The 136,037-nt window shown below is 57.6% G+C and overlaps 6 protein-coding genes and 1 pseudogene across 17 annotated transcripts in view; 3 read left to right on the top strand and 4 right to left on the bottom strand.

Annotated features, from left to right (window-relative positions):
- Positions 1 to 7,847, bottom strand: part of SH3GLB2 (SH3 domain containing GRB2 like, endophilin B2) — a 17,202-nt gene extending 9,355 nt beyond the window's left edge. For all 9 annotated transcript variants that reach the window (XM_036329411.1, XM_036329414.1, XM_036329415.1 and 6 more), the window contains exons 1-3: positions 7,690 to 7,847; positions 3,092 to 3,233; positions 2,241 to 2,369 (exon numbers count right to left, since the gene is read on the bottom strand). In XM_036329411.1, the coding sequence (XP_036185304.1) occupies positions 2,241 to 2,369; positions 3,092 to 3,233; positions 7,690 to 7,752 (334 nt within the window). In that variant the 5' untranslated portion in view covers positions 7,753 to 7,847. The remainder of the gene's footprint in view (positions 1 to 2,240; positions 2,370 to 3,091; positions 3,234 to 7,689) is intronic.
- Positions 7,848 to 10,324: 2,477 nt separating this feature from the next.
- On the top strand, positions 10,325 to 30,617 carry MIGA2 (mitoguardin 2). The gene is made up of 16 exons (XM_036329405.1): positions 10,325 to 10,423; positions 12,978 to 13,216; positions 13,978 to 14,188; positions 14,928 to 15,040; positions 15,991 to 16,108; positions 16,440 to 16,576; positions 21,531 to 21,648; positions 22,819 to 22,919; positions 23,471 to 23,586; positions 24,378 to 24,450; positions 24,634 to 24,720; positions 25,791 to 25,889; positions 26,148 to 26,282; positions 27,012 to 27,065; positions 28,283 to 28,399; positions 28,651 to 30,617. Exons 2-16 carry the CDS (start codon positions 13,121 to 13,123, stop codon positions 28,852 to 28,854), a joined length of 1,779 nt encoding a protein of 592 aa, XP_036185298.1. The 5' UTR covers positions 10,325 to 10,423; positions 12,978 to 13,120; the 3' UTR covers positions 28,855 to 30,617.
- Positions 30,618 to 35,744: 5,127 nt separating this feature from the next.
- Positions 35,745 to 44,611, top strand: DOLPP1 (dolichyldiphosphatase 1). Its single transcript, XM_036329404.1, has 8 exons — positions 35,745 to 36,115; positions 39,867 to 39,967; positions 40,222 to 40,306; positions 40,402 to 40,501; positions 40,692 to 40,790; positions 41,275 to 41,403; positions 41,897 to 41,986; positions 43,216 to 44,611. Exons 1-8 carry the CDS (start codon positions 36,040 to 36,042, stop codon positions 43,250 to 43,252), a joined length of 717 nt encoding a protein of 238 aa, XP_036185297.1. The 5' UTR covers positions 35,745 to 36,039; the 3' UTR covers positions 43,253 to 44,611.
- A 3,898-nt stretch (positions 44,612 to 48,509) lies between these two features.
- Positions 48,510 to 61,071, bottom strand: CRAT (carnitine O-acetyltransferase). Of its 3 annotated transcripts, none has more exons than XM_036329402.1 (15): positions 60,812 to 61,071; positions 59,160 to 59,298; positions 58,214 to 58,477; positions 55,659 to 55,777; positions 54,461 to 54,514; positions 53,796 to 53,961; positions 53,285 to 53,459; positions 52,701 to 52,879; positions 52,132 to 52,232; positions 51,641 to 51,760; positions 51,362 to 51,484; positions 51,147 to 51,282; positions 50,742 to 50,804; positions 49,924 to 50,061; positions 48,510 to 49,275 (listed from the first exon to the last, which is right to left on the bottom strand). In XM_036329402.1, the coding sequence occupies exons 2-15, from the start codon at positions 59,184 to 59,186 to the stop codon at positions 49,060 to 49,062; spliced, it is 1,881 nt and encodes a 626-aa protein (XP_036185295.1). In that variant the 5' UTR covers positions 59,187 to 59,298; positions 60,812 to 61,071; the 3' UTR covers positions 48,510 to 49,059. The 3 variants fall into 3 exon arrangements, with proteins under 3 accessions (XP_036185295.1, XP_036185296.1, XP_036185294.1); XM_036329403.1 differs by lacking the exon at positions 60,812 to 61,071 and adding an exon at positions 59,823 to 60,094; XM_036329401.1 differs by lacking the exon at positions 59,160 to 59,298.
- A 690-nt stretch (positions 61,072 to 61,761) lies between these two features.
- PTPA (protein phosphatase 2 phosphatase activator) lies at positions 61,762 to 95,166 on the top strand. Of its 2 annotated transcripts, XM_036329398.1 has the most exons (10): positions 61,764 to 62,059; positions 64,882 to 64,979; positions 67,255 to 67,341; positions 73,069 to 73,194; positions 75,519 to 75,636; positions 77,423 to 77,522; positions 82,924 to 83,048; positions 83,977 to 84,077; positions 89,388 to 89,495; positions 93,703 to 95,166. In XM_036329398.1, exons 1-10 carry the CDS (start codon positions 62,029 to 62,031, stop codon positions 93,778 to 93,780), a joined length of 972 nt encoding a protein of 323 aa, XP_036185291.1. In that variant the 5' UTR covers positions 61,764 to 62,028; the 3' UTR covers positions 93,781 to 95,166. The 2 variants fall into 2 exon arrangements, with proteins under 2 accessions (XP_036185292.1, XP_036185291.1); XM_036329399.1 differs by lacking the exon at positions 89,388 to 89,495 and having other exon boundaries at positions 61,762 to 62,059.
- A 2,245-nt stretch (positions 95,167 to 97,411) lies between these two features.
- Positions 97,412 to 99,273, bottom strand: LOC118667671 (annotated as a pseudogene).
- A 14,660-nt stretch (positions 99,274 to 113,933) lies between these two features.
- On the bottom strand, positions 113,934 to 115,534 carry IER5L (immediate early response 5 like). Its single transcript, XM_036329397.1, has one exon. It carries the CDS (start codon positions 115,309 to 115,311, stop codon positions 114,115 to 114,117), a length of 1,197 nt encoding a protein of 398 aa, XP_036185290.1. The 5' UTR covers positions 115,312 to 115,534; the 3' UTR covers positions 113,934 to 114,114.
- Positions 115,535 to 136,037: the final 20,503 nt, after the last annotated feature.

Here is a 136,037-nt window from a genome sequence, read left to right as displayed (position 1 = left end):
TATACGATCTTCTCGAGGGAACGGGAACAGTCTCCAGGAGAGACCATATTCTAGGCCAGCGGTTCTCAACCTGTGGGTCGCGACCCCTTTGGGGGTCGAACGACCCTTTCACAGGGGTCGCCTAAGACCATCGGAAAACACATATATAATTACATATTGTTTTTGTGATTAATCACTGTGCTTTCATTATGTTCAATTTGTAACAATGAAAATACATCCTGCATATCAGATATTTACATGACGATTCATAACAGTAGTAAAGTTACAGTTATGAAGTAGCAACGAAAATAATGTTATGGTTGGGGGTCACCACAGCATGAGGAACTGTATTAAAGGGTCGCGGCATTAGGAAGGTTGAGAACCACTGTTCTAGGCCAGTGGTCGGCAAGCTCATTAGTCAACAGAGCCAAATATCAACAGCACGACGACTGAAATTTCTTTTGAGAGCCCAATTTTTTAAACTTAAACTATATTGTTATTAACTTAATTAGGGTACTCCTAAGGCTTAGGAAAAGCCACACTCAAGGGGCCAAAGAGCCGCATGTGGCTCGCAAGCCGCAGTTTGCCGACCACGGTTCTAGGCCATAAACAAGTCTTAGTAAGTGTAAAAGCATTAAAATCATACAAAGTGTGTTCTCTGACCGACGTGCAGTGAAATCAGGAATCAACAACAGAAGGACACTTCGAAAGTCCACAAATGTCTGACAGTCACACACCACACTGCCGGTGGGAAGGTGAGACCACAGCCACTCTGGAAAAGCGCTTGGTGATTTGTTGAAAAGTTAAACATTCAATGTACCATACGACCCAGCAGTTTCGCTTCTGGGTATACGCCCAGGAGAAGGGAAATCACCTGTCCGCACGAAGGTTGGTATGAAAGTGTTTATGGGGAAACAACCCAAATGGCTATCAGACGGTGAGCGGACAAAGAAACCGTGGTGTCGCATCCACGTAATGAAACGCTGGTCAGCAACAAAAAGGGACGAAATCCCCAAACACACGATTAACGGGGATGAGCCTCCAAGACATGATGCTAAGTGAAGCCAGATACAAAACACAATATACTGCACGGTTCCGTTTTTTTGTTTTTGTTTTTTTTTTTAATATATTTTATTGATTTTTTACAGAGAGGAAGGGAGAGAGATAGAGAGTTAGAAACATCGATGAGAGAGAAACATCGATCAGCTGCCTCCTGCACACTCCCCACTGGGGATGTGCCCGCAACCCAGGTACATGCCCCTGACAGGAATCGAACCCAGGACCCCTCAGTCCGCAGGCCGACGCTCTATCCACTGAGCCAAACCGGTTTCGGCAGCACGGTTCCGTTTGTATGAAATGTTTAGAGCAGTGGTTCTCAACCTTCTGGCCCTTTAAATACAGTTCCTCATGTTGTGACCCAACCATAAAATTATTTTCGTTGCTACTTCGTAACTGTCATGTTGCCACTGTTATGAATCGTCATGTAAATATCTGATACGCAGGATGGTCTTAGGTGAGCTCTGTGAAAGGATCGTTTGACTGTCAAAGGGGTCGCGACCCACAGGTTGAGAACCACTGGTTTAGACCAAGCAGATTAGTAGGGCCACAAAGCACGTGAGTGGCTGGCCGGGGTGGACAGTGGAGACTGACTCTACGTAGACATAAGGGATTTATTTTGCAGATGATGGAAATGTTCTTTAAATTGAGCTCAAAATTTACTAAAAATCACTGAATTTCATACTTAAAACAGGTGCATTTCATGGTATATATAAACTAAACCTCAATAAAACTTTTCCCAAATTAGAAAAATAAAGACTGAGGTGGCCCTGTAGGAGCTACTGAGCACAGATGTCTAGAGTGAATCGCCACGTTTGAAAACCAGGTTGAAGAACAGCCCTGGCTGGTTCGGCTCAGTGGATAGAGCGTCGGCCTGCGGACGGAAGGGTCCCAGTTGGATTCCAGTCAAGGGCACATGCCCAGGTGGCGGACTCGGTCCCCAGTGGGGGCGTGCAGGAGGCAGCCGCTCAATGATTCTTATCACTGATGTTCCTCCTTCTCTCCCCCTCTCCCTTCCTCTCTGAAATCAATAAAAATATATTTAAAAAATAAATAAAAAATAAAAACGGACACACAGTATGAGCCCATTGCACAGTAAGAGAGACCTCATTTTTCACTCCGTTTTCCTCACGAGTGCTGGGCGGGAGGGAGGAGAATTAGAGGGGGAGAGGCCATGGCGCCCCCCGCCAAGGGGCCCGGCTCACCGTAGGGGGTGGTGGGCCCCAGCTCGCTGGCCGCCTCTGCCATGTACTGAGCCAGCAGCTCCCCGTTGGTGACGCGCGAGGGCACCTTCCTGTCCAGCTTCTCGTACAGGAACTCCTCCACTCGGGCGCCTGCGGGGGACACACGCCGGGTCACCGGGCTCCTGGGTCCGCCCCGAGGATGAAAGCCGTGGGGACAGAAACAGGCCCAGAGCAGGGCCTGCCCACAGCAGCCCTGGGATTTCCAGAATATTCCCCGGCGGATGCCCACTCCTGTGGGGCTGGCCTTCGACCCCGTGGAACCCTTCACACTGGAGAGGAGGAGGCCACCGCTCAGACGTGAAATGCCAGCCCCAGGTCCCCAGGTCAGGGCCGCCATGGCTCCTCATCACAATAGCACTTACAGATCGTGGTAAGCGTGTGAGCAACCTGGGCCTGCACACAGCGGGCTTGCGGACAGACCAGCAATGCCACCCACAGCCCCGTGCACCCGGGCTCCCCTGAGCCTGCTGCCCGTGCTGGTGCTGGTGCTGCGGGTGCCTGGGCAAGCCCTCTGCCTGCATGGGCCTCGCTGCCGGTTCTCAGAGGACCCTGCTGCTGTTTCTCCTGCCTCTTCTCCCAAGCTTTCCAGTTCCCAGGCCGTCCCCGTCCTCGGTGCTAACCCAGCATCTCCTCTGCCCCCGGGAGCGCATCTGAGAGCCCAGCATCTGAGAGCCCAGCACCCACTCCGCTGTTGTCTTTCCCCAGCTGCCTTAAGCCTGAAAGTCTCAATCAGATCTCTCCCCGGCCAGGCCCACCTCCCGCCTCAGCCACAGCCTCCTGCCCTGGCCCCAGGGCCACCCCCATGCACTCACTGGGGTTGGGCTGCAGGAGCACCTCCGTCTGCCTCAGGATTTTCTCCGTCCAGTTCTTGGTGCTGTCCGCCCGGGCCAGGAGGTTCTCAAAGTTGGCATCGAGCTCGGTCTTCTCGGCCTGGCCGAATTTCTCCTCTGTGAACTGTGGGCGGAGGAGGGCCCAGGGATGGGGGGGCTCAGAGGGAGGGAGGGAGGGAGGGAGGACTGCCCCTGCCCCTCCCCCACTACCCCTCTCCACTAGCTGGAACTCAGGCCCCAAGGTCAAGAAACTTGCTCTGCCTCAACCTGCTCTGCAACTCTGATCAAGTTAGGACCCTGCCCTGGGCCTCGGTTTGCCCCTCTGTGAAATGAGGCGGCCGGACCAGTTTGGGGATCATGGCCTCTTTTGGAAATCCAATGAACGCTATAGCACCCCACCCCCAAAAGCACACTTGTGCAAAGTCTGGCATACAGCTTAGAGGAGTAAGAAACCCTTGGGAACCCGTCACAAAGGGTCCTCCGGCCCGACTCTGCGGGAAGGAATGTGGTAGAAAGCGCTCAAAGCAAGTTCTGGGGTCCGCAGGGGGCTCAGTGGGGGGCTGGGAGCACCTGGGGAGGGTCTGTCAGGGGAGCCAGTGGTTGCAGAACCACAGGGACCTGACTCCAGTCTCAGTCCCACTACTGATGTGCTGTGTGACCCTGGGCAAGTGGCTTTGCCTCTCTGAACACCGGTCTCCTGAGCTGAAAAATGGGGGTAAGTAACAGCACCCACTCCACAGGCTGTGAGCACCATCACTTCTACAGCCCCGCCCCCCATAGGCTGTGAGCAGTATCACTTCTACAGCCCCCCCCCATAGGCTGTGAGCACCATCACTTCTACAGCCCCCCCCCCATAGGCTGTGAGCACTATCACTTCTACAGCTCCCCCCATAGGCTGTGAGCACTATCACTTCTACAGCCCCCTCCCCCTCCATAGGCTGTGAGCACTATTACTTGTACAGCCCACTCCCACCCCCACGGGCTGCGAGCACAAGAGAAGGGAGATGTGGGTAAGACACGTAGCCAGAGTCTGGCAGGAGTCAGTGTTCAATGCAAGGTGCTACTGCTGCTAAGAGCTGATAGGAGGAGAGGCGGCTGGGATGCAAGGGCTGCGTGGGAGGAGGACCACATGGCTGGCCTCTGTCACCTGGTGTGGTGGACGGGGACACCGCCAGCCCATCAGAGCCAACTCTGAGCACACCCAGGGCCCAGAAAGCTTGGCAGCCACACACCAGGGCCAGGCAGGGGCCAGGATGTCACCCCATTCCCCCGCCAGAGCTGTCAGAAGCCATGTGGGCCATCCAGACACAACCAGAAACCAGCCCAAGTCCTGGCCCCTCTGCTCCAGAAGGGCCCCTGGACCTATGTCCAGGTTTTCCAAACAGGGACGCAAAGGCCTTCTCCAGCCAGAGGAGAGAGCGCCTGCTCAAGGTCACAGCTAATCAGCAAAAGAATGAACATTGCAGGAATGTGACTGGTAATAACAGCAGCTCCTCTTGCCCGTCTCTGTGGCCAAGCCCTGTGCTAAGGGCTTTATACTGATGACCCATCCACATGCTAATGGCCCTTCAAGGCAGGTCGGGTCAAGTTTCCCATTTCACAGATGATTTCACTGAGGCCGAGCAAGGAGCAGACGGTGCTGGAATCCGGGTCATCGTGGCCTGGGGGTCTGGAGGCCCTTGCAGGCTGTTGGCGCAATAAATTATCCAGAGACCAGGCCAGCTCCAGCTGCAGGGAGCGGGAGGCAGCCAGAGAGTCAGGCTGCCCGGCAGCCATCAATTATGCAACAGGGCTTGGGTTTCTGTCTCCCTGCGGGGCCCAGCGGGCCAGGGCGATGGCCGGCAGCTCCCCACCTGAGACCAGCTGCTCCTGGCCTCCCAGAGCCAGGCCCCGAACCTGCCACGCCCAGCCCTTTGAGGCTGTGGCCTTAGCTCCATTTTCCAGATGAGGAAACCCAGGCTCAGAGAGGCAGTCACCTTTCCGGGCCTCAGTTTCCCGCCTGGAGAATGGGGACATCAGGACTTCTCTCAGGATATTTGGAAAGTGCTTAGCTCTGGGGCCGGCACACAGCACAGGTCTGAGGAATGTGAGCTGGTGTCCTCATCACTAACAAAAGGCCTCCTCCCTCGGGTCTCTCTCTGGCTCTCAGGAGCTACCGAGGGACCTCCTCATCCCAGGGGGACCGGGCACCGCATCTAGGTGACATGCACCTGCCTTACCAAGGTTAACAGCAGCCCTCCCCGCCCAGCTCCGTGGCCACCTGTCCCTCACACCCCATGTCCACCCAGGTTCAAAGTCCTACCAGGCGCTCCCAACTTCCTGGGCATCCATCCCCTGTCCACTGCTGCCTGCTTGGATCATGACGACGCCACCACCTCCCCGGCTTTTATTGTTATTGCTCATAGCGCTGCTATTACTATTACTATAATTACCACTGACAGTATTAGCACGATCACTTCCACAGCCCACTCCCACCCCCACTGGCACCCTACCCAGATGTGCCTCAGGTTTTCCTGCCTCAGTGCCCTTACTGGGCCGTTCCCACCACCTGGACGCACGTCACAAACCCCTCCAGACTGTCAAGGCAGAGTTCGGGGACTAGGAAGCCACCCCAGGATCACCCATGCCCAAGGGGTCCTGCCCTCCAGATTCTTCCCCCTCCCCCCAGCCCAGGTCCGGCTGCCTAACAGATGCAGTGGGGTGAGGCTCTTAAAGGCCCTGGTACATGCAAGGGCTGAGCGCTTCCCCAGCAGGTCCCGGGACCTACACAGAGGAGCTGCTGGTACATTGTTACTCCAACACCCCTCCCATCTCCCCTGGCTGACTCCTCTCCCAGGTCCCGAGTGTCCTCTCCTGCTCAGTTGGAAATTTAGGCCCTCTTCCCTCCTCTGGCCTGCACCCTGCCCTGACCCTAACCCTCCCCCGGTGCTACAGAAGCTGCAGCCCTCGGTCCAGGGCTGCTCCCTGCAAGATGGCAGCAGCAGGGGGTGGGCGTGCAGAGCCAGAGAAAGCCTCTATTTATAAAGTTCCCAGATCCCTCCCCCACCCAGGAGGCTGGGCCTGGGCGCTGCCTCCCACTCTGGTGTGGGTCACCCAGTGGGCCTGCCCCCACCAGGCGGAGGAAGGCCACAGGCCCCGGGCCTCCCGTGCCCAGGCTCCGCAGTCCTGGCCAGGTCAGGTGCCCGGGGCCCCATAGGAGCCGGGAACCAGATCAGGTTCTTCCCAGATGTGAGAGATAACACGACTGCTGCACCAACGCTGGGGAGGGTCCCCACCTTCCAGAGAGACTGGGCTGTCCCAGGGGCTCCGGCATCCCCACCGGGCTGCAGTCACCTGCACGCTCGGGCCACCCAGCCTCGACGGGCAAGTCGTCCACGGGCCACTGTGCTTTCTAGTAAACACGGCCACATGGCTTCCCAGAGACCGTCTGGGGCTGGGCTGCTCCAGAGAACAAACAACATGACAAGGACAAAGCCAGACCTGCTCCCAGAGCGCTGGGAGGACCGTGCGCCCCAGCGCAGACCAGTTCCACCAGGTCCAGGTCCAGGGAGGGGGACTGGAGGCCTCGGGAGAGTGACTTGCCCAAGGTCACATGCTGCACAGGTGCAGCAGCAACATCAGCATGAGCTTGCCTTTGGGGAGCACCCACCTGCACAGCGCCAGGAGCCCCGAGAGCCGTTCTGGGAGGGGGAGAGGGAGGGAGGGAAGGAGGGCGATTCCCATTTTTCAGATTGAGAGACTGACGCCCAGAGTGATGAAGCCCCTTCCCCAGGGTCACAAGAGACAGCACCCACTCCCATAGCGGACTCCAGGTCTAAACCACTACCTTTAGCTGCCTCCGTTTCTCTCTCTGCCTCCCAGTGGATGGGACTAGTTCCAATCCCAGCACTACGGGCCTGGACAGCTTCCCAAGGTACTCAGCCAGCCCCCAACCCTCTCCCCATCCCCCAGGCCTGGCGAAATAAGAGGAAACAGGCCTCCCGGGGAGCGGAAAGGAAATTACCCCAGCCCTCCGGCTTCCCTTCCGGGCTGCCTATCCAAGCAGGCGAAAGGGACCCGTGGGAATCATCGTATCACGAGCCCATTGCCCAGCGGCGGAGACTGAGGCTCGGAGACGGGATCTTAGGGAAGGCACGAATCCTTGGGCCGGGGACTCCGGCCTCCACAGGCCTGCGGGAGCCAGAGCCGCTGCTGGACCAGGGCAGGAGGCAGGCGCCGCCGGGTGCCCTCTCCCCTCGTCAGCGGAGCCCCCACCGGGCCCTGGGCAGGGGCCAGGGCGGCGGGGTAACCGGCCGGACACCGATCCCTCCCCCGCAGCCAACAGGGCCGCGGCCCGGCTCAGGTCCCGGCCGGGGCCACGTCGAGGGCGCGGCCAGCGCGACTGGCCGCCGGGAGCTGTCTCTCTCCCGGGCAGCGCAGGAGTGGGGACGCGGGGGGCCAGGGTGTCTGCGCAGCGGGGAGGGGCGCAGCCTCCGGGGGCTGCTCCTGCGCGCCCCGGGCTCTGCTGCAGGGGTGCTCCCGGCGCGCCCCACACCCGGGCCCCGGGGATCGGCCGCGCGGGCCCAGGGCTCCGGCCTCACCTGCACCGCCCGAGTGAAGAAGATGCCCGCGTCCGAGGCCAGCTTCTTCATGTTGAAGTCCATGGCGAACACGGAGGGCCGCGCCGGCCCCAGCGCAGCCTGGCGCCCCCCGCCCGCCGCCGCCGGCCCGCACCCCGCCCACCTGCTGCCGGTGCGCCCGCCCTCGCCCTCGGGGAGCCCTCTCCCCCGCCGCCGCCGCCGAGCCAGCCCGAGCGCGCAGGGCGGGGCGTGGGGTGCACGGGTGGAGCCTCGGGACCCGCGGGGCGGGACGGGGCGGGGCGGGCGGCCGGGCTGGGCTGCGGGCTGCGGTCCCCGCGGCCTCTCGCGCCGCCTGGCGGGCCTCTCGGGCTCCTCATCTCTTGGCCCCGCTCCCATTGGCGTCTCCATCTCGCTCTGCCCAATCGCATCCCCCTGGTCTGCGAGGCCCTCGGTCTCCTTTGCCCTGAGCCTCTGCGCCGCTCACTCCCCCCACCACCACCTCGACCTCTCCAGCACCTTCCTCTTCCGCCCTTGACCTTGTTGACACTAAGGACAACAGCCAGGGGACAGGCGGCTGATTGCGCTCCCCCACCCACCTGCTCTCCAGGTCCCTAAAGTTGGGGGAGGCTGTGCGGAGGGGTTCCAGGAAGGAGGGGAAGAGGGGAGGGGAGAACCGACACGTGCTGACCCGGAGCTTAGCTCCTCCCAGCCCCAGACGGGCCGGGGATGGCGGCTGGTACACCCCTCTCTCACCTGTCTCCGCCTCTCCTTGCCCTACAACTTCTACGCTTCATCTTTTAACCTAGTGGAGAGCTCCGTGCCTGGACTGGGGCCCTCCCCGCCCTGATGCTGTCCCCTGCACGCCTGGCGTGTTTCTTTCCCATCACCTACCCCAGCCGATCTGTGAGAAAGCTGAGGTTTAGAGAAGGTACGTGACTCGTCCAACGTCACAGGGGAAGAAGGGGAGGATTTGAACCCAGAACCCAGGCAGTCCAGTAGTGGAGCCCGCGCTCCCCTGCTCTGGCTCCCTCTTCCTTGGTTCATCGGCTGCCACTCTCTGCCCCCTTGACTCAAAGATGCCAGGTGCTCTGCCCTGGCTGGTATGGCTCAATTGGTTGAGTGTCGCCCGTGCACCCAAAGATCACACCAAGAGGCAGCCGGTTCAATTCTGGGTCGGGGCAGGTGCCCAGGTTTCAGTACGGCCCCAGGTCAGGGTGCGTACTTGCGTATGGGGAAGGAAACCAATCCAGTTTCTCTCCCATCAATGTTTGTTTGTTCTCTCTCTCTTCCCCACCCCTCTCTAAAATCAATAAAAAACATATTAAAAAGAAAAAAGATGCCAGGTTCTCTCCTGCCTCTGTGTCACAGGCCAGGCTGTTTCTTGAACTCCTTCCCCTTCTCTCTGTGCAGCTAATTCCTGCTTATTCTCTCGGCCTGCCCTTGGCGGTCCCTTTCTTTTGGAAGCCTCTCACCTCCGCATCCAAGCCCAGATATGCCTGGGCTTCCCCATGTGGACAAAAAGGGGCCACACGCTAACCTGACAGGCTCTGGGAAGGCCTGCGTGGCGACCTTGCAAACTCAGAGACCTACAGTTACCACAAAGGGTGGTCTGAAATTAAAACGTTTTTAAATTAAAAAGCAGTCCATGGCCCTGGCCTGTTTGGTTCAGTGGATAGAGCGTTGGCCTGCAGACTGAAGGGTCCGGGTTTGATTCCGGTCAGGACCAGAAAATCATTTAAAAAAAAAATATTTGTATTGATTTCAGAGAGGAAGGGAGAGATAGAAACATCAATGATGAGAGAGAATCACTGATCGACTGCCTCCTGCACGCCCCCCCCCCCCCCCCGACCCGGGATCGAGCCCACAACCCGGGCATGTGCCCTTGACTGGAATCGAACCTACTATAACCCTTCAGTCTGCAGGCCGATGCTCTATCCACTAAGCCAAACCATCTAGGTCCAGAAAATCATTTCAAAAAGAAACTTAGTTGCCCTAGCCAGTTTGGCTCAGTGGATAGAGCGTCGGCCTGCGGACTCAAGGGTCCCGGGTTCGATTCCGGTCAAGGGCATGTACCTTGGTTGCAGGCACATACCCAGTAGGGGGTGTGCAGGAGGCAGCTGATCGATGTTTCTCTCTCACTGATGTTTCTAACTCTCTATCCCTCTCCCTTCCTCTCTGTAAAAAATCAATAAAATATATTTAAAAAAACCCAAAAAACTTAGCTGTTCCCAGCTCTTCACACTGTTTTCTTCCAAGCCCCCCTAAAGCCCTGTGAGGCAGGAATTGCATCCTCGTTTTTACAGAGGGGTAAAGTGAGTAACTCCAGAGAGCTGAAGTGGTAGAACTGATTCCAAACCCAGTGTTTATTACAAGGCACAATTACCGGAGCCAAACACGTGGGCTACTCGGCCACAGCTTCCTTCACTGAAGCCCCTTCCACACCCGGTTGCTTTTCCTTAGTCCCTTTAAGAGCTGCCCCGCCTCACTCAACCAGTCTCCGTGTCAATCTAAGCCCTCTGGCCAATCAAAGGATAGAAAAGATCACTTTCGTGCCTCAACCGCACTTAGAGGGCGGAGCAGAGGGAGACACACCCCTTTGACCAGAAGCCCGAGCGGCGCGGAATGGTTCAGAGATGCTCATTGGCCAAAAAGCGGCCTTGGCCCTGCGTAAGGCCACGCCCCCCGGCAGCTGAGAGGTTGGTTGCGCGGCCGCCGGGGAAGGAGACGCTGCCCTTTCGCAGCTATGGGATCCCGGGTGAGTGGCGGTCCGGGCTGAGCCCGCCGGGCGGTCGGGCCACGCGGCAGGGCCCGGGACGGAGGCTTGCAGCAGGCGGGAGCCGGGCCGGCGCGGGGCCCTGGGTAGGGGCGCAGGTGTCCGGGCTCAGCCGGACTAGAAGGGCCCGGGTTGGAAGGAGCAGGTCCCTGACCGTGGGCGGCGCGAGAGGTGGAACGGAAGGTGCCCGGTCAGGGAGGCGATGCTCGGGCCTGGAACGTGGTGGGGGCCGGAGCGGGGCTGGGAAAGTCCCCGGGATGGAAGGAGCGGGGCGCCGGCCGAGGCGGCCACTGTGGGCACCTGCCGGCCCCTCAGATACCCCGAGGTCGGGCGAGAGGGGCGGGGCCGACGGTGCTCTGGGAGGGTAGGTGTCGGGATGGGACGAGCACATTCTGAAGACGGGACGGGATGTTGCTGAGGTCAGCGTGGTGGGCCCAGTGCCCTGCCCGGTCGTGCCATGGGTGGAATGAACTGAGTGAGACGGGGCCGAGGGTGGTTCGCGGGAGCGCCTGGGTCAGGGTCGCTGCTGAGGTCAAGGCCGAAGGGGAGACTGCGAAGGCCAGAGCCATTCAGGGGAGCGTCCAGGGCAGCGGTTCTCAACCTGTGGGTCGCGACCCCTTTGGCGGTGGAACGACCCTTTTTCACAGGGGTCGCCTAAGACCATCCTGCAGATCAGATATTTACATGACAATTCATAGCAGTAGCAACATGACAGTTATGAAGTAGCAACGAAAATAATTTTATGGTTGTGGGTCACAACATGAGGAACTGTATTTAAAGGGCCAGGAGGTTGAGAACCACTGGTCCAGGGCGAGGGGGTGGGAAGTGTGGGCATCAGGCGGCGGGTGTTGTAAGCGCTGTGGGGAGGATGGGGCGAGCAGGTGACTGCCCAGGTGGGGACATGGCCATGGGCTTGTCGTCATGGAGGCTGCTCCCTGGGTGGGGCCGGGGGAGAGAGCACGGCCGGGCTGGCTCTGGATCCATCCTGGGCGTGAGGCAGGCCCAGGGGCTGCTCCGGACTTCCCCGCAGACACACGCCAGGCCTCTCAGCCCGGACTCCCTCCCCGGGGTGGGGCCAGGCTCAGCCTTATTGCTGCACACGGGCTTCTTTCCGGGGGCCCAGCAGCCCTTCGGGGGCGGCGTGGAGAGTGGAAGTTGTAGCAGGCGGCTCGGGGGAGACGCCGTAGCCTTGGGATCCCCCAGAGCTGAGGTCACATCCCTGGTTGGCCATTGACTCGGGGACTTCAGTCAGGCCGCTCACTTCTCGGAGCCTCGGTTTCCCCGTTGTGCACAGGGGTCGGGAGAGTTCTGTGAGGGACGAGACCCCAAGCCCTCCGTGGAGAGCCTGTCCGAGCCCGGCCTGTCGTCCGTGCTTGGGAATAGCCGCTGGAGCGGGTGAGAGAGGCGGCTGATGATAGAGCCCCGGCCCTGACCGCCGGCAGCCACGTCGCTGGATTTGCAGCCTCTGGGCAGGGGGGCTCCTACCCTGGGCACGACGGCTCCCTCAGCCCCAGTTCGTGTCCCGGCAGCCCCCTCACATGCAGCCCGGCCCCAGAGCGAGGCTGACCGCGCTGTCCTCCCTGCCCACTCGCTGGGGAGAAGCTGTTTCTCGTGCTGGACCAGTGACCTTGGCCCCCATCCCAAGGAGACAGGGTCTGTGCTGGCCTGCACGTTCCTTCTGCTTGAGCTCCCAGGAGACCTCGAAGGCATCCTGGGCCTCCGGGGTGTGTGTGAGGAACTCCCTGCAGGGTCTCGGGGACTGGGCTCTCCGTGGCTAAGCCACGGATTCGCTGCCTTGGAATGGGCAGTGGGGTACTCTGGGAGGGTCTCCGAAGACCCCAGGGGAAAGCTGCCCTTGTAGTCTGTTGTCTTCTGGGGCTTGCCACTTCCTGCTCCACGTCCAGTTCAGCACAGCCTGACGTCCGAGAGACCCGGGTCCAAGTTCTGCCGCTGCCTCACACCAGCTGTGTGTAGCGTGGGCCTCCTGGCAGCCTCCGGGGGCCTCACTTTCCTCGCTGGAAGTTGGCATGGTGAGGGGCACAGGTAGAGAGCATCTATTTGCAGGATTGTCATCATTCAGTGAAATAATATACACGAAGAGCTCAGCACAAGATATGCACAGATGTGTAAAGGCTATCATCATTATTGGAGGAAATAGCTTGCTGCTTTCATACTATAGTCCACAGGAAGTAAAACATGCCTGGCTTTGTGGGAGGCGAACACGTTGTCATGACCTCCGTCAGGGGCCTGACCCTTTAGAGGCCTGAGGTTTTTGTTCATCAAAAAAGGCCATGACGTTTGAGAGTGGCTCTCCATCTCCCGTCCCTGGGTCTGCTCTTGGGCAGAGACACTGCCTTCTGCTCCCAGGGCGCATGGTGGGCAGAGGGTCTGTGGGGCCCTTGGCTGCCTTCCTGCCCGGGCCTGCCATTCCCGATGGAGGCTTTGCTCCTGCCTCACCCCCCAGGGCACCCTTGTGTGCATTTCTCTGCGCTCCTGTGCACGTGTCCTGCGTCTGACCTGGTGGTCTGTCTCTCAGCTCCGTGGAGGGACCCTCTGGTATGCACATTCCCGTCTTTCCGGGCGGTGGATGGCTCCTGGGACCCAGCCAGCAACCAGTTGAAGACGTTCTCCTTGGAAACACTCCACCCAAGGGCTCTGGCCTGGCGTGTTGGTCCTGCCATGGCGTTCCGGAGGACTGAGGGCATGTCCATGATCCAGGCCCTGGCCATGACGGTGGCCGAGATCCCTGTGTTCCTGTACACGACATTTGGACAGGTAAAGAGTGGGTGGCCGTGGTCCTGCCCTCTCACCACTCTGGTCCCTGAAACACTGAGCGTCAGGAAAGCCGGGCCCTCAGTGTGCTGTTCAGGTGCCCAGCGTCTCCTGTTTGAGCAGAGCAGGAAGGACGGGGTTAGGAGTCTAGGGCCCCTGGCCTGGCCTTTACCTGCCCACCTCCCATGTCTGTGCTGACCAGGCCTCTTGACACTCTCTGAAGCTCTGCCCCATGGGATGCAGCGCCACTGGAGGGGCTCCCAGTCCAGCCGGCAGAGTGAGGGTGGAGTAGGGATGCAGATGGGGCAGTGGGTGGAGTGAATGTCATCATCTTCGAGAAGTCATTGAGGAATGGAGCTGGCAGACCTGGGTTCCATTTCTGTCTCTGTCACCTTGAGCATGGGTCTTAACAACCAGTGTGAGCCCCAGATTCCTCCCCTGGAGGAGGACAGACAGGAAACGCGGGTAAAGTCCTAGTGCAGTGCCTGGCGCAGCTGTTAGCCACGACCTGCTGGACCCCAGGTTGACCTTGGCATCAGCTGGCATCATCATTTTGCCATCCCCAGCTCTCTCTTTACATCTCTGTGGTCCACATTTCAGAGTTCAGAGTGGCTGGCCAGGTCCCCTCTCTTGAGGTGGCTGTCTCCCCATTGTACCTGGTCCACAAATATCCCCAGGGGCCTGGTACGTTCCCTGTTCCTTTGTGCTCCCCAGAGCAGCTCTCCAGGGGAGATGTAACCGGCTGTCTCCCTCTTGTCCTGCAGTCTGCATTCTCGCAGCTGCGGCTGACACCAGGCCTGCGGAAGGTCCTGTTTGCCACAGCCCTGGGGACCGTGGCCTTGGCCCTGGCCGCCCACCAGCTGAAGAGGCGAAGGCGGAAGAAGAAGCAGGTCGGCCCTGAGATGGGAGGCGAGCATCTGGGCACGGTGCCCCTCCCCATCCTCATGGCCAAGAAGACCCCATCGGTAAAGAAAGGTAGGTGTGAGGTGGGGGGAAGGGCCTGACCTGAGTCAGGTCCCAGCTGGGCCCCAGTGAACTGTGGGATCCCGGGCTAGTGACTTCCTGTCTACAAGCTCCTCTCACCTGGGAGGCGGGTTGACAGCAGAACCTCCTTTCCCGAGTCACGTGAGGATGTGGTGGGTGGCGGGGCCTGACCCGTGTCCCGGAGGGAGCGGTTGCTCTCGTTATCTGGGGACTCTGGGAAACCTGGGTCCTTGTGTGCAAGTGCATTTCCATTGTAATTATCACTGCAGAAGGAAAGTTTTATCTTTACAGTGGAAAGAAGGAGTTTCTAGATTGGTGTAGAACAGGCCTGAGAAATGCTGAGTCGCTGGGTTTCTGTTTTGCATTGGCCCCTGGGAAACCGGGAGCCGCTTAGGCACCAACCTCTCTCCTTGGTGTATCTTCAAAAGTTGTTACCTTGAATCCTTTTTGGAAGGAGAATTGCAAACCAGCCACTCGCCCAGCAGCACTGGGCCAGGAAGGAGGCGGGGAAGTAGCGGGGCCTCAGGCGCTGCTGGTGACAGGGATACAGTAGCGAGTGGCATGGGCCCAGCACTCTTCTGCCAAGTGCACAGCCCGGGTGCTCTGCCGTCACCCTGACTTAGAAGGTCAGGATAGACTCCAGATGAGAGGGGAGGTGGTCTGGGGTGGGGAACGACCTGTCTAAAGGCTGATTGAAGCCTGCGTGACCCCTTCTTTCCTGTTCCCACAGGCTACTCCAGCCGGAGGGTACAGAGCCCCAGTAGCAAGAGCAACGACACCCTGAGTGGCATCTCCTCCATTGAGCCCAGCAAGCGCTCGGGCTCCTCCCACAGCTTGGCCTCGGTGAGGACGGGAGGACGGGAGGGTGCCAGGTGCCTGCCACGGCCCCAGGCTCAGTCCGCAGCTACTGAGTCAGGTTCAGTCTCTTCCCTCAGGGGGCTATGGACTGGTATGGAGATGGGAGTAGAGATTTCATTTAGTCATTCATTCATTCATTCATTCATTCATGCATGCAGGCTTTTAGAGATGGTTGTTGATCACTCACTGAGTGCCAGGCATCAGTGGGGAAAACATGGACAGGTGCAGAAGACAAGCTGATGGCCTCTTGGGGAAGATACTTATCTATGAAAGTTCATTCATTCATTCATTAGACATTGAGTGAACATCCACTTCGTGCCAGGGACTCTTCTTGGTGCTGAGATTACAGAAATAAATAAGACAAAGAGAGATTATTTTCCCTTGGGGAATGACTTTGGCTCATTCACTCATCTAGTTATTATTCATTCAGTCAGGACTGAGCCCAGTGCAGAACTGGGCCTGCCCTGGGGACCAAGGGGTGAGCAAGAGAGAGCTCTTGTCCTGGAGGAACCCAAAGCCCGTCATGGGAGGTGGCTGCTCGTGTGGGAGAGAGGCGTGGGAGTAGGTGGGCCCTGGCTGGCCCGTGTGTGCTGGGTGCTCCCTCAGTCTTCCTTGTCTGACTGGTAGCGGAGCCCCAGAGCAGGGAAAGGGCCCAGGGCGGGTTTTGTAGGAGGCTGCTGAGTCCCGGGCTGGGTGTTGGCCTCGATATTTCCTCCCACCCCGGCAGTTTCTGTGAGGTGTCATCAGTGCTTGGAGTTGGTGGACCAGGTTGTGCTGAGGGCTTGGCCTCTGCAATCAGGGGCTGGCTCCAGGGATGGCATCTGGAGAGAGTGTGTGTGGCACACGGTCAGGCACTGGGGGTGGCCGGGGTCTTGTAGAGGGTCTGGAAAGGCCTCACCCCTTGCCCTTGGGTCTTTGCGCTGCTTGGCGCCCAGATGGTGGCGGTGAATGCGTCCAGCCCCACAGCTGCGTGCTCGGGACCATGGGATGCCAGAGGGATGGAGGAGTCTGTGACTACCAGCGATGGCAATGCCGAGAGCCTCTACATGCAAGGTACAGGCCTGGAGGTGGCCTCGAGCTCCCCCAGGTGGGGCAGGACAGTGGGGAACGGCCCAGGCCAGGCCCTGCTTTGCAACCCACTTTCCCCTCCCGGCCCCCAAACCTTCACTCCTGGTTTCCCACCACTTCTGGGCAGGGGACAGTGTCCAGGAACAGATCTGATCTGAATGAAGGCCTATCAACTGACCATCTTTCAAAACGTGATCAGGACCCACACGGCCCTGCTCGTTCTTGTCCTTCGGGGCCCTCTTGAGTGACACTGCAGGGCCCGGCTGCTCTCCCTCTGCTGGGGCCTGACTCTCCCTTCTCTCGGGCCCGTGCTCAGGCATGGAGTTATTCGAGGAGGCTCTGCAAAAATGGGAGCAGGCGCTGAGCGTGGGGCAGAGGGGAGACAGCGGCAGCACCCCCACACCAGGGGACGGCCTCCGGAACCCTGAGGCTGCTTCCGAAGTCCTTTCTGAGGTAGGTGGTCCCCACCCCCTGACCATGGAGAGGTTGGTGGGCAGCCAGACTTTGGGAGGCAGCCTAGCAGCCCCGCCTCCTGCCAACCAGACACTCATCCCCTTGGATGGAGTGTTCCCCTTGATCAGGTTGTCAGTCCAACCAATAATGTGCCGCGCACACACCTGGCACTTGGTAATTGTGCAGTAAACCACATGATGCTCACACCCTGGTCCCAGCCACGCGTTCCTGCAGGACTGGTGGGGAAGAGCCTCTGTTCATAGTTGAGTGGGTCACATGGCCTTTGTCTCTGTGCTTTTTGGGGAGCATTGTCTAAGTTTTCTACCGTGAACCTTCATTTCAATATCAGGAAAGAGAAATACAGTGAAGAAGCTAAAATAAAACATTTTTGTGAAGAGCACACCAAATATATGTCCTAGGATGGATGTTCACTGAAGCATTATTTTGTCATAGTTGAAAAACTGGAAACTCTCTAATTCAGTAGGGTCTGCGATACTATGCAGCTGTTAAAAGGCCGAGGGATGGCTGACCAGTGTGGCTCAGTGGTTGAGCATTGACCTATGAATCCGGAGGTCATGGTTCAATTCCCGGTCAGGGCACATGCCCGGGTTTTGGGCTCGATCCCAGGTAGGGAACGTGCAGGAGACAGCTGATCAGTGATTCTCTGTCATCATTGATGTGTCTATCCGCTCTCCTTTTCCCTTCCTCTCTGAAATCAATAAAAATATATTATAAAAAACCCAAAACCTAAAAAAAGGCCAAGGAAAGTTATGTGGGCTGATAGGCTGCTATCTCCACGATGTATCAAGTGAAAAAAGCAAGCTGTAGATTGTGTATACAATGACCCAGGTGTGCATTTTTAAAAGCTACATCCGTGCATCTGTGCGCCTCCTGGTAGCTGCTGATACATGTGTGCAGTTTTCCTTTCCTGTGACAGGTACACAAAACGGGAAATCGCTAGCAGTGATCTATGAGGGAGGGTCTGCAGGGAAAGGTGGAGAGGCTTTTATTGTACTTCCCTGTACTTTTCAGTACCTTCCTTTACTGTTGGACTTTTCTCATGCTGAGCACATGCCTATGGGCGGGGTTTGTATACACGGTGAGGTTGTGGGCCATTTCTGTTTTATTCTTTTATTTTTTAAAATATATTTTTATTGATTTCATAGAGAAAGGGGGAGGGAGAAAGAGATAGAAACATCAATGATGAGAGAATCATTGATCGGCTGCCTCCTGCACGCCCCCTACTGGGGATCGAGCCCGCAACCTGGGCACGTGCTTTTGACCAGAATCGAACCTGGGACCTTTCATTCCACAGGCTGACACTCTATCCACTGAGCCAAACTGGTTAGGGCTGTTTTATTCTTTACACTTTTCTGTATTAAAAACAAGGTCTTTATAAGCTCCTGTGCTCTGCTGGAGCGAGGTCACACGGGGAGGGGCGTCTCTTTGGGGAGCAGTCTGACCTATCTGTCGAGTCAGTAGGGTGTTAGCCAGGAAATAGGAACGACTTCAGTTGTTGAAACAGGAGGCAGTTAATGCAGGGGATTGGTTGCACAGGTGAGGGAGGAGCTGACTTGTCCCAGTGCTGGAGGGGTGTGCCCAGAGCTCAGGTGCCAAGGCCGTGTCCTGGAAGCTAGCACAGGGGCTGACCAGCAGGGGTTGCCCCCACTTGGGTAGGGTGGGCAGGGTGGTGGGAGGCAGGAGGAGGAGGGAAGAGTTTCCTTGCCTTCCTCCCCACCCCCTTCTTTCCTCCACTTGTGCCTCTGTTGGCAGGGAGTCTGGCAATCAGAGTTTGTAGCAACAGGATGGGGACGGGACATGTCTGGCACAACCTGTAACAACTTGGTGTCTGGGCCCTCCACCCCCGCTGGGGGCATTCTCTCAGGCCTGTCACACAGGCATGACCACCTGGTTGTGGACACAAAGGTTGGGAAATGCCTGTGGCGCAAGCTGCTTCGGGTCACCTCTGCGTGTGGGCAGACCGAGGGGTGTGAGGGCAGGGAGGCGGAGGGAGGAGCTTAATGTCCAAAATTTACTTATTGCTAATGTTACATCGTGACATTATAGAACTTTCATTGTTCTTCTAATTGTGAAAACAATTAAATATTCCTACAAAATAGTGAAAACTACAGAAATAAAAAAGAGTGGGAAAATGAAAGAGCTCGGGCTCTGATCTTGGACAAAGGCCCGTGCCCTCCCTGAGTGCTGGTGCCCTCAGTGGGACACCAGTGCCACCCATGCGATCCTGGCGCATAGTAGATGCTCAATAAATGATCTTTGTCATCGCTGTTACTGATGCCCAGAACCCTTCATTCAGACAGAACCACTTGGTGTCCTTCTGGGTATTTTTCTATGTTAAACACTTTTTAACAAGTTTCTTGAAACATAATTCTTATACCATAAAATTCACCAATTTAAATTGTAGGCTTCAATGGCTTTTAGTATATTCACAGAGTTGTATGAATATATCACACAATCACAATTTTAGAACATTGTCATCACCCCAAAAAGAAATCCCATGTTCTTAGCAGTCACACCTCCCCTCCTATGCCTCTGGCCCCGCCCCCACCCCTAGGCAACCACTAATCTGCTTTCTGTCTCAGTAGATTTACCTATTTTGGATGTTTCTTCAAATGGAATTAATCATATGTGGCCTTTTGTGACTTGCTCCTTTCATCTAACAGTGTTTTCAAGGTTCATCCTTGTAACATGGATCACTGCTTTGTTTCTGTTCACGGCTGAATATTCTGTGTGTGGATACTCCACACTCTGCTTATCTGTTCACCATTTGGTTGACATTTGTGTTGTTTCCACTTTGTGGCCTTTATGAATGGTACTGCTGTGGATATTGCGTATAGTCTTTGAGTAGACCTGTCTTCTCAGTGCTCGTGGCTGAGTACTCAGGTGGAAGGCTGGGTGCTGTGGTCACTCTAACATTTGGAGGAGCTGCCAGGCTGTTTCCACAGCAGCTGTGCCGTTTCAGTTCCCCACCAGCAGTGTGCGAGGCTCTGACTCCCCACATCCTCCACCGAGCTGTTAGCCCCGACTTTTCCATCCCGGCCGCCTTAGTGGGTGTGCAATGGTGTCTCGTTGTTCCTTTGGTTTGCATTTCCCTGATAGTTAATGATGTTGAGCATCTTTTCTTGTGCTTATTGGCTGTTTGTATATCTTATTTGAAGAAATCTCTATTCGGATCCTTTGATTTACTTTCATATCGGTTACTTGTCTTTTTATTCACGAGTTGGAAGAGTTCTTTAGATAATCTAAATACCAGCCCGTTATCAGAGATACAATTTGCAAATATCTTCTCCCATTTGTTGGGTTGTCTTTTCACTTATTTATTTATTTAATTGATTTTAGAGGGAGGAAGGGAGAGAGAGAGAGAGAGAGAGAGAGAGAGAGATCGATGGGAGAGAATCAACATTGATTGGCTGCCTCCTGCATGCCCCCCCACACTGGGGATCGAACCCACAACCCAGCATGTGCCCTGAGTGGGAATCAAACCAGCGACCTCCTGGTGCATGGATCAGTACTCAACCAATGAGCCACATCAGCTGGGCCAAAAGTTTTTAATTTTGATGAAATTCAATATCTTTATTTTTTCTTTTGTCATTGGTGCTTTTGGTGTCAGGGCTAAGAAACCGTTTCCTAACCAAGATCACTTCACAGAGACAGAGCTGGCAGAGCTCAGCCAAAGCTGCAAGTGTCTGCAGGCCGCAGGGAGCAGGGCCTTGCCCTGTGGGAGAACTGAGCCAAGTGTCCGGTGGGCCTGGGGTCCCGTGACCTGGGGTCGAATCCCAGCTCTTCCAGGCTCGAGGTGGTGGGCGGGGCCACTTAACCTCCTTGAGTTTTCTCTGTGAAATGGGGTCATAATAATAGCTGCCTTGAGGGACACCAGGAGGATGAATTGTGAGGGGGCAGGTCCAGGGCAGGTGCTCAGTGAAAGGCAGCCATTTCCACCATGACTGTCCCCCCTGAGCTCTTCCGGCTCTTTCTCCCCAGTGGCCTCAGGCCCGGGTCGGCCTCTGTCTCCTCCCCGGGGTTTGGTTACGTGCAAGTGCAGGATCTGGCAGCCTCTGTGGAAACAGATTTGGGTCTGCCCGTGCCTGGCCCCTCGGACAAGATGAGCCTGGGGTTAAAGGAGCAGTGCCCCCTGCTCCCCTGTGCCCTGGCCTGGAGGCTGAGGGCGGCGAGGCGGTCACTGAGGCCGCAGGCTGCTGCGTGTTGGGTACAGTGGCTTCCCAATCACACAGCTCTTTCTGGGCTCTGACTGCTCTTAGTCCAGCGATAACAACAAGCACAATAGTATTGTGACCGCTAAGGCCGACTGGTTGTCACGGCGGGTCAGTGCTGTGCGGACCTTACCTCCTCGGTCACACTTTCCCTGGGACCCTAGGCGGCAGGCGCTCTTATATTGGTTTACAGACGGGGAAACCGAGGAGGCAGAGGCCCAGAATGAGACTTTTTTTGCTCCAGATCACAGTTCAGAACTGGTGGGGCCGCTGTCGGAACCCAGGTCCGCTTGGGCCTGCAGCAGCGCTGCCAGTAGGAAGCCACTTACCTTGTTTAAAAGTTGCTAGAGGCCACGTTCAAGAGTAAAAGGGAAACAGATGAATGAACTTTAACAATATATTTTACATAAGCTAGTATGTCTCAAATGTTACCATTTCACCGTGTGATGGACAGTCACCAAGGGCATTTATTTATTTGCTTGGTACTGAGTCTTTGAAACGCAGTGTATTTATACTTGGGACTGGCCATTTCGGGGGCTCTCTGGCCACATGTGGCTCGTGGCTCTGGATTGGGCAGCTCAGGTCTGGATCTGCGCTCTCCCTGTGGGGTCCCAGAGCCCGCTCCTCTCCCCTGAGGCAGGGCCACCCGTTGTTGGTGAGGGAAGGGGCTGTTGGCATGGGAGCGTGGAGGCCTGGGTTGACAGTCGCTGTTTTAACCGCAGCCAGAGTCACAGCGAAGGGAGTTTGCGGAGAAGCTGGAGTCCCTGCTACACCGGGCCTACCACCTGCAGGAGGAGTTTGGGTCCACCTTCCCCTCTGACAGCCTGCTCCTGGACCTGGGTGAGCTGGGCCCCTCACAGGCTGCGGTGGGTGGGGTGGGGAGGCAGTGAGAGAACCAGGGTGCGATCCCCTCAGTGCATCAGGCAAACCAGAATCCCCAGGGCCCTCAGACTTCCTCCAATCTATTGCACAGATAGGTAAACTGAGGCTGCTGGGGGGGGGGGCGGGGGGGTTCCTCCATCCGTGGTAGGCAGGAGCAGAGCTGGGATGAGGCCCTGAGAGCCCCTGGCCCCATCCCCTGGCTATTCTAGGCCTTTGGTTTGCGCCTTTTCCTGGGACACTGGGTGGATGGAGAGGACGGCTCACCAGATTAGCCCAGAGCAGACCACAGGTCCAAGAGCACAAGTCTTGCTGTTGCCCTGCCCCACTGGGGTAGAGGCCGTGACATCACTGAGGGAGCGAAGTTATCCAGCCAACAGTTAATGTCCAAGTGGCTGCTGGTGCCAGAGCCGTGCAGTGAACCTGAGGACCCCGGGCTCTCCTGTGTGCTGTCAGCCCCGGGCGCGGGGGAGGTGGGGGGCGACAGTGGACTCCTGAGTGTCCAGCTCCCTCCCTGCTCTATCAGGGGTGACACAGGCCCACACCTCTCCCTGAGCGGCTTTGCCTGTCGCGGGGTCCTGTGTCCTCGGCCTCCCATGTGGCAGAGGAGGCGGGGGGGCTTTTTAGGGTTATGGGCCCCGAGAATTTGTTTCACAAGCCTTTCCTGGTGCTTTTGGAGGTCCAGACCCTCTCGGCCTTTAGGCAGGTGGTGATGGCAACACCGAGTAGGTGGCCCGCGGGCTCCCTCAGCCCTCTGCTATCTGTCAGTGGCTGATAGAAGTCTCATTCTGGGCCTCTTCCTCTGCACCCTGTCGGAGGGGGAAGCGACTTCCCCTGAAGAGCTCGGGGCCACCAGGTCTCGGGGTCCAGCTGTGTGGCTGTGGGCAGGTTCCTTCAGCAGCCTCGTTCCACACCTAACTGTGCCCACCTCCACGGATGTCTTAGGACGGAAGGAGGCCATTCATTTGAGGCACTGAGCCTGGGGTCTTCACGTGCAAGTGCTCAGTAAATAGGACTTTGTGCTCGTCAGCCTCATCCGCCCAGAGTCAGGTGTTCTAGGCTCTGAAGCTGCGCATCCCGCTCTGTGCTCCCGGGAGTCTCAGCTCAGCCCTTCCTTCCTGCTCTCCCCAGAGCGAACCCTCATGCTGCCCCTGTCCGAGGGCTCGCTGCTTCTGCGGGCGGACGATGAGGACAGCCTGATCTCGGACGATTCCTTCTTCTCTGCTACCGAGGTGAGTGGGGAGGTGGGTGGACACAGAGGATGGGTAGAGGGAGGCCGGTGCAACCTGGGTGAGCACGGTCATGGGAAAGTACAGCCATTTCCTCCTCCGGGAGCAGAATTTGGCAGTCACCACGGCTGCTCCCTGGGGACTCGTGCAGTGGCTGGGGATGGGGAGGCCTGAGAAGCCAGGGGTTCCAAGTCTTAGCGGTGAGGGCAGGGTCTCTGCCCACTGGCTCCAGCCCACGCTGACCTCTCCCTTCTCTGTGCCGCATGCCCATTGCTTGGCATTAGTCTGCTGCCATGGCCATGTGTCAGGCCAGCTGTCCTGGCCTGGGTGGAGGACATGGGCTCAGGCCCAGTGTACGGTCCCTTGGGGAAGAACCCCTGGAGATGGGGACACTGAGGGCCAGAGCTGGGCTTGAACCCGGGCTTCTGCCTCCTTCTGACATCTCCTCTGAGAGGTCACCCCTAGGGTGTCCCCTGGGCATGGGCCCTCACCCTCTGGGCCGCTGTTGACACAGGCTGTGACGTGACGGTCCTCTTCCTCTGCACCCTCCCCAGCTCTTTGAGTCCCTGCAGGTCGAAGATTACCCGATCCCACTGTCCAGGCCCGCTGCTGCCTACGAGGAGGCGCTACAGCTGGTGAAGGAGGGGAAGGTGCTCTGCCGGACCCTCAGGTGAGCATGGGGGAGGCCAGGAGCAGGGGGCGGCTGGGCAGGTCTGCCGGACCCTCAGGTGAGCATGGGGGGCGGGAGGCCAGGAGCGGGGGGCGGCTGGGCAGGCCCTGTCCCCCTTGGAGGAGGCCCGAGAAGCCATTGGTCTTTGGTGAGGACTCAGCTGGGCCAGGCTCACTGAGGGCCACAATGGGCTGGCAATGGCTCCTGCCTCATCAAGGAGGGCCTAGGATGATCCCAAGTACCGTGCTTGACCTAAGTTCTTGGAGGGTTCCAGCCACAGAAACACAGGGGGCCTGATCCTCAGCCCTGTGTCCCTTTTTGTGGGACTGTAGGTATCTTACTCATTTTACATGAGTTTTTCTCAGAACTTGGCTTTTGGTCATGACTCCACATTTAAGTTATGTTTCAAGTTCACTGACAGAAATGGTTGAAAGCTGGAGTTGGAGTCCTGGTGATTGGGATAAAGGGTAGGCGGACCCAGGTGGGCAGCAGCCCCCTGCCTGGCATCCTGCCACCTGGAGCAGTTGGCCATTTCTGTCCTTTGCTAATTAGGGCCTAAAGGAGGCCACGGTCAGCCCGACCCCCAGTGACCAGACCTGCCAGGGTTATTGAGACTGACGTCCTCAGAGAGCATCCAGTCAGCCTCTTCCTTTGGTTTGGGGAGACTGAGGCCTAGAGGGGGGCAGACACCTGCCCAAGGTCACACTGTCAAGCCAAGGCAGGGCTACCTAGAGCTCCACTCAGAACCACACCGAGGCCCAGGTTGCCTGACTGCTTGTGCTTCCCCTCAGGACAGAGCTGCTGGGCTGCTACAGTGACCATGACTTTCTGGCCAAGCTGCATTGTGTGCGGCAGGCGTTCGAGGTGGGTTGTGATGCAGGCACCTGCGGAGGTGCCGTCGGGACGGGGCAGTCAGGCAGGCCTCCTGCTGGGCCTGCTCCCACACGGCCCCTCTGTGTGCCTGGGTCACTTGCTTAACACAGTTACTGCCCTCCTCATGGCTGCGGGGGACCGCCAGCTGGGCAGCTCACCCCGCCCCTTCCTCAGGGCCTCCTAGAGGACCAGAATCACCAGCTCTTCTTCGGGGAGGTTGGCCGGCAGATGGTGACAGGTCTGATGACCAAGGCTGAGAAGGTACGGGGGGGGGGGGGGGGGGGGCTCCCTTTCAGGTTTTCTTCCCCACTCACCTTGTTTTTTTCTGTTTTTTAAATTTATTTATTTATTTTAACTATGACAGTTATTTTTAATTGATTTCAGAGCGGGAGAGAGAGATGGAAACATCAGTGATGAGAGAGAACCATTGATCAGCTGCCTCCTGCATCGCTCCACATCCTGCTTGTAGGTTGCCTTGTTCTCTCATTACTCAGTGAGCTCCAACCCCACCCAGTTCACATCTTAGCGAACATTGGTCCAGTGCCTCCTCTGCACATGGCTCTGTATAAATGGCATCAACCTGTCCATGCTGTTCTGTGTCAGCTCCATCCTGCCTGGCTCTTGGGCATGTCATTGATCTCACAAAACCTCAGTATTCTTAACTGTGAAGTGGGAATAATACCAGAATGTCCCTCATAGAACCATAGGAATTAGATGAGTTGGTCTATATCAGATCAGTACCTGGCACATACCAGCTTTCTGTCCGTATGCGCATCCACACCTGCAGGCTGTGCCGCAGCTACACTCGTGGTCCTGGCGAGTGAAGCATCTGTCCCGAGTGCTGGCGGCCGTGGTGCCGGCGGCAGCGATCTCACACACCATTGACTGCTGAGGCCCGCGCACGGGGCTGATTGTGTCACGTGCGTGGCTCATTGACTCCCCCCAGAAAAGGCCCACGAGTTGGTGCTGTAGCTTCTCCCATTTCACCAGTGAGGCTCAAGGTCAGAGAGATTTGGATCTTGGACTGCCTGACTCAACCTCATGACCTCACCCATCCTTCCAAAGTGAGCTCCTGCTGCGGCAGGCGGCATCTCCTGGGTGGCAGTGGGTGCTCAGGAACACGCTGGTCTGAGGCGTTGCTGGGCGCTGGTGGTGGGTCTGTCCTGCAGACGCCCTGTTCTCTGCAGAGGCACATCGAGGTGGGCGGAGAGCCCTTCTTGCCTCCTTTTCTCGGCCCTGGCCCTGCCTTGGCATGTCCCCATCTATGGGCCAGCCCGCCCCTGGGGGTCTGCTCCAGCTGGATGACCCGAACAGACTGTGCTTCTCCCCAGAGCCCCAAAGGCTTCCTGGAGAGCTACGAGGAGATGCTGAACTATGCTCTGCGGCCGGAGACCTGGGCGACCACACGGCTGGAGCTGGAGGGCCGGGGGGTGAGTTCACTTGTGCTAAGTACCTGAGCCCCTGAGCAGGGCGGGGTACCTGTGCCGAGCTCCGCCTTGATTCCGAGGGTCTGAGATGGCTCCATCAGTGCTACGAGCCCCCAGTGTCTGCTCTGTCCTAGGCCAGGCCGTGAGGGGGATGGCCCCAGCTGCACCCCATTGTATAGCAGGGAGGGGTCTGCTCACCCATGAGGCCCACACCTGCCCTTGCCCCGTCTGGACCTCCCTCACGCTGCCTGCCTCCCGCAGGTGGTGTGCATGAGCTTCTATGACATCGTGCTGGACTTCATCCTCATGGACGCCTTCGAGGACCTGGAGAACCCCCCGTCCTCCGTGCTCGCCGTCCTGAGGAACCGCTGGCTGTCCGACAGCTTCAAGGAGACGGTGGGTGGCCGCCCGCACTCCCAGCACACACTCGCGTGACCCTACACGATGGCCTGAACCCCGATTCCCTCCATCCCTGGCTTTGGGCACCAAGGCTGGGCTCCCCACCCATCAGACAGCTGTCACCCCCGTGGGCAGGCTCCCCTCCCCTCTGCCCTGAAGAAGCTTCCCAGGGACCCACTGCTGTCCTGGCAACACTGCAAAGCTAGCGTCCTGTGCCTTTTCCTCCCGCGCTGTGCTTTCACTTAAGTCTGCTCACTCTGTGCTGGCGCCCATGCTTTCGATTCTAACACATCCTGTTCAACCGAGTTAAATGGGGAAAGGAGAGGAACTAACTGCAGGAGAGCACTGAGCTTCGGGCCCCGCAGGGCACTCAGGAAGCCGTGACGGTGGCCGGGGATGGAGAGGGCTGGGTGGTCTTCACAGGCAGTGTCCAGGCGGTCACCGTGGGTCCCACACCACTGAGTGAGATGGGGTGCTGGCTTATGGCCATGCTGCAGATCAGGAAACTGAGGCCCAGAGATGTTCAGTGGCTAGCCCAGGGCCCCACAGGGCTAAGCGTTAGGGGCACGATCAGACTTAGGTGTATCTGATTCCTAACTGAGGGGAGGAAACAGCAGAGCTCAGGCACCAGGCCCTGTCTTCCTGCGTGGGGGTCTGGGCTGGGGGATGGGCAAGGGCTGCCCCCTGGCCTGTTACCCGGCTCCCATTGTCCTGTCTCTGGTTTAGGCCCTGGCCACTGCTTGCTGGTCAGTCCTCAAAGCCAAGAGGAGGCTGCTGATGGTGAGTGACCTGCGGGGGCCCAGGGCGAGTGCTGCGGGGGCTCTGAGTGTGGCACTCAGCTGACCCTCCAGTTGGGGTGTGCTGGCCCCTGGTGGTGGCAGGACAGGGTAGGGCAGTGATGGCGAACCTTTTGAGCTCGGCGTGTCAGCATTCTGAAAAACCCTAACTTAACTCTGGTGCCGTGTCACATATAGAAATTTTTTTATATTTGCAACCATAGTAAAACAAAAATTTTTTTATATATATATATGTATATATTTTTTAATATATTTTATTGATTTTTTTACAGAGGAGGGGAAAGAGTTAAAACATCGATCAGCTGCTTCCTGCACACCCCAAACTGGGGATGTGCCTGCAACCAAGGTACATGCCCTTGACCGGAATCGAACCTGGGACCTTTCAGTCCACAGGCCGATGCTCTATCCACTGAGCCAAACCGGTTAGGGCAAGATTTATATTTTTGATATTTATTTTATATATTTAAATGCCATTTAACAAAGAAAAATCAACCAAAAAAATGAGTTCACGTGTCACCTCTGACACGTGTGTCATAGGTTCGCCGTCACTGGGGTAGGGTGTGAGAAGAATGGGGCTGGTGCAGGGAGGCCTTGCCGAGCCCCTAGGCCTGGCTGCACCTTTTGGCCTCTGTCATAGCACTGGCCACCTGTCCTACTGGCACCTCTCCCTTGACCAGGAGCACCTTCATCTCACCCTACAGGGCCCAGCAGAATAGGGCATCGGGAAATGCTGAAGGCATCAGAAGAGGGGAGGGGGCACCCTTGGGGGATGAAGGGCACAGGCAAGGCATGGCAGCTGGCTCAGAGGAGGCGCCTGGGTGGGGGCAGGATGCCCCAAGGGCAGGCAGAGCAGCCACTCCGCCATTGGGCTGCTGTTATCTGCACTCCCAGGCGGCGACTGGCTGCACTATTGGGGCTGCAATCCATTGTTCCTCTTCGCCAGCCAGGCTCTGCTGCCCAGCTGATACCAGCTGCTGCCAGTACAGACTGGGCAGTTCTTGTGCTGACCGCAGGCCCCTCCTTATGCAGCCCTCACAGCAGCCCCGAGGTCACCCCCATTCTGCACAGGTGAAAACAGGGCCTTCCTTAGTCACTTGCCCAGGGTCACCCAGCAAGGATGTGAACGAGCCAGGCCTCCCTCCAAGACCCAGATCTCAAGATGACGCCAGGGTCCTAGGCTCAATCTTGCTCCCCCCACAGGTGCCTGACGGCTTCATCTCTCATTTCTACTCCGTATCGGAGCATGTTAGCCCCGTCTTGGCCTTTGGCTTCCTTGGACCCAAGCCCCAGCTCGCCGAAGTCTGTGCTTTCTTCAAGGTGAGCAGAGTGCTGAGGCCACTGCTCCTGCCTGGGCCTCTCCTCAAAAAAGCCAGTGGGCACCCGGAGAGCATGCTGCCTCTTCCACTGGGAGCCTGGCCCAGCGGGTCTGAGGAAGCCCTGGGACCAGAACCCGAGGACGAGACTCGGTCGGGGTCCCAGAGGTCAAGGGGAGGGCTTTGGGGGGTCTGGAGGCCATCAGGGGTGGGCAGGGGCTTGGGCCCAGGTCTCATGACAGCCCTGTACCCCAGCACCAGATCGTGCAGTACCTGAGGGACATGTTTGACCTGGACAACGTGCGCTACACCTCGGTGCCGGCGCTGGCGGATGACATCTTGCAGCTGTCCCGGCGCCGCAGCGAGATCCTGCTCGGCTACCTGGGGGCACCGGTGGCCAGCAGTGTTGGCCTGAACGGCGTGCTGCCCCGAGAGAACGGTCCCCCGGAGGAGCTGTAGCTGTGGCGGGCGCAGGCTGGGAAGGGGTGGCTGCTGGGCCTCGTCCACGTGGGTGATGGCAGAGACAAGGTGCCTCCTCCCTCCTTTGGGTTGACAAGCAAGGGCCGGGCATCTGTGCCATCAGCAGCTCAGAGCCCAGGCCGTGGTAGCCAAGAGCGGTTGCCCCTGATCTTGCCCCACCCCCAATCATCTGGGAATCCCCAAGGCCTGGGGGTAAACTTCCATGGAGAGAGAGGGAGCCCCTCGGGGCCCGTCTGACTGCCCTCAGCGGTCCCTGGGGAAGCGGAGGCTGGACCAGTGGCCAGTGGGGCCTGAGGGAGAAGAAGGTAGTGAGAGAGAGAGAGGAAGGTGTTGTGAAGAGAATTGGGGGAGGCAGAGCTGGGGTGCCCTGGGTGTGGGACCCCAAAAGCTCCCACCAACCTAGGCTGCTGACGAGGGGCTGGGAGGGTGGAGGTGAAAGGTGGGGATGGCAGGGCTCTGGGTGAAGGTCATGTATGTCCTGGGTTGAGAGGTCTCAGAATCCAGGCCCACGGCTGGCCAGTCCCGACGACCCCCACCACCACCCGAGAGAGCTTGCAACTCAGAGAGTGAGGGTGGGGCCTCCGAGGGGCTGTGAGCACCATGGTGGCAGCAGGCGTGGGCCGGCAGGAGAGGGGACGCAGGAGGGACTCTCCTTGTGCTCACATCTGGGTAGGGACTGGGCACCACACAGGACATTGTCCTCTGACATCGCCCTCCCTGCCAGAGCCTGTCACCTCCTCCCGCTTCTGCCACCACCGGAGACAGGTGGGGCTGGTCCTGCCGCCCACCCACCTCCCTCTGTGAGCCCGGAACTCTCCGGGTGGTGCTAGGTGCTGAGCTGGAGGCTCTGACCGGGAGTCCTCTCAGGCCTATCACCTCTGCTGCATTGCTGGTGGCCCCGGGAGTGAGGGGCCCAGGGACCACACTGGGGGCGGTCAGGAGGTGGACGGCTGGTCCAGCCCCCCAGCCCTCACTAGGACAGGAAACGGCCCAGCACTTGGATGCGCACATGCTCTGGAGTCCGCACAGGGCCCGCCTCCCGCTGGTCCTGCTGATGGATGGAGGCAGCCACACTTGTCCCACGCCATTTGTCCCGTCGCAGGGTCTCAGCCCTGCAGACTCACTTCTCTTAGGGCGTCTCACCTGAGCTGGGGTGTTTTATTTATTGCCTTAACACTTTATTTTGAGGTTCTGCCCCGTCCAGGTTGGGAGGCCTGTGAGAGAAATACGCTTCTCCCAGGTCTCCATTCCCTGGATTTGGGGACTGGCTCCTCAGGCCGGGTCCCTCTCCCTGAATGGCAAAGGGGCCCCAGGGGTGGGGCGATCTTGCCCATTTGGGTGGAGAGAGGGGAGATGGGCAAGGGAGGTATGAGCCTCCTTTCCTCCTGGAATCCCGCCCCTCTGCGTCCCCCTCCCCACCTTCCCGTGCTTCCCGGCCTGGAGGAGGGCTGTGCACTAACCCGTTCCGGCCCAAACCCACCCGCAGCCTCCTGGGAGGGAAGGACCGGTGGCCTCCTCCATCCCAACATTCCGTTCATTTACACTTACCCTGCGCTGTGAATGTAATCTCGGGCCTGGCCCCGCCTACTGATTTACTCCCGAATCACACACAAGTGGCATTTTTATTTTGTCTTTGTTTACACACCCATGCTCTGCCCCGGCACCTGATCTGTTGCAGCTTCTAACGTCTGTGTGGTAGAGCTCTGTGCACTGACTTCGAGTCAAATAAATGATCTAAAGGATTTCCCTCCAAGTTGCCTTGCTGCTGGGTACATATCTGTGGCCAGTTACTTCTCGGACCACAGCTGGGGACCCCCTCTTTGGGGTGCAGTAGTGGAGGTTTCAGGAGGGCAAGGGTCAAGGACAGCCTGGTAGGGGCTGTGAGTCCACTTAGCCTGGCAGGGTCCACATGGCCCTAGGCAGGAAGGCCCCTGAGCGGGGGAGGGGCCAGTGAAATGCTCGGGGGCACAGGTGTGGGTGGGCGGCCTGGGTGTGGATCAGCTCAGGCAGCATCTAGGTGAGGCTTCTGTCCACATCTGCAAGACGCAGGTGTTGGACGAGGCCAGCAGTGGAGGGTCAGGCTCAGTCACTAAGCCTGCGCTGGTGCGAGCCGGGGTGAGGGGCTGGGACAGGTGGGAGCAGAGCAGATCTGGGCCTGCGAGATATTCAGGTGTTTCCATGGGCAGTTGGGAATCGCAAGGTTTATGTGAAGGGTATTTTAAAAACAAAATAGCTTCACTTTGAAAAGTTTCAGATGTACCAAAGAGTTAAAAAGAAATCCATATAAAGACTACCCATAAAACCAACCCAAGTCAGTAATTAACATCTTGCCATTTCTTTAAAAAAAATTTTTTTTAATATATTTTATTGATTTTTTTACAGAGAGGAAGGGAGAGGGATAGAGAGTTAGAAACATCAATGAGAGAGAAACATTGATCAGCTGCCTCCTGCACACCCCCTCCTGGGGATGTGCCCGCAACCAAGGCACATGCCCCTGACCGGAATCAAACCTGGGACCCTTCAGTCCGCAGGCCGATGCTCTATCCACTGAGCCAAATCGGTCAGGGTTAAAAATTTTTTTAGAGTAAGTTCCAGACATGTACTTCATCCCTAAACACCTGAACAAGCAGGTCTTAAAAATAAGGCAGTTCTCTGGCATGACCAAGATACCATAATCACACCTGGAAAGTGTATCACTGATTCTCTAGTATCTGCTGGGATTCTTAAAAGTTTTTTTTTCCGGCAAAGAAAAATGCCTGACTCCCCTTTGCGGATTTTAGAGACGTGAGCCGATCTGGTCACCTCTGAGGCCAGCAAGTTGTTTTGTTGGGTTGAAACAGCTTTATTGAGGTATGACGTGTGCCATAAAATTCATTTGCTTTAATGATTTTTAGTAAATGTACAGAGTGCAGCCGTTACCACAGTATATTTTTAGAACCTTTCCATCGCCACAAAAAGACCCTGTGTCCTTTGGCAGTAAACCCCCAGCCCCCAGGCCGCCACCAGTCTACTTTTTCTCTCGATTGGCCTTTTCTGGACATTTCTGATGGAATCCTGCAGTCTGTGGTCTTCTGTGCTTGGTTTCTAATGATGTTTCCGAGATTTGTCCATTTGATGGCAGGTACCAGTAATTTATTTCTGTTGCTGACTAGTTTCCAACAATAAGTTTTCTGTTTTTTGAATACCACTGTGGACTCATGGGTTTTTATTGGATATGTACAGTTAAAGCATTCTTCTGATGCTCAATTGGCCAGTGAGAGCCCCTTTGAGCTGGTTCCTTGGTCCTTTTGATGCACGCACACCCCTCCTCGTCCCCATCAGTCTTCGAGCACTTCATTTCTACATGACATGTCCCCAGAAGCCAAAACCCCAGAGACCAGAGCTGGGAGAGCCCTGCGGGAACCCTGGCCCACTCCTGTGGCGGACAGTGGATTGCCTGGGAATTCAAATACAGAAGTTCCTGAGTGAATAAATGAACCTCTAACTTAGAGGGCAGCAGCTGACACGTTTTGGGGAAATAGGCCCAGAGACCGAAAGAGTTTGCACATAAACCAGTGTTAGACTTTGGGCCTCTAATTTCAGGGCTACCCTCTCTGAACTCCCTGCCAGGGGAGAGGCCAGAGTGAAAGGCCAGCCAAACCTGGGATAACCGGGCACTCTGGAAAAGCCTACGTCTCAGGGCTTGTAGGGTACCTAGGGCAGTGGGAGGAGACAGCTGTTTGGCTCATGGGATGTAGGATGGTTCAGAACCTGGGACTGCCCATCAGGCAGACCTGGGTTCAAATCCTGCCTCTGTCATGTTCGAGCCAGGTGACCTGGCAAGTGGTGGGACACTGAGCCTTGCTGTCCACAGCTATAAAGTGGGATCATTAGAGCTGCCTTGCAGGCTGTTGGGAGGATAACACAAGTGACTAAGGCTGGAACACTTCCAGGATGCTCAGCAATACCAGGGGCATCACTAACCCAACTCTCAGCTCAGGGAGGAGGCAGATGACTTGCAACCTCCCATGGGTCTCCCTGTAGCCCTCACACCTGCAACAGCCCTTTGTCCACACGCTGGGTCTGACCTGTCATCTCTGCCATTTCCTGGGGCCCTGTAGTGGCTCCTGGGCACATCTCCACCAGAAATGCATCCATAAGTGCAGCAAAGGTATGCACAAGGATGTTCCTAGCAATGCTGTTTGCAACACAATAAAGAGAAAAAATTTTTAGAGAGTCAAATGGAAAATAAACAGCGGTATGTTCACACTATGGAATACCATATGGCAATGAGTGAACAAATGCCAACTAGAGGCCACAGCATGGATAAATCTCATAAATACAATGCTAGTGAGAGAAACCACACACAGAAAGTACATATGGGTGGGGCAAAAGTAGTTTGTCTGGCAAATAATCTCTATAAAAGTCTAAGCGACTGGCCAACCAGCTGGTAGCTATGATGCACAATGACCACCAGGGGGCAGATGCTCAATGCAGGAGCGGAAACCACAAGCATGGAAACATGGAACAGACTGATGAATCTCAGAGAGAAGCGGGGAGGGTGGGAAGAGATTAACCAAAGATCTTACATGCATACTAGAGGCCTGGTGCATGGATTTGTGCACTGGTGGGGTTCCTTATCCTGGCCTGTGGGGATTGGGCCAAAACCGGCAGTCCGACATCCCGCGAGTGGTCCCGGATTGCGAGGGCTCAGGCCAGGCGAGGGACCCCACGGATTCGTGTCCCGGGCCTCTAGTACAATAAATAATAATACAAGTGTAAACCTACTTTTGCCCCACTCTGTACTGTAGGATGCTGTTTATAGAAAGTACAAACTCAGACCAACCTAATGTATAGTGTTAGATGTAGGGATGGTGGTCACCCTGGGGCGAATAGCTGGGTGTCAGGGGCTTCTGGGGCCCTGGTTCTTGATCTAGGGGCTGCTTATATACAGGTGTGTTTTGTTTGTGAAATTTCATCACATTCCATTTCAGGAATTTCCTGTATGAATGTTATATTTTAATTTTTTTAAAAAACCACAACCAGCCCAGCCGGTGTGGCTCAGTGGCTGTCAACTTATGAACCAGGAGGTCACAGTTCGATTCCTGATCAGGGCACATGCCCAGGTTGTGGGCTCGATCCCCAGTGTGGGGTGTGCAGGAGGCAGCCCATCAATGATTCTCTCTCATTATTGATGTTTCTCTCTCTCTCTCTCTCTCTCTCCCCCTCTCCCTTCCTCTCTGAAATCAATAAAAATATTTTTTAAAAAAGCACAACCCAGCCAAACAACACTCCCATCCTTCCCAGCTCCCGTCTGTTCTCACCACTAATAGTGGCCCTCAAAATTTTGGGGGCCCAGCCCCTCTGAACCCCCCTTCTCCGCAGCACCTCCCCCCTCACGCTCTCTTGCCCATTTCATCCAGCCACACTCCTGCCTCAGGATGCTTGCTTATGCTGGTCCCTCTGCCAGGAAGACCCCACACTGGGTAACTCTCTTTCCATAGTTCTTCTTGGAATGCCCCCCCCCTGAGGCAAGAGGGCTATGAAATCAGACCTGGATTTCAGGGGCTCTGCCTCTCCAGGCCTATTTTCTCATCAGGGAAATGGCCACTGGCCAAGGAGGGGCAATGCAGCCAGACCCGGGAGGGCTGCCCTGTCTCAGGGGACTATTCTGGGAAACTCACACCTCCTGCTTCTCAGAAACTAATAATGGCAGTGCCAGAGGTAGCTGAGGGTAGGTGACAGGGAAACGGGGCCAGCTGACCCAGACAAGCCCAGGCTGGGCCTGGTGGGGAGCTGAGCACAGTTGAGGGGGGCCAGAGGAGCCTGAGTCAGCATCGTCCCCCAGCCCTCTCAGCTGAGCCACAGTCCTGGCTTCAGCTGTCCTGCAGTCTTGCAGAGCTAGCCATGCCTGGTTTATTTTCACTTCTCACAAGCATTTGTGTCATTTATCAGGCTGTTGTTCTAGGTCTGGCCTGGGCCATCTTCATGACGCCCTGGGCTTCTGCAGGCATGGCTGAAATCCCTTGTATTAGAACCCCAGGCACATAAGAATGCAGACTGTAACCCAGGCCCTAGTGGGACCCAGGAATCTGCATTTTCCATAAACCGATCCTGGTGCCCATGAAGTCAGAACCATTGCTTACTGGGAGAGACAGACAGGGAACCGATTCCAGTCCGGTGTGGTCAGTGCCGAGGCAGGAGAGGGGCTCAGGGGAGGCCGCTCACCAGGCCACAGAAACCCCCAAGTGAGAACTGACAGTTGAGCGAGACTTGGCAAGGCGAAGGGGGCGAGAAGGGCGATGCCTTCCAGGCGGCGCAACAGCATGTGTGAAGGCCAGGAGACAAGGGTGGGTCAGGTAGCCCGAGAGTGGGGGAGGGGGAGGGAAGGGTGGGTGGGAGCTGTGGCTGTTTATGCAGGGCCTTGTGGCTACTGAGAGGAATGCTCTGGGGAAACTGGGGTGTAGCTGGAAATCGGCTTCTGGTTTAAATGCTCTCAAGATTCCGGCATCAATGTGACTGAAGCAATAAATCTTTGTTAACTGCATGAAAGAAGGAAGGAGCCTTTCTTAACTTCAATTAAGCTTCCACTCCTAGTATCACTCAAGAAAAGAGTTAAGTGCCCTCTGGGTCTTGGGTTTCAGTTTACTCATAACTAAAAGGCGGTGGACGCAGACCCTACGGTGACAAGGAGACCCCCGCCCCGCCGCTTCCGTGCTCTGACCGACGCTCAAGCCCCTTCGGCTCCGGGCGGGCTCGGGTTACCTGGGGAGCCTTCACTCGGCGCAGGTCCTGGCCAAACCAAAGCTCCCACCAAAGTTCAACACGCCTCCCAAACTACGGCCTGATTGGTCCGTCCTGCCCACACTGGGGAGCCGGCTTCACCTTCTGATTGGCTATTCTGCTCTCTGTTCTGTGCTGGAACCCGCCTCTTCCCTGATTGGCCAGAAACCTACCTGCGCTCGCCCAGGATTGGCCGCGGCTTGGTCGGCTCACAAGCTCCTAGGGGCCCCGCTCTCTGATTCGCCGCTGGGACCAGCCCTACGGCCTGCACGCTGAATGGCTGCGCCGCTACCTGTATCGGCTTCCGATTGGATGCGAGGCGCCTCCCTGGCGTGATAGGTCAGGACCGCCGCCCCCCTGGCACCCCATTGGCTGCTCGGCGAAGCCCGGTCTCCGGGTAAGATGGCAGCGGACGGACAGTGCTCGCTCCCTGCTTCATGGCGGCCGGTCACCCTCACCCACGTCGAATATCCTGCAGGTAAAAGGCGGCCCCGGCCCTAAGGACGCCTTCCCGGGGCCGGCCCCTCCGCCCCGGGCGCTGCGGCTCGCGCGAGCCCGCAGAGGGGGCGCCGGGATATCGGGGTGGGAACTGTCAAATAGTGAGCCATGGAGGGGCTCGGCCGGCGCGCGCCGCGCACGCGCGGTGGTGCGGCGATGAGCTGGGCGAAATTGTGAGGCTCGCTGGTGCGCTCTGCGGCTGCGCGGCGGGGGTGCTCCCTCGGGTTCCGGGGCGCGGGTGGGCTGTAATGGGGAGGGGGGCTGTGTGAGGCGGCGAAGGGTCACTGGCCTGGACCTGGGCCCTTCTTCCCCGGAGCCAGGGAGGCCGGACTCGCTCCCCGGCGTGCAGGGAGCGCCTGCTTCCTTGTGCGTTTGGGTCGCCTGCGAGAGCAAGAGCTCCCGGTCGCTGGGAGGGTGCCGCCGAGGCCAGGCAGCTGCCCGTTGTTGGAGTGCCTCTGGTGTGCCACGCCCTGGGCAGGGCACCGCTGCACAACAGAGGATCTTGACTTCTGGAGCTTCCCATCAGACACAGCGCTAGCAGCACAGGGTTTTGCAGCCGGGAGGTCCTTTAGCTACAGTTCTGGAGGCTCTGGTGGCCTGGGGCAGAGCTTGGGCCTTGGGGTCAGAGGTGTCTGGGCTCCAGCTCAGGCCTGGGCCCTGTGCAAGTGGCTTCACCTGTCGGTGCCCCAGGTACTTCATCTCTAAAGTGGGACTAATCACAGCGCCTCCCTTCTAGTGGCCTGAGAATCCAGCAACAGGGGGCGTGAGAAATGCTGAGTACGGTGCCTGGCGCACAGGCAGTGTTCAGTAAAGAACCGCAGTTCGGGTCAGCCCCCCCCCCCCCCCCCAGGATGGTTGGGTGTCAGGTGAGCCCCGCATCGAGCCCTGGTTGTCCTAGGAAGGACCTGCTCAAATGTCGCTCTTCTGGGTGGAGATGTGAGAACTTGGCCCCTGCCGAGGGCCCCAGGGCTGGCTGCCAGAGAACTTTGACCCTGGGTGTTCTGGGTTATACTGGGGGTAGGGTGGCCCTGCCGGGTGCTGGGCCCTACCAGCCTGCCTGCCCTTCCACCCCTCCAGTCACTCAGCCAGTACCCACTGAGCGCCTCCTGAGTGCTAGGCCCAGGTCTAACTCTGGGTTTAGAATGGTGAACAGGAGGATAAGTCCCTGCAGTCCTGGGCTATGAAAAAAACCATTTTACAGGAGGGAAACGTAGCCTGGGGCAGGGAAGGGACTTGGCCAAGGCCTCAGCACCGTCCTCACTTCTCCGAGTGCTCACATTCTAACAAGCCAGGAGAAGGAAGCTGGCCGTTGTGAGCAAGCAGCATGATGCAGGCTGTGATGAGGTACCCTGTGCAGGACTGTGGGTGCCCGAGGAGGGAGCTGGCTGAGCCTGGGGGAACCCACAAGGTCTAGCCCCTGCTCACTCTTCTGTGGCCCCCTGTACTTCATACCCCTCATCACACTGACCCTTGCTTCCTTTATCCATTCTCCATTCATTTGCCGTTATTTTTGAGCCTAGTTACGTGCCAGGTGCGGTTCTGGGCTTGGGGCATTGAGTGTTGTGTAAAGAGACCCCGTCCCTGCTCTTATGGGACCTGCAGAGGGAGAGACAGACACAGCCTGATACCTACACTAACAAGCAAATCATGAACGATGCACGGTCACCTTTTCATGTCCCCCCCACCCCCCCAGGCTGAGAGCTCTGCAGGGGCAGGAATGGGTCTTTGCCACTGTGGTGGGTGCTCAGGTTAGGTTGCGTGAACCCAGGCAGCGTCCGGGTGGGGGAAACCGCACAGGCCCAGAAGTAGGACAGAGCACGGTGTGTTCAGGGAACTGGAGTGCAGTCCCTGGAACTGGAGCAGAGGGTGGGAGGGGAGCAGGGCTAGGACGGCCCAATGAGCTGGGCTGAGGTGGGACTTATCCCAAAGGCAGAGGGAGCCATGGAGGGGCTTGGAGCAGAGTGGCGAGGCCAGAGCATCTGCAGGAAGGTCCCAGGTTGGTGCTGGTATGGGATAGTCATGGAGCTGGCCAGAAGTTTGGGGACACCAGCTACTCCCTGTCCTCACGGCCAGGTGCTCTGGGCATCAGCTGGGCAGCTGAGAGACCCAGAGTCTCAGGGCCACTGTGTGGGTGAAGTGACAGGGGTCCAGGAATGGGAAGGGCTCACCCGCGTCATCCAGCTGGCCCGTGGCAGCACTAGCCCTTGAGCCAGCCCTGCCTTGGGTAGGTGTGGGTGAGGCCAGGTGTGTGCCCATTTCTTCAGCCTGAGTCTGGGCTCCGCCCTGTGTGGGCACCTTCCCTGTGTGAGGCCAGGCTGGTGGTATGGGCCATTTCCCACGCTGGGTTCTCCCAGCTGGTGGGAGAGCAGAGCCCCCAGCGTGGACGTGTCCTGGGTGCCAGGGGCCGAGCTGGGTGTCACACAGGCCCGTCTCATTCAAGCTCACAGTCACAGACGACCGAGCGGAGGTCAGGGAGGTGGAGTCTTTGCCTGAGGTCACGCAGCAAATGCTGGCTTGGGAACTGAACCATGCCCTCTGACCCACCATGCCCTCTGACCCCAGAGTGGCCACGTAGCTATCCTGTTTTTTGTTTTTTTTTTTTTTAATTTATTTCAGAGTGGAAGGGAGAGGGAGAGAGAGAGATAAACGTCAATGATGAGAGAGAATCATTGATCGGCTGCCTCCTGCAATGTCCCCTACTGGGGATAGAGCCCGCCACCCGGGCATGTGCCTTTGACCAGAATTGAACCTGGGACCCTTCAGTCTGCAGGCCATCGCTCTATCCACTGAGCCAAACTGGTCAGAGCTTAGCTGTCCTGTCTTTTTTTTTTTTTAATATATATATTTTTGTTGATTTTGGAGAGGAAGGGAGAGGGAAAGAGAGATAGAAACATCAATGATGGGAGAGAATCATTGATCGGCTGCCTCCTGCACACCCCCTCCTGGTGATGGAGCCCACATCCTGGGCATGTGCCCTTGACCGGAATTGAACCTGGGACCCTTCAGTCCGCAGGCCGATGCTCCATCCACTGAGCCAAACCGGCTAGGGCTAGCTGTCCTGTCTTGAATGGTGAGGGTAGTCTTTGAACTTGACATCAGCCCTGTTCTTGAGCAAGGGGGGAGGTGGCTCTCATCTCCTGGCTGTGGTGTCCTCCTCTCTCAGAGGGGCTGGCAGTCCTGACACCGCCTCTCCCCCAGCCTGTTAGGATGGTAAAAAGCAGGTAGTGAATAGGTAGCCAATTTCTTGCCAGTAGAGGCCGTGAGAAGCTGTTACTGCAACTGGCGTCCGTACTGGGCAACACAGCCTTCTCCCTACCCTTGGCCTTGGTCCTTGTGGGGGCCTGCAGCACAAACCCAAGTCTGTGTGTGGCCAGAGAATACCAGGTTCCCTGGAGCCCAGGGCGTGGCTGGGGCAGCCCCAGCACAACACTGTGTTCCAGGGGCACCCAGGTGCCTGCTGGCTGCCCCCTGGTACAGAGCCCCGTCTCGGGGGTCAGACGAAGCCGGGTTCAGGTTCCTGTCTCGGCAGGGTGGTGGGCGTGGTGTTGGGACTGGGCCAGAGACGTGGATGTTAGTCCTGCTCCCTCTCGTTCTGACTAAGGTGTCCACAGCTGCCTGGCCCTGCACTGTGGCTCTCATCGGCACCTCCTTTCTGGCTCAGGTGCTGATTACCTTGCACGGGGCTGGCCCCTCTCTGAGGCTCATGCTCTGTCCTCATCCCGTTTTCCCAGGTGATCTCTCTGGCCACCTCCTTGCCTACCTGAGCCTCGGCCCTGTATTTGTCATTGTCGGTTTCGTGACCCTCATCATATTCAAGCGGGAGCTGCACACGGTGAGTGAGCCTGTCCCCCCCACCCCAGGCCCTCCCGCTGCTCCCCGCTGCCCCCCCCTCCACGGAAGGGGTCGCGCCATCTCACCCCAGGGGCTGCGCCTCCCACCACCTTTCTTGAGGTGTGTGGAGCCTCCGGGCTGCTTCCAGGTGGTTCACCAGTTGGGCTGGGAAATTCAGTCAGGGGCCATGGTCTCTGGGGCTGGGCGGTGGCCAGCAGGCACGGAGGCCCGGCTGACCACACATCTTCCCGACAGATCTCGTTCCTCGGGGGCCTGGCACTGAACGAGGGGGTCAACTGGCTGATGAAACACGTCATCAAGGAGCCGCGGCCCTGTGGAGGTCAGGCCCAGGCTGCAGGAATCGGGGGTCCGCTAGGTTGGGGCATTACTGGGGGGCCTGCAGCCTCCCATCATGCCCTGTTCTCTCTTCCCCAGATCCCCACGCGACAGTGGGCACCAAGTACGGGATGCCCTCCAGCCACTCCCAGTTTATGTGGTTTTTCTCCGTCTATTCCTTCCTTTTCCTATATTTAAGGTGAGCTTCTTTCCGGTTGGAGTGGCCCTGGACTGGCCCAGGCCAGCCTTTGCCAGGGACTCACTTCCGGGGGTGGGAGGAGCTGCAGCCAGGGCAGAGGCGCCCGGGAGCCTGTGGAGGGGCAGGAGCTGTTCGGGAGGCTGGGCTCCCGGCTGTGGGCTGAGGCCACCTGACAGGCCTGTCTTCCCAGAATGCACCAAACGAACAACGCCAGGTTCCTGGACCTGCTGTGGAGGCACCTGCTGTCCCTGGGCCTGCTCACCGCGGCCTTCCTGGTCTCCTACAGCCGGTACGGGGGGCGAGCCCACCACTCCCTGCCACTGGTCTTGCTGGGTGTTTGGTCCCTATGGACCTCACTGTAGACCTGAGCCTCAGAGCCTGTAGGGTAGGGCGGGAAAAGGGGTCCCAGCCTCTTACTTTGTAGGGTCAGGGCTCCACTGCCCCTTGCGGCCCAGTCCTGCTGTCTCCTCCCAGCTGAGCCCAGGGTCCTGGGGACACCTCCGCACATCAGCTCCTGCTCCAGCGCCTGGAGGAGCTCTGTGCAGACAAACTTCGAGTTCAGGGCTGGGGAGAAGGGCGGCGAGTCTCATCTCCTCTCTTGGAGTCGGGAGAGGCGCTGTCGGGGCCTGAGGCTGTGTTCACAGGAGTTCATGCCTATCTGTGCGTGTCTCCCTGTGTGCACACAGGTCCCCGGAAGCTGGCGCTTGGGCGTGGGGGACCGTGCAGGCCTGTTGCTGGCTGGCTCTCATGAATTTCCCTTGTCCTTGGCGCAGGGTCTACCTGCTGTATCACACCTGGAGCCAGGTGGTGTATGGGGGCGTCGCTGGAAGCCTCATGGCCATCGCTTGGTTCATCTTCACCCAGGAGGTCCTCACTCCTCTCTTCCCCAGGATAGCGTCCTGGTAACTGCTTCCTGCCCTGCTGCTGCCCCGCCTTCCCCGGCCCCAGGGCCCCGGCCCCCTCTGTGGAAGGGCCGTCAGGGGAGGACCTAGGGTTTCCTACCCCAGCCTCGGTCTCCCTGGGAGAGCCCTAGTGTCCAGGTCTCTGGTGGGCATGAGGCTGCAGGCCCCGTTTGCCTGGCTTCTCTGTTGCCCAGGCGTTTCCTCACGCCCAGAAGCTAAGGTGGCTTCTCTGTCCTCGCCTCGGCTCTCAGGGACTCGGAAAGCAGCCTGAGTCCTGCGAGCTGTGTGCACGGTGGGGGCGGCCCTGCCTCAGGGTCACAGGTGGCACTTGTAGTTCTCGCAGTTGCCTGGGGGGCACAATTCGGGCAAGGACTCTCTGAGCGGTGGCGGGGGGAAGGTGCATGGCTGGCTCCAGGCACTGATGGGGGACTCTGGCTTGATGACAAGCTCGTGCCCTGACATGACCTGGGGTTCTGGGTGTCTGTCTCCGCAGGCCTATCTCTGAGTTCTTTCTAATTCGAGACACGAGCCTCATTCCCAACGTCCTCTGGTTTGAATACACAGTCACCCGGGCAGAAGCCAGGTGAGTTAAGGGTTCGGCTCTCACTGGGTCCTGGCTCAGTGGGGCTGCCACTGCTCCTGTTCTTAGAGGCTCCCCGACACCCAGGCACTTGGCTAAGCACTGCTTTTCACTGCCTTGTGGCATCCTCCTTGGGACCGCATTTTACAGATGAGAAAACGAGGCTCAGAGATGAGAGGGGGAGTCACTATGGATGACTTAGAGATTGCGGGTGGGGACCTGGGCTGGGAACCTGGGCTGTCGGGCCCAGAGCCATGCTTTTAACCCCTGTGTCCCAGGACCAGAGAGCCGGGCAGCCGGGATTCTCAGGGTGCTTAGTCCAGACATGCGCCCCATAAATGGGTAAACAGAGGCGCAGTTGCACAGCAAGTTGGTGCAGAGCTGTGCTTTGGAGTCTACTGACTGGAGTCTCCCTCCGTGGGCCGGTGCCAGCCGGGGTTCAGAGGGGAGCTGAGGCGAGGTCAGACTCCAGAGCGAGCCTCTGGGGTTTTCCCGAGGCGGTGGTGAGAGGAGTCACAGGGCAGGGCAGGCCAGGCACCTGAGCAGCCTGGAAATGTGTCTAGTGCATCATGGTCCAAATTGTCCTAAGGAGCTTAAAGGGAAAGCCCTGGACCCAGGAGGAAAGGGGATCTGAGGTGGGTAGGGCAGGCAGTCCCGTTATTGGAGGGGCCCGGCTGGCCCAGGCTCTCCCCCTGACGCTCAGAATGGTCCTATCCCAGGGGCCCTGCCCTGCCTGGGCCCGCCCCGTCACCTGGCTCCGCTGGCCACCACCTGCCTTCATTTACCAACATTTCTGTGTAAGCATGCTCTGTGCCAGGCCATGTGCTGGGGGTAGGCAGAGTGAGACAGCCACAGCAGTCAGGGGAGCCGCGAAGAATAAGGCGCCTCCTGTGTGATGCGTGCCCTGGGCCTGAGCTCGGGACAAGCCCGACGGGGGGCCGGTGGTTGGGCCTGCTGCTCAGGGGAGACAGGCCTGAGTGTGGAGGGAGTGCGAGCCTGCCCAGGTCGGGGGTGGGCGGAGAGCGCTCTCAGAAGAGGGAAGAGCATGTGCAGAGCTGCCAGGCGGGAGGAAGTTTGGTGAGTCAGGGACTGGGGCTACTGGGAGGGGCACTCACCCATTTTGATGGGACTGTGGGTAGGGAGGGCACCGCTAAGGGGGCCACTGAATGCCAGGGGTCCCCTCTTCTGACTCCCAGGCGTCCTCACTGCAGACTCCCACCCCTGTTTTGCAGGAACAGACAACGCAAGCTGGGGACGAAACTGCAGTGACTGGTGAGGGCGGCTGCGTCCACCTCCATCTGGCCTGCACGCTGCCATGCGGGATGGACAGAATGCAGAGGGATGAAGCGGAGACCTCGACAGACCCGTCGCCAAGTGGAGCCTTTTGTTTTCTTACTTTAATTTTAATGAACAAGGTGGCCCGAAGGGCCAGGCCAGCCCCTCGGCCAGGATCCTGGAGCGCCTGCTGACGGGGGCCACACAGCCAGCTCCGCGCTGCCCTGCCGCCAGCCCTGGCCTGGTGGGAAGCGCTGGTGTGGGCGCTGGGGTGTGGGTAGAGGAGGAGGCCTGGCACCTGTGCTCGCAGGGCAGGAGATCCAGGGGCGTGAAAATACACACTATTTATTTTTGGTTTTGTTAACGGCAGGCAGGATGTTGGAGATGGGGCCAGAAGAGCCCGCTCTGCGGTGGCTGCCCCGAGTACAGAGGGCCCAGGCCCTTTGCCCTGAAAGGTGGCCTGGGGCCCAGCAGAGGGGCGCACCCTGTGCCCTCCCTGCCACCATTGCCATTCCAGAACCTCATGCAGTGTTTCCGAGTCTGGGGGGCCAGGCCTAGAGAGAGCGCTCGTCTGGCGGCTGCTATCGTGTCCTACCCCGCACTGACCCTTACACCACAAGGGCTTTCTCCGGTCCCCTGTCCCCCAGACAGTGGTCCCTTCCTGACAAAAGAGCCTGCACATGTGGGTGAGCAAACCCAAGCTGTTTACAGCTCTTTTTGGTCCTGCCAGCGGGAGCGGTTAGTCTTCATCTCCACGAGAACAAAGTGCAGAGGAACCGGAGCGGGGTGAGAGGCGGGTCCGTGGGTGCCTGACATCCGCGCCCTCCCTCCCCTTCGCTCTGAACATTCCTTACCCTTCCCGACCCCTCTGAGAGGCTGGGAACTGCCCGGGGCACCCTGGAGCCTCTTTTGGGGTGTGGCACAGAGCCCCACTGTCCAGCTCAGAGGACGGCTCCTCCTCAAGGGACTTGATCTCTCCGTCTCTGTGAAGTGGAGTTGTGGAGTGGACATGCTTCCAGACTCTTGGAAGTTTCTAGAACTGAACCAGGCTGCTCGGGACCTGTGTTCGAACCCCCCTCCCTTTCTTTGTGGAGGTTCGTAATCTGCTGCTGAAGCACAATGTTCGGTGCTTTCCTTTCTCAGTTGTTGAAGACCGTGTCCCAAAGCCATTCCAGAGGCCAGGGCCAGGGGCCTGTTTCTAGGGAAGGTTGGTCAGTCCCCACATTTTCCTCCCCCCCCTTCCTTCTTATTTTTTACATTTTGCCTGAGACAAGCCAAGTGTGAGGTGGTTTGATTTAAGAAAAATCAATGAAATTGTTTACTATTGTTTTAAAATAAAATCCTGAACTCTGGCAGCTTGAGCACATGTTGACTTGAGCTCCTGAGAGGAGGCTGGAGACATGTGACCCCAAGGAGCAAGGACCATAAGAACATAAAACCATAAGCATCTGAGACATCTAGTCCCTCCAGCCCCCAGTGCCGCCGTGTGAATGGCTCTGCGACATTTCCCACTGAGGAGACCTCACTGCCATGGAGAGCTGGAAGTGCCCCCTTTCTGGTCCTGGTCGCCTCCCTGCGTGGTCCTGGCTGGCTTTGGACCTGCTCCCAGCCTCGTTCCTCCATGACAGCCCTGGGGGACTGGGGACAGGGTGTATGCCTCTCCAGGTAACACCTCTGCTCTGTGTTTAATCCAGTATTTCTTGCGTGTGCATGGCTGAAGGTTTTGCTTTGGAAGAAATGACTGCAAACGGCTGGGTTTTTAGAGGCTTGTGGGAGTGAGGTGATAGAAGTCGATCCCAAGGGCTGGCCAACATGGGAATCTAATCCTTCCCTGATTCGCTGAGATGCAGAATGGCCACACGCTAGAGTAGGGGGATCAGAAAGAATTCTGTCCCCACATGAGCTCGAAGGCTGTGGGTCAGGGCCCCCGTGGGCCACAGAACCTTGACGCTCAGTAAACGTGACCTTACCCGAGATATAAGGCAGAAGCAAACCAACCTCTGGAGGAAGGAGCCTCCATCCTAGACTTCAGTCATTCGTATGAGTAGCTTTTTTTTTTTTAAATATATTTTATTGATTTTTTACAGAGAGGAAGGGAGAGAGAGAGAGTTAGAAACATCGATGAGAGAGAAACATCGATCAGCTGCCTCCTGCACATCTACTGGGGATGTGCCCGCAACCCAGGTACATGCCCTTGACCGGAATCGAACCTGGGACCCTTCAGTCCGCAGGCTGATGCTCTATCCACTGAGCCAAACCGGTTTCGGCCGTATGAGTAGTTTTTAAGTTGCAGTGAAGAGCATGTAGGTAAAGACGCCAAGAGGACACAACACCGCGTGGAGAACCAGCGGAAAACGGGTCACGGAAACAAGCCTGCCAGTGCCTCGTGCTGGAAGATCAGCCACAGACTAAATGTGGGTTTTTTTTTTTAATATATTTTATTGATTTTTTACAGAGAGGAAGGGAGAGGGATAGAGAGTCAGAAATATCGATGAGAGAGAAACATCAACCAGCTGCCTCCTCACACCCCCACTGGGGATGTGCCTGCAACCAAGGTACACGCCCTTGACCGGAATCGAACCTGGGACCTTTCAGTCCTCAGGCCGACGCTCTATCCACTGAGCCAAACCGGCCACGGCTAAATGTTGTGTTTTAAAGACACAAAAGACAAACTTGAAAATGTCTGCGGGGCTGAGAAACTCTAAGGTGAACCCCGCAAGACTTGTAAGTGGATCAAAATGGAAAAATCCAATCGCTGAAAAGCAAGCTGAGCTCAACAGGTAGGTTTCAGTTGAAAAGTAAACTGCAGGACAGGGCAGGACCAGAGTGGAGAGGAAAGGGCTGGGAGCCCTGAATGCCCCCGAGTCCCAGCTGCACTCACTGCTTTTACCTCGATGGACACCCCCAACTTCTTTTCCTGTTGGTCACAACGTCTCGCACGCTCCAGCTCCTAAGGGTCTGGAAGGTCCACTCTCCACCTCCGCAACCCCTCTGGGTCCCGTCCCCCCTCTCCCTGCATGGAGGCTGCAAAGCTCCCCCACGGTCAGGCGCCCTCCAACCCCTGGGCATCGTCCCACGTGCCGTCCTCCCGGTCTCGGACAAAGCACCAGCCGTCAACGTGGCCTCTGGCCCCCTGTCTAGCCCTCACCCCCTTCGCAGGCTTCGCTACAGGCCTGCCCTTGCTTCTGGCCACTGCACTTTCCCCATGAAGAGCCAAAGTCAAGTTCATGTCAATCTGGATAGACAAACGGGATCTAGGTAAGAGCCAAATCTTTAATTCATTCGTTTATTACATGTTCACATTTCAAGTAATGTGTTGCACAAAATATATTACTTTAGAACAGTTCTTTTTCGCTCATAAAAAAAAAAATCAAGTTCTTCATCTGCATCATTGACATCAGGGTCTTGTCCCTGGCCCACCTCTGGGCCAGCTGACCGGATTCTCCAGGTCCACGGGCTGAGCGGTTTGAGGCCCAGCAGCACTTTCTGGATTTCCCAGGCGATGCGGTCCCTGGGAATGTTACCCCAGGCCCCGAGTGCCCGCTGGCATCACGCTGAGACAGCGGATTAAGAAAACCCTGTAGGTGTGTCATCTCCCCAATCCTTCCTTCCCGTGTGTCCAGAGACCCTAAGCACCTGCTTGCCCCACACCCAGCACTCCCAAGAGTCACATCCTCGGGAGTAGTTGCTAAAGGTCTTCATTTCCTTGCCTTTCCCTCCCCACGTGCCACCAGGGACCTCTAGGCCGGCACCTCACACTGATGGTTTGTTTCGGGTGCTAACTGTGCCTTTCCCCGTGGACTTTCGGCGCTAAGGAGCTGAGTAAGCCTTCATACGAGACCTGTCACACCCAAGGGCAAGGGCATGCCCTCACTTCTGAAGGAGAGTTTGGGGAAACCCTGCCTTATGTTCAGACCTGTGGTTCTTAGAACTTGAGTTGTGGGAGTTGCAGGTGTCTGTGCAGTGCCCATGGCCTGGCTCACTCTGCCCGCCTCCCCCAGCAGCCCCACCCTAGTACTACTCCCCCAGCACTCACCAACGCCTGCTGTGGGCCCCTACTTCCTGGGGCTCCCAGGAGCCCCCAGAGGGAGCAGCATCACCCCCACTGTACAGATGAGGACAGCAGGCTGTGCACTGTCATGGTCTTTTCCTGGTCTTCCCACTCCAGCCCAGGAAAGGGCATTCGTGGACCCTACCCCCTCCTCCTGGCATCACTCCACCCTGCCGGCCTTGCTGGGGGGGGGGGGGGGGGAGGGGGAGGTTGAGAAATGGCCAGGCCCAGGGCAACACCCACTCCCCCATTGTGTGGGTTCCGCCTCCTGCTCTCTGGGGCTTCGGGCAGGTGGCACACCCTCTCACCCGCACTGGAGAGGAAGGGCACCGAGTCCCCACCTTGTGGCTGTGGGAGATTTGGTGGGACCAGCAGGCCCAACACGGGTCAGTTCGACTCAGTGCCCTAGTCCAGCCAGCACCTTCCTGTGCCTTCCAGGCCCGTGTCCACCCATGACCTCCCCTTCTCCACCCCTGCCCTGGTCATCTGGGCGGGTGTGATGTGGGGCTGGGGGCTTGGCTACAGGGGCTCCCGATACCCTGACCTGAGGTATGGCTTCTGGGACTCTGTTCTGCTGTTCAGTGGCCTGATGACTAACCTCTCTGTGCCTGTTTTCTCATCTGAAAAAAGGAGAAAACCACGGGCCCCATCCTGTCACTGTCCTGGGTCAGCCAGGCCAAGAAGGCCCTCTGAGAGGCTCCATCGGCTCTCCCGCCTGCGCCCGCGTCTGCTCTGGTTTCACGTGCCTCGGGGCCAGAGTGTCCCCTGGAGTGAGAGACTGACTTTGGCAAGACACCCAGCTTCTGCCAGGTGCCTGGGGTTGGGGACAGGCGGGTTTAGGGTTCTGATCAGGTGGTCGTGTGATCTGGGGCATCACTCCTGTTGGGCTCAGTGGGGGCTGCAGGATGAGGCCTTAGGCCCTGGTGTCGGCCACACCTGGCCCACCAGACCCGGGCCTGCAGGGTCCTACTTCCCTGGGAGAACTGTCCCCACCATATGCCCACGGTACTGGAGAGGCCCGAGTTCCGGGCAGGTGGGAGTTGTCTGAGAATGGGGTCTGCAATCTGGTGCCTGAGGACACCTCTTGGCTCCTCGGAGTCCCTGGGGCCATGGCTGCTTGGACACCAGCTCCCAGGCAGGGAAAGCCGGGAGGAGGCCCGGTGTCCCCCCACCTGCCTGCCTCCGCAGCTGGAACGCCTCTTCACCAAGACATTTTCCCTTTATTAATTACCTCGCGTGATACTATTATACAACCAGGAACATTGTTCAGCCATATTCTCCAAAAGAGTACGGCAGTCCTGTGGGAGATGCCCCGGCCCCAGTCCGCCTCGCACCCTGGCCTCAGCCATGGGGAGGCCTGGAGTCCCCCACTCCAGATAGTCCTGTCTTCAGGCCTTTGAGAATTGGAGTACGGATCAGCCCAGATGGCAGGGACTGGCCGGAGCTGAGCTGTCAGAGGACTTCCCAGGCTCACTGGTGGGGATGGAGTTGACCGGTTCCTTTCCCAGAGGAAGGCTGCTCTGGGCGATACATGGGGTGCCTGGGCCTCCGTCCTGCTCAGCCTCTGAGCACAGCCCATGAAGCTGGGGATGGCCCGTGGAAGGCACTGGGCGTGGGCCTGCGGGCCCTGGGGGAGTCCACCCTGGCTTGGTCAGATCTGCGGGGCCCAGGGGGAGAGGGACAAAGGGGAGCCCTGGTGGGGGGCCCATCTGAAGTGGTTTGGCTGTGGCAGGGGCAGGGGGGGCACGGCTCAGAGCTTGGCCCGGGGGTGGCTCTGCAGCAGCTCGCGCATGTCCAGGAGCGCCTTCTCCAGGTAGTGCGCCATGCGGGCAGCGTTGGTCTCGGCACAGCTGTTGTAGGCCGACACCGAGAAGTTGATGTGCGACTCCATGGGGTTATAGCATACGCCATAGCCGTCTGGGACCACAGGCCCAAAGAACATGACACAGTCTGTCTTGGAGGGGACCTGGGGGTGGCACAGGACTCAGGCACTCGCCCCACGCACAGGTCCCTCCAGCTCCTCAGTGCACCAGCCTGCCTTCCCATGGCTGCTCCTGCCGTGCTCTGCCTGACACCTTTCCTCTTCTCCTTCGGACAGGTGATCCCTCTGTCCTTCCGTGTGCAGTTCCGGTGTCACCCTCCAGGGGGCCTCCTCTACTGCTCCCTCCTCGGGACTTCCCTGACCCCTAGCACTTCCTGTGCTGCCAGCCTACACTGAGAGCCCCTGGGGAGGGATGGTGCAGTCCCTGCTGTGCCCCAGTACCCAGCACAGGCTGGCACGGAGCACACGTCCCTTCCTTCGTGTCTGACCGTGAATGAATGAAGCTGATTCTCCCCTGGGTGGTCCCCAACTCCTCAGCCTGAGCTGTAGTGAACCCCTGACCCGGCCCCTCTGCCAGAACTCAGCCGCTTCGCAGTGGCCTCTGGGGGCCTGTGTGGGCCACACCACCACCGAGGTCTGACCACGTTCTAATCTAGACCTTGGCTCTCGTCAGTGCAGCCTTTCTGCTCCAGCTCCGGTGGGTTCTGTTCCACCCCACCCCACCCCAGAGCACCCAGGGCAGTGGCAGGGACCCAGAGGGCAGGGGTCCCGGGGGCTCGGGCAGTGGCCCACCTGGCTAGTGGAGAGGTTGAAGTGCATGGCGATGGCGTAGGAGGTGTCCATGAAGATGTCAGGCATGCTCACCAGGTCCTCGATGGCCTGCAGCTTCAGGCCCAGCAGGTGCCGGTCCAAGGCCTCCCCGCGGATGGCCTGCAGAGGGGACCTTTGTCAGGAGCGGGGCTGCGGGACCATAGGGCGCTGCTGCCCTCCGCAGAAGCCTGTGGCAGCAACACCTCTTCCGTCCACTGGCCCCTCAGACCCCTGAGACCAGAGATGGGGAAACTGAGGCCCAACGGTCTGCCAGGGAGGCAGGATTTAAGAGCACAGGCCTGGAGCTGGGTGGCTTAGCCCCTCCTGGCTCTGGGACGTTGGCACATATACATCTTGGAACCTCAGTGCCTTCATCTGTAAAATGGGGACGGTCACTGAACGCCCCTGTAGGGTGGCTGTGAGACCTAAAGGGACATCTGTGTGTAACATGGGCAGAGCCTGGCACACAGGTGCTCAGAGGCTGGGCCAGCATGGGAATCCAGGCTTCCCGCTGCCAACTGCAGCCTGAGCTGTCACATGGCGGAACCCTGCTGTCGGCCGTTGTGTGTGCCCTCAGCATCCTGGCTCCATGACACAAGATCCAGAAGCTCACCTGGAACCTGGGGCCAGGGCAGTCACTAGGCCCGCCTCAGTGTCTCCAACTTTAAAATGGGGATGTACAGCCTTGCTCCAGGTGCCCCAGGCTCAGGGGAGGGGTCGCTCAAGCTGAGAGTGAGCAGCTGTTTGCTGCAGGAGTGGACAGGCAGGTGGGAGATGCCAAGCTCATAGGGCTCACTCACCCGGTTGGTGTAGGCGCGGTGGGCGTCCACGGCCTTCCGCAGCAGCTCCACCTTCTGATGCTCCTGTGGGGAGAGGTGAGGGAGCTGAAGCACTGTCCCTTCCCTGTTCCTGCCCCATCTCAGGAGCCCGCTCCCACCAGTACTACATTCTGAGAAGAGGAAGTGGAGCTACCATCACTCTAGGGCAGATGCTCACTGCTGATGAGTGAGTGAATGAAAGCTCCCTTTTCTCTTGGGCTGCCAGGAAGCTCAGAGCTAAATCCATAGCTCTACCTTCTCTTATATTCCCAGTGCCCACCACAGGGCTGGAACACAGTAGGTGCTCAATCAATGTGTGTTGACAGAGTGAACGGGGAGGGAGATGGCTCAAGCCCAGCTCACCCACCCTCACCCTGAACCTCTCACCGTCACATTGGAGTCATCCATGGCTTTGACAAAGGTCAGTGATTCCGTGGACGCTGAGCGGATGGTGTCAGTACGGCCCAGGTGAAACATGCGCAGGGAGGCGCTTTCGTACGTGGCACATGCCTGCCCGTAGACCCTGGGTGGAAACGGGGCTGAGCACATCCCACCTCTGCCCCCAGGTCTCCACCTGCCTTCGTGGCGGGCAGGGGGCTCACCTGTAGTAGGCCAGCTGCAGCGCCATCTGGATGAAGGCGTCAGGGCTCAGCTTCTCTGACTTGGGGAAGTCCTTCCCGAAGTGGTGGAACACGGTCACAATCATGTCCAGGTCCTGGATCATGCTGGGGGTTGGGGACAAGGCAGGTGAGGAGCAGGCACCTGGCAGCCCTGCCAACCCCCACGAGAGGTCTCAGAACCAGCTGGGTTCCGTGACAGACCTGGAACAAAAGCCTGCCAGACTCCAGGGGCCTGGCCCCCACCCAGCGCCCGGCGCTCACATGCTAAGATTCTGCTTGGCCTTCTCAATGTCGTTCTTGATTTCGGGGGTGATGTTGAACCGCAGCTTCTTGGGCATGGGCAGGGGTACCATGGGAGACCGCACGACCTCAGCCTTCTTCCTGTGGGGACATGGGCTCGGGCTCATGCTGGTGCTGGGGGAGCCTGGGCCCATCCTTGGGGTTGGGTGGGGAGGATGGATCCCTAAAGCTGGAGAGGGCCAGCCCAGAGAGACGCTTGGAGTTCTCCTGAAGTCACCTCCAGCTTTCAGGTGGCCAAAGGAGGAGGCCTGGAGAGGGGACGGGACTTGTCCAAGGCCATGCAGCTGGGAAGTGGCAGAGCCAGAATGCAAACCCATGCCTCCTCTGGCTTCCTTGGAAGAAACAGATTCCCAGGCCTAAGGAAATGCCATCCCCCACAGGGCAGTCTGTCACCGTGTGTCACCGTCACCAGGGCCTGGGGAGACGGGGGGAGGCTGGGGAACCACACTCACGTGTACTCGATGACGTGGTCCACGAGGGAGATGATGGGCGGCCCCTCTGCTGCTGCGTGCTCGTAAACGAGCCCACAGGAGCCATCTTCTGCCACGATGAACTGTGGAGGGGGAGGGGGCCTGTGAACCCGTCCCTGGAGCCCCTCTTTGGTTGGTCCCAGAGGAAGCCACCTCAGGAGTTACACTGACTTATTACAATTATTAATAAGAGCTAACACCCATCGGGGTCCGTGGACCCCCCTAGGCCACCCCATGCTGGTACACCTCGCTGAGTCCCCGTAACTCTTCTACCCGGGAGTCCTCCCACAGCCCCATTTTACAGGTGCAGAGAGGGAAAGTCATGGCCAAACTGTGCCTCTGTGCCTGGCCTCTGAGGTGCTGCAGGGGGTGTTGGGGTGACAGCAGTTTCTGGGCCAGGACCAGTAATGACAGGCTGACTGCTGGGTAATTACAGCCTCGATGACTTCCATCTGTTTACCAGCCAGGAGGCCAGGACGCGCGGGACAGGAAGTCCCGAGGCTGCAGGGGACCGAGTGTGGGTGTGTGCCTGGGGGGCTGCGGGTCCTCACCTGCAGCGTCTTGTCGAACCAGCGGTTGCCGCTGTTGAGCTTGCTGCCGCCCCCGTGCAGCATCTGGCCGGCCACCTGGCTGCGGTACATGTCTTCTGAGACCCGAGGTATGACTGCGTCCAGGCACACGGTGAAGATGCTCTTCTGGATGGAGCGCACCGACTCCCGGTTCACCTTGTCTGCAGGCCACATGGCGGAGGGGGCACAAAACGGGGGTGTCAGGCCTGGGGGAGCCGGGCCTCCAGAACGTTCCGGAGTGCTGGGACGGGCTTCAGAGATTCACACTCAACAGGGCCCTGCAGCCCCGCAGCCCCTGTGAGGAGCGCCCAGTGCCTGGCCCACTTCAGAAACAGAGGCAGATCCCGCCCAGGTCCCTGACTCAACACGGGGTTTGGGGGGACTGTGACAGCAGACGGGGCTCCTCAGCCAGGGGACTTAGACTCTCATCCCACTTGCTCCTTAATATGGGGAAACAAATCTGATCCAGCTGTTTCCTGAGCTGAGCGGACTCAGTGAGAAGCTGCCGCCTGGGCCTGGTGTGGGCAGAGCCTGGGCTGCGGGCCTGGCCCCCCCACCGCGGGCACCTTTGATGAGGGTGTTGTAGGCCTTGGCCCAGGAGTTGCGGTGGTTGGAGGTGAGGATGCCCACGGGCTCTTTGTTGGTCTGCAGTGACGAGTTCCAGATCTTCTCCAGCTGCACGAAGAGCTGGTCCGAGGTGAGGGGCGTCCCGTCACTGTGGTACACGTCCAGCTCAAAGAACTGTCCGGGTGCAGGCGGGCGGGGAGGGGGCTGGTGACGACCTCAGACCCCACAGTCACGTCCCATCCCCACCGCCTCCTGGCCCGGGCAGCCCAGAGGCCACAGTGAGTGCTGTCCTGGCCCAGCTGAGGGGACGGTCAGGCCAAGGGTGAGGGCGAAGGAGGATGTCCCCGCATTGTTCTCCCCAGGCGGGGCAGGCCAAGGCCCCTCTTGGCGTCCCTGAGGCTGGAGCCTAGCTGGGCGCCCAGTGGAGATGCCCAGAGCATGCCTGTTCCTGGGGCTCAGGGGCATGTGTGGGGGCCCTGCCCCTCCTCCCCTGCACATGGGCCCACCCACCTGGTAGTTGTGCACCACTGTGATGTGCATGGGCGGCTTCTTGGTCTTGCTGAAGTTGATGACCGAGTCCTGCTTGGGGCCTGGCACGCGGCAGGAGGACAGGATCTGATAGTACTGGTTCATGCACAGCGGCTTCCCGCCCAGGTACTCCACGGGAAGGGTCTCGCTGTGGGGCAGGGGGACAGTGAGGGGCCGCTGGGCAAGTACAAAGGGAGAAGGGAGGAGGGAGCGGCTGGGGGCTGGGCAGAGCTGAGTCAGGGTTTACAGCAGTGGCCGGCTGCCCTCCTCGTGTCCCTACTTCCCGTGGACCTACGCAGGGCTGCTTGCTGGGCTGGGGCAGGAGGCCTGCCGTGAGTCACCCTGGAAACTCCCTTCCCCTCTCTGGGCTTTAGTTTGCCAAGGGGGCGATGACCTCCGGGGCCTGTTTGGCTGGAACGCCAGTTGCGGGGCCTCTCGGGACAGGGTCACCAGGAGGAAGTCCCAGCAGCTGGAGCAGAACCCAGGCATCCCAATCCCGAGGCTCTGTCTCCCCATTCCCCACCGAGGCGGGGCCAACAGGAAGTGAGAGCAACTGAGCTCTGGCCCGCCCAGCACCCCAGGGCTTGGGTCAAGCTGGAGTGACTGTCAATTAGGCGGGCAGGGTAGGGGCGGGCTGGACTGCTCACTTGTCAACCATGGCCTTGAAATCCAGCACACCCTCGATGAATTTGGCAGCAAACCTAGAGGGAACAATCAGAGATCAGCAGAGGTGTGGACGCCCTGAGGACAGTCCCAGGTCAGGGACGCCTGCGGGGTGAAGGGAGCCACCGATTGCTTCACCCTCGCACAGGGCTTGCAGAAGCTGAAGCAGTGGGTCTGTGTTCCAGTTCCAGCTGGCCCTTCTGAGCCTGCTTTCTCGCAACCTCTAGAGGGAGATGCGAGGGCTCAGGGAGAACTGCTGGCCCAGTGCCGGCAAGATTTAGGTGCCGAGGCACAGCAGCCTGATCGTGGCTGGGTTCCACCCACAGGGCTCGAGCCCCAAACCACAGTTGGGAGTCTGGAAGGAGGACACTCTTCCCTCAGGAACCAGCTACGGAGGGACCCGGGACCCCAGGGGAGCAGGAGTGTGCATGGGAGGGCAGTGGCTCGAGGTGGCCCCTCCCCTAGGTCTCTACCTGCTCTGGGCCTCTGTGTCTCCCAGGCCACCTCTCCTACTGGCCTTCCTCCCTGAACTGTGCGGGCTACACCAACCATGTCCAGCGCCTGGGCTCCCCCAATATGGGGGCCACCATCTGGAGTTCCTGGGCCTGAACCCCCAGACCTTCCCGGGTGCCCTGGTGCCTTTAAGAGAAGCAGGTGGTGGCCACAGCGGCTGGTGCTTGGGCAGGAGATGCTTGTCACTGGTATTTTTATCTCTGGTCGGACTGGAACAGAGGCCAGGGCAAGTGACATGGCCGAATGTGGAAAAGGGGACTGTGTACAAAGGTCGTCCCTGTGGCCAGAGGCGAGAGGGAAGGAGGGGTGAAGTGCCAGAACTGGGGTGGGGGGTGGCCCCAGGTTTAGGGACAGGGAGGGGACACAGTCCACGGTGTGGTGGTGAACAGCTATGAAGCTTTGGAGCCGGGAAGACCCTGCTCCCTGTCCCAGCTCAGCCAATACTGAAAGGTGATCTTGGGCAGGCCCCTCCCTGCTCTGAGCCTCAGTTTCCCCCTCTGTAAAGGAGGAATGACACTCCCTACTTCATCAGGTATGTGTGGGGATGAAAGATAATGAGCAGGACTGGGGCCCCTCCAACCTCCTGGAGGAAGTGGTCCTCGGGGCCTTGGAAATGCCCAGGAGCCTGGCCCCGCCCCTCCTGGCCCTGCCCCAGCCGCAGCCACTCACCGGAGTTGTCCCTGCAGATCCACAAAGTCCTGCCTGGGCAGCACGAGGCCGGGGCTGGAGTAGATGACCAGGGGCTGGCGGAACTGGAGGTAGGCTGTCTTGAGCCACCACTCGGACAGCTGGGGAAAGGACCAGAACCTGTCAGGAGGGGTGGGGGGGACTCGGTGACCCTTCACCCAGGGCGAGGGGACTTGCCCACTCTGAGCACAGGTTCTTAAAGCGAATATTCAGGCCCAGAACCCCCGCTCCCACACCCACCAGCAGCGTCCCACCGTCTCCCCTGAGCCGGAGCCCGTCAGCAGGAGAAATCAGAGCCGGCCAAGGAGAAGATGCGGGAGGAAAGGCCGGCAGGAGGCCTGGGGCGGGGGAAAGAGGCAGAGCTGTGAGCCGTGTTTCTTTCTCTTTAAAAATATATTGTTATTGATTTCAGAGAGGAAGGGAGAGAGAGAGAGAGAGAGAGAGAGAGGGAAATATCAATGACAGAGAGAATCATCGATCGGCTGCCTCCTACACGCCCCACACTGGGGATCGAGCCTGCGATCCAGGCATGTGCCCTGACCAGGAATTGAACCATGACCTCCCGGTTCATAGGTCGACGCTCAACCACTGAGCCACGCTGAATCATGTTTCATCATCTTACAAATTTTGGTCAATGATTTTTACTACTTTTAGAAATAGTAAAAATGTATGTCTGATAGATAGAAAAGAATAGAGAAAAATATAGGAAAAGGAAGTCCATGAATGAGTTTCTGCTCATCCCAGTGGGCATTCTCCAGGAAAGCAGGGGCCCAGGGTTCAATGTCAAACTGGAGATCCTGGTGCCCAGTGGCCTCAGTTTTGTTGGTGTCAGACTGGGCAGTGGACACTCCTTGGATCTCAAGGTCAGGCAATCTGGGGAAGCCACTGAGGATAAATCGATGCACTAGTGACACAACGTGGGCTGCACTAGTGGGTGAGCATTGCCCCTCTGGGGACCTACATAGACATGGTGAAGGCTCCCGTCCTGGGGCCATCGGCTCCCAGGGGACTGTCACCCTTGAGCCTTACGTGCTTGACTGCAACACTGTCCGCCCTACACCCCTTCCAGGGGCCTGCCCAGTGCGCCTCTCTGGGCGGGTCCTTTCCTCCCTGGAGGCCGCCCCCGCTGTGCTGCCTCGCCCCATCCCCAAGAGCAGCGGGCAGGATGTGCCTCTTGACCAGACTCCCCCTGGGAAACGGCCGCCTGTGGCACCAGGCCATTAGCCTCGGGCCCTTGGCAAGGGGCGAGGGGTGTGACGTGCTCAGGTTGCACAGAATGCCAGCGGGGGTTTGGAGGAACTGCAGGGTAAAAAGAAAGTTACACACCGCTGGGCCCCAGACTCTCAGCTCCTGATTCCGGAGTCCAAGGCCCTGAGCTGCCCAGGCTCAGGACAGCCACCCACCAGCTGAAGACTCCTGCCTCCTCTGTGCAGCCCCCGCTTCCACCTGCACCCCTCAGAGCACCTCCTCCTTATGGCGCTTTCTGTGGCTCTCCTACAAACCTGCCTCTCCCTCATCATCCCTTTCTCCGGAAGTCCTCCTCCTCCCCGCCCCCCCACATAGTTGCTTTAGGTCAGGACTGTCCCCCCTCCCAGCAGCCCAATCAACAAGTACCACTGGCACCAAGACATACTCTGGACCTAATGACTTCCCACCCTCTCCCTGCCAGCATCTCCTTCGGGGTGACGGCACCAGCCCTCCCACCGCCTCCTGCTCCCACTCTTCTTCCCTCCCAGCGCCAGGGCGGTCATGCTACACTTTGGGTTAAGGTATAAGATGCATACAGAAGAGCGCATGGAGCATCAACGTACACACATTTCCACAAGGTGAGCGCGCCTGCGTGACCGACTGAGACACAGACCCCTGCTTGAAGCCAGCCCGCAGCCTCTTCCCACTGAGCTCAAGTCCAAGTTCCTTCTGCTTGCAGCCCTCCCTCCCACCCTGGCACTCCACTCCAGCCTCCGTCTGTTCCTGGATTCACCTGCCTTTGCTGGTGCTACTCCGTCTGTCACAGACGCCACACCACCTCCTCCCTGCCTTCCCTACCACTCAGAATAAAGACGCTGCCATTCTCCACCCCTCTTTCTCATCACCCTTTTAAAAAAATTAAAAAATGTTCTCATTGATTTGAGAGAGAAAGAGAAGGAGAGAGAGAACTGGGAATTGAACCAGTGACCTCTTGGTGCTCAACCGACTGAGCACACCGGCCAGGGCTCATCAGCCTTTGTCATTTCTACGGGAATGACCTTGGCCACTCGTGTCTTGTTTAATCACCCCTCTCCCCTTCCCGCTTGGATGTCAGCTCTTCAAGGCATCAACTGTCTCTTTCTTGCTCACCCAGCACTCTGCCTAGTGCCAGGCACAGAGCAAGTTCCCATGAAACTGTGGCGCCAGCGAACGCACCAGAGCGGCTGGTGTTGGAAGCGTCTGAGTGCGGCCGGGGCAGGCCTCACTGGAGGACTCTCACACAACCCACGGCCTCGGGGGGCCCTGTTCCCTTCAGCCCTCGTGGGTCTGGGGGGTCGGTTATTACTCACCCAGTTCTCCATCTTCTTGGCCCTGCGCTCCAGCCCCTTCTGCAGGCGCTCTCCCACACCCCCTGCAGCCTGAAACTCTTCCACCAGCTTCTTGGTGTGGGCCCATTCCTCCTCGCTCACGATGGGCTGCAGGGTCTTCAGGTAATGGTCCAGGGTCTGCTGGAGCGGGGGCACGGGCAGCCGTGGCAGAGACTCCTGGTGTGCCTTGAAGCGGCTGGCGACCTTCGTCAGGGAGGAGGGCTTGAGGAAGCCCAGCGGCTTCACCTGCAGGCAGCAGAACATCCTGCTCATTCTCCCACCAGCTCTGGGAGGCCCTGGTAATCCCAAGCTGCCGTCCTGAGCACTTAAGTGCCCCTCTCTGGGATCAGAGACAGCCTCTTGGGTGGTGCCAGCCCTGGCTTCCCAGCCCTCGAGCTATAGGCGTCTCCATCTCTCTGAGGCTTGGAGATGCAGGTGTGGACACGGCAGGTGGGGTGTGGCCACTGATCTTGCCAAGGCTCCGGGGAACCAAGTCAGGATGAGTGGCACCTCCTGGGGGTGGCAGAGGTCAGAGGGACCTCTCACCTGTCTGAATGCACAGGGCCCCGCCTTTCTCACTTGGGGATTATGAGCCAGCCAGCAGTGAGGTGACGGCCCCCTCCCAGAGCTCCCCACCTCCTTTTCTCCCACCCTGCCAGGCTGAGAAACAGGGAAGAAGAAAAAATCAGAGAGAGCCAGATGATTACGCACTTTTGGATGAGGGGGAAGCCACAGGTTTTCCCCTGTCTGTGGGATGGGATGGGGGTGGCATGGAGGCAGTGCTGGGACAAGAAAGAGCTGAGTGGCCTGGCAAGGAGGGTGAGAGTTGGCAGAGAGAGAGAGTCCGGCAGAGAGAGAGAGAGAGACAGGAGGGTCTGGGGCTATTGGCGGCAGGAGGCAGGCAAGAGGCAGAGGCTCTGTTCCGTACCTTCTCTTTCTGCTGCCCGTCCTCCATGGCAGGACTGAGGTTCTGAGCCCTGTCTGTCTGCCTTGGGCTGGATGCCTAAGCCTAACTGTGCTACCCAGTGGGCGAGCGGAACCTAGCAAGAGGCAGCCACTTGCCTGGGCTGGAACGAGAAGACAAGAGCCAAGATTCAGGGGGGGAGGGAGGGGCGGGAGGCAGAGGTGGCAGTGGTGATGGCTGTGGTGGCTGTGGTGGCATCTGGGATTGTGGCTATGGCCGCAGCCCTAGCTTCCAGAAGTGGGGGGATAGGGAGCAGGTGAGAGGGCCGGGGGTGGGCACTGGAGTAGGAGTAACCCTGGAAAACCTCCTCCTTTCTTCTCTGGGTGGGCCCAGAGCCAGGGAGACGGGCCAAGAGGTATTAAAAAATCCACCTGCTAGAATCTGTAGGTCTGTCTGATGAAGGAACACTTGGCTGGAGGGCAGAAACGGATGAGCTGCTAAGTATACCACAGCCCTGAAATCGGGGTACTAGAGAGCAGAGTGGACTGTGGCCACTGGAGCCCTGCCCATCCTGCTTCCCCCTCGGGAGTCCTTCTAGGCCACCCTCCCACGGAAGCCTGGTTCTCTCGAGTTGTTGCTCCTCGGCTGGGGGCCAAGAGTGGGGGACTTTAGGCGTTGAAAACAAACCAAAGGACGCTGGCTCTGGGGTTGGACTAGATGTGAGTCGCCAGGTCGAGGGGATTCTGGCCAAGTCTCTCCTCGCCTCAGTTTCTCCAGCAGTAAAGCAGCAGATCACCCAGTAGGTCCCGGAGGGTGACCCAGAGGCTGTTTGAGGGATGGGGACACAGCTCAGGTGGCAAGAGTGAGGTGGAGCCCTGAGGTCCTGGAAGAGCCTCTAGGCCAGGAGCCAGTGGACGGGACTGTCAGTTCTCTGGGCCTGGCATGTCTGTTTGAATGATCTTGGCAAAGAGAGGGAGATGCAAACAAAGATAGGCTTGGATTAGAGAGTAAAGGAATCCGAATCAGGGTACTGGTGCGTCTTGCTCCGGGCTGCCCACTGGGGAGGACTGGGGGGTCTGTGTGGACAGGCCGGGGAGGGCCTGGCGGAGAGGGAGGGCATGGGGCTGCCACCTGCCACCTCCTGCCAGCTCTCGGGACTTTCTGGGCAGCCCAGTTTGATGCCTCCACGTGAGTTTCTCTGGCTACAGACAACCCCCGGGGACCATTTGAGACGTCCAAGGAAGCTGACCAGCTGGATGGGGTTGGAGAAGTGGCTCTGGCCTGGGCACAGCCGGCTTGGGCTGAGCGTGCAAAGGGTGTGTGAGTCAGAGAACAACAGTGACAGACTCCATGCCAGCCTGCCCCAGGTCTCCAGGTCTAAGGGTGGGGGTGCTGCCTGGAGCCAGGTGCCACTTCTTCCCCGGGTCGTTGAAATGTAGCGCTACAGGACCTGGGTTCCACCCAGCCTCTGACCTTGAACCTCGGTCTCGTCCGCGGCCAACCCGGGGAAGCCCACCCGCCGATCCCACCCCCGCGCTGCAGGCCAGGCCGACGGGGCCTCCGACAGCCTGTGGACCCGGTTCCCCATTCGGGCGCAGCTGCAGGGCTGGCCCGGCCCGCCCGCGCCGTCCGGGGCCCGCCAAGCCCCGCCAGGCCGGGCTCCCGGCCGCACTCACCACGGTCCTGACGGCGAATGCCAACATCTCCGCGGCCGGCCCGCGGGCTCACAGTCCGCCGCCGGGCAAAGTCCGCGCCGCCGCCGCCGCAGTGGCTGGGTCCCGCTAGGGCCTCCGGGCCAAGGTCGCCGAGTCACCGCCGCCAGCGGTCCGGGCAGCCCCGCGCCCACCCACCGGGCCGGGCGGGTGGCGGGCTGGCGGCGGGGGAGGAGGGCTCCAGGCGCGGTCAACCGCCAGTTGCGAGCCCGAGAGGCTGGTCGCGAGCGCGGGGCGGGGCCAGAGCGCGGGGCGGGGCGGGGCCAGAGCGCGCGGGGGGGGCCGGAGCGTGGGGCGGGGCGGGGCGGGGCGGAGCCAGAGCGCGGGGCGGGGCCAGAGCGCGGGGCGGGGCGGGGCCAGAGCGCGCGGGGGGGGCCGGAGCGTGGAGCGGGGCGGGGCGGGGCGGAGCCAGCGCGCGGGGCGGGGCGGGGCCAGAGCGCGGGGCGGGGCGGGGCCAGAGCGCGCGAGGGGGGGCCGGAGCGTGGGGCGGGGAGGGGCGGAGCCAGAGCGCGGGGCGGGACCAGAGCGCGGGGCGGGGCGGGGCGTGGTCAGCAGTCGGGGGGGACGCCCCGAGGCGCTGGACCCGGGAGGGGGGTCCTGCGCGCTCCTTCCCCACCCCGGTTGCCGTCCCCTCCTTTGGAGGCAGTGGTGCCACCCCCGTCAGTCCGCTCGGTGTCCTGGAGCGTTGCCCTCCGAGTGGTAGGGAAGCACAGCCATGCTGACAGGGCAATGTCTTCCAGTGTCCCTCGGGGCAGGGGCAGGGGCAGGGCCACGCACGAAGGTGACAGGTGGGGACCGCCCCGCAAAAGCATGGCCGCCGCGCCGGCCTCCGCCCGCCCCGCAAAAGCATGGCCACCGCGCTCCCAGGGCCGGGCGGGCGGTTGTCGCGCCGGGAGGCGAGCCGGCCGTTGGTGCGCATGCTCCGGGCGCCCCGCGCCGACATGGCCGCCGCCTCCCGGGCTGCGCCGCCGCCGGAGCCGGCCGTTGCTGGGCATGCTCCCTGAGCGCCCCGCACCGACATGGCGGTTGTCTCCGCGGGGGTGACTGTAATTCTCGGCTGTCGGTGGTAGCCGGCCGGCGCGCATTGCTCCCCAAAAGCTCTGAGCGCGGGGCAGGGAGGGGTGGGTGCGGAGTGCCAGGTGCGGGCTGCGGGCGTCGGGGCCGGCTCCTGGCGGAGGAAGATGGCCGAGGGCGAGCGGCAGGCGCCGCCAGGTATGGTGCGCCGGCCGGTCGGGCCGCGGCGGGGGCGCGGGGGCGAGGAAGGGGTGCGGTGGGGGCTCGGCCGGGAGGGTCGGGAGATGGGGGACCTCGAGGGGGCGGGGGTGATGGGCGCCGAGGAGGAGGTAGCGTTGAGGGGCCTGGCAGGAGGGCAAGAACCCAGGGCCGCGGCGAAGGCTGGCGGGTGGGGCGCCACCCCGCGTCTTGGGGAGCCCGGGCTGCCGGAGGGTCGGGTGGGCCACGCCTCGGCGGGAGCGGGGCCTGTCCACGCCCGGGCTGCTCGGACCCAGGTCACCCTTCTCCGGCGGGAGGATGCATGGACGGGGCTGCCCTCGTTATGCGACCCTGCTCAGCGGGAGGGGTGCCCCGTGGGCTGGGCCTGCTGGACCCCATCCCCAGCTGGACCCCATCCCCACGCCCGGCCCCCCGCACCCCCACTCCTCCCTCCCTCTGGGAGGCCGGCCTCGGGAGTTTCGGTGGCTGAGAATTTATTGAGAGAAACCGCTCTCGGTCGCCTAAACCACTCATTTACAAAGGCTGGTTGTGCAAGGAGGTGCGCCTCTCCCTGGCGTCACCATCTGTGACTTTTATTTGCACCGCGGCCTCTTTCAAGTTCACTCGAGTAGCTGGGGGTGGAGGTGCTAGGGATAGAGGCCTGCAGCCTGGAGAACGGCCCGGGGGTGGGGGTGGGGGTGGGGGTGCTGCTGACACCCCTCACCCCCACCTTGAGCTAAGACTTTTAAAATTATGTCAGGAGCAAATAGGTTAGCCAAACACACAGCTAGGGTTTGGAAAGCATCTGCTATTCCTTCCGCCCTGTCTTACATTTTGTGATCCCTGGGAAGGTCTCAGAAATGTTCAAGATCAAGAGTCCCTCCCCTACAAGCCTCCCACCGCTGCAAAAAAACAAAAAGAACGAAAACAAAGATGAATAAAGACCTGGGTGTGATCTCCTAGGGCATGCAACCAGACATTACTTTGTTTAACACAAAACTTCTGTGCGTGTGCCCTTAGAACGGGTGGGGAACCTTTTTCCTGCTGCGGGCCATTGGATGTTTAGAACATCATTTAAGGCAGCGGTTCTCAACCTGTGGGTCGCGACCCCTTTGGCGGTCGAATGACCCTTTCACAGGGGTCGCCTGAGACCATCCTGCATATCAGGCATTTACATGACGATTCATAACAGTAGCAACATGACAGTTATGAAGTAGCAACGAAAATAATTTTATGGTTGGGTCACAACATGAGGAACTGTATTTAAAGGGCCAGAAGGTTGAGAACCACTGATAGGGGCCATACACACTAATCAGCTTCAAAATTAGCCTGCTCTGTGTGGCCAAACATTTAATTAACTCACCCCTGATGGCTAGGCAGGGCCGGACCAAATGATTTCCGGGACCTTATATGGTCCCCCGGCTGAGTGTCCCCCCCGCCGCCCCCCCCCCTCGCCCCCCTCCAGCTGCCTCAGAAGTTCTGGTAATGGCATCGGGAGATAGAAGACATTCTCAATAAGAATTCCCCGTGAGATGTGTCCCTGAAGACGGGTGGTGGGTGAGGGAGAGAACCTGTGCGTGAACGAGGTGAAGGCCCGGGAGGGCAGCCATGGCTGAGGACCCAGGCTCCGGGCGTGTGGCCCTTCTCGGAAGTTTGAAGTGGGGCGTTTTGGGACAAGCGGAGTGAACTCCTTCCCTCGGTGTAGTGTGAACACCTGGGCTTCTGGAGGTACCCAGACCTCGCTCTGCAGGCAAGTCCCAGCCCCTGTGAGCCGGTTCCCTTAGTTCTTAAACCTGAGGCTACGCCTGCATAGGGCTGCCGTGTGTGTCCACAGAGGATGTGGGCAGCGCCTGGGACATGGCAGTTAAGTCAGTGTGGGTTCCTGTGGGTCTTCTCAAAGGTGGTACAAGTTGAACACGTGGACTGGTTCCCAAGTGGTAGATGATGCTACATTACACTTTCGGGGCGAGGGGGGGCGGTTAGGGACATCTCTAACACTTTGTATGTTTCCATCTTATACTGAGAGGTTTTAGGGGATCCAACTGTCCGGTGGTCCCTTTGTCAGAGGCAGAACCTTGAGGCTGGAGAGACTGTGGGTCTGACTTCATTTGTCTCAGGCCTGTGTCCGAAGGCTTGCTTTTCTGACTTGGGATTTTGTGTTCTGGCAACTTGTGTGTTGCATCAGTGATTTGTTGCAATGCTTCCTATAGGGTAACCTTTCCCCTGGTGACAGGGCCTGGCCTGGAGGTTTTCCTCTTTGTAAAACAATGTCAGGGGGACTGTCCCCTTGCAGGGAATAGTTCTCCGATGTACAGAAGGGCTCTGTTCCCAAATATTGCAAGTTGATTATTTGGAACGTGGAGCACATTTCCCCATAAAGACAATGTGGTTGGGTTACTAGCCTGACCTACAAAGCTTTCTATTTAGCATCTTAGAGTAGCAATTTACTAATCGGAGGGGGTCTCAATGTTGGGTCCTGGGAACAGGGCTTGCAGAACAGGCGGGAGGAGGAAGAGAGTTTCTCGTCTCTTTCTTAGGCCCTGGTTTGAATTCGGATTAGGTAGAGGTTTGCTTTGCTCTTATCTCAGGTTCCCTAGCCTACTCCTTAGGTCCCCTGGGCTTCTCCCTCAACAACTGATACCTTGTTTTCCTTGCAGAGAAAGGAAAGTCAGGAGGCCAGAGGGTTTGGTTTAAATACTCTGTCCTGGGAGTCTGTGTCTGGTTTACACTGGGGCTTGGGTGTTGGAATCTTGGTTTAAAAGTGTGTGTGTGTTGGGAAGGGTTTCTATTTATTTGTTTGCTTTTTCGTTTTCTTTGTCAAGATTCTTCGGAGGAGACCCCTCCAGCCACTCAGAGCTTTATCATTCCGAAAAAGGAGATCCACACGGTTCCGGACATGGGTAAATGGAAGCGTTCTCAGGTACCAGTGGCGTCTACCCTGCAGGGTCAGAGCTAAGAGGAGAAACTCGGGCTTTTTCAGAGACACTGGTTTTCTGGACATGATGGGCTGTGAGCTCCTGACCTTCACGCTCTTGGAGCCACAGCTCTTAGAAGCTAGGAAGGGAGGTGACAGCGGAGATGACTGTCCCTCCCGTCAGGGGCAGTGGGAAGATCTCTGGGGGCCGGGGCCAGAGTAACCCTACAGAGTTGTGCTCCTGGTTCTCATACACCGTCGCCCCTTGAGAGTTGTATTGGCTGAACATGAGTGTCCCAAATGAAGGAGTGTGTTACGTGATTCTTGGTTACAAGTAACAGCAAGTTGGGGAGCAGTGTATCAAAGGGAGAGGAGGTTATTACATGAAAACCGAGGCCAGGGAAGTGACTGAGCCTAAAAATACCTGGGAACTGGGGCCCAGAGCACTCTTGGGCAGACCAGCTTTCTGTGCTGCAGAAGATAACAGCGTGTCCCTCCTGGCTGTGGTCAGGCTGCGGAAAGACTGGGACTGAGAGAAAGAAAGCCAATTTCACATTCCCAGGGAAGGCCTTGGGTCCAGCTCCAGCCAGGTGCCGGCCTGGTCTGGTCAGCTGGGGTGGGGAGTGTCCCTTGTAGAGAAGGGGCAGGCTTGGGGTCTTGACAAACTTGGCAGGTTTCCGGTAAGGAGTCTGCTGTGCTTACACTGCTCTAGCCCAGTGGTCGGCAAACTCATTCGTCAACAGAGCCAAATATCAACAGTACAACCATTGAAATTTCTTTTGAGAGCCAAATTTTTTAAACTTAAACTATATAGGTAGGTACGTTGTTATTAACTTAATTAGGGTACTCCTACGGCTTAGGAAGAGCCACACTCAAGGGGCCAAAGAGCCGCATGTGGCTCGCGAGCCGCAGTTTGCCGACCACGGGTCTAGGCCACAGGTTGGCAAATGATGCCTGCCAGACGAAGCTGGCTCTCCGCCCGTTTCTGTAAATACAGTTTTGTTGGCGCACAGCCACACTCGTCCGTGTGCCTGTTGTCCGGGCTGCTGTCACGACGGGCAGAGCTGTGGGGTCCAGGGAGCCCAAAGCACTTACTACTGTCTGGCCCGTTGTTGGCACCAGCATATTAGGGAAGTGTTGGTCCCTTTCTCTGCTGATGTGCATGCTGACCGATGCTCTTGCGATGATGACAACGGTGGTGGTGGTGGTGGCATCTGTAGAGACTGTACACAGTCACCTTCGTTAGAATGTCCTGAGTTTTAGTCACCAAGAGACTCGGACCCACATAGAGCAGGGACTTTGGAGGATGCCCCTGCCCCTTGCTCCCGCCTCTCCTTGCGTCCCAATGTGCTTTGCAGGGGCAGTTGTGGGCACTGCCACAGTCAGGATGAGGGCTCAGGCTTGCCCTGGGCCGGGGGAGTTGCTTTAGGTGCTGTCCCCCACTCCCGCCTGCAGCCATTCCTAAGCTGGCAAGAGGATCTGCTATAGAACACCCCTCTAGACACTGAGGGGTGGGTTCTCAGGACGCATCTGGGGCTGGTACCCTTTAGGCTTAGATAAGGAGGAAGGAAGCAAGCGAGGGGCAGAGGGATGATGAAGAAACAAGACTGAGCAGTCCGTTGTTCCCAGGAACCGCCCCTCCAGGGGCCTGTGCCTCAGTGCTTTTTCATCCCCATGCTGGGTGCACCCTGCAGCCCAACAGGGAGGAGAGTGCCCAGCGGGACCCGGGGATGGGTGTGCTGAGAGACCCGGCCATGGACAGAAGACACTTCTCCTGGGAGCGGGCATTGCACCAAGGCAGACAGCCGGTGGGGAGCCATCTGGAATATGAGCAGGGAGAGGGCCCTGGGTGGGTTCCTTGGGCTCCTGGTGGTGTAGTACAGTGGAGTTTGGTTGGCTGGGTCCGGCTCCACATCTACTGAGATCTTGGTCTTAGGAGACGTTGGGCAAGTCACTCTCCTGAAGCCTTGGTTTTCTCCCCTGTAGAATGGGGTCAGTGATAGTGCTAGCTCCTGGGCTGTTGTGTAAAGAAACTACTGGTAGCAAGAGTGAGCACACAGCACATTCTGGCTGGAGGCCCAGGTGTCATTGGCTTGCCAGTGGTGTGGGATGGAGGGCGAGGGGAGGGTATTTGACATTATCTTTCTACTGCTCCTGCTACCTGGTTGGGAGCCAGGGGCAGCTTGGAGCATTTTGGTAACTGGGTGCAGCTGGGGTATAGAGAGAGTGGGGGTCTGACAGCCCTTTCCACATCCCACTGTCCTCCTCCCCTGTTTGGTAGGCATACGCCGACTACATCGGATTCATCCTTACCCTCAACGAAGGTGTGAAGGGGAAGAAGCTGACCTTCGAGTACAAAGTCTCTGAGGTAGGCATGGGCAGGGTGCCTGCTGTGGCAGGGCCTTCCAGAAATAGCTCCATGGAGTCCTGTGTGCTCATTGCCCACAGCGGGGCCAGTGCAGAAAATCACATCATTCAAACACAGGTGCAGTTGACATTTTTGTATACTTTGTATACGTTTTGTATACTTCTCACACTTTTTAAAATCTGTGAATAGAAAATTGGATCAAGGTAAATTGCCATTTTATAGCCTGCATTTTTGCTAACTGGTATGTTTATATACGTTTTAAGTCAAAAGAGATCACAAAAGAAGTAACCGTGCTCACTGAAGAGATTACTGAGAAACGTGTGTAACGTTAGCCCTGGCCTCTTGCTATCTTCCCTCTCATAGCTGACCGTTAACAGCTGGGGGAGTGTCATCCAGACCTGCCCTGTGAGCTCCTCCTCTCCTGCCGTGGGAATGGCTGCCTCACTGAGCCATGCCCTCATTGGTTTAAACAGTCCCCTAACTGTAGACTTTTAGGTTGTGTCCCTAAACATTGCTGCTCTGAATACCCTTGCACCTACATATGTGGACGTTGTTTCCACGTCTAGGAGTGGAAACATTGAGTTGAAGGGCACACTGCTAGGTGGGTGCTCTTCGGCTGGGTTTCAGAGACAGGCTTATTTGCGGAGGGAGGGCGAGAGCTGTGGGGAGGCTGATACCCCTGGGAAGGTGTGGTCCTGTAGTTGTTTGCTCTGCTGGAGGCCTCCAGTGGCCTTTTGGATTCCTGTCCCAGTTGGCCCAGAACCACCTTGAGCCTCTTATCTGAGACACCAGGGCCTGAGGAGCCTCTCTCAGTGTCTTGTCTGGCCCAGCTCTCTAGCTGTAGCCTGGGCCTGGCCCAGTCTCCACCTGGCCTGAGGCTCACATTGGCCCTAACTGGCTGCTGGGTGGCCGAGGTCCTCTTCTGTCACTGGAGGGGAGCCAGTGCTGGGGATTGCCAGTCTTCTCTTGGGAGCTGGCCCACTCAGTGCTCCGGGACTTGAGGCCCAGGTGCAGAGGAGGGGAGAGCGGGCTCCTCTGAGCCTGTGGCAAGAGATGCTCTGCTCTCCTCAGTGGGTTGGGGAATGTGGTGGGAAGGCTAGTTAAAGGGGATGTTATAATTACCCCAGCAGATTCTGAGCTGCCAAATCCCTCCCAGGTCCCTTAATTGCCTCTGAGGCTTTGATGGTAGCAGGCCACACCAACCAGGTGTTGTCTTAGCACAGGAGCTGTTCTTTTGGCAGCATTGCAGCATGGTTAAGTGCCTGAGTTCTGGAGTCAGGCTGACCCGGTTTTCATAACCTTTCACTTCTAAGCTGAGTGACCTTGTTTCCTGTGGACCTTTATGTCCTCATATGTAGAGTGGGAAGAGCCACAGACCTACTCATGGCCCCTGGGGAGGATCTGCTAAGATCCCACATGTAGGGTGGTTTTGTACAGTACCTGGCACGGACAAATGACATTATCATTATTAGCTACTAGAGGCTCAGTGCACAGAATTTGTGCACTGCGGGGGGGGGGGTGTGGGGTGGGCGTGCCTCCCTCAGCCTGGGCCTGTGCCCTCTTGCAGTTTGGGAGCCCTTGGGATGTTCAACTGACGGCTTAGCCTAAGCTAGCAGTTGGACATCCTTAGCGCTGCCGCAGAGGCGGGAGAGGCTGCTGCCACCGCCGCGGCGCTCATCATGAGCCCAGCTTCTGGCTGAGCGGTGCTCCCCCTGTGGGAGTGCACTGACCACCAGGGGGCAGCTCCTGTGTTAAGTGTCTGCCCCCTGATGGTCAGTGCACATCATGGCGACAGATCATTCCACCGTTCGGTCAGTTTGCATATTAGCCTTTTATTATATAGATTGTAAGCGTTAGCTATTTTGCATTTCTAATTTCCAGTAGTGTTGTTGCTTCAGTTCGGGCTCTTCCTGAGCTGGGGTTCATCCCAGCACCAGGGGGAGTGGGCTGCTCCCCACTCAGTGCACAGAGGTGACTAGTCTCCAGCGGGCTCCCAGATTCTGCCCACAGCTGGCAGGGTCAGCAGGAGGCACAGCTCACAGGAAGTGGCCTTGGCCCACAGATGGGAGCTGTGTTCTGCAAAGAGCTGAGGTCTGAGAAGGCCTCAGAGTATTGCTTGCCAATTCCAAATAAATAACCCAGAGGACTGGCTGTGAAAGACATGAGTTTATTAGGACTATGTGTGTACAGGGCAGCCTGTCAGTGATGTCTCTGCAACGCAGGCTTTGTCAGTACAGGGCTATGTAGGGTACAGAAAACAAAGCAGCCTGGCCAGTAGCTCAGTGGTTAGAGAATCAGCCCACCCACCAAGGGTCTCAGGTTTGAATCCTAGTCAAGGGCATGAACCTGGTTTGCAGGTTTGATCCCCGGCCAGGGGGCATGTGCAGGAGGCAACCAATGGATGTGTGTCACATTAATATTTCTCTCTCTCTTTGTTTCTCTCTCTCTTCTCCTCCTCACTCTCTTTAAAAAGCATAAATGAAAACGAAGTCCTTGGGTAAGGATTAACAAACAAAAACAAAGCAAACGATGAGCTAAAGATGCCAGCTGTTTACCATCCGGCTCACATCCGGTAACAGCTTCTTTTTGGCCATTTCTTTACTGAGGAGCTGGCCAGGCTCCCAAGGCCCACAGCACACTTACAGATGGCCTCCATGATAGGCCCCAGGGCGGGAGGTGCAGTTGGAACTTGGGAAGGGGCCCATGTTCTCACGTACCACCCAGCTGTCTTCTGCTTGGTTCCGTAGGTCTCCTGATTCTTCTCACTGCTGCCTCCCACTACAGGAATGGCAATTGCAGCTGGGGGAGGGCACCGTGGTCTGGGTGGCGGCTTCCAGACTGCCTATAGCAAGGAGCAAGCCAGGGGGACGTGGGCTTGCCTACGTCCGTGTTTAGAAGGCTCTCCTTCGTTTTGAGATTATGTCTGTCCTTTGGGTTAGAATTTTTGATTTTTGCAAAATAAAAATGATAGATAAGTCTTATTTTTATTTATTTATTTTTTTCCTGTTCTGTTTGGGTTTTTTTTTTTAATATATTTTTTATTGATTTTTTTACAGAGAGGAAGGGAGAGAGATAGAAAGTTAGAAACATCGATGAGAGAGAAACATCGATCAGCTGCCTCCTGCACATCTACTGGGGATGTGCCCGCAACCCAGGTACATGCCCCCGACCGGAATCGAACCCGGGACCTTTCAATCTGCAGGCCGACGCTCTATCCACTGAGCCAAACCGGTTTCGGCTTGATTTTTAAAACGAGAGCAAAATAGAAAATGTCTCCAAAATTTTACTTGTCCATGAAATCCAAAAAGAAAGCATTGGATTAGGGAGAAGTGCAGCTCGATGTATTCTTTGTGTTTTCAGGTACAAGCCCACAGTTCTCTCTCCTCTAACCTTTTCCCCCAACTAGCCGAACAGTAGAGGCCTCCTACCCCCAGTTGAAAACCCGTCTGCAGAAAGAGGAGCTCGGAGCCTTTCCATTGTTCACTGGTCAGCCGGGCTGGGCCTGGAGCACCTTCTTAATCCTCCTCTGTGTCACCAGAGATTGACATCTCTGGACGGGCTTGCGGGTGCTTCCCAGCCAGGATTATTGCAGCATCGTCCTAAGTCCCAGGTCAGGTTTGCTCTGTCCCTGTTATCAGTGTTCCTGGTGACCTGGTTCTTCACAAAGACAGGTTCTGACAGCACTTTCTGCCACATTCCAGCGAGGCAGACTTATGTCACCAGGCCTCTGCTTCAGGCAGGTATAAAGGGAGCTTTGTCCTCTATGGGTCCGTTTCTCCTCCCAGGCCTCAAGCATAGGGAACAGGGTGATGAAGGCCATTGCACAGTGACAGGAGGCACCACTTATATGGATAGCAATGTGATTCCTGCCTGCTGGAGCTCTACAGGGGGGCATTGGCTAGCATGTATACCATTAGCTCAAGCCCGCCTCCCCACCCACCCACCTCCAAGTACATACACAGCTCTTGGGAAGCGTCTCTGCGTGGCAGACTTGACCATGCCTTGCCCTCATCACAACTTTTTCTGTGGGCACCACCCTGCTAGTTCCTACCAGTGCCAGGAGCTCTGGAGGCATCTCCTTAGACCAGCGGTTGCCAACCGGTGGTCCACGGACCACTGGAGGTCCGTGAGGTCCGAAAGGTTGGCGACCGCTGCCTTAGACTGTTCTGCCCAGTAGACACAGGCACGATCCTCCTTTTGGCAGGCTCCTTCCTCCCAGGGCCACCTGACTTGGAATGTCTTCTGTATCATGTTCTCCCTGCGCCTTTCGTCGCCCCCTCACGTGGCCCACTTCTGTCAGCCTCATCTGCAAGGAGCACTTTCTCACCGTCCTCACAGGCCTGTGTCTCGGACAGGCAGCCTCACCTAATTTCTCATTGAGTAACACTGTGTGCTCATGTGGCCCTGGCCTGTGACACCGATTCCGCGCTTAGTCCCGGCCCTCCGTGGGAAAAGCGGGGATGAGGGACGGGATCTTGAACACCTGTGGTCCTACAAGGCATTACCCACGCTGCTACCTTTGACCCGCATTTTCACGGAGGATGAGCTGCCAGGTTGTTTATCTCAGGCTATCTGTGGTAGTGAACAGTTGAAAAGATCCCAAACGTTTCACAGTGAGGGATTCGGTAAATAAATTGTAGTTCACTGGCACAATGGAGTCTTAGTCACTTCCTAGAGGTTATTGTAAAGTCATGTTTACATATTGATGTGGAATGAGGTTCATGAGGAAATAGCAGGCTACAAAGCCGCGTGTGCCCTGTCACCCATGTTTCGAGCTTGTGTAATCATACACCATCACCTTGTGCCTGCACTGCAGCAGGCATCCTTCATGGGGTGTTATTTAGTTCTCATGACAGCCTCGAGAGCTGTCTATCAGCATGCCCACTTTGAGATGAAGAAATAGGCACAGAGCGTTCAAGTCACTGGCTCAAGGTCTGTGGCAACTAAATGGTGTTTTTTGAATCGGTCCAGTTGCCTTCAAAATTGTCACCATGATAAGCAATAGAAAACACTGGAAAAATATGAAGAGTATGTTAAAAAGTAAGTAATGCTTATTTCTGGGTGTTAGGATTACTGGTCATTTTTGTTCCTTTTACATTTCTGTTTTCTGTGGTGAGGAGGTGTTATGTACTAAATAGAAGACCACACTGATTCTAGTGAAAAAGGTCAGGTTTGCCCAGCTGGCGTGACTCAGTGGTTGAGCATTGACCTATGAACCAGGAGGTCATGGTTCAATTCCTAGTCAGGGCATATGCACAGGTTGCTGGCTCGATCCCCAGTGTGTGGGGCATGTGGGGGGCAGCTGATCAATGATTCTCTCTCTCATTGATGCCTCCCTCTCTCTTTCTCTCTCTGTCTCTCTCTCTCTCTTCCCCTCTCTCCCCCTCCCTCTCCCTCTCCCTTCCTCTCTGAAATCAATACAAATATATTTAAAAAACAAAAAAGAAGGTCAGGGCCGCAGTTCGTGCTTGTCCAACAGCTCCTCGAGGCTAGTGAGAGACCAGCTGCTGCAGCCACCCTTGTCCCTTCAGCCTGGTGCTGGTCCCTTTCTGGAAAGCCCACTGTGCTCCCCTGGCCTCTCTTTCATACTCAGTGTGTTTGGAAGGGGCACAGCAAGGAGGATGCCAGGTAGCACCATGTCTTGGGGTCATTGTTCAGCAACAGTGGGGACTTGCCTCTGGCTCTAGCTTGGTCATTGTGTCCTGCTCCTCTATTTTGCCTCCACAGGCCATTGAGAAACTGGTCGCTCTTCTCAACACTCTGGACAGGTGGATTGATGAGACTCCACCAATGGACCAGCCCTCTCGATTTGGGAACAAGGCCTTCAGGACCTGGTATGCCAGACTTGACCAGGTGAGGCTGTCACAGACAGGCTGGGGGCTGGGCTGGAGGGAGCTTTCAGGCATATCAGAATCACTGGGAGTTTGTTAAGATGGCAATTCCATTTACCAAAAGTACAGATGCATTTAGCCACCCTCTGGGAATGACCATGTGGATACCATGTTCTCTGCACAGGGCTGTTTAGTAGGCAATTGATCGAAACACCCTAGGTGTCCGTCTGCAGGGGATCAGTTAAATAAACTAGTGCCTCCGCCTCTGGAGCACTGTGCAGCTGTAAGGAGGAATAAGGAGTCCCACTAGGGAACTGAGGGAGGGGACTCTGCGGTCTACTGTCAGGTTGAAGAGCAGCCAGGCCTATGATGCATATTGCAAGCTGCCTTTTGGTTAGAAAGAGGGAGAAATAAAAAGTATGTTTGTATTGCCCAGTTTGCATAGGGAAACATCACTGGAAGGATACACAAAAGGCAAATAAAGCTGTGGTTTCTTTTGGGGGGCAGGGGAGAGGGGGGTGGTGGGGACAAGGGTGGAGTGGGACTTCTCAGTGCATCCCTTTTATCACCTGTTTATTTTTTAATCATATGAAGGTGATTCCTGTTCAAAGCAAACAAACAAACAAAATGCAGGATTGCAACCCCATCCTCAGAAAAGCAGTCTGTCAGTCCAGATGGGGTCTGAGAATCCAGATTTTCACCGTGTCTCCAGGAGATTCTCAGGCCAGGTGTCCACACACTGACTGTGCGGAGCTTGGGTTCTCATTTCTCTGGCCTGGGGTTTTCACGTGGAGCAGAGGGGGCTCCAAGGACCCAGCAAAATGCTTTCCTTCCCTAAGAATAGCTCAGATGCCTCTGGATTCTAAGATGGCACATGGGCTTGAGTTGTTGTTTTTTAAAGATTTTTATAGAGTTACTAGAAGCCTGGTGCACAAAATTCGTGCACAAGTACAGTCCCTAGGCCTGGCTGGTGATCAAATTGTGAGCATCTAGCATGGAAGGGCAGGTCCGAGCTGACCTCTTGGCCCTGGGCAGCACCTGGGCCCCTGGGCCTTGCATGCCCCCTTCCACCTGAGCCATTGGGCCCCTGCCCAGCTCCCTCAGCACTTGGGAGCCGGGCGGTGGCCCCGCCCCCCACCACTGCCGCTGATTGCCATTTTCAGGGCGTTTGGCGGGGTGACTGGGCCCCGCCTGGCTCCCTCAGTGCCTGGGACCCAGACGGTGGCCCTGCCCCCCACTGCCGCTGCTGGTCACTGTCTGCTGAGCAGTGGGTGGGACGATCGGGCCCCACTCGCACCCACCTTGGCCTGGTGCTGCCCGCTCACCTGCTCCACCATCTTGCTACGGTCCCGCTCTCATTGGGGCCCATCAGGGCCGGCACTGCCGCCCGCTGCCAGCGCCACGTCGCAGATGCCCACCAAGTTCCATGCCGCCCCCTGGTGGTCAGCGCACGTCATAGCGAGTGGTCGAACTCCCGGTTGAAGGGACAATTTGCATATTAGGCTTTTATTATATAGGATAACTTAAAACTGACATATTATAGCTGTACAGCTTAATGTATTTTTGCCCTTACTATATTTTTACCCTTAATGTATATTTACCCTTAATGTATATTTACCCTTAATGTATATTTACCCTTGCACCCACCACCCATATTAAGCTATAGAACATTCCAGCACTTAAGCAGGACCCTCGTGCCCCTCCTAGTTGATATCTCTCCAGCTCTTTTGATTTCTATTCCATAGGTAGATTTTGACATTTTTTGAACTTCATATAAATGTCTGGCTTATTTTACCCAATGGTATGTCTGTATGATTCATCCATATTGTTGTGTATAGCAGCAGATCTTTTTCATTGCTGCATAGTATTCCGTTGTTTGAACATAGCACAATTTATCCATTCTATTGTTGATGGACATTTCAATTGTGGGTTCTTTTCATGTTTTGGCTACTGTACAAATCTGCTATGAACATCCTTGCATACATCCTTTGATGGGCATATGGCACAAACTCTCTTGCTGGGAGTATGAAGAAAGACGACATCTATGGGATGTTGATGAGTTACCAGATGGGAAAGTTTAATGTCTTATTTTCAGATCCCTGCTGTCTTGCCCCCAGGACCCTGTCACCTGGAGGGAGAATCAGCAAATGAAAAGCCACTCCAGAGTAGTCTTTGTTTTGTAAGAATAAATGCTCTCCCTTCTTTTCCTTCTGTGGCCAGTTCAGAGTAGGGGCCAGGCCGCCTGGCATAGCAGCCGGGGTCCTAGCCAGATGCTGCCCCTGGACGTTTGCCTACCAGGATGCTGCATAATCTGCTGCCACCACTTTGTGTCTCTTGTGTTATCAGGAAGCAGAAAACTTGGTGGCCACAGTGGTCCCCACCCATCTGGCAGCTGCTGTGCCTGAGGTGGCCGTTTACCTAAAGGAGTCAGTGGGGAACTCCACGCGCATCGACTATGGCACAGGTACCTGCCTTCCCCGGCACTTACTTGGCTAAACTGCGTCCTTTCTGGGCTGTTTCCTCTCTGCTTTCGGGTTGTGTCTGGGGACCCCTGAGCAAGCAGCCTGACAGGGCTAGCTGGGGTACAGCACTGCCGGGTGCAAGGAGGCTTGGTGCTGTTCCTGCAGCTCTGGCTCCAACCACCAGGGGGAGCTGAAGCCATATGCCTGCTGCCATATGAGCTGAGCTGATTCCTGTTCTTGGTAAAAATGGTCTCTCTGAACTCATTGTCATCACCAAAGTGACTTACTGAGCACTTACTATAGCTCAAGGCAATTGTTTACAAAAGCCTTGAGAAATGAGAGCGCTCAGTAGCCCCTGGCAGCACTGTGGCCACCTCCTCCCTATGCCCCTGCTCTTAGCCACATCCCCTGTGTTCTTGAGTTCTCAAGGAAACGGAGCAGGTGGACACCTTAATGGGGGAGTGTTTTCCTGGCTGAGAGGGATCCTTGCTTTGGTAGGCCCGCCTTTCCTTTCCCTTCCACCCCAAAGCAGGCAAATGCGAGTGCTGCTGTTCTCGGGCCTTCCCCTTGCCTGGCTACAGAGGTAGGCCTGCAGGGGGCCCCCTTGGACCTGGGTCCTGGGCAAGCTTTGTGTCTGCTTCCCCTGTTGCTAGGGAACGGGTTTATCAAGTTTTGGTTCTTTGACTAATAGGGAAAGACCTGGAGGGGAGAGGGGCCAGGTCAGCAGGGGGTGGATTTTCTTCCCTTCTCAGTTGCTCTCAGATGTGATGGTTACCCCTGAATGATGATGGCTTGGATTCTGGCTGGTCATGATCAGAAACTGCACGTGAAAGTAACAGTTCACAAGTTTTTTACGTCCCTAGAGGGACCTTCATTCTGGAGGAGGAGGACAGAAGTCACGGAAACGCTCTCTTCACCTCCCTCCAGTTATGTTTCCTGTGACTGTGAACCATGGACTCAGTCCAAAGGCCAGTCGGTGTCTTCTGTGTTGCCGACCATTCCTATTCGACATGATGGGAGAAGCAGGGTGCCTTTTGACCATATGTGATCCTGCTTAGAATGGGACCTGCTTGGAAGCCTTCAGTGGCTCCCATTGCTCTGGGGATAAAGTCTGAGCTTTGACTCTGGCTGTGAAGCCTCTCTGATCTCAGCCTCATCTTGTTACGCTTTCTCCCTTGCTCTCTGCTTTAGCCATACTGGCCTTCTGAGGGTTCTTCCAGCATATCACATTTTTTTCTTGCCTCATGGCTTTTGACGTGCTGTTTCTTCTGACTAGAATGCTCTCTTTGCTTTCTCACCCTCATGCCTTGCAAGTTCTTATTCATCTTTCAGATTAAATATTATTTTCTTAGGGAACCCTTGAGCCCTTATGTCAGGGTCCCCCTGTGACAGTGTTCACCTTCTCCTCCAGAGCTAGAATATAGAAGTGATTGTGTATTTAATGTCTGTCATAAACTGTCAAACAAGGGCAGGGACTGTCTGACATGGGCAGGGGCGGCCCTCAGAGTAGGTGTTCAGGAATTAGTGAGTGAGTTAAATTTACAAAATTAAACATAAATGCCTGTTTAAGAAGCAATAGTCTGGGCCTGTTAGGAGTCGAATTATAGCTCTGGTGGTTCAGAGGGCCTAGGTCTTGCTGGGCAAGAAAGAGAACCTATCACCTCCACGTTGACCTCTGTCCTTGGAGGGGCAGTTTCAGTGATTGGGACACTGGTGAGACCAAGAATAGTCGCGCTCCTTTTTTTTTTTTTTGAAGACTGTCAACCTCGGCTGTTTTTACTCCCTCAGGACACGAAGCAGCCTTTGCTGCTTTCCTCTGCTGTCTCTGCAAGATTGGGGTGCTCCGGGTAGACGACCAAATAGCTATTGTCTTTAAGGTGTTCAATCGGTGAGTGAGACACGGGCAGGAGGGGTAACTGCTGTGGGGGGAGGAACAAGTGGCCTCTTTCCTCGTCGCTGTCAGGCTGGGGACGGCGCTAGAGGGTTCTCCGAGCGCCTGCGGGTTCTCTTGTCCTGCCCTAAGCAGCTGGGGCTGCAGATGGGCTGTCCAGGTCTCCTCCGAGCAGGTTCAAATCCGAGTGAAAACAAGTGATGGAAATGCTGTGTCAGGATTGCTGACGCTTCCGCGGTGTCCACCAGGTGGAGGCAGGCTGAGTGCTTTACATATGACTCAGTGACGTGGTTTGTCTACGTGTACTCTGTGATGGCAGGCTGAGTGACGTGGTTTGTCTGCGTGTATCTGTGATGCAGGCTGAGTGACGTGGTTTGTCTGCATGTATGTGTGATGGCAGGCTGAGTGACGTGGTTTGTCTGCGTGTATCTGTGATGCAGGCTGAGTGTCGTGGTTTGTCTGCGTGTATCTGTGATGGCAGGCTGAGTGACGTGGTTTGTCTGCGTGTATCTGTGATGCAGGCTGAGTGACGTGGTTTGTCTGCGTGTATGTGTGATGGCAGGCTGAGTGACGTGGTTTGTCTGCGTGTATCTGTGATGCAGGCTGAGTGAGGGGGTTTGTCTACGTGTACTCTGTGATTCAGGCTGAGTGTCGTGGTTTGTCTGCGTGTATGTGTGATGGCAGGCTGAGTGACGTGGTTTGTCTGCGTGTATCTGTGATGGCAGGCTGAGTGACGTGGTTTGTCTGCGTGTATGTGTGATGGCAGGCTGAGTGACGTGGTTTGTCTGCGTGTATCTGTGATGGCAGGCTGAGTGACGTGGTTTGTCTGGTGTACTCTGTGATGGCAGGCTGAGTGACGTGGTTTGTCTGCGTGTATCTGTGATGCAGGCTGAGTGACGTGGTTTGCCTAGTGTATCTATGATGGCAGGCTGAGTGACGTGGTTTGTCTGCGTGTATCTGTGATGGCAGGCTGAGTGACGTGGTTTGTCTGCGTGTATCTGTGATGCAGGCTGAGTGACGTGGTTTGTCTGCGTGTATCTGTGATGCAGGCTGAGTGACGTGGTTTGTCTGCGTGTATCTGTGATGCAGGCTGAGTGACGTGGTTTGTCTGCGTGTATCTGTGATGGCAGGCTGAGTGATGTGGTTTGTCTGCGTGTATCTGTGATGCAGGCTGAGTGACGTGGTTTGTCTGCGTTTATCTGTGATGCAGGCTGAGTGTCGTGGTTTGTCTGCGTGTATCTGTGATGGCAGGCTGAGTGACGTGGTTTGTCTGCATGTATCTATGATGGCAGGCTGAGTGACGTGGTTTGTCTGCGTGTATGTGTGATGGCAGGCTGAGTGACGTGGTTTGTCTGCGTGTATCTGTGATGGCAGGCTGAGTGATGTGGTTTGTCTGCGTGTATCTGTGATGCAGGCTGAGTGACGTGGTTTGTCTGCGTGTATCTATGATGGCAGGCTGAGTGACGTGGTTTGCGTGTATCTATGATGGCAGGCTGAGTGACGTGGTTTGTCTGCGTGTATGTGTGATGGCAGGCTGAGTGACGTGGTTTGTCTGCGTGTATCTATGATGGCAGGCTGAGTGACGTGGTTTGTCTGCGTCTATGTGTGATGGCAGGCTGAGTGACGTGGTTTGTCTGCGTGTATCTGTGATGCAGGCTGAGTGAGGGGGTTTGTCTACGTGTACTCTGTGATGCAGGCTGAGTGTCGTGGTTTGTCTGCGTGTATCTGTGATGGCAGGCTGAGTGACGTGGTTTGTCTGCGTGTATCTGTGATGCAGGCTGAGTGACGTGGTTTGTCTGCGTGTATCTGTGATGCAGGCTGAGTGACGTGGTTTGTCTGCGTGTATGTGTGATGGCAGGCTGAGTGACGTGGTTTGTCTACGTGTATCTGTGATGCAGGCTGAGTGACGTGGTTTGTCTGCGTGTATCTGTGATGCAGGCTGAGTGACGTGGTTTGTCTGCGTGTATCTGTGATGCAGGCTGAGTGACGTGGTTTGTCTGCGTGTATCTATGATGGCAGGCTGAGTGACGTGGTTTGTCTGCGTGTATCTATGATGGCAGGCTGAGTGACGTGGTTTGTCTGCGTGTATCTGTGATGCAGGCTGAGTGACGTGGTTTGTCTGCGTGTATCTGTGATGCAGGCTGAGTGACGTGGTTTGTCTGCGTGTATCTGTGATGGCAGGCTGAGTGACGTGGTTTGTCTGGTGTACTCTGTGATGGCAGGCTGAGTGACGTGGTTTGTCTGCGTGTATCTGTGATGGCAGGCTGAGTGACGTGGTTTGTCTGCGTGTATCTGTGATGGCAGGCTGAGTGACGTGGTTTGTCTACGTGTATCTGTGATGCAGGCTGAGTGACGTGGTTTGTCTGCGTGTATCTGTGATGCAGGCTGAGTGACGTGGTTTGTCTGCGTGTATCTGTGATGACAGGCTGAGTGACGTGGTTTGTCTGCGTGTATGTGTGATGGCAAGCTGAGTGACGTGGTTTGTCTGCGTGTATCTGTGATGGCAGGCTGAGTGACGTGGTTTGTCTGCGTGTATCTGTGATGGCAGGCTGAGTGACGTGGTTTGTCTGCGTGTATCTATGATGGCAGGCTGAGTGACGTGGTTTGTCTGCGTGTGTCTGTGATGGCAGGCTGAGTGACGTGGTTTGTCTGCGTGTATCTGTGATGGCAGGCTGAGTGACGTGGTTTGTCTGCGTGTATCTGTGATGGCAGGCTGAGTGACGTGGTTTGTCTGCGTGTATCTATGATGGCAGGCTGAGTGACGTGGTTTGTCTGCGTGTATCTGTGATGGCAGGCTGAGTGACGTGGTTTGTCTGCGTGTATCTATGATGGCAGGCTGAGTGACGTGGTTTGTCTACGTGTATCTGTGATGCAGGCTGAGTGACGTGGTTTGTCTGCGTGTATCTGTGATGGCAGGCTGAGTGACGTGGCTTGTCTGCGTGTATCTGTGATGGCAGGCTGAGTGACGTGGTTTGTCTGCGTGTATCTGTGATGGCAGGCTGAGTGACGTGGTTTGTCTGCGTGTATCTATGATGGCAGGCTGAGTGACGTGGTTTGCGTGTATCTATGATGGCAGGCTGAGTGACGTGGTTTGTCTGCATGTATCTATGATGGCAGGCTGAGTGACGTGGTTTGTCTAGTGTATCTGTGATGGCAGGCTGAGTGACGTGGTTTGTCTGCGTGTATCTGTGATGGCAGGCTGAGTGACGTGGTTTGTCTACGTGTATCTGTGATGGCAGGCTGAGTGACGTGGTTTGTCTACGTGTATCTGTGATGCAGGCTGAGTGACGTGGTTTGTCTGCGTGTATCTGTGATGCAGGCTGAGTGACGTGGTTTGTCTGCGTGTATGTGTGATGGCAGGCTGAGTGACGTGGTTTGTCTGCGTGTATGTGTGATGGCAGGCTGAGTGACATGGTTTGCCTAGTGTATCTATGATGGCAGGCTGAGTGACGTGGTTTGTCTGCATGTATCTATGATGGCAGGCTGAGTGACGTGGTTTGTCTACGTGTATCTGTGATGCAGGCTGAGTGACGTGGTTTGTCTGCGTGTATCTGTGATGGCAGGCTGAGTGAGGGGGTTTGTCTACGTGTATCTGTGATGCAGGCTGAGTGACGTGGTTTGTCTGCGTGTATCTGTGATGGCAGGCTGAGTGACGTGGTTTGTCTACGTGTATCTGTGATGCAGGCTGAGTGACGTGGTTTGTCTGCGTGTATCTGTGATGGCAGGCTGAGTGACGTGGTTTGTCTGCGTGTATCTGTGATGCAGGCTGAGTGACGTGGTTTGTCTGCGTGTATCTGTGATGGCAGGCTGAGTGACGTGGTTTGTCTGCGTGTATCTATGATGGCAGGCTGAGTGACGTGGTTTGTCTGCGTGTTTCTATGATGGCAGGCTGAGTGACGTGGTTTGTCTGGTGTACTCTGTGATGGCAGGCTGAGTGACGTGGTTTGTCTGGTGTACTCTGTGATGGCAGGCTGAGTGACGTGGTTTGTCTGGTGTACTCTGTGATGGCAGGCTGAGTGACGTGGTTTGTCTGGTGTAATCTGTGATGGCAGGCTGAGTGACGTGGTTTGTCTGGTGTACTCTGTGATGGCAGGCTGAGTGATACGGTTCGTCTAGTGTATCTGTGATGGCAGGCTGAGTGACGTGGTTTGTCTACGTGTATCTGTGATGCAGGCTGAGTGACGTGGTTTGTCTGGGTGTATCTGTGATGCAGGCTGAGTGACGTGGTTTGTCTGCGTGTATCTGTGATGCAGGCTGAGTGACGTGGTTTGTCTGCGTGTATCTGTGATGCAGGCTGAGTGACGTGGTTTGTCTGCGTGTATCTGTGATGGCAGGCTGAGTGACGTGGTTTGTCTACGTGTATCTGTGATGGCAGGCTGAGTGACGTGGTTTGTCTGCGTGTATCTGTGATGCAGGCTGAGTGACGTGGTTTGTCTGATGTACTCTGTGATGGCAGGCTGAGTGATAGGGTTCGTCTTAGTGTACTCTGTGATGGTTGCCCAGTGACGGAATCGCTTAATGGCACATTTCTCAGAACGTGTCCCAGTCGTTCAGCAGCACATGACTAATTCTCACAGTAACCTTAGGACAGTGATGGCGAACCTATGACACGCGTGTCAGAGGTGACACGCGAACTCATTTTTTTGGTTGATTTTTCTTTATTAAATGGCATTTAAATATATAAAATAAATATCAAAAATATAAGTCTTTGTTTTACTATGGTTGCAAATAATCAAAAAATTTCTATATGTGACACGGCTCCAGAGTTAAGTTAGGGTTTTTCAAAGTGCTGACACGCTGAGCTCAAAAGGTTCGCCATCACTGCCCTAGGACGTGGCAACTGTCAACCCACTGTATAGGTGAGGACACAGACAGAGAAGCCAGGTCTTTCCCTGCGGTCACACAGCCAGGTGAGCCCGGGCATCAGGCTCTGACCTGTGCCCTCACCACGCAGACCACCGCCCGGGAGCGCAGGTGTGTTTCCGTCATTAGAGCGTTGACAGTGTCCATTCTGGGCCCTGCTGCAGCAATGCCGGGATGCAGGCGCTCCAAGGAGGTTTGGGCGCAGCCCCTGACAGCGGTGGCCGCCGAGGTTAGAGAAGCTGAGGCTCCTGCCGGGGCCTTCACAGTATCGGGAGTGGGTGGTGCTGACTCCCTTTTTTTAGGAGGTGTTTTGCCCCTTTCATGGGCCAAAGGAAGGTTGCGTTGGGAGAAGACAGTAAAGCTGCATTATTTTGGGAGTATCAGCTGATGATAACTTGTGCATGACTTCACTGAAATAGAGACCAGTTGTACTCTTAGGTGGTTATCTCTGCCTCCTTGAGTTCCCAGAGGCAGAAGAGTTGAGACTGTCCTTTTACTTTTCTGCCTCCCGTCTCTTCCCCACCCTCCTGTGCAGGTACCTTGAGGTGATGCGGAAACTCCAGAAAACATACAGGATGGAGCCAGCCGGCAGCCAGGGAGTGTGGGGCCTGGATGACTTCCAGTTTCTGCCCTTCATCTGGGGCAGCTCACAGCTGATAGGTACTGAGGGGCCAGGCACCCCTCCACACACCTCCCCGCCAGAGCGCACTCTGTGTCCCTCCTCCGTCCCTCCTCCGTCCCTCCCGCCTTCTCTCCTGCCCAGAGAGTGACCCCTGGTAAAGCACACATTAGACTGGCTATCGCTGCCGACCTGCTGCACGCCGGCGTGGCAGGCTGCAGAGGCGGAGGCAGAGTTCCGCCGAGATAATGGATGTGACACGGGCCGGAGCAGCGGCCCTTGCCTGGCGCATAGTGGACTGGTGTGAAATGCACCCCACTCCTGGCAGCAGCTGTGGGGTTTTATGTTGAAAATCAGGGGCTCTTTGACTCAGTGACCAATGTCATCCGCTGTCGTCATTGAGCCACCTGCAAGGGGCCCATCAGGGAGCTGCCACCAGGTGCTGGGCAGTGGGCCGCTTGCTGTGGGCCTGCTCTGGTGGACCCCCGCTTTCCCCGGGCCAGCAGAAGTGGGTGAGTGTGCAGTGATAACTCTGTCTCGGCGTAGGTTGAACTGCCTGTGACCGTCAGTAAATGGCCATGTGTTGGGCACTGCTCTGTGCCAGGCCCTGTCTGAGTGCTCAGGTGGGTTATCGCCCCAGGCCGCTCGGAGCCTGGGGACCGTTAGCGGACCCTGCGCAGGCACCGCCGAGCACTTTCTGTGATTGTCAGGCGGCACGCAGCCCTACAGGGAGGTGCTGTTCTTGTCCCCGTCGCACAGAGGGGAGAACTGAGTCACACGGTTAGAGGGCAGCAGAGCCGCAGCTTGTTCCACTGGACATACACACGCACCAGGCCATTTACTGCTCCTGTGAGGTCCAGTGTCCAGGGCACACAGGCAGGACTGTGGCCCTGGGGTGGGTGTGGACCGTGTGGGCCAAGGTGGCATGAGCACCTGGTTCTGAACCCCGGGGCTCTTTGCTGTTCCCAGATCACCCGTATCTGGAGCCCAGGCACTTTGTCGATGAGAAGGCCGTGAATGAGAACCACAAGGACTACATGTTCCTGGAGTGTATCCTGTTCATCACCGAGGTGAGGGGGAGCGGGGGAGGGAGAAGCCCACGGCAGCCTCCGGGCTGAAATAAACAGAGATGGTGGCTTTGGACAGAGGAGCCAGAACCGCTGCTCAAAGATGGCAGGGCTGGCCCCGGAAGGCTGGTCATTGGAAAGGAAGCCTCACTAGGCCTCTCTGAAAAGTTGTCAGCTTCTGACCGTCCAGGATCTCCCCCCCTAAGTCAGCCGCCTGGGGTTTCTGCGTGAGACGAGAGACTAAGACGCGCTCACTAGCAGACTCAGGGACTGAGCAGCAGGTTTGAAGGGGGGAGGGGTGTCGGCATCTTGCAGGCGGGGCCCAAGGGTCTGTAGAGCTCCGTGTGAGTGGCTGTGGGATGAAGCCATTGCAGGAGTTGGAGAGATGCTGGAGCTGGACGGCAGGACAGATTCCTCTGAAGGGACGCGTCTGTCAGGGCCGGAGGACGGGCAGGTGCAGGGCCACGGGTGAAAACCAGCAGGCCTGGGTCTCCCGCAGTGCAGCCTTGGACTGCTTCCTCAAGATCGCATTGGGAGCTTGTTAAAACGCACATCCCTTGCCTTGGCTGGTTTGCTCAATGGTTAGAACGTTGGCCCTCGGACCGAGGGGGTCTCCAGTTGGATTCCCAGTCAAGAGCACATACCTTCATTGCAGGTTCAATCCCCAGCGAGAGGCAACCAATCAATGTGTCTCATTCTGTCCCCCTTCTCCTCCCCCTCCCATCCACTCTAAGAAAACCCAAAAAAACAAAAAGAGAATGGAAAAAAAAACACTTCTCAGGCGAGGATTTTTTTTTTAATATATTTTATTGATTTTTTTACAGAGAGGAAGGGAGAGAGAGAGAGAGTTAGAAACATTGATAAGAGAGAAACATCGATCAGCTGCCTCCTGCACATCTCCCACTGGGGATGTGCCCGCAACCCAGGTACATGCCCTTGACCGGAATCGAACCTGGGACCCTTCAGTCCACAGGTCGACGCTCCATCCACTGAGCCAAACCGGTTTCGGCCTCAGGCGAGGATTTTAAGAAAAGCACATTCCTGGGCCCCACCCCAGCTTTCAGAATCAGAGTCTTGGAGGACGAGAGCCAGAAGTCTGTATTAAACACACTTTTCAGGTGACTGCACATGAAAGTCAGGAACCCATTGCTCTCAGGACCTCTGCCAGGAGGGCCTGCCATTTCCTGCCGGTACTGCCCTCGCCCCGCTTCCACAGGGGCTGGCTCACTGGCTGGAGAAGGTCTGTGTCCGCGCTCTTTCCTGATACTCACATGCAGGCCTGCTGGCCCCGGGGCTGTCCCTGGCACACCTGTGGACCCCTACCTGTGGGGCTGCTGACTTGGCTGCCCATTCTGAGCGACCTGAAGAGGGGGAGAAGCCTGGTAAGCAGCTGGGGCTCCAGGCTCCTCCTGGTCAGCATTCAGCTCAGGCTTCTGCCCAACTCCAGAGGCCAGAGGGGAATGACACGTTTTTCCAAGTCAGCAAATGGACCCGGACTGACGGCTGGGCGGCCCCACTTCATTCTCAGAGATCTGCTGCCTTCAGCAGTGTAGCCGCCCAAGGTCGGCAGGACTGCGGGCAGCCTGGCTCACTGCTGCGAGAGCCAGTCACGTGTTGCGCCCTCCAGAGTGGAGTGCAAGGGTTGGCAGAGCCTGGGGGGCCCCAGGAGGAGCTGGAGGAGCAGGATGGGGGGAAGGGGTGCACGTGTTATGCTGGCTTGGCGCACATGGGGTAAGAAGCTAAACCAGTGGTTGCCAACCGGTCCGAAAGGTTGGCGACCGCTGGTTTAAGGAAACGTTTGGAGCAGTGGTCGTCAGCTGGTGGTCCGCAGACCACTGGTGGTCTGTGAGGTCTGAGAGGTTGGCGACCACTGGGCGCAACTGTTTTGGCTCCCCATGGTGGTGGGCCAATCCCTTGGTCCCTGTCAATACCTAACAAGGAAGAAGGTGAGGCCGAGCTTCAGGGAATATGGGCATTGACTCCAGGTTAAACTTCGTGTTTTTGTTTGTTTGGTTGGTTATGCTGGTATAAAAACTCAGTTTAGGACCCAGTTCCTCTGCTGGAGAAAAATCCTACAGTGGCCACTAGGTGGTGCTAAAGGCATGTCAAGCTTGGAGGTGGTTTTAACATTTAACGGGGGGGGGGGGGGGGGGGTGGGGGGGGGGTGGGGGGTGGGGGGTGGGCCTGAACTGGGAGGGGGACTTCTGGGGATTCCACACCCTCTCTGCACAGCCTGTTTTCACGTTGGGTCTGGGTGCTCGGGTGCGGTAGTAAACATTGGATGCTCGCCTGGTGTGCCCAGGACTGAGGTGACCAGTGAGGGCCCATTTCACCCACCTGGCTTGGCTGCTGATGGCAGCATCTACGCTACCCCAACCCCTACCCCTGCCACCTCAGACCAGCATTTTGTAGCCCCTGAAGGACGAGTGAGTGACCTGGCCTGGCACACCCTGACACAGGGGGGCCCGAGGCCTGACACTGGCACGCGGGGACCAGGAGGCCGGTGTGCGGCTCTGTGTGCTTTGTCCGGAAGGGGCAGCATCCCTCGGTGGGGCTGGTGCGGTTGGAGATGAAACAAAACAAGTAGATGGACCCGGGCCTCTCCTCCGGCTGCTCTCTTCCTGCCCTGCTAGCCCTGGGCATCCCAGAAGAGGGACCCGCCTGGCAGAGCTGCTGTGGCCTCGGAAATGCCGCCCGGCGCCTTTAAGAGCAGGGCAGGCAGGAAAGAATTTCAGTTTCAATCTGGCTTCTAAATTTGGAGTTTTGGGAAGGGAGGGATCAGATTTCAGCTGGAAGGGAAGGAGCTGACAGGAAGGCGCTGTGCAGAGCCTCCCCCACCCCGCCCCATCCCCCCTCGGTTACTGACAGAGGAACCATTTACAAAAGGCCGATTCTCCTGGGAGTGGAGAGGCAGGAACGCAGCGTCTGTGAGTAATTTCCTGCTCAATATGGCTGCTCTGACTCACACGATTCCCCTGGGGTCACTGCGGGCCTGCAGCCGGCTTGCTTGTTCTCGCTCTCTCTCTTCTCCCTTTGTGGCTAGAAGGAGCTGGTTTTTTTGTCTTCTTGCCCCATTCCTTCCCCCTCATCTGTTTTCCTTTCCCAGAGTTGCAAGTCTCCTTTTGAAGGACTTAGGGAGACCTTGGGAGGCAGCTCTGGCTTTTTCCTGGGGGCTCTGGAGCTCGGCCCCCCTGGCTCTGCAGCAGGCCAGGCCAGAGACCTGGGGGCCCTTGCCCATGCCCTTAGGGTGAGGCTGGCCCAGGAGGCAGAGCCTGAGCCCCTTGCTGAGCAGGCCCCTGCAGCTGCTGTGGGACGAAACCGCAGGGTAGCAGCAGGGCCCTCCTGACGGTGTGCTCATGGCACCCTGACCAGAGTGAAAGTGGTCCCTCTCCTGTATCCCTGAGCTCAGGTCCTGGAAGTTTGCAAGAGAGGCCTGGAGCCCAGCCCGGTCCCCAAGGGCAGAGAGCCTGCGGAGGGGGCGGGGCCAAGGGGAGGGTGAAGGTTGGGGTGGAGCCTGCTTGAGTGGGACAGTTGGAACCAAGATCCCTGAAGGCCAGGCTCCTGCAGGCTGGGGCTCCTGGCTACCCCCCTCAGATAGAGGAGGGGGAAGATTCTGGGTGAAGGGACTGGCCCAGGAGAAGCCCTGTGGGCACCAGGGTGGATTTTGTCTCTAATGCAGTGGTTCTCAACCTGTGGGTCGCGACCCCTTTGGGGGTTGAACGACCCTTTCACAGGGGTCGCCTAAGACCATCAGAAAACACATATATAATTACATATTGTTTTTGTGATTAATCACTATGCTTTAATTATGTTCAGTTTGTAACAATGCACATCCTGCATATCAGATATTTACATGACGATTCATAACAGTAGCAAAATTACAGTTATGAAGTAGCAACGAAAATAACGTTATGGTTGGGGGTCACCACAGCATGAGGAGCTGTATTAAAGGGTTGCGGCATTAGGAAGGTTGAGAACCACTGGTCTAATGCCTTGGGCTGCGGCCTCACTGCTGGAGGAAGGAGCCTGTTGTACTGAATTTGGGGGGTGTGACAGGCTTTTGGGGGATTTGGGTCAGGAGAGAGAGATGACAGTTTTGTAAGAGTTGCCCTTACTAAGGAAGTGGAAAGGCCTGTGGGGTCACCTGGCAGAGGCCACAGCCAAGGGCAGGGCTGGGGCGGTGATGTGCTCTTGGGTCTTTATTCTGTGATGCCCAATATGCAGAGAGAGCTTTGGACCCCTCCTTCCTCCCCAGAATAGCTCTCCCTCAGCCCCACCTCCACGCACAGCCTCTTCTGGAATCTTCCACACTCTCGGGGTCCAAGTCGACACTTCCTTGCCAGCTTAGCCTCTGCTTTTTAAACTCTTTCTTCTGAAGCCCTGTTCCCCCAGCATCCATGCTGCTTATCTGCCAAGGAGGGTGCAGTGCTGAACTGCTTGCTTGTTAAATGCCAACGTGCTGGCCTCGTGCTGAGGGGCACACTCGAGCACACACTTCCCAGTTCCAGCGCTGTGGTGTCCGATGCCCCGAGAACTCCATGATCATGCTGCTTAATGCAGTTTCTTCCTTCCCAGAGGCCAGCTTTTTGGCCAGAGGAGGGACCGGAATGGAGCTGTTCTGCGCCTCCTGCCTGTCCCTTGCTGGTGTGGTTGCCCTCCCTTTCATACTTCCTGGCGAGGCCAGGCCGGTTTTCTGAACAGACCTTCCTCCTGACTCTGCAGCAGGTGCCCTTACTCCGCCTCTGCAGTCGGTGCCTGGGCTTGGTCTTACCCAGCTTGGCCCTCCTCCAAACCCACCCCTCCCTGGGTTCTTCCAGCTCTGCCAGTGGCAGGCGCAGGCCAGGTGCCCAGTGCAGAGCCCACCCTGTGTGGGGGGCTGGGCTGGGGAAGTGGGGGTCCAGGCTGCTGCTGCTGTTTATCTAAGTGGGAGTGGGTCCCCATGCTGTCAGAGGCACCCTGAGGCCCTGGGGAGTTTGGGTGGAGATTTTATTTTTCTGAGGCTGCTGGGTTTGGTGGGTGGTGGGAATCAGGCTCCTCCCTTTTTGTGGCTGTGGAAGAAAGAGGTTGACTAGGGATTATGTTTTCCCAGTGGGTCTTGCAGGCCAAGAGGGACCCTGTCTCTGTCAGTTAGTGTGCCTGTATGTGTGTGTGCCCCACAGGCAGTTGCTGTGGCCTGGTGGCCATGTGTGCGTGTGCATGTGTGTGTGAGTGCATGCATCTGTGCATCTGTGTGTGCGTGCTTGACCTTGCCATAGGGGAGCAGGGCATGGGCTCCCAGGCGGCCCACCTTTCCAGCTGTGGACTCTTTTCCAGATGAAGACGGGCCCCTTTGCCGAGCACTCCAACCAGTTGTGGAACATCAGTGCTGTCCCCACCTGGTCCAAAGTGAACCAGGGTCTCATCCGCATGTATAAGGCCGAGGTGAGTGGGGGCTGGCTGGGGCCCTTGGTCCTGGGGCTGCTGTTCCCCCACCCCCACTCCACTGTTGTGCTCTGAGTTTTGGGCCAGCCCTTCTGACACTTGAGGCCTCAGAATCTCCATCTGTGGGATGGGCTTTGAGAAAAGCCCTGGACTGAGGCCCAGGCCCTGCTGCCTGGGGTGTGCTGGAGGGAAAATCTCCATTCCCACTGGTCAGAGGCCAGGGCCCTTGTGGCTGTCACCATGGGACAGACGGAGACAAGCTTGGAAAAGGGCGTCACCCTTTGGAGGCGTCTTCCACGTGGTGCTTCTCTCACTCTGGTATCTGGTCTCTGGAGAGGTGGACCTGGCATTTTTAAAAAATATGTTTTTATTGATTTCAGAGAGCAATGGAGAGGGAGAAACATCGATGATGAGAGAATCATTGATCTGCTGCCTCCTGCACGCCCCACACCCAGGGATCGAGCCCACAACCCGGGCATGTGCCCTGCCCGGGAATTGAACTGTAACCTCCTGGTTCGTAGGTCAACGCTCAACCACTGAGCCACGCTGGCCGGGCCGGAGCTGGCATTTTTAATGACCACTTGAGGTGGTCCTCCCCCACCCCCAGTCAGAGTTGCCAGAGCTTCCCCCACTGCGGGGGTGGGGGGGGGGGCGGGCAGTTGCTGGGCTTCTGAGGGTGTCCCCTGCCTTCTTTCCTTGTCCTTCTTGGCACCCTTCTCCCAGCCAAGGAGGTGGCTTTTCTCTCGCAAGTAGGGAGGAGACATTTTGTTCCACCCTGTCCTTTCCACCAGCTCCTGCCACATCTCGGGCAGAGCAATCTGAGCTGCTTGGCTTTGGCCTGGGAAGGGCCTGGATGTGAGGTCCCTCACCTAGAGCAGTTGGTCCCCAAAGTCCCTCCTTTCGCCTTAGACGGGGGTCTAAGTATTGTCTGTGGCGCCCCCTCCTGACCCTTGGCCCTCCGGCTGCCTCCCGCGGAGCGGGTTCTGTCTCTGGGTCACGGCATTGCACCCGGCACTCAGCCCAGCAGCGGGCAGGGCGGTCAGCGGGTTTAGGGTTGGTAGTACAAAGGCTTTCAGTTGGCCTGGCCCCCTCTGCATGGCCCTGAAGGGGTTAATGGCACTGGAACTGACCGGTCTGGCCCTCTCTTTCCTTTCCGCCCCTCCCCCTCCTGTCCTTTTCCTCTGGACTTCACATCCTGTGTTTAGGTTCCAGCCCACATACCTCTCTAATCTGAGAGGAGTGTTAGCTGGGGCTCCACAGGCCCCTTCCCGGCAGCCACCGGCCCTCTGCTCGGACTCTGCCTGGAGAGCACCACCCTCTGGGGGTGCTGTTGTTTCTGACGGCCCCCCCCCCCCCCCCCCCCGTCTCTCAGTGGGTGCTGATGGGGTGCTCTATCACCCTGATGAGCCCTCACCCCTGCAGGCGGCTGTGTGCCCTGTGGGAGGAGCATATGGGAGGAGCGCAGGGCCCTCGCACCCCACCCCCACTCCTGGGACGTGCCTATCACAGGCAGGACTCTGGTGCCTTTCCTGTTTGGGTTCTTAAGATGCTGTCCTGCAGGCTCTTAGTTGAGTCACTAAACTTACCCTGACCTGGGCCCTCAAGGGCAGGACAGGAGACCCGCCACCCTTCTGCACCTGCCCTTCCAGAGGCCAGTGAACTCTGGTTGACAGAGGGTGAGGGAGGAGCAAACTCAGATCCAAAGGTGATAGTGTCGTGAGGACGGACAGTCCTGTGTGGCAGTTGTCAGTATTTCTGTGGATGTTGAACACAAGGAGGACAGGGACCAAAACTACCTGCAGCTCAGGACCAGATGGAGGGAGCATGAGCAGAAAACACGGGAAATCCCAGCACGGGTGCACGCAGGCGCAGTGCGAGCTTGCAGCCTTGCCAGGCACAGGGTGGCGGCCAGACTTCTTTGTGGGAACTCAGCGGCCTGAGGAACACCGGGTCTCTGTGATGGTTTGCACCTTGGTCTTTGGTCCCTGGGTGTCTGTGGGGTCCCAGGCGCCCTGCCCGGAGAGCCAAGGGAAGGACTTGCTTTTCCAGACCAGTTCAGTCTGCAGGGAAGCCCAGCGCTGTCAGAGGCCCCGCGCTGGGCGGCTTCAGGATTCGCAAGCGCTGCCTGCACTGCACACTGCCTGTCCCGGCCTTCCTGAATCGGAGAGCCCAGGGCCCTCGGGTGGCGGGCCGGTCCCTCCTGTGCGGGCTCTTCCTTCAGAGGGGCCTGGCCAGGGCCCAGAGAGCCTCTTCTCCCTCTAGAGCAGCCGTGGGCAAACTATGGCCCTCAGATCCGGCCCTTTTGAAATGTATAAAACTAAAAAAAAAAAGACCGTACCCTTTTATGTAATGATGTTTACTTTGAATTTATATTAGTTCACACAAACACTCCATCCATGCTTTTGTCCCGGCCCTCCGGTCCAGCTTAAGAACCCATTGTGGCCCTCGAGTCAAAAAGTTTGCCCACCCCTGGTCTAGAGTCACCGGGCCCAGAAGGGCCTGCAGGCCTGCGCCTCCGGCCGGGACAGGCTGGTGTGGCTGGGCCGCCCTGGAGTTCCCTTTCACTGTCACCCTGGAGCAGCCCCTCCCTCTGCTGGGGCCTGGGGCCTGGGGAAGCTGGTCCAGGGCCCTGAGGGTAGAGAGCAGAGAACTCTGCTCCACCCCCTCCCCAAGCCGCCTGCCTTTGCAAGGAGAAGCAGGTTGACCTTTGACCCTTTTTCAAATTCCAGGGCCCTGCTCCCCCCTTTTACAAACTCCCACCACTTCCTCCATGACATAAGCACAATGGCAGCTGACTTTGCCTCTGGCCTAGATCTGCTGCTGCTCCTCCCCCCAGGGACCACCCCCAGCTGCTGCTCCCCACTTTCTCTGCCCCGGGCCCTGGAGCCTGGATGTAGCCTGGAGTCACGCTCCAGCACTGAGCTTGGTTGCCTGTCCTTCCACGTCCACTGCACAAAAAGATTCCCTTTTCCTGCTCACCTCCTGGCCTCCCTGCAGGGCTGTGGACCCCCCCCCCCCCCGCCCCCCCACACAGCAGCCGCTGAGAGGAGGGAACTGGGCGGCCATGGCAGGCCTCTGTCCCTCTAAACCAGCTGGAAGTTGCGACCACAGCCACAGAATGGAGCTCACCCCCTCTAAGGCCGTAAATTTTGTTCCACCCCAGCCAGGAAGTGCCCAACATTCTGGTTGTTTCTGTGGAGGAGGCAGAGCCTCAGATGCCTGGAGCCGCTGCCTGTGAGAACCGGCTTGTGACCAGGGCCTGTGTGCAGGGAGCTGGGGGCTGGGGCCCTGCCCCCCCCCCCCTTCCTGGCCCTGTGGTGCTGAAGCATTGCCGTCCACCAGAGGCAGAGGGGTGCTGGCCTGGGGTCTGCCTGCGGACGAGGCCAGCTTCTGGGGGCGCTTGTACATTCACTCTCTCCGTCTCCTCTCCTCTCCTCTCCTCTGCAGCGCTCTGGGCCGAGGCCTTGGTGGGCTGGGTGGGGGAGTAGGGCCATCCATCCCCTTGCCCAGGCCCTTGTTCTCTACCCCGACAGGCTCCTGGGAGTTGCCCTGGAGGGGGCTGTCAGCTGGTTCTTATTGTCTCTCTCTGAAGTGCCAAGATGCCTTTTTCAGCCCAAAGAACTGAAAATTAGAAAAAATGGGCCTCGGACTGTTCTCAGGCTTGGGTTCCAGTGTCCCCACACCTTTGTCCCAGGCTGGGACCTGGGCTAAGGGGTCCCCTAAAGAGCTGGATGGAGGGTTCTTTTTGCCTCTGGGGCCAAATCCCCCCTGAGGCCAAGCAATGTCCCTTGGCTGCCTCTCTTCTCTGCTTTTGCTTTGGGAGTTGGGCTGCCTTCTCTCTCTCTCTCTCTCTCTCTCTCTCTCTCTCTCTCTCTCTCTCTCTCTCTCTCCCCCCCCCCCCTCCCTCCCTCCCTCCCTCTCTCCCTCTCTCCCTTTCTCTCTCTCTCCCTCTCTCCCTCTCTCCTGCCCCCCAGTCTCCCACTCAACCTCAACCTCATTCTCATTTGGTGGGTCTGATAGTCTTGGAGTAGGTGGGTCTTGGGTGGGAGGGGTGGTCAGGAACAGGGCTGCTCTGAGGCTGGGCCACCTCCTGAGCCCCATGGACACCTTGGGACTGACGGGCTTGACCCTCTGGAGTTGTCCAGGTCCCTTGGAGACCTGAGCCGTGCAGCCCTCACCGCTCTGCTCTCTGCCTCCTTCCACACAGTGCCTGGAGAAGTTCCCCGTGATCCAGCACTTCAAGTTCGGGAGCCTGCTGCCCATCCGCCCCGTCTCACTGTGCTAGGAGGGCTGAGCAGCCAGAGCCGCAGCCGCAGTTCGCAGTTCCGGTGTCTGCGCCTCCCGCCCCAGCTATGGTCCCCTCCCACCCCCTCCCTCTGTTCTTTCTGTTTGGTGAGAGGCTGTCTGTTGGGGTGGGTAGTGGGTGCGAGTCGAGGAGGGCTCAGGGCATAAGGCTGAAATACTCAAGTTGGGAGAAGTGACCAAAGTGTGGCCAGTTTCCTGACTCCGCCAGGTGGCTGGTCCCTGGGCCGTGCCCACCCCTAGCCTGCCTCTCCTCTGTCCAGTCCTATTTTGAGATCCAGGCTGTTCTGGGCCACTGACCCCAGGGAGGGAGGGATTTCGCTGATTTTGTTGCTCTCTTGGGGTTGGAGCAGTTGCCTCCCACAGGTGGGTCCGTTTCCCAAGCCGCATTGGGTGGTGGGTGTTCTGAGGGCTGGAGGCCGAGGCTGGTGGCAGTCTTGGCTGGAGTGGGGCAGGGAGAGTCATTGGCTATTCTTGCCAGTAACCCTGGGCCTTTTCTTCACGGCTGCCCTGGGCCTTTGAGTACCTGTGTTCAGTGCCTCATCCTGGCTTTTCTGTTCTCTGGCTTTGGCTTTGCTGAGTTTTCTGCCATGGCCAAGCCTGTCCTCCCCGAGAATAGCCTCTGGAAGCTGCCCTTTGAGTGGGGCTGGGCTCCTGGTGAGGCCTCCACTCAGCTTTCTCTGGGGGACGGGGCGGGGCGGGGTGGCAGGGACTGAGGAGGGGCTCTGGGCCAGCTGTGGTTGGGGAGAACCCGGATTCCTCTCCGTGCATTCTCACCACCACTTCTGTTCCCTCCTCGCCGCGGCTGCTTTTCCAGGGCCCTTGGCCTTGCTTCCCTGCCCCGTGGACGGTGGGTGCGTGGCTGCAGGAGGCTGCGAAAGCCTGCTCCCTTTCCTCCCCCGCCCTGAACGCCCTGCTCAGGATGAGGGAGCGATGGCCCCCAAGCCCAGGCTTTGGCTCTGAGGATGGGCAGGCCCACCCACAGGGTGAGGGGGTCCCGGTAGCAGCATGTCAATTCCGGGGTTTCCTGGGGCTGCTCCTGGGACTGACTCTTGCAGACCTGCCCCTGCCCAAGCCCGGCTGCCCTTCCGCATTCGCCACTCCTCATGTCTGGGCCCGGCCCACATGCCCGTTGGGAACGGGGAGCACACGAGAAGCACAATCCAGGGTTTAACCCTGGGATCCGGGTCAGTGGCCTGGCGGAGGCTGGGACAGGAGTCACTGGAGCCACAGAAACAATTCCCCGAGGAGAGGCACCATCAGTGTCCGCCTCCCAGGTCCAGACCAGCCTTCCTGTGCCCCCACAGGCCCCCTGAGCCCCTTGGCGCCTTCATTGCTGTTCGGATTAAAGCCTCTGTTTTGCACCCGTCATCTGTGTCTTTTTTAAAAAAATGTTTTTATTGATTTGAGAGAGAGAGAGACATCCATCTGCTGCCTCCCCAGAACTCGGATCCAGCCCACAAACCTGGGCATGTGTCCTGACTTGGAATCAAACTGGCAACCTTTCGGTACATGGATGACACTCAACCAACGGAGCCACCGCAGCCAGAGCCACCTGTGTCTTTCATGTCACATGTTCTATTGTCACAGGACTGTGTGTCCCCCATCAAGTCCCCTTCCCTTGGGCCCTGGAGTCCAGGGCTCGAGCTGTTTCACCAGGGTGTGGGGTGAGACTTTCCTGGGCAGCGAGGGGGTGCCCGCTGGCGTGGGAGCAGAGACCTGGGTTCAAATCCTGAGTGTCTGCACCCCAGCTCTAAGGTCCCAGGTAAATTACTGAATCTCTCCGAGCCTCAGCTTCCTCATCTGTAAACAGGGACAGTCCCAGGGCAGCTGCCAGGATGAAGGAAGGATGTGAAGTCCTCAGCCCGGGCCTGGCACATAAGTGCCCAGTGCTCACTGTGGCTCTTGGAGAAGCAGCCCCAATCTGGCCTGGGAGCCTTGGGGCCGGACTTGGCTAGAAATGGGCCCCTGCAGTTTTTAGGGGTGCCCTCTCCCTCTGCACCCCTGTGTCTCATCATGGTGAGTGGGGGTTGGCTGCTGTGCCTGAGACTCCTAGGACTTCTTCCACACGCCTGCCCTGGGCTTCTGTCTCCAGCGAGGCTTCTCAGGAGACAAGAGCTGGAGTCTTTTCTCCTGGCTTCGAGGTCTCGCCGAGCCGGGGAGCCGCCGTCCTGGAGCCCAGCTCTGGAGTCAGGCCACGCTCGGTAGTGAGGAAACCCTGATCTGAAAAATGGGCAGAGTGATACCTAGAGCACAGGCGGTGATTCCCTCCTACAACAGCTGCCTGCATCCCCCTTGTTCTAGTGTGGATGCGGCAGCGGGGCCCTGTGCCAGATGCCGGGAGGAAGGACTGGCCACAGGGCGGCGAGGGGGTTCCCTGGGTCACAGGGTCACAGGGGTCGGGACAGGCACCTCAGAGGACATGAGAGCTGAGACCTGAAGAGGAGCCAGGGGCGGGGGCGAGGATGGGAGGGAGTGGGAACCAGGCATGGGTGGCTCCCGGAAGCACAGGGCCCGTCCAAGTCCAGAAGCAGGAAAAAGGGCTGCGCAGTCGGGCTGCAGAGCTGAGCTCTGGTGGACACCTGCTTCCCCTGGAGGAGTTTTGCTGTAAAGGAGCAGGGACCAGACTGGGAGAGGGTGGGGGCGCGCGGAAGCGGGGGTGCTCAGTCGGTTTGCACACAGCGTTCTGTGCGGGGCCACCCAGGAGCAGGAGAGCTGTGTGCAGGCTGGAGGGAGGGGCCTGACCAGGTGCCTGGCAGCCTGTCCGCGGTGCGGGCACCTCGGTGGGTGGCGCATTGTGCTGGGTTTACTTCAGAGAAACTGGCCAAGCCCTGGGTGCCCGGGCCGAGTGGGGCAGGGGCAGGAGGAGGTGTGGACAGTAGGGCCAGCGGGACACCGAGGACATTCAGGGTGGGAAGCCTGCCGAGGAGCTGGGAGCGGGGCCGGGGGAGGAGTGGCACCTCCTGCCCACGCCGGCTTGGCCTGTGCTGCTGCCCTCACCCTCGGAGGGGCGTGGGCCTGGAGCTGGGCCGGGAAGCGTGGGCTTCTCACCATTTGGGCCAGAGAGGCCCAGGAACAAGGGGACCTCCAGCCGTGCTCCTTCCTGGCTCTCGGGGCCTGGATCACCCCGGGCCCACGGGGTGAGGGGTGAGAGCGAAGAGGCCTCTCCTTTCTCAAGGGGAAAACCCGCAGGTAGCAGCTGGGGTGGGAGGCGGCGAAGGTCAGCGCTTGGTGCGCCACCACTTACACCAGCGGGGAAGCCAACGACAACTACCCACGTGCCACACCAGGACTTTGGGGGACACCGGTGGGAACGGTGAGACTCCTGCCATCCAGAGCCTTCGAGGAGCCATGTGCACAGCTTGTAGGAAGGGGATGGTCCCGCGCCTCCCTCCCTCCCTCCCTCCCCAGCCTCTCTCTTTTTTTTTCTTTAATTTCTTTATTGGTTAAGGTATTACAGATGCGTCCTCTTCTTTATTGCTACGTTCATGTGAAAAGTTTGATATCTTTGGGGCAGTAAAAGAAAGCCACAGTGTATATAAAGAAAGTTGTAGGAAGTTAAAAAAAATATGGCCTTAGTGTTTAGAAAAGCAGTTTTGCATTGCTCCTTGGGTTTACTTATCCAGGCGATCGAAATTCCGGGTTTGGAACTCTTGGAAGTCCTCTGGGATGGTGTCATTGCAGCGATACTTAAGGTTGGATCAGATGATGTTTTCTTGGGAGAAGCAGAAGACGCCGAGCCGGCCTCCTCGCACGGTGGTGTCTATGGTGACTCCAGAGTCAGCCACCAACTGGGAGCCTTCATAGACTCGCACCCGGATGTAGCCCACCTGGGGCCTGTGCTGCAGGAACCAGCGGTAGGACACCTTGTCCTTCCAGCCCAGGTTCCTGGAGTCCTTCCACAGCAGCCTGACCTGGTCGCTGGGGTCCCCAGTGTGCCACAGGGAATTCCGGAGATGCTCCCTGGACCTGTCTGAGACTTAACAGCCTTCAGCTGAATGCCAGGTTCTGCAACAGCCCGGAACGGGGTGGCCTGGCAGTACGTCTGCTCTCTCTGCTTCCACATGACCACGTAGAAGCTGGAGCTGTCCTGGTAACCAAAGATGAAGCCGGCATAGTCATCATCCGTCAGGGTATTTACGTGGAAGGCCCCTTCGAAGTCAACTCCATTAAAAGCCGTGTATCCGACGGCCAGCCCAGGGTCGCTGTTCATGGTCTGCACAATCTCCATGCCCTGGTTCAGGACCACCCAGTTGGGATCGATCTGGGCGTCCCCTTCAGGGTCCAGGACCACGGTCTGGTGGGCCCTGAAGTCGGTCAGGGTGACCTCGGCATTCTCCGGGCAGACGCCGATCCGATCGATGACCTTGTCCTGGTCAGTCTGTCTCACAGAGGTCTCCCACGCCCTCACTCTTGCTGTCCTCCTGGGCCGGGTGGGAACCAGCCGGCAGTTGTCCGGTCCAGGGGGCACCAGGTCTGGAATGCTGCCATTGTCATCATCATCATCACACTCGTCACCGATTCCATCCTTATCAGTGTCCAGCTGGGAACTGTTAATGACAGTGGGGCAGTTGTCTGTGCTGTCCTTGTGCCCGTCTCCGTCACTGTCCTGATTGGTGTCACAGGAGTCCCCAACCAGATCGTTGTCCACATCAGACTGGTTAGGGTTGCTGACATCAGGACAACTGTCACAGGCACCCCCCACGCCATCGCCATCCCTGTCCTGTTCGTTGGTCATGATTGGGAACTTTCTGGCAGCTGTCCAGAATGGTTTTTATTCCATCTCCATCCATGTCATCATCGCAGGCGTCCCCCTTTCCATCCCCATCAGTGTCTTTCTGGTCATTATTTAGGACATCCCGGCAGTTGTCACAGGCGTCCCCAAAGAGATCTTGGTCGCTGTTTCTCTGGTCCACGTTGTGAGTCAGGACACAGTTATCCTGCTCATTCAGGATCCCGTCGCCGTCAGCATCCTCATCACAAGCATCGCCAACGCCATCTCCATCTGCATCTTCTTGGCCATAGTTTGGCACGTACTTGCAGTTGTCCTTCTTGCAGTTCCTTGCAGAGCATGGCAGTTCTTGGTCTGGGTAACTGTCAATGTCCACATGCTTCCCACAGAAGTAGCCATCGCCAGCCCATCCGACACGCACGTCACATCCCCCTGCCGCTCCTCGATGCACTGCGCGTTCACACTGCAAGGGCTCAGTTCTGGGTTTCTGCAGTTTTGCTCCTGTTTGCATCCCCTCGTCTGGTCCAGTGTACCCGGGTTTACAAGGCCCACAGCAATAAGATCCCAAAGTGTTAGTGCATATAGAGTTGAGAACACACGCTCCATTTCAACACTCATCAATATTACTGCAGACCTGTTTGACTTAGCAAGGCTGATCCCTGCACCCTGCACCACGGACCCTGTGAAGCGCACCAGGCAGGCGTCACATCTGAAGGTGGGAGCTAAGTTCACGCAGTGCACACCCAGGAGGCAGCACCTCCCTCGCTCCCTCCTTTCTCTCTCTCTCTCTCTCTCTCTCTCTCTCTCTCTCTCTCTCTCTCTCTCTCTCTCTTTCTCGTCCTTGGCTGCATTCGAACCTCAGGCCTTTCAATCTCCTGGCCGAGGCTCTATCCACTGAGCCAAACCAATCTGCACTCCTCTACCTCTCTTTTTTTTAGGGCCTGAAGTAGAGGGTTTCAATCACCGTCTTTTTTGTGGTAGATTCAACTAAGACCACTTGTTGAGGTTAAACCACTCACAGTTGCCTCTTGTGGATCACTGACAGAGAAAGAATTCTACAGGGCCCCTGTAGTTCAATTGTGAAATCCCTACACGAAGAGAATATGTCATTTTTTTCCCATGTCTCTAATATTCAGAAATATTCCCCTGAGAAAATTGGGGAGAACATACAGGGAATAAGGTGATGTGTGCCTAGCTCCTGAGAAGCCTTCTCAAACTCTGAAAGAATAACAGAATAACTCCCTGTGCACTAAAAGGCATCTCTGGTCCGCCTCGGTCTTGAAGAAAGTCTCGGCTTAATAGTCCTTTTCCAGAGAGGAGGTTGCCTAACTTAGTGAAGAAGTTGCACCATGGGTATGTTTTCCATCCCATTCCTCTGACCTCATCTTCTTGGATTTCTTCTCCGCAAAGCCAATTGAACAGTTGTATCTCAGACTCGGGCTCAAAAACCTCTCGGATGAGTTGTCACACCTGTATCCTACTCTCACCTCACCCTGGCATAGCCATGTGTACATGTTTATCTACATTAAAAGATGGTGAGAACATCAAGAGAATATTGGGAGAGCTATGGGTATATTGACTATTATCGCATCCTAATCTCTAATTTATTACTACATTTCTTCCAGAACACTAGTATTTTGCTGTGCTTTTCTCTGAAGTTTTCCCTGCCCCTTTGCTTCACCATTGACTGCACCCACTCTACAGGGACTGTCATGTGTTAAAAGCACAGTGTAACTAAGAGAAATAAACAGTGCCATGCCCCCTCCCCTAAGGTGCTCCTCCTACATGGAGTCTCTCACGGATGGTCAAAGACAAACAGGGTAGGTGCATGGTAGAGGGTTCGGTGGGAATGGGTAGCAATTGGAGAGACAAACCTTAAAAGAATGGTTCTTTCTCTTGTTCTTTTCCCTTTCTCTTTTTGGAATGACCCACCTGTTGCAACTCCAGTGTGACTGGTTGAATGAGAAGGGACTGGGATCTTCTCTCACCTGTAAGAATGAGCTTCCCTTCTGAAATGCTCATCGACTAAGACTTTATGAAACGCTGACGGTGGGGTGGGAGGGAGAAGACTGCTTAGACCTGCCGGCAGGGAAGGGAAATCCTGTGGAAAGGGAGAGGAAGGTGACATTATGTCCTTCTTGTGAAACAGTCAGCCCTTAGATTCTGAGACTATGGGGTCCTCTTAACAGAAACAGGGTGGATGAACAGCTTGGAAAGAAAGGTTCTGAGTTGGCTTATAGATATGTTGATTTTATTGATCTTTTTGCTGGACATAAGTAGGTGGATTGTTGGTTCCCAGGAAACTTCTCATTGAAAATACCCTTCATAGCTCACCCCTTTCTCTGGGGAATCCTTTTTCTTTCCCCACCTTCCCCTCACACCTACACATAAAGCCAAAATGCAGTCATGTGATTTGTCTGGAAGCAGCCGTTCTCTTTCTTGACCCTGTCTTCTTGACTTTGATCATGGAATCAGAAGAGCACTTGACTCATGCGGGACCTCTCTTGGTCTCCACAGTGATTGGATCTGGGATGGACACATGACTCAGCCTGAACCTACGAAATAAGGGTGTCCCAAAATTCATGAAAGAGGTAATTTTGATAGAAAACACAGGTTTAAACTTAAACTATATAGGCAGGCACATTGTTATTAACTTAATTAGGGTACTCCTAAGGCTTAGGAAGAGCCACACTCAAGGGGCCAAAGAGCCGCACGTGGCTCGCGAGCTGCAGTTTGCCGACCACGGGGCTAGGGCCTTGGCCCAGGTAAGAGGGCGAAGACCTGGGCTGGGAAGAGGGCCATCCAGGCAGGATTTGGTGCCGAGGAGGAGTCTCAATGACCCCGGGGACACCTCTGTGCCTGGAAGGCCTCCCGGGGAAGGGGCAGGCCTGGGAGGAATGCTGTGCTCAGCTGTGGTGCTGAGTTTGCGGAGTTTCTTGGGTGGCTATTTGGGCCTGGCTGATGGTGGGGCTGGCGGGGCTGCTAAGACCCAAACCCTGGGCTGGGGGAGTCTGCGCTGCAGGGACTCCCAGGACCCCTGAGCCCTGCCAGCGCTCCAGCCCCAGGCTCCCTCTCTCCCCCTAGGTCTCTGGTCTCGGGTCTGCTCCTCAGACTCCCTGGCCACCAAGCAGTTAAGGTCTGACCCTCTTCCCAGAATCCTTTCCCCAGTGGGAACCCCTTCACTTCTCTGCAAGTCCTCACCTGGCCCTCGGTCAGGGTGGGCGTCCTGGAGGTGCCCACATGCTGCCCACCTCTCTCAGCGCTCAGCACACCCTGGCTGGGGGTGGGGCGGGGTGGGGTTGGAGGCTCTGTGGTGTGTGTGTGTCTTTCTGTATGTGTGTGTGTGTGTGTGACATCAGCAGCTCCAGGACCTTTGGGGGGGGGGGAGGGTGTTGGAGGGGCAGCCACCCAGTGGGAACATGGGGTGGTGGAGCCATTTGCTTGGTAGACACAGCTTCTCTTTACTTGGGGTTTCTGGCGGGGCTGAGGCCGGTCCCCGTATGATCAGCACCGGAGCAGACTCGAGCAGGACTTTTCCTGATGAAACACTGCAAATACCCCCGTGTCCAACTGTTGGGCTTGTCCGAGGCCGGATGGGGCCGTCACCGGACGGTGCGCCTACCTGTCTGTTTCTCTGCAAAGGGGCTTCAGGTGTGAAGCAGAGGGAACAGCTGCGAGGTTAATACAACCTCTAGTGTAAGAAAGCAAAAATCGGCAGTTTTGATCTGTCTCTGTCCATCTACAGAGACCAGGGGCTGTGTTGCCCGGTAGTGATGTGACCGTCTCTCGGGGGGTGGTGAGGGTTTGGGGAAATCCTTGTTGCTTTTCCTTGTCCCAAAAGATGGCTGTCCACTGAGTGGCCAGATGATTATGGCCACCCATCGGTACTTCACTGACACTCCCCAAAATACTGAATATTGAAACGTCCTAAGCAAATGCTCTCAAGGTTTTATTATTATTATCATTTGCATAACTAATTCACTTCATTGTACTGATGGGGTGGTCATAAGCATCTGGCCACTCAGCGGAGATGTGTAAGCATTACGAAACACAAAAGGAAGAGAAAATGATTGTGGGTACGTTTTAACTTTGCTTTTTTGTTTTTCATATTTGATTTTTAAATCTATGTCCACATTTTGTAATAAGAGAAGAAATGGATTTAAAACATTTCCCCTATGGAGTCTGGTGTACCTCCAGCCGAGACAGGAGGGGGAGGGAGGGGGGGGACACTTGCTCAGACACATCAAGCTAAGCACTGGACCCGGAAAGCGGGTTCTCACCGGGGGGGGGGGGTGGGGGAGTGTCTGCCTCAGAGGCTCCCTGAGAGGGAGGCGGGGCCCTGAGTGAAGTGCTAAACGCGTCTCACCTCATCCTCATGGGCTGGCTATGTCCCCATTTCACAGAGGAGGAAACTGAGGCTCAGGTGGGTCAAGTCACTGCTGGACAGAGGAGGTGCTGAGTACGTTTCCTGCTGAAGCTCACACTCCTACAGCCTCTCCCTGGGGCGACCTAGAGCCTCACAGTGGCTTCCACTGTGTTACGTTGTCCCCCTCAGTGGCCGGAGTCCACCTCTCCGGGACTGTCCCAGACCCGGCCCTGTGTCAGGCGCCTCCTCCAGGAGCCTGGCTGCTTCCCAGGAGGCCGTCCTGTCCCCACAAAGACGAACAGGTGGGTAGCAGTGAGGACAACTTTGGCTGATAGGCATGTGTCAGCCTGCAAGACATGCTGTGCATGTGCCCTCGGGAGTCCCCACGTGGGCTGAGAAAGTGGCACCTCTTTCCCATTGCAGGGCGACTGCCGGGGGCTCCTGCCGCCCCGTAGAGTCCAGTGGGCTGGTTTGTCTGATGCGGGGCCTGCGTGACTCAGTGGGGCGAAGTGCTTCCTGCCGGGCAAGGGGAGACGTCTCTGCAGTAGCAGGAATCGCTCACAGCCGTGAGCTCCTGGGTCCTCCCCCAGGCCCAGCCAGCCCATTCGGTGGACAGGAGCCATCAGGCCCCAAATCCAGGCCCCCCGCCATTCCTCAGGTCCAATCTGAGAGCAGGTCCTTTGGATCTCCCTCAGGTTATAACCCAAATCTGGTCACTTCCTTTGCTGCACTGCGGCCAGCTTGGCCTCAGCCACTGTCAGCTCTCATGGGATCATCGCACAGTCTCCTCTCGGGTCTCCCAGCTCCACTCGACCCTCTGTGCTCAGGCTCCACACTGAGCTGCTCAGCACAGGAGTCCCCTCATAGTCCTCAAGCAGCTTCTCACTGCCAACAGAACACTCCACGGTGATCTGTGCCCTCTGACCCCTTCCACGCTCCCCCAACCCCCTGCGCTCCAGACATACTGCTTGCTTCCTGGCCCTCTAAGATGCCAAGCTCATTGCTGCCCCAGGGCCTTTGCACCTGCTGTTTTCTCTGCTTGGACTGCCTGGGCCCCAAGGTGAGCCTGGTTGTTTAGGACTCAGCTCAGATGTCACGCCACCTCCGGGGGGCCTTCCCTGCTTTCTCTGAGTTGCTGCTGAGGGAGTCTCTGCCACACCAGCCTTCACAGCGCTCATCACGACCTGAAGGTTTATTATCTGCTGATTGTTGACTTGGCCGTCATCTCCTCTCTCAGTAGAAGGTAAGCTTGGCGAGGGCAGGAGGCAGGCCTGTGTGGCGACCACTAAATCTCCAGAGCCTGGAGCAGTGGCTGCCCCCAGGGTAGGCACATGCCCAATCACTAAATGTTGAGTGATGAATGAATGAAGTTTCCTGTCCCTGGAGCCCTGGCCAGGGGTAGGGCCTGGGGAAGTGGACCAGGTACCTCCCCGCCCCTCAGGCCCCCACCTCACCCTACCGTGGAGGGGTGAACCCTAAGGACCTCAGGCCCCGGAGTGGGAGTAGGTGAGAGGCTCGCCCCTGCCTAGACACAGCCTCTGGTTGGCTGCCTGACAGACCCTGGTGCTGCCAACGCAGGGCCAACATGCCCGTGACACTGCTGGGCAGGCATCCCGCCCCCCGCCCCCCCGTGCCTGTGCCCATGGTGGAGGGGGCAGTGGTCACAGCAAAGAGGAGGCCAGGCAGGGCCTGGGTCCCAGGGGAAGGGTCGGTGGCAGGAGGGCAGGTGAGTGGACGCTCCATACGCTCGGTGTAAGCTCCGCTGTCCCATCAGACTGCACTTACAAAACACAGATTAACAGGGTTATGCCCTGGCCGGTGGCTCAGTGGTTAGAACGATGGCCCAGGTTCTGAAGGGCCGTGGGTTCAATTCCTGGTCAAGGGCATGCGCCTGGGTTGCAGATTCGATCCCTGGCCCAGTCAGGGCTCGTGAGGAGGGGCAACCAATCGATACGTCTCATGTCAATGTTTCTCTCTCTCCCCCTTCCCTCCTTTCCACTCTCTCTAAAAATCAATGGGAAAAATATCCTCAGGACACTTTTTAATTAAAAAAAAGATTATGGATTTCAAGACAACATAAACATTGAACCCCATCGCTACAGCAGTGTTAACCCCAAGCAGGGGGCCCGTGAATGCGGGCCCGTGACTGCACGGGTCACTCGTGAAGCCGACCCTGGCCGGGGGCTCTCCTGCTCCCTCAGAGAAAGCCGAAGGGGCCCAGGACAGGCAGGAGGCACTGAGAGACGGTGACCAGCCTGATGCCCCCACGTGAGCCTCTGGGTCCAGCGTGCCCGGAGCCAGAGCGCCATGGGCTTCCCAGGTCCGAGCCAGGTAATCCCCTCTTCGCTCAAGCTGAGGCCCGAACAGTGCGCAACCCACAGGGGTGAGGGCCGGGCCTGGGCGTCCGGACACCAGCTTCCTTTCTTGGCTGAAAGCACCAGCGACGGGCCGTCCAATCCGAACGCCTGCAGGTCACTGAGAGGTCCAACTGCCCCGCCCCACCTGGACCTGTTCTGTGCTCAGCGGGTCTTTTATCTCAGACCGCGGAGCTTTCTCTGAACAAAGGGGGCCTTCTTCCTTCGCCCTCCGAACGCTCCCAGGCTGGCTGATGTGGTATCAGAGGAGACCCTCAAGTTTCACCCTGGGTGGGGTGTTGGTGTGAGTGTGGAGGAGCCTGGAGGGTGGCTGGCCGGCTGGGAACTGGGGAGTGAAAGTGGGAAGGTGCATGGATGTTCAAAAACATCAGGACATGATTGGGGCGGAGTTAGAGACTCAGGGGGTGGGGGTGGGGAAGGGCCTGATTGAGGGAGGGTAGACAGTCACCAATTGCTTCTCCTTTAAATTTTAGAAAAATGGACTTTAGAGAGAGAGGAAGGCAGAGAGAGAGAGAGAGAGAGAGAGAGAGAGAGAGAGAGAGAGAGAGAGAAACAATGATTTGTTGTTTCACTTACGTGTTCATGGATTGATTTGTGCATGTGCCCTGACTGGGGATGGAACCCGCAACCTTGGTGACTGGGACACCTTCTGGAAGAGGAACCTTTTTTAAAAACACAAGTGCCGATTCATGGGAAGACAAAAAATCCAACAAAGTTTATAGGGCACTTCTTCCACTGCCCCCGGCTCCTGTCCCCCCCCACCCCGCCCCCCCAACACCGGCTCCAGAGTACAGAGACCTTGATTGGGTCTCTCTGGAAAAAGGTGCATCTTCTTACTTCTTAGGTCAACATTTTTTTAAAAAAATACATTTTTATTGATTTCAGAGGAAGGAGAGGGAGAGAGAGAAACATCAACCCACTGAGCCACGCGCTGGGCTTAGGTCACCAGTTTTGTTCAGCAGCTGAGGACAAGCTCTCTGGGCAGAACCGACTGGTGACGATATTGCGGCTCTTGTGTATTGGGCACCTCCTGTGTGCCCGGCGGGCACTCACACGCCTCCTCATTTTATAGACAAGAGAGGGGACTGCATGATGGGACGTGAAGAGCCATTGTTCCCTAGAAAGCGGCAGAGCCCTGTGTGTCCTCAGGTCTGTGTGGCTCTGGAGGCTGAGCTGAGCTTGGGACCAGGAGCCTGGGCTGCGGATGGCTGCCCTGGGTGGGGGTGGCCCCAGGAAGCCCTCTGGTGCCTGGCCTTGTGTCTGCTGCTCCACATTCACTCATCTGATATTAACAACGTCCAGGGAGGGATGTCGCCCACGGAGCCTGCATGCAGCCCCAGAGCAGACGCCCATCCTCCCTCTTGGCTGAGGGCCCCTTAGATGGTGTGTCCATGATCAGTCCACTGGGCAGAGAGACAGAGCCCGGATTGGCCTGGGGACGCGGCCTGCCCAGCAGGACCGGGGGAACTGGTTGGGGCAGCTGTCCCAGACTCTGGTTCTACTGGTTTGTCCCCTCCCTCAGCCCCCCAGGCCCCCTCCCCCACGGAGCAGGCAGGTGTGAAGTTCCTTCATGGGTCTTGTAACCAGATCGTCTCATCCCTGCCTTCCTGTCTGGCCCTGTCTCCTGCCACTCTCCCCCTTGCCCGCAGCCATGTCACCCTTCTTCCAATGCATCGAACACACCAGATTTGTTCCTGTGTTAGTCTTTGCATCTGCTGTTCCTTCTGCCTGGAGCACTCTTCCACCTTTGCTTGTCCAGCTGGTGTGGTAGAACTTTCTAGTGCTCACCCGTCTGTGTGTCATCTTTCCTTCCCGGGGCCCCAGGAACACTGCCCTCCTAGGCCCCTTGCAGTCAGGCGGGTCATGGGGCTACTTTGGCCAAGGGCAGTGAGTGTGAGGGGACTCACCTCCCTTGCAGGACCGCCTCACTCCTGAATTGCCGAGTCACCACATGGAAGACAGCAGCAAGGAGAGTTGTCTGATGTAGACAGATTTTCCATAAAATCAATCGTTGTTGTTAAATTTCTGAGATTTGGGATTAATTTGTTATCACAGCATAGTCTATACTATACTGACTAACATAGCTGAGCCATTCAGGTCTCAGTTCAAATATATCACCTTCTCTCTAGCCCTGTTTTAATTTTCCATAAGATTTATCTAATTACCTATCGGTTCATTTGCTTATTATCTCCCCTACAGAATGTCAGCTCCATGAGGGCAGGGCCCTTGTCTGTCTTGTTCATGGCTGCACCCTTGATGCTTACCTAGTACAGAGCCTGGCATATGTAGGCACTCAATATATATTTGAACTAGAGGCCCAGTGCACAAAATTTGTGCACCAGGGAGGGGGGGAGGTGTCCCTCAGCCTGGCCTGCGCCCTCTCGCAGTCCAGGAGCCCCTCGGGGGATGTCTGACTGATGGCTGTCAGTTGGACATCCTTAGCACTGCCACAGAGGAGGCAGGAGAGGCTCCCGCCACCGCCACTGCACTCACCAGCCACGAGCCCGGCTTCTGGCTGAGCAGCACTCCCCCTGTGGGAGCTCACTGACCACCAGGGGGCAGCTCCTGCGTTGAGCGTCTGCCCCCTGGTGGTCAGTGTGCATCATAGAGACCGGTCGTTCTGCCATTCAGTCGATTTGCATATTAGGCTTTTATTATATGGATGAATGAATGTATAGCTACTGCATAAGTAGGTGGAGTAGGCAGGTGGCCCTGCTCATAGGCAGATGTGGAGTGGGACACTGCCACCTGCATTTCCCTTGCTGTGATGGACACAGGCCTCCGCTCACAGCAGGCTGGGGACAGTGGTTGCTCTTTGACTTACTGAGTGTCAACACGGGTCTAGGACCTTCCTTCTCTCCTTGCACTTACCTCCTCAGAGAAGGGAATGTGTGCCTGCTGGGAAAGTGACTGGTCCCAGGTCCAGGTAAGCCTGTGGCTGCGCCAGGACCTGCCCCTGGGCCTCCAGACTCCCGGTCCAGTGCTCCTTCGGCCGAGTGCGGCCACTTCTCATCGGTTTCAGCCGAAGTTGCCTAAAAAGTGTCTCCAGCACATTTGCCTCTGACAGGCCAGGAGATTTAGAAACAGAGTGAATTGTTCTGTGATGACCGATGGGCAGGACCGGATGGAGCTGGGATGGGGTCAGAGGTGAGTGTGAAACAGCTCCTTCCAGAAGGTCTACTCCACGAAGTTCCCGGGGCGAGCTTGTCTTACACTTCTTTTAACAAAGAGAACGCATTCTGGCGAGTCAAGGCTTTCCGGTCGAGCATCTGTCCCTCTGGGGTTGAGCCTGCCCCAGACAGGGTGACCATAGCTGCTTCCCCACGCACGCTCTGGAGCGGGCTGTACATGGATTACAGCACCTGTCACGTCACAATTTTCCCTTGAAAAATATATGTGTTAAATTTTCTTCTAAATATAAAAGTGATACATGCTCATTGTAGAAAATTTGGAAAATATAGAAATGCATGAGTGATAAAACAAAGGTGACCTGTGATCCCACAGCCATTTCAACATGTCAAGCTTCTATCAGCCTTTTATATCTGCACATTGGAATAGACCGTTCCCTGTTCCGCGAACGTCCCAGGCCCCGCCGGCTGGGGGTGTAAAGGCGGGCCTCTCCCCCTGCGGGCCAACCCCTTGCCTCCCTCAAAGCCTTTTCAGGATGTCCGGAGTGCCTGGCGGGCCAGGATGAGCTCCAGCCAAGTTCCTGCACGTTGGCCTGCTTGCGGATGCCCAGTGCCCCTGAGGGTGGCCCCTGTCAGTGTCCCTGCCATAAAGCCCGCTGGGAGAACCCGCCCCGGCCCCTGGAGCTGCGGCCTCCCTCCCCTGGTGATGCCGGAGCGCAAACCTGGAAGGCACCAGATGGCCCTGAGCCTCATTCCTGGCGGGAGCACGGAGAGTGCCTCCCCAAAGCGGTGTGGGCTGCCCTCGGTCCCCCAGGCCCCGAAGCGCCCCGCCTGTGCTTCTCCCCAAGACCCACGTGGAAACGCCTGCTGCAGCGGCCCCTCCTCCGGGGGACAGCGCTGGCCTGTCACCCGCTGCCACATTTTTCTGGGAAGATCATCCCTTCTCTGCCCATGAGCTTCCAGCGGGGGCAACCAGCCACCCTCCAACCCCGGCCACAGGTTTGGGACAGGACAGTCTTTCCCTGAGATTCTCTGAGTTGAAAATAGGAGAGGCAGCCCTCTTGGGTGGCAAAGCTGCGAGGTGGGAAGACAGGAGCTGCCTCCAGTGAGCAGTGGGTCTGCAAAGGAGAGTGGGAGACTCAAGGGCAGCGAGAGGGAGGGAAGGAGAGAAGGGGGGGGGGCGGGTGTGCCTGGATCCAGTTGTACCTGAAGCCAGCTCCATCCCTGCCCACTGCACAGTTTAGAGCCTGGAGCCACGAAGTCTCACTTTTGTCTGAGCTGCTTCCAGCAGGCCTGCTGTCCCTTACCGAGCGCAATACCGGGAAACGGCCAGGCCGCGCCCTGTGGGTGGGACACAGAGCACTGTCCTGTCTCTCTTTATCCCTGGGTTCTGGGACGCAGAGCATCAAGCACTGGGGTGGGGGTGGAGGGTGCTCCTAAACTGCTAGTCTGGGTTCAGCTGGGACTTAGCAACATAACTACTCAGCCAGCACCAGGGTCACCTGCTCGCTCTGTGCTGCGGCCTGTTTTACATTCTCCCCGCTGGACTGTGAACCCCAACAGGAACACTGGCCCCTTCTTCGGAAGTTTTCTCGTTTCTAAAACAAGGCTGCCACAGTGTCTGTTTCAGAGACGAGCTGGGAACCTGAGTGAACCCACACCAGGGGCTTTACTGCTCTTTTATAGGCTGTTTGTTTCCCCAGGCGGCCAGCCAGGCGCTCTGCACGGGCCAGGCCCCAGGTGGATGCTGTCACCTGTGCTCAGCAATGGAGGCGCAGCAAGGAGCGCTCCCGGGTGCATGGAGGGACACCAGGGACACACCGTAGGGGCCTGGGATCTCAGCGCCTGGCACAGTGGCTGCCCTGGGAGCCGGGGTAGCCCCCGCCCCTGGCTGCTGTGGAGGGCAGCCTGCGGCTCTTTCAGGCTCTGGGTTGTCATCGGAGCAGCGGCGCCTGCCTGGGAGCACAGGTGGGAGCCTGGCTGAGCCCTCCACCAGGTACCAGGGGCGGGACCTGCCGTGTTCTAGGGGCCGTGGGTGTGCTGGGTGCTGGCTACCGGGGGCACCAGGGCTTGCTGGAGCTCTGGCTTCCAGAGCTGCTCTTTTCTGGAAGCCCCCCCCCCTCCCGTCATTCCCTGGGCCCTCCAGTCTCTTCCAATCTCCCTACCTCCCCAAGCAGCACCCCAAGTCCTGTCGGGGGCTCTTGTGGTCTGACCGGGTCTTTTTATTGGAGAAGGGCTGTCTGTGGACCCCTGCCCTCTCCCCTTTGGAAGACTGTCGAGGCCAGGCATGTGCGCCCCCGCCCCCACCCGGTGCTGTGCTGGGGTACAGTCTCTCCGGATATTCCCGCGGACTTGCTGCGTGCGGTGCTAGGACTGGAGGGAGGGGCGCTGAGTGGAGGAGGATGCCCCTTAGAGCGTCGGTGTGGGGGCAGTGCGCTCGGCTGGTTGGTCCCGTGTGGCGCGCAGTGCGATGCCAGGGCTGTGCTGGTCTTGTGCGCCATGCCTCAGTGCGAGAGGCAGATGGCGGTGGGTTGTTTTGGGTCACTGCGGACCGTGCTAGGGGCGGCTGCCCTGCTTCCTGGGCCCTGGAAAGATCAGGGGAGCGGACACCCCTCCTCTGGGAGCTCCAGAGCGCTCCGCCCCCGCCCCTCCGTCACTGCGCCCCATGCGATGTCGCTGGGCGCAGCTGGAGCTCAGAAACCCTGGCAGACAGAGAGCCCTGGTCGGGGTCCTGTGGAGTTCCGAGCCCTACGGACCTGGAGAGAGTGGGGCGGAGGCTCCCAAGCCCCTGAGCGGCCGGGCCCTGCCGTGCCTAGGTCGGCGCTCCCAACAAAGGCGGCCGGCCACGTGCCGCTCCGCGAGGCAGGCTTGGGGCGGGGACGCGCGCAGCCCCAGCCACGCGCCCCCGTCGGGGCAGGACCCACGCGCGGCGCGGCGCCCAGGTGCGAGCCTAGCCGCCCCCCGCAGTGCCGTCGCCCCCGGCTCGGCCTCGCCCACTCCCTGCCTCAGTTGCTGCAAGGCGGGGAAGCGGCACTAGGGGGAGCTCTGGCAACTGGCTTGGTGGATTGAGTCAAAAGCAAGCATCCAACAGCGCTGCCTTCAGCCGGGAAAGATGGGGAGTGGGGAGACACACGCCCCCCACCCCGGAAGCTCCCGACCCTTCCCGGGGGTGCCGAGAAACAGCTCGTGTGTGTGTGTGTGTGTGTGTGTGTGTGTGTGTGTGTGTGAAGGTAGTGCCTTTCCTTCCTGTAACTCACGCCTCCAAAGCCTCCCTCTCCCCCCACCCCCATCGCGGACCTTGGCGGCCCCCCGCGCTCAGAGTGTCCCCAAGAACTTCGTCTCGCGCTACACCGGGACCCAGAGCCGAGAGGACCCCTAGGACTGGCTTGCGTTTGCCTGTCGGAGTCTGGGGTGGGGCCTCGAAAGCAGCCTCTCCTCTCTCTGCGGGGGGGGGGGGGGCGTGAGTGCTGCGGGCGGGGGGGGGTGGCTGGTGCGGGAAAGGGGAGCGCAGGGGCGAGGCAGCGAGCGCGAGAGCATTGGGGAGACAGCGCGCCACAGAGACCGAGAGACACAGCAAACAGACAGCAAGCAGCCACTTCAGTTTTTCCCTTCCTTCTTTTTCCCCCGTCTTTCTCTGCTACCCCCCGTTTGCAAAGCTGGAACCACCCCGCGCGCCCCCGGGCCCGAGCCGCGGCTCCAGATGCGAGTTGGTTCCAGCGGGGAGAAGGCGAGCTTGCTCCTCGGGGCCTTGGCACAGTCTCCCACTCTGAGGTCATTCCGTAGGTGGTCAGAGGGGAGAGCGCGCCCGGAGCCTTCCTGCTCCATCCACGGGGGAGGGAGAGAGGCGGGCGGAGCGAGGGGAGAGGGAGAGGGGAGGGGCGCGAGGAGGGAGGGAGCCGCCGCCAGCACACCACCAAGTGGCACGGAGCAGTGATAACAAACTCAACTTAAAAAAAAAAAAAGAAAGAAAGAAAAGAAAACGAAAAACTTCCCCAAGTTCCAGCCTAGACGTGCGACTTGCGACGTGCGGGCGGAGGCAAGGAGCCGGAGGGGGCGTGGCCCAGAGCCCCTCCCCCACCCCACCCGCCTCCCGGCTGCTCTTCCCGGCTGCAGCGAGAGCTCAGACTTGAGGCCAACCAGGCCCTGGGTCCCTGACGGGGCAGGAAATGTGCTGCAGGCTGGCTGGGCTTCCTGCAGGCGACCCGGGACGGCCGGGGTGTTTTTTTCTTTGGAGGGGGGCAGTCTCTTTTCGGGAGGGGGCCCCCTACCCCGAGGCCCGCAGCACTGGCTTCATCCCCAACAACCAGCCTCCCCCACTCCCTCCTGCTCCCACTCCTGGCCCTGCCCGTCTAAAGCCAGGAGAGCTGGGAGGGGTCTCTCCCCCCTCCCTCAATGCTCCCCACCTCCAGGCCGACCTGAAAACAAGGCACCGCCATCCTCTATAATCGACTTTTTATTAAGGTTATAAATTTAAACAATCTGAACAGTTTTACCCGGTGATGTACAATTTCAGTATGCACGAAAATACAGGGGGCGGAGGGAGAAGGGCCGAGAAGGGAAGGGTTGGCAACTGGTTTTGGAGTTCACATGTGGCTGATGGCAGAGAACCCGAGGGGCTGCAGACGCCCACCTTTTTACAACAAGAGGCTCTAAATTAAACAAAATCTATCGAGCTGAAGACACAGGACGGGGTTACCACAGGCTCGAACAATGCTGGTTTCATGAAATGCAACCGAAGGCTGAACCGGGACCGCGAAACTTAGAAGCACAGACACAAACACCACATCTGAGCAGGAACTTGGTGAAGTCTCCGACGCAGGCGGCGGTCCCGGCCCCGCCCTCCCTCCCTCCCTCCGGGCCGCCGGGGATCCAGGTGAAGGAATCGACTTCCTTTTTTGTTTGGTGAGGACCGCAGTGCGGGGCATGATGGGAAATGTAGTCCGAGGTGCCCGCCCCCCACCCCGTCCCCAAACAGTGTCCGAGAGTGTCGGGGTGTCCGGCGCCACCCCTGAGTCCAGGAGACGAGCGGAGGAGGGGAAGAGAACGGAGCCAGAAGGGCGGGGAGGAGGGGTTCAAGACACCCGCCGGGAAAAAAAGAAAAAAAAAGTTGAAGTGTTTTCATTTCTGCCTTCTCATTTTGCGAACTTTGGAGGCCGCCCCCAGAGAGGAAATGTGACCCAAACGTCCCTTTCGGAGATAGAATTTGCCTTTGTTTTTGCTGAGGATTTCACAAGACCCGTTCCTCACCCCGTGGAGGGACTCGGGAGGACCCAGCGCCGGGCTTCCTGGGTCTGACAACCGATTGGGATCAGCGTCCCGGGCCCAGCGCCCTCCTGCGCGGCGCCCCCGGCGCGCCCGGCCTCGCCCCCGGCTGCCCCGCACCTCCTCCGGGCAACAGCCCTCCCTCACGTGGCTGGCTCCTCGCTAAACACCACTGCAATCTCTACAATAAAAAGAAAGAAAAAAACAGGAGGAGAAACACAAAGCATACTTAAATAGGCGCTTTTTCTCTCTGTAAAAATAAAGTCCAAGATCTTAAGATTTCTTTTTTTTTTATTTTACAATTTATAAAACATTCGCCGCCTTCCCCTGCTTGTCCCCACGCTCAGCCCCGAGTGGCCGGGCACCCGTTCCTTCCCTCCTCTCGCCCCCTTGGCCGAGTCTTTGTCTGGCCCCAGCCCCGCGGGACCCCGGGTCCCCGTGCCCTCGGGGGTCCCTAGAAGGCGACAATGGCTCGAGTCCAGGCGCCGAGGCTGGCGAGCGCCTGCTTGGCGCACAGCTGCCCGTTGAGCGGTGGCGGCTGCTCCGAGGAGTCCGGCTGTCGGCTCACCAGCCCCGAGAAGCCTGAGCCAAAGATGGAGATCAAGTTTGAGATGTTGGACGCGTCCGGGGACGAGTCCGGGCAAAAGTCCTCGAAGCGGGCGCGCTTGCAGGGGGCGAACAGGGCGCCCCCGGGGGGCTCGGCTCCCAGGTCGCCCGCGTCCTCGTCGTCCTCCTCCTCCTGGCCAGGGTAATACTTGCGCTTGCAGCCGGCGGCGGAAGCCAGGCCGGGTCCCGGGGCGCCGTGGCCACAGCAGGGGCAGTGGGCGGAGGCGCAGCAGTCCTGGTGCAAGTAGCCGTTCTCCACCGTGGTCACCACGTGAGTGTCCAGGTCCAGCACGGTGGTCTGGCTGCTGCAGTGCACGCCGAAGTCCGAGGGGGCCGGGTACGCGCTCCGGTAGAAGCCAGGGGAGGAGGCGGGGGCCGGGGAGGCGGGAGGGGAGGCGGCGGCGGCAGCCTGAGGGGCGGCCCCTGGGGGCGCGGAGCAGGCGGCTGAGGCGCGAGGGTCCCGCGGGCAGAGCGCGGCGGGCGCGGGCGGAGGCAGAGGCGCAGGACTCGGCTGCAGCGGCTCCAAGGGCTGCCCGCGGTGGGGCGCGCCGTGCGGCGGCTGGAGCGCGGCGCAACCGGGCAGCTCCGAGAGCGCCCCCGCGCCGCCCGCGGGCACCCCGGCCGCCGCCGCCGCGCAGCCCCTGGGCGCCGGGTGCTGGTGCTGGTGCAGCTGCTGCTGGAGGTGCAGCTGGTGGAGCTGGTGAAGCTGGTGCAGCTGGTGCCGGGCGGCCGGCTCGCGCGCCTCCGCGTCCCCGCCGCCACCAAGTTGGAGCGGGCCGAAGTCGGCCGCGCTGGCCTGCATGCCCGGCGCCGCGTACGGGAGGTGCTGGTGCTGGTGGTGAGGCGGCTGCTGCTGTTGCTGCTGCTGCTGGCGCCGGTAGAGCTCGGCGTAGCGCTCGCTCAGGTAGAGCTGGCGCGCGTTGCGGAGCACGTAGGATACCAGGAGGTTCTTGTGCAGCTTGATGCCGCCGCGCTGGGTCCGGGAGCTGTGGATCTTGCGCAGGGAGATGCTGATCAGGCTCTGGGCGTCCAGGGCGCACTCCATGCTCCCGCGGAGACGGCTGCGGCGGAGCAGCCGCGGCCGCTGCTGCTCCTAATGCGGCTGCTGTTTCGGCCTCCAGCCGGCCGCCGGGGCGCGCTGGGCAGGGGAAACGGAGCCCGGATCAGCGGGTCGGCTGCGCTCCGAGAGGAGCTGCCACCATGCGCTGCGCGCCAACCGCAGGACCGTGCTCCCCAGACGGCGCCAAAGCAATGAGCCTCGGCCGGCCCGGCCCCAGCTATTTAGCCGGGCGTCCGGATTCCGCCCCATACCCGATAAGCCAATCGGAGTGCCCAGAGCCTCCCGAGTGACAGGCGCTGCCCGCCCCGGGGCCACGGGGCTGGCCAATCAGACCAAGGCGGTTCCTTTGTGCTATTCAAATACCGAACAGACCCCGGGCTTCTAACGCCGCTGCTGCCTCGAATGTTCTCCTGGGGCCGCGGCGCTGCGCGGGACTCGGAGGCGCTGGGGCTGCTGCCTGCAACGTGGGCCCCTCTCAGCAGCCACGCTGGAGCCGCGGCCGCCCTCGGCACAGCCTCTCGGAGCCGGGGTGAGCTCATGAGCGTGCCGCGGGGACGCCCCCTCCCCCACCCGCCCGGCTGGTCCTCACCTGCGGCAGGTGCGCATGGCTCCCCGCTCCCGGCCAAACCGCACTTCTTTTCTCACCCTGTCCACCCCGGGTGACCCGCGAGCGCCAAGGCCTTTGCAGGAGCCTGGGGGGGTTGGGGGGCGCCGGCTTGACCTTGAGGGGCCCTCGCGGGAGAAAGGTTTGGAGGTACCCAACCATCTCAAATGTTGGGCCTGACTCTTCGACTTTTTTGGCCGAGGAGCCGCAGGGAATGAATCCTCGGGGAAGGGCCGTTTCCCCATCTGCCTGACGGGAAAAACACAGCCTCGTGAATTTGGTCTCCTCTGAGTCATGCCCCACCGAGTGCCTGGGCCCTGCCACCTGCTGAGGCCCAGAGCGCGTGAGTGAGAGCGAGGCGAGAGCCCTAACCGCTGTGCGGTACCCTTCCCTTCCTCACTGATCAGGACCCTAGGGGCCCTTACTGTGTTCCTAGGATGGGGCAGGCCCTGGCCAGAAACGCCCGCCGCCCTCACTGTGGCTGCCTGCAGAGCAGGACCCAGTCTCCGGGGGCAGCCCGGCTGGGAAGGGGCAGAGCGGGGTCTGGCCAGGACTGGGAGCCCCAGGCAGGAGGCCTGTACCGAGGGCCGCAACTTGACAACTTATTTCTGTTGACATTTTCCCTTCTTGTGCCGAACCATTCGTGGGCCCCCTCCTCCCAGCTGGGGACTGAGACATCGGACAGGGGGACAGGGCTATGATCTCTGGGGCGCTCTAGACTGGGGGGCCTGGAAGGACGGGGGTTGCTGCTCTGAGAGGGGGGTCCAAGGTGCCTTGGGTGGTCAGGAGGTTTGCTGGAGGAGGGGTCCTTGAGTTGGCCCTTTAACGGAGAAAGGGCCTCACATAGACCGAGAGCAGGTGGGCCCTGTGGGGGCCGGGGTGGGGCAGAGCGAGCTCCCTGCTGCTTCACCCTCTCCTCGGGGTTTCTTCCGCGTCCCCTCTTTCCTGGGGCTGTTGTCCTCGGCACCAGCTTCGTCCCTCGGCCGAGAGAAGAGGCGCAGCCAGCCCATCCTGCCGTTTCTGGGTCTCTCTTCAGTCTTCTTTTCACATCCTTACCCAAGAATATGTTTTTATTGAGTTTTTTAGAGAGAGAGAGGAAGGGAGGGAGAGAAACATTGATCGATTGCCTCCTATACCTGCCCTGACTGGAGATTGAACCGGCAACCTAGGTGTGTGCCCTGACCGGGAGGGACTCTAACCCGAGACCTTTTTTTGGTGCCCGGGAGGATGCTCCAACCTCCTGAGCCACCTGGCCAGAGCTCCCTTCAGAATTCCCCAGATTTATTTCCTCGAACAATTCTGCATCATCGACTCAGTGCCAGGAACAAGGGTTTAAACAAAGTTAGGGAGCATGTACTCCATTTTTCAGATGAGGAAACGGCTGACAGATGAGGGAACTGCCCACATCTCACAGCTCCAGGCCCAGTGCTGTGTCCTTCCCATGCTGCCATGGACCAGCTCGAACTGGCCGGAGCCCCTGTGACCAGCAGCGCCCCTGCCCTACCTCCACCCAGAGAAGCCAGATGGACTTTTTTCCAGGATTGCTATTTTAAGGGGACTACACAAAAAGGGCATCTTAATTCCGTTCTGTTGGTGATCTGGTGACAGGGACACAGGCCTGGAACTTGTAGGAATAAAAATATACTTACTTCCCTAGAGTCTGTGTTAAAGACACACAAAGGCTTCATGTGTTTGTTTTTGAAGTTCACTTTTTAAAAAATATATATTCTTATTAATTTCAGAGGGGAAGGAAGAGGGAGAGAGAGAAACATCAATGATGAGAGGGAATCATTGATCAGCTGCCTCCTGCACGCCCCCTACTGGGGATCGAGCCCGCAACCCGGGCATGTGCCCTTGGCCGGAATCGAACCCAGGACCCTTCAGTCCACAGGCTAATGCTCTATCCACTCAGCCAAACCAGCTAGGGCTGACGTTCACTTTTGAGACATCACTGGCATGTGGAGGGAAGCAGGAGGTCTTAGCTGGCCTTCCAGCCGTGAGGACGCTATACAACAGGCAGGTCTGGGGTCCATGGTGTCTGGCTCATTACAAGAGCCCATGAATGTATTATTATTATTATTATTATTATTTAAATATTTTTATTGAGTCCTGGCCAGTATTGCTCAGTGGGTAGTGTGTCAGCCTGTGGACTGAAGGGTCCCGGATTCGATTCCGGTCAAGGCCATGTACCTTGGTTGCAGGCACATCCCCAGTAGGGGGTGTGCAGGAGGCAGCTGATCGATGTTTCTCTCTCATCGATGTTTCTAACTCTCTCTCCTCAAAATCAGCCACTTGTTTCTGCCATCGGTGAATCTGAGTTCAGTTCTCAGGGCTCAACTCATGGTGAACATGACCTTGATTTGATTGACGCCCCACTACTTTCCTGCCAGCTGCTCTGAGACCAGGGCCTGCAGGAAGGAGTCCAGAAGAAGCCCATATCTGTCCCAGCCTCCGCTCATCATTCACAGCCATCCTTAGGGCTACACCTTGTCCCCTGGGGACCTAGCTGGGGAATCAGGCCAGGGATGGAAGTGGATTCTCTAGCCATGGGCTGGGGGCAGGGGAGGCAGGCCCTGGCTCCCTGGGTAGCTCCTCTGCCCCTTCCCAGGCCACCAGCTTCACTTCTGTCCCTAGGTGAGTTTGAGCTCTGCGAAGGCTCCCCCCCTCCCTGGGGTCAGCTGACACTGGGTCACCCGTGGGCAGGGCCCCATTCTCTGGGCCTTCTTTCTGGGGCCCTTGTTACTTGTCTCCCCTCCTTCTCAAGAATCAAGAGGTGGCCCAGTGGGGAGGGCCGAGCAGTTGTCTAGCTTAAGAAAACCCCTTGATCTCCTTTGGGGGTGGCCTGGAGGGGGAGTTGCCGCAGCTGTTGTAAGAAATATTTGCTGAAGGAGGCCGCGGAACAGCTGAGCCCATGGCGCCCCTGGGAGCAGTGAGGCTGGGGGCGCACAGTAGGAATTCGCAAGTGTTTGCAGAATGGGTGGGTCGCACGCGAGCCTCTGATTGAATGCTCGGTGGCTCAGAGCAGGATGCCACAGCCAGGGTGCATGTGTGTGGATGAGGTCCGTGTGCACCTGTGTGGGGAGGAGGGGGAGCGGGTCTGAGTGAGACACGGCTTCTTGGGGTGAAGGGCTGGCCGTATTTGTCTGGGCACCTGGGAAAGGCTGGGCGCTCACCTTCCCCCTGGAGCTGGGAGGGTAGTCTGGACTGAGTCAGAGCTCCCCGGGGAAGTTAATTCATGCCTAAGTATTGATGAGTGTCTGTTGGGCCAAACCCCAGGTGGTGTCAGCAGAGCCGTTAACACTTCGAAAATGACACATATGCCTTGTGGGCACCTTTTGGGCACCTCGCTTGGAGGAGGGAGTCTTGGCTCGGAAGGTTCCTTGGGCTCCCAGGGATTGGTTTGGGGAAGAGAGGGCAGCGGCAAAAAGCTTCACTAAGGGTGCTGTGCCAGGGGGAGGAGGTCGGGGGACAGATTTGGAATTCACGTTTGCATTTGTTTGGTCATTCGCCCAAGAGATGTTTCCAGAACCTTAATCTGGAATCCCTGCAGAGGGGAGAAGGGGCGAGAAGTGATCCTGCCCTCAGGAGGCCACATTCAGAGGGAAGCACACCAACAGACCAGATGACACAGTGATAAGTCTGTGACAGGAAGGAGTAGGGGCTGGAGGAAGGCAGGGGAGGGCTCCAGAGCTGGCCTGGGAAGCTGAGACTTGGGGTCCAAGGAGGGGGAGGGGCCTTCCAGCAGAGAGAAGAGCAAGGTGCTCATCACAGGGCCTGACACACAGTAGGCGCTCAGTATTTGTGGAATAAATCAGGCAATGGAAAGTCAGTATGCAGAAGACACGGTTAGAATTGTACGGGCCCTAGAGGTCAAGCTGCCCCCATCCCTAATTTCCAGATGGGTGAACTGAGGTCCTGAAAGGAGGAGGGATGCGCTAAGGCTGTTGGCCCCTGGAGCTGGGTCTGGAACCAGATGGCCCACCTCCCAGTTCAGCCTCTGGCTGCCCAGCTCTCTGTGGTTTGGATTGGGGTTGCTCCATGGGGACCGAGTCCTGGGACCATGGTCCTTGGCAGAGGGGTGATGGGGTGCAAAAGGGTGCCGGTGGGCGTGGCTGACCGCAGGGTCACTGTTGAGTTCTCTCCGAGGTGCTTGGGCATTCGGCAGCCCTGCACTGTGGCTGGTGGGCCCGGGAGTTCTGCTGGGGTCCTGGAGCCTGGCAGCCCCATCTCCTGCCCCACAACCTGTGCCCGCATCGTCCCAGGTGGAGCTTAATGGCCCACTAGTGTCTGCTCGCCCAGCCTGCCCCGGCAGCGGGCCCAGGGTCAGGACAGGTCTCATGGCCCCGGGTCTGAGCAGCCTGCCCCGGCAGCGGGCCCAGGGCCAGGACAGGTCTCATGGCCCCGGGTCTGAGTTCCTTACGTGCCGTGAGCAAGATTGCGAGCTGCTTGGCCTTTTGGAGCTCTTGCTCTGTGCCTGCTGCTGAGCCAAATGCCTCCGTGGGCTCCTGAGTCCTCCGCCAACCTCTGAGGCACGTTTGCTTGTCATTCCCATTTTAGGGACGAAGCACCTGGGGCACAGCGAGCTTCAGTGACTGCCTGGGTCACATGGCAGGAGCAGAAGTGACTCCAGCCCTGGCCGGTGTGGCTCAGTGGATGGAGCATCGGCCTGCGGACTGCAGGGCCCCGGGTTCGATTCTGGTTAAGGGCACATGCCGGGTTGCGGGCTCAGTCTCCAGTAGGGGGTGTGCAGGAGGCAGTCGATCAATGATTCTCATCGCTGATGTTTCTATCTCTCTCCCCCTCTGCCTTCCTCTCTGAAAAACAAAAAAAGAAGAAGAAGAAAAAAGGAAGTGACTGCCACCCCAGGGCTCTGGGGAGGTCGGGGCACCCTGCAGCAGGAGAGGGAGGGAGACCTCAGGGATGGAATGTGCCAGGAGGGCAGACGTGGTCTCTCAGCTGGGGTCTCTGCCCTCGCCCCTGGCACGGGCTGGCGTCCATTTGTTCACTCCCTCACTCACGCATTCGGTCCCCGTGGCCTGAATGCTGGCCCAAGTGCAGGCGCGGTGCTAAGCCCTGCTGGAGGCTGAGAATCCTTTGAACCTCCCAGGCCAATTCTGATTGATTGGTCGTGTCTGCCTGGAGCCCAGGGCTGGCAGGGATTTGGCCTAGGTCCCAATCGATTAGTGATGTCTGCCAAGGGCTCAGCTGGGGGCCTTTGTGGCGGACCTGCTGGACAGCTGCCCTGGGATGAGGATGGTGTGTCACCTTGGACGTCTGGGTGGTCCAGCAGGCCCTCGCCTGATGGGCCTGTTCCCCTGGGTGACAGGCATCACCTCTCTCGGGCCTCGATTTCCTCGTTTGACACCTTCCAGGAGACGCTGTGAGCATCATATGACTTGAGAGCGATTTGAAGAGTGGAGGGGATTAGTATGGAATGAAACGGGAAACTCGCCCCTCCCTCTTGTCTCCTTTCTCAAAATCCTTCCAGGAGCTGAGCGAGCTGGTCAGGCCAGAGTTAACCCCCCCGCTGGCCCCGGGTGGGGGTGTGGGCGGGTGGGCGCAGCTCCGAGGTTCCTGGCTGGGAGCTGCTTTGATAGCTCACTCAGTGCTGACCTTTGTCCCCACCCTGGGCTCAGCTTTCTCAGGAGACGCTCCTGGGATCTTAGGAGCTGGGTCCTGGACTCTTTCTCCATTTGAGGGGTGGTAGCTGGTGGGTGCGCGCCCGCCTCCCCCACCTCCCCACTCAGTGACTGAAAACGCAGACCATGGTGCCAGACACAGAATTACGTCTCACACGGATTTCTTCATTAATGCTCAGAACGATCCAACTGGTGGGTGGGGATAGAACCCCCATGTTACAGGTACGGAGACTGAGGCCCAGAGAAGAGAAGTTCTGGGGTCCCGCATCTCCTGGCCGCTGCCTGGGGACCAGCCTCTGGGCTGATGGAGGGGAAGATCCATTCTCGACTGGCCGTGCCTCGCCCTTCCTCTTTTGTCCATTCCTTTGATGGTCCATCTAGTCCCTCAGCCTTGTGTCCTTTTGCAAGTATTAAGTGCCTGCTTCGCTTCTGCAGCCACCCTTGTGGGCCTTACATCCCAGACCAGAAGGAAACAAACAAATAAGTGAGCAGATAAGCAGACAGGAGGGCAAGGCGGCGAGGAAGGAAGGAGACGGGGCTGGGGCAGAGGGCTGGACCCAAACGCTCCAGCAACCGGCTCTGAGCTCCGGCCACACTCCTTGTCCTCGCGCTTCCCACAACCAGTGAATTTTTTTCTTGTTAATCCTCACCTGAGGATATATATTTTTTCATTGCTTTTCATAAACAGTGGAAGGAAGGGAAGGAGGGGGAGAGAGAGAAACACCAATGTGAGAGAGACACATTGACCTGTTGTGTGCGCACATGCCCCGATCGGGTGCGGGGAGCAAACCCTCAACCCAGGTATGTGCCCCTGACTGGCAATCGAACCTGGGACCCTTACGTGCGTGGGGCGATGCTCCAACCACTTAGAACACAGGCCGGGGTCAACTGGAGAATGTTTAATGCTGCTTCCCTGGAACAAAGCGGAGTTTTTGTTTCTGTTCTGAGAGCACTTTTAAAAGATTGTTTCTCAAGTGTATGTGAGAAGAGAGGGAGCTGGAGACAGCCCGGTGAGCACTGCTTGTCCTCAGTTTATCTCCTGAGCCGGGAGGAGAGTCTTTCTCCAGAACTGACCCCAGGATGCAGCAAGACGGGTCTGTGCTTCGTGTCCTTCCTGGTGGCTCCCAGTGCCCGCCCTCCTCGTAGTCTGTTTATTGAGCACTTATCGCGGACTAGCCACTAAGTGCTTTTTTTAGAAAAATTTTTTTTACTGATTTGAGAGAGGAAGGGAGAGGGAGAGAGAGATAGAAACATCAATGATGAGAGAGAATCATCGACTGGCTGCCTCCTGCATGCCCCACACTGGGGAGCCAGCCCGCAACCCGGGCATGTGCCCTGACCGGGAATCGAACCATGACCTCCTGGTTCATAAGGTTGCCGCTTAACCACTAAGCCACGCCGGCTGGGCAGCACTGAGTTCTTTACATGGATCACCTTGTTGAAGCTTCATGATAGAACTATGACTGTGGTGCTGTTATTATCATGCCCATTTTACAGGCAAGGAGGCTGAGGCCTGGAGCGGTGAAGTGACTGCAATGTAGACTTCCTTGTCTCCAGAGCTGCTCTTTTAGCCCCGACACCTGGGGAGGCAGATAGGTGGCAGGAGGAAGAAGGTGGCCTCCAGGACTCGGAGAGCCGAGGCCTGTGAAATCCCGTCCCCGTGAACCTGAGAACCCTGGGTTCGGTTCTGGGTCACCTTTCCAGCCGGCTCTCACTGGCTGTTAGCACTCAGGGTCGGGAGGATGGGTTAGCCCGGAGCCTCCTCTCCCCTCTGTGGTGGCTTCATCCTTCCTTGTGGCAGGGTCTCTGCCCAGGGCTTGGTTTCCCTCCTTGGCAGTGAGGACATCTTTAGTCTCATTCGTAAGAAAATGGGAGTGATCTTCAGAAATGGCTGTGTGAGGTGGACTGTGCTCTGTTGCAGTAACAAGTAACTCCTGAACTCTTAGGGACTTGATCCGATAAAAGGCTCTTTTTTCTCACGCTGCAGTGCAGTATGGGTTCATCAGCTTTCCTCCAGGCTCCTCTCATTGCCGGGTGCACCTTCCTAGATGTGTCTTTGCTTCCAGCCTTGCAGGTGTGGGAGGTAGGATGAGTATGTGGATGATGCCCCAGGATGTTGTATGGTGAAGCCTGAATCAGCATTCCTCCTTTCCATTGGCCAGACTGGAGCCAGGTGACAACACCTAGCTGCAAGGGAGGCTGGGAAATGTAGTCCTCAGGTGCACTAAGCAGGCAAAAGGCTAGGTTCAGTGAATATACAGCGCTGCCACTGACACAAAGGCCTTGAAGATAGCAAAGGTGGGGGGTGAGGGGGTGGAGGAGAGGGGGGTGGGGGGAGGGGGGCTATGATCCATTCTCAGATCACAAAAGTAGACTAAAATGCTCTTAGCTGGCTGTGGGGTGGGGAAGGCTTCTCACTGCATGGCTACCAAGAAAATATTTATTTACTTATTTATTTACATGTCTGCCTGTCTCCCCACTACACTAAACTCCCTGTGGGCAGGGCCATACGTCTCTGTGCTTGACAGCTCATCTGCCCCTAGCAGATAATAGGTGCCCAACTGCTGTCTGTTCAGTGAACAAACATTGCGGGAAAGGATTTAGATGAACAACTGTATTAGCTTTGCATGTATCAGATGCCTGCAAAAGTATATTTGAACACCAGTCTAGCAGGGAAGTCCCTCTCGAAAAGAAACAAAAGTTTTAACCTTAGTGGTGAACACAGTTTTTAAATCAACAAGTACCACTCATTGTTGACTCATTCATTGATTCTTTGATGAGTGGAGGATAGATTGGGTCATTCTTTCAATAGATATCAATAGATACCTGTTGAGTACCTATTATGGCATGTGATAAACTCAGGGAGACAAGGCTATCCCAAGGTAGTGAAGTCAGACACCATTTATTTCTATGAAACCATGTCTTAATTTCCCACCTGTATTGTAATATCACACACTGGATTCAATCTATTCTAAGCACCCACTTCCCCGATATCTAACATCTCTGAAATGGGATGTGTTTGCCATTGATAACATCTTAGATTTGACAGAGTCTGGTATTTTACTCATTAGTTTATTAACGTTTAGAAGGCACATCATGCAACATATTCCATCATCCCACATCAGCGACTAGCTCTGTCCCCGTGACGATGACGTATGTTTAGAGTCACAGAGAAGAGAAGAGAAGGGAAACACTCTTTGTTGAGAACTGAGTATGTCCTAGGCGCTGTGCTTGGTGGTCCACAGCACAGGTGTGTATGCGCCCATCAGGCACCTTGTGTGACCCCCAATTTACAGACAAAGGGACCAGAGCTTTTCTAGTGGCTCCCTGGAAGCACTAGGGTCCGAGCCTGGTGCTGTCCTACTTCAGAGCCAAGCTCAGAATTGTCCCTCCACCCCTCTGGGCAGACACCCACCAGTGATGTAGTCATCAGCCCAGATGAGGAAACTGAGGTGCATAGAGCTTACCTGCATCAGAAAGTGGCAGAGCTGGCAGGGGTGGGACATAACCCAAGTCCCAAGCCAACCAGCACAAGGTTCAGGTACAGTTAGGTGCAGGGGTTCTCAACCTTCCTGATGCCGCGACCCTTTAATACAGCTCCTCATGTTGTGGTGACTCCCAACCATAAAATTATTTTCGTTGCTACTTCATAACTGTAATTTTGCTACTGTTATGAATTGTCATGTAAATATCTGATATGCAGGATGTATTTTCAGGGGTCGCGACCCACAGGTTGAGAACCGCTGGTTAGAGCAAAGCTCGACGTTCATTCCTATGAGAGAGGGCTTTCATCAACCCCATTTTACAGACAAGAAAACCGAGGCTCAGAAAGTAGGCTAGATTGGATTATTGTTCAGCAATTGTTCACCCTCCCTTCTCCTTGAAGCAGAAGAGACTTTCCTGCCCCACTGCTTTGGCTTGGCCACATGACTTGCTTTGGCCAATGGACTGTGGGGAGGAGAGATAGCCTGCCTCTTAAGAGGGGGCCTTGGGAGATGTCATCACGTGTTTCTGCTCTCTGTCTTGCATATTTGTGATCTGTCATGACAAAATACATCCTATTTAACTTCTGATCCGAAAGAATGTGGAGTCACATGGGGCAGATTGAAGCCAAGCTACAGCTTGGAGCCAAGTTCAACTGACCTGCAGCCTGAAACAGAACTAGCGAGTTGAGTCCAGCCTAGGCCAGGCTATTGCAGTCAACCTACAGAGCAATGAGTGTGAGGAGAAATGTTTGCATAGGAAGTCTCGGAGAGTTTGAGGTTGTTTGTTATACAGCGTTATTATGGCAAATGCTGACGACTACAGAAACGTTCAGTGACTTGATTGAGGTCACGTAGCTAATGGGTGTCAGTAATTTTAGCCTCGTTATATTCCCTGTCTAGTGCTTATCGGAAGGCTTCAGGTAAAGGTAGCCGGTAGTGCGAACAGAACAGGGAGTGAGGGTTCTCCGTAGGCATTACGGACTTTCTCTAGCTTGCTTTCTTTATCTGTCTGATGGAGATAGTAAACATAGTCTGCTAGAGGCCTGGTGCATGAAATTCATGCAGGTATAGGTCTTTGCAGCTCCGGCTGCCTCGGGCCGAGGCAGTAACCCCCAGTGGCTGCGACAGCCCTCACAGCCCTGGTTTGTCTGGAAGGTCATCCAGAAGGTCGTCCTGCTGTTCTGCCGGGGGTTGATTTGCATATTATGCCTTTATTATTATAGATATCAACACATCTCTGCTACTACTGGAATTTCATCACCATACATCTCAAGTTTAGAGATGGAGAAGTGGTTTTTGTTGTTGTTAATCCTCACCCGAGGATATTTTTCCCAATGATTTTTAGAGAGAGTGGAAGTGAGGGAGGAGGAGGAGGAGAGAGTGAGAGATGAGAGAGAGACATATCCAATGGTTGCCTCCTGCACACCCCCCAATCGAGGCCAGAGATGGAACCTGCAACCCAGGTATTTGCTCTTGACTAGGAATCAAACCCTCGACCCTTCCGTGTGCGGGCCAATGTTCTCTCCACTGAGACACACCAGCCAGGGCAAGAGAAGGAGGGGTTTTGAAAAGAAAACCATGTGCCCTGGCTGGTTTTGCTCAGACCATAGAGCGTTGGCCTGTGGACTGAAGGGTCCCAGGTTTGATTCCAGTCAAGGGCACATGCCCAGGTTGTGGGCTTGATCCCCAGTAGGGGGTGTGCAGGAGGCAGCCGATCCGTGATTCTCTCTCATCATTGATGTTTCTATCTCTCTCTCCCTCTCCCTTCCTCTCTGAAATCAATAGAAATATATATATTTTTTAAATAAAAGAATGCCATGTATTAGCAATCTTCTGTGTAGGAACTTTAAGAAAACTTGGCAAAACAATTAGACAAAGCTTTCTACCCTTATTGAAGGCTGTTTGATGAGTAAGCCAATTTTCTGTTAAAAGAATCTCTTTGTTAGGAATGTAGTATCTTTTAGTGTATCTGTGGATATGAATTTTCCTCTGAGTACTGCTTTGGCAGCATCTTCTGAGTTTTAGCATCCAATGCTCTCATCTTCACATCCAAATACTATGAAGTGTCTAAGCAGTATGTAATTTCCTCTTCATCTTGGAATTATTTGAAAGTTTAAAAAATTTTCACCAAGTTAGATTAGAAAGAACCTCTAGCTACTCATCTAAAATTTTTATTTCACTTTGTGGAGAATGTGTTTTACTTTAGAATTAAATTGTCTTTGTGCCTGAATACCATATTATTTAATTGTGGAATCATTATTTGCAAGAGTGCAAGTGTCTGACAGCTCCAGATACTTGCAATCCAGGTAAAATGAATCCCTCACCCCCCCCCCCCACCTCTGCTCCTTGGTATCATAGACAAATAACTGAAAATTAGGGTGTTTTTTTTAAACTCCCAGGGTCCAGCCAGCCCGGGGTCCGTTCTGTTGGTGACTGGGGCTCTTCTGAAGAGATGGGCTTTGTTGTTGGTTCCTAAGCGTTTGTTATGACAAACAGGAGTGGATCCTGCAAACTGGGGGTCCGCGTGGAAGGAGCGGTTCGTTCACATTCGACTCCCACGGGGTGTGTTTGAGGGGCGGAGGCTGATTGTCGGTTTGTCCACTTTTCTGATTTCCCCTCTTCTCATTCCTGCACCAGGCTGCCCCATGTGCTGGTAACGTTTGCATTAAAATGACCTGGGAGACACTGAATCCGATTATACCACGGACTTTTCACAAACGAAGTGACCCTCCAGCTTCTCGCACAGCCTCTGGGCCATTTCCTGGCCTGTGGGAGGTCAGGGCCGTTGCCCGTTGCTGGGCCTGGTCGTGGCCCAGTGTGTGGCGCCACCATGTATTTGCTTGGCTCCTCCTCCATCTTACACTCTCGCCATCATCACCGCTGTGCTACGGGAGTGGGACTTTTATGCCCCCATTTTCCAGATGGGGACACTGAGGCCTGCGTAGGTTCAGTCAGTGGTTCTCAGACCTGGCTGCATCTCAGAGCCACCCCAGGGCTTGCTCATCATGGGAGGGAGAGGGAAGTCAGACTGACTCAAAAGTGAGCCACCCGCCCACCCCCAGACTCCCTCCTGCCCCCCCCAACCCCCCCCCCCTCCCCCAGTTAGCCAGCACTTCCCTGGGCCGTGGGAATGACATGGGTTCAGAGGTGGGAGAGGCAGGACCCGGTGAGCGCCCAGCAGGGAGGGAGCCGCCTTGTACGCCATGCTGGGGCACTTCCGGAGCGCCTGCCCTCGTGCCCTGCTCACCCCCAGGTGCCCTGGGGCCTGGCGGAGCCTCATCCAGCCTCCGGATCCTCCCCGTCCTCTGTCACATGGGCCAGCCTCCCCCTCCCCCTCCCCTGAGCCCCGGTCTGTGCCACGTCCTGAGGAAGACTCTGGAGGAGCACATGGCCTGATGGGGAAATGGAGTCACAGGCATGCGGCCTCCGCAGCCAGCTCCCCCCCCCCACCTCAGAGACACAGTGAGCGAGCGCCCAGCCCTCCGTCCGGGGGTTCTTTGGGTGCGAACTACAATCCCCTCAACGTGTGCCTTCCTGTCTGCTTCCTCCGGGAAGCCCTTCTTGATGACCCCCCAGCAGGACCATTCGCTTCTCTTTGTCCGTGTCTCTGAGCATCCCTGCTTCGCAAACATCCATTCCGTGGGCTGGATTCCGTGGGTGCGTGTCTGTCCTGTTCTTCTCCCCCGTCCACGGCCAGCTCCTCCTGGGAGGGGCTGCAGGGCTCAGGGGTGCGGCCTGTGGAATTTTCTCCTGGGACCTCGGGCACAATGACGTCACCTCTGGTAGGAACCCCATCACCGGGGACTGCAGTCATGCCGGCTTCATCCCTCTAGCCCTGGCCCTCCCCGCCTCGTGCTCACCCTGTAACTTAGGCCGAGCTGTGTAACCTTAACTTTGGTCCATCATTTGTTCAACAGGGATCAGAACAACCCAGCTCGGGGTGTGAAGGTTCTGAGAGGACACGGCCCTGGGTGCAGGCGTGAGGTCCTCGAGGCCGGCCCCTCCCGGATCACCACCAGCCAGCAGCTTCGTGCTCTGTGGTCCCGGCCGTGGGATTTGGACGTGAAGGTGAGAAGAGCCCCTTCGTCCCCCACCAGAAACAAAGGAGAGTCATGGGGCCGCTGCCCAGGCACCTGGCTGCTCCCCCTGCAGACCCACCCCACGACCACGGGCTCCCAGACCAGCTTTCAGATGGGAAAACAGGCCCAGGGAGGCCGGGACCCTGCTCGGGGCTCCGCAGCGAGGTCCAGGGAGGGCTGGCAGGACCCAGGTCTCCTCACTCTGACGGATTCTCTAATATTTTCTTTTGGGATCAAGTGTGCGCGTCCAGTGCTGCAGTCCCAGGGCTGTGGGCCCCTCAGAGGTCTGGTCGGCCTCGTTGTCCGTTCACTCTGTCCCTGACTCATGTTTGCTAGGCAGCGGCTCTGTTCTGGGAACCGTGACGGCCTCTCGGGCGGCCTGGTGATGAGTCACAGAACCACCGCGGCCTAAGCACAGAACAGACAGCCCTGCAGCGGCCTGGGAGCCGCGGCCTCCGGGAGGCCCTTCTGGCTTCCGCCTCCACTCTCCCTCGCACAGGGCTCGCATCCTCGTGGCACCCAATGGCTGCTCTGCCCCCAGGCATCGTGACAGCGTTCCAGGGAGGGAGACGGGTGTGAAGATTGGGGGGAAGTAAAGGGCGATGCCCTCTCTTTATCCAGGGAAACAGCTGATTTCCTAGACATTCATTCCCAGCAGGAGACCCCTCATTCCATCTCACCGGCCAAAAGGGGGTCCAGCGCCCTGCTAGCTGCAAAGGAGTCTGGGAGGTGCCTGTTTTTATCTGAGCCTATTTGCCCATTTGAACAAAACCGAGGTTCTCTTAGGAAGGACAATAGGGTGACATGGGCACCCAGGTGGTCTCTGTCCTCGAGGGGCCGCATCTGGGGGCCACAGAGACGCGGGCCTTTTCCCTGTAGAACGGAGCAGGAAGCAGCTGGCATGTGCCCTGGAGGGACCCCAGCTCTCTCATGCCTCCTTGGAGGCCGTGTCCTGCGCCCAGCACAGTGCCTGGCGCACAGTAGAGGCTCCATCGATATTTGTTGGGACAAAGGGGGGCATTTCTAGGGAGCAGCATTTCCGGGGTCTGTGCCATGAGCCAGGCTGGCTGCTGCGGTGGTTCACGTGGGGTCCTCTGGGCGTTCAGTTCGGGCCTTTACGAAATGCCTCTTCTGTGGATGTGATGGTGTGGGGGGTGCAGGCGGGACGGCCACGCCCAGGCCCTCCCTCGGGGAGCAGGCTGCCGGCCCTTCCTTCGGGGGCGCTTCAGTGGTGCAGGGACCGTGGTCCCTACGTGGAGGCCTCTGCCCCACCTTCGCGTCAGAAGCCAGAGGGGCTGGCAGCTGCCCCTTTTGCTGAGAACGATGCCAACTCCCAGGTGCCAGGAGCTTCCCACACATCACCTCACAGAGGCGCACAGCCCACCGAGGAGGCGATGCCAATATGGCCCGTCGTACAGCCCAGCCCGGCACCGTCCGTCGCTTCCCAGGTCCCCGAGCTGTAAGTGGCAGGTCTGGGTTTGAATCCAGGTCAGCCAGTCCCCCTGTCCCAGTCGCCGGCACCACCTCTCCTTTATCCGGAGGGAGTGGTCCCTGGGTCCTGGGCTGTGGCTGTGTGGGGTAGGATGGGGGTGGGAGGAATTCTGGGGGTGGAAAGGCAGGGGGTCGGGAGGGAGGCAGGGGGTGTAGGAAGAGGTGCCAGGCTGCTGGGGGCCACGCTCCTGCAGCCACGCCCCATGGAGGGCTCAGGCCCCGGCAGGGACAGACGCACCTGGTGGCACCTCCCTGAGCCTGGCACCGCTCCCCTGTCCTTGGAGCTGACAGCCGCCGGCTCGGCGTTTCTCCGCTTCCTCCTTCCTCCTTCCCTCCTTCCCGAGAGGAGACGCAGTGGTCTTGGCTGTGGAGCCGCATCGCTCTATGGGAAAAACTTGTTTTCGTCGGTGAACTCTGGCGCATGGCTCCGAAGGCACCCAGGGAGCAGCCTCGGGTGTCCAGGGGCTGCTCTGCTAACGAGCCAGTGTTTATAAAGTGCATCGGAGACGGAGACGACGCATCCGCGCGAGGCTGCGGGCGGGCGCTGCTGTTTGGGGGAGAGGACGGAGGCTGGGGAGCCGGCAAGGGCACACTCTTGCCGAGAAACAGCCCCGAGCCCCTTGGCTGTGCAGCCAGGCTGGCTTCGCTCGCTCGGCGTGGCTGATGCCGGCGCCTGTCTGGGCAGAAGCGGCAGCTGCCCCTTTGTTCGGCGCAAAGCACATCTGAACCCGACACGCAGCTTTGATTTTGTTTTCCTTGTCGCAGGGGGCGGGGAGGACGGGGCCTGGGTGGTCCCTGCCCTGGGGACGCAGATCTAGGCTGGGACAGTGAACTAAGACATCAAAGCAGCCCCTGCCCCTGCCTCGCACACAGTCCTCAAGCAGCTCACTCATTCCTTCCTTCCATCATTCGTTCAGCAAGCATGTCTGGCTGTGCCAGGCACTGGCTGGGAACAGGGAGTGAAGAAGGCAGTTCCTGGAGGGGGATGACGTCGAACGGATGACAGTGTCCGCTACCCTGCAACGATGAGAGTGGCAGGCAGAGGAGGAGGACAATGGGCGGGTGCCATGGGCCCAGGAGCGAGCCCTGTCCCGGCCCCTGCCCCGTGGTACCAGGAAGGCTTTCCCGGGAGGGGCAGCTGGGAGAAAGGGTGGGACTTCCCGTTCCCAAGCCAAGAGGGAGAGAGCATGTCAGGCAGGAAAGCAGTGTTAATTAACACATTCATTAACTAATCCAACCACCAGGAGCGAGTGTCTACTGTGCGCCTCGCACTGGGGCTAGAGGCAAGTAAGAGAGCGAGGATCCCGACCCTCGCCCGGGAAGCTCACGGTCTGTCTCATAAGCAAATGAAGACACAGGTGAAGCATCAGAGAGCGAAGAACACGGTGGAATGAGCAGGGCCAGTGTGAGAGGTGCCTGGGCGGCTCCCTCAGGTTGTGCGGTGGGCACGGAGGGCCTCTTGGAGGAGGTGGCATGTGAGCTGAGACCTGAGGGTGGGAGGAGCCAGCCACCTGTAGATGTGGGCAGTGCAAAGGCCCTGGGGCAGCAATGAGCTCCGCTTGGTCCAAGAGCCCAAGGAGGCCAGTGCAGCGGCTGGAGCGCAGTGAGCCCCAAGGCGGGCAGTCAGAGGTGAGCTCAGCAGCAGCCACTCATGTGTCATCACATTGTGTTCACTGCAGAGAAAGGGGCGCTACTGCAGCGGCTGCCCAGGCGGGGGTTTGACTTAGACAACAGTGAGGCTGGGTGAGTAGCCACAAGTCCATACAGTAGCTTATAGGTGACACGTGCACCCTGGCTGTTTCTAGCTTGCTTTTCACTATTGTCAGAGAGAGAGAGAGAGAGAGAGAGAGAGAGAGAGGGAGAGAGGAGACAGGCCCTGACTGGGGATCGACCCCACACCCTGGCGTATTGGGACGAGGCTCTAAGTAACCGAGCTACCGGCCTAGGCTGACTCCTCTTCACCCAGAGCAGGAGCGGCTCCCCAGAGACTTGTGCTCTGTCTCCGTGGCTGGCCTGGGCCCCGTGGCCGCCTCAGACTACAAGGAGGGCTGGGGAAGTCGAGCTTTAGAACTTGGCTTGTGTCTGCAGTAGAGGAGGGAAAGGCAGAAGGGACTGGGATGCCTTGGGGGATGCCAATCCATAGCTTTGGCCAAAGGCCTGCCAAGGCCCCCAGGCGGGGAGGTTTGGTGAGTTCTGGGCAGAAGGTCCAGGGGTGGCCGGGAAAGGCTGAGGGGCGTGGACCCCATCTGAGTCTCCAGGGAGCCAGGGACGGCGTCTCGGGGCGCGTGGCCAGCTGTGTGTGGAGGTGCCGCTGTTTGAGCTGAGCCCTGTGATGCTCTCCGAGGGGACGCACGTTCTCCGTGGGTGCCGGCTGGGGAGCCCCGGGGCTCCGATTAAACTCTAACTCCTCAGAGATGGGCTTTGGCTCAGAAAATCGTCACCATCACCTTCCCTCTAGCCCCTGCGATTAGACTGCAGGCTGCCCCGCTTGGGACCCGCCTACCTCTCTCCTTCGCGTCCCTCCCTCCCTGCAGCTGTGCCCGCGAGTGCCCGGTGGTGGCCGGTGGCCCGGGTGGCTCCTGGCTGGCCCACGGCCTCGCACTGGGCACAGGAAGGAAAGTGCTCACTGGCCTCCTGCTGTAGGCGCCGGGCTCAGCCATCACCTCGGCTTCTCTGCTGAAACCACCCCGCGTGGTGGGCGTCCTTCCACTGATGGGGAGACAGGCTCGGGAGGGAGAGCCTGACCCGAGGGGCTGGCCCCGCCATCGAGGGAGGACACCACTGGGTGCCGTTGCCCCTGGAGCTCTTCCTCACACCCCGTGTGCGAGGCTCGGCGAGGGTGTGTGTGTGTGTGTGTGTGTGTGAGGGTGTGTGTGTGTGTGTGAGGGTGTGTGTGTGTGAGGGTGTGTGTGTGAGGGTGTGTGTGTGTGAGGGTGTGTGTGTGAGGGAGTGTGTGTGTGTGAGGGAGTGTGTGTGTGTGAGGGTGTGTGTGAGGGTGTGTGTGTGTGTGGTGTGTGTGAGGGTGTGTGTGTGTGTGTGTGAGGGTATGTGTGAGGGTGTGTGTGTGTGTGAGGGTGTATGTGTGTGTGTGTGTGAGGGTGTGTATGTGTGTGTGTGTGTGTGAGGGTGTATGTGTGTGTGTGTGTGAGGGGGTGTGTGTGTGTGTGAGGGTGTGTGTGTGTGTGTGTGTGAGGGTGTGTGTGTGTGTGAGGGTGTGTGTGTTGTGTGTGTGTGTGTGAGGGTGTGTGTGTGTGTGTGAGGGTGTGTGTGTGTGTGTGTGTGTGAGGGTGTGTGTGTGTGTGTGAGGGTGTGTGTGTGTGTGTGAGGGTGTGTGTGTGTGTGAGGGTGTATGTGTGTGTGTGTGTGTGAGGGTGTGTGTGAGGGTGTGTGTGTGTGTGTGGTGTGTGTGAGGGGGTGTATGTGTGTGTGTGTGTGTGAGGGTGTGTGTGTGTGTGAGGGTGTATGTGTGTGTGTGTGTGAGGGCGTGTGTGTGTGTGTGTGTGAGGGCGTGTGTGTGTGTGGTGAGGTGTGTGTGTGGTGTGTGTGTGAGGGTGTGTGTGTGTGTGTGTGTGAGGGCGTGTGTGTGTGTGTGAGGGTGTGTGTGTGTGTGTGAGGGTGTGTGTGTGTGAGGGTGTGTGTGTGTGTGTGTGTGTGAGGGTGTGTGTGAGGGTGTGTGTGTGTGTGAGGGTGTGTGTGTGTGAGGGTGTGTGTGGGTGTGTGTGCGGGTGTGAGTGTGTGTGTGAGGGTGTGTGTGTGTGTGTGTGTGTGTGAGTGTGTGTGTGTGTGAGGGTGTGTGTGAGTGTGTGTGTGTGTGTGAGGGTGTGAGTGTGTGTGTGAGGGTGTGTGTGTGAGGGTGTGTGTGTGTGTGTGTGTGTGTGAGGGTGTGTGAGTGTGTGTGTGTGTGAGGGTGTTGTGTGTGTGTGTGTGTGTGTGTGTGTGTGTGTGAGGGTGTGTGAGGGTGTGTGTGTGAGGGTGTGTGTGAGGGTGTGTGTGTGTGTGTGTGTGTGTGAGGGTGTGTGTGTGTGTGTGAGGGTGTGTGTGTGTGTGTGTGTGTGAGGGTGTGTGTGTGTGTGTGGTGGAGAGGCCTCTAGAAGATGCACAGGCCCAGGCCGTGTCCTTGGGGGTTCACGTGGGGCTGCCTCCTTTCCCTGGACCCGCTTCTCCTGACCTGCGGGGTGACTTCGGGCAGGGCCCCTCTCTGCCCGGGCTAATTTCTCGGAGAGGATGAGGGAGTTGGCAGATGGCTCGGATTTCCCCATCACACCCATCACATTCACCCTCTGAAGTTCAGAGATTCCGGCCCGTTGTCTGCTCTCTGTGTGTCTGTCTGTGGCTCAGAAATCGTCACCATCACCTTCCCTCTCGCTGCTGCTGTGAGACGCAGGCTGCCCCGCTTTGGACCCGGCACAAGTAACTACGCGTTCGCGCCGTTAAAGGTCCCAGGCCTGTCTCCCTGCCCGGCTGTGTGCCAGCAAAGACGGGGCCATGTCTGTCCTGTCTCTGTCCTCCCAGCGATTAGTTCAGGGCCTGGCACACAGTAGGTGCTCAGCAAATAGAGTAGCTGCTGTGATGATGGTGGTGATGGCGATGATGAGGGAGAATGAGCGGAGAGACGGCTGCTGGAGGAAAGGAGCCCGAGCCGGGCAGCAGGCAGCCAGCGCCCTCAGCCCTCCCACTAGCTGGCTGCGGAGTCTTCAGGCCGTACCCCGTGAGGAGAACTACAATCCCCAGAAGGCGGTGAGGGGTGGTGCCACGGAGTGTAGCATGATGGGAGTTGTAGTTCAGGTAACTGCCCCCCTGCTGCAGCCGGGTGTGTGCAGAGCAGCTGGGCAGCTTGTTGCCCGCGGGGCTTGCGGTTGGGGGGTGGGATCCCTGGACAGCCCCTTAGCGTTCTCCTGGGAGCCCCTGTAGGGTGACCCCCCCTCCTCACAAACGTCAGCCCCCCGGGCGTCTGATCCCTGCTTTAAAACCCGAGATCTCACTGAAACCCTTCCCGCTTCCGCTAAATGATTGTCAACTGTGTGTCTGGCCCTTTGGGGCTTTGGGGTACAGCAGTGACAGTCAGGGAGGGCGTGAGACATGCAACTGTTAATAGGACATCAGATGACCCCCACCGAGTCCAGGGGGGTGGCACAGGGGTCTGAATGAGGTCCCAGACCATGACACGCAGACAGGGCCTGGTATGGCCAAGTCAGGAGCAAGGGAAGGTGTCCCCTGCGGAGGAACAGCACAAGGGGGGGCTCTGGGGCCAGAGGGGAGTTGGGGCTTTTGGAGAAGCCAAAGCGGGGAGGCTGGAGGGCAGAGAGCGGGGGGGGGTGGGGGGCTGGGCATGTGAGAGAGCTGGTGAGCCCAGTCCCAGCATCTGAATGACCTGGGACCACAGTCCATTGGATCTGGAATGAATGGGTGGTGG

Source organism: Myotis myotis, unplaced genomic scaffold (assembly GCF_014108235.1).
Source record: "Myotis myotis isolate mMyoMyo1 unplaced genomic scaffold, mMyoMyo1.p scaffold_m19_p_12, whole genome shotgun sequence".
Taxonomy (NCBI): Eukaryota; Metazoa; Chordata; class Mammalia; order Chiroptera; family Vespertilionidae; genus Myotis; species Myotis myotis.
Note: the sequence above shows the minus strand (reverse complement) of the source record. Positions and strands in the feature narration are given on the sequence as shown.

Bases quoted from the DNA above. Each gene is read 5' to 3' on its own strand.
- MIGA2 (XM_036329405.1), top strand. From the start codon at position 13,121: ATGGCGTTCCGGAGGACTGAGGGCATGTCCATGATCCAGGCCCTGGCC. The intron at 25,890-26,147 runs GTGAGTTCACTT...TGCCTCCCGCAG, and splicing joins TGGAGCTGGAGGGCCGGGGG to GTGGTGTGCATGAGCTTCTA. The intron at 27,066-28,282 runs GTGAGTGACCTG...CTCCCCCCACAG, and splicing joins CCAAGAGGAGGCTGCTGATG to GTGCCTGACGGCTTCATCTC.
- DOLPP1 (XM_036329404.1), top strand. From the start codon at position 36,040: ATGGCAGCGGACGGACAGTGCTCGCTCCCTGCTTCATGGCGGCCGGTC. The intron at 36,116-39,866 runs GTAAAAGGCGGC...CCGTTTTCCCAG, and splicing joins CCACGTCGAATATCCTGCAG to GTGATCTCTCTGGCCACCTC. The intron at 41,404-41,896 runs GTAACTGCTTCC...CTGTCTCCGCAG, and splicing joins TTCCCCAGGATAGCGTCCTG to GCCTATCTCTGAGTTCTTTC.
- CRAT (XM_036329402.1), bottom strand. From the start codon at position 59,186: ATGGAGGACGGGCAGCAGAAAGAGAAG. The intron at 53,962-54,460 runs GTGAGCAGTCCA...CCTGCCCCACAG, and splicing joins TTCAAGGCCATGGTTGACAA to CGAGACCCTTCCCGTGGAGT. The intron at 52,233-52,700 runs GTGAGGACCCGC...CCCCCTCCACAG, and splicing joins GGTTCGACAAGACGCTGCAG to TTCATCGTGGCAGAAGATGG.
- PTPA (XM_036329398.1), top strand. From the start codon at position 62,029: ATGGCCGAGGGCGAGCGGCAGGCGCCGCCAG. The intron at 75,637-77,422 runs GTACCTGCCTTC...TTACTCCCTCAG, and splicing joins GCGCATCGACTATGGCACAG to GACACGAAGCAGCCTTTGCT. The intron at 89,496-93,702 runs GTGAGTGGGGGC...CCTTCCACACAG, and splicing joins TCCGCATGTATAAGGCCGAG to TGCCTGGAGAAGTTCCCCGT.
- IER5L (XM_036329397.1), bottom strand. From the start codon at position 115,311: ATGGAGTGCGCCCTGGACGCCCAGAGCCTGATCAGCATCTCCCTGCGC.